A 144179-nucleotide genomic window follows, 5' to 3' on the forward strand; every position below is an offset into this window, starting at 1 on the left:
CATCTACCTGATTCCAATGTTCCTCCAGAAACTGAAGGTAACATAGTGTGTGTAAGTACAACGAATAAAAGACACAAAAAATAATAATAATTTAACAAATGTTTAAAATATCACATGAAAAAACTATTTAAAAGAGAAAAAAAATGAAGATTCAATTATGATCTTGAGTCAATAGAGTTTCTGAAGAGGAATGCATTTTATTTCAATGTTTATATGCAGAATTAATCTATGAATTAAGTTATGTCCTAGAAATACCAGAAGGCTTATTAGTCATTCTAAAACGTACTTAACCGTTATTTTTAAGTTACACTCCATATTGTTGATAAATTATATTTACATTTTCTAAAGCAATGTAAACTTTAATTCTCACAGCTGCAGAAACAAAGAGTGAACTAATCACAGGTGAAAGCATACAGACCACAGGTGTGTCACGTGTGTGGGACATGTTGTGAAAGTATGAGCTTTGAGACAGTCCAAACAGAAGCAGCTGTTCTGGAGCTACATTTTCACTCTCGCCTTCAGGGACGATGGTGCAACAACCCCTAAATGCCTAACTGATGTTGTGAGTGGGAAAAGTGCAGATTCGTCTTATCTTCTACCAGAGGAGCTTTTTTTTTAATCACATGACAGCAACAGCTGCAAATGTCCCTTCTTTGAACTGCAGTGAAGTGAGCCGTCAATTGTGAGCCAGGGTAAGGCCAGCCGCCCCTCAGCCGCCACTTGGATTTTGATGCTCGTCTATTCGTGAAATTACAATACGGAGAGGCCAAAAAGGAAGAAGTACTCGTTTTTCAGCAAAAAATACTCTCTCATTTGAAACGTTATGTTGCACCTTATATGAAATTCAATATAAAAATTTCATGTGATTTTACTGTACAGTTTTTGAGAAAATTAAAGGTAAAGTCAGCTCAAATCGCATGCAGCACAACTCATAATTTCCTCATATTTGAAAATTTATTAAAAAAAGATTGTTAATGGGTTACATGAAACTTTCAATAGATTCTTGTTGACGATGGCCCTGACTATATCTATAACAAATTTCATGTGATTTAATTGTACAGTTTTTGAGAAAATTAAAGTGAAAGTCTGCACAAATCATATCATAACTTACTGTTTCCTAATATTTGAAAACTCATATTAAAAGGTTTTTAATAGGTAACAGGAAACTTTCATGTTATCTATTAACAATCTTTTTAAATGAATTTTCACATGCGTATTAATCCACAGTTGTAAATAGTCCTCAACATATGCCTTGTTTCCCCCTTATTGAGAAATGTTTGAGCCGTTTTAGGAGCCTTTAAAACATTTAAAGCTCCAGCTCTAACCGGACAGGAGAGGGAGTAAAGTCAAGTACGACATCATTGGTTACGGTATTTTGATGGGATATGCTGACAATCAGAAAAATCCACAAAAACAATCTTATTCCGAAAAAATATTCTGATTTTAGCATGTTGCATGTTGCAGTAAGATCATTTGCTGCTCTGGTCCTACATTCTGAGTTTGGAAGTTATGCTTTAGACCTCTGTGTACTTTAAGTCTTAATGTGGACACTAAAAAGCAGATGTAATTTATTGCTCTGAGTGTTTAATCAACACGTTGACATCTGATTGCAGTCTTTGTCAATATGTCCACACTTGTATCTGCACGGTTATAGTTCCTAAAAGTACTAAAATATTTATTTACATGACTTGTTATCAGGACTAACTGATAAACAACTCCTTCTACTAATTTAGTTCACTCTGCATGGACTCATGTTTACATGCTAATACAACTAATATGCAACGCATGATTAATAAGGAGTCACTGTGTTTCTGTGAACAGACCTTTTTCCCAGCAGACTTTGGTACTCATGGCAAGAAAAGCGATGAGACTGATCACATTAAAACTTTCATTGTGCTTACTCGCAGCTGTCATGGTTCACTTGGACACTTAATGGAACTGAGCCATCTAAAACGCACTTTATCCCACCTGTGCTTTTCCTGCTGTGACACGTCTAAATGTCCCCTAGGAAACTGGTTCAAACGAGTTCAAAAGAGTTGTTGTACCAACGTGAGGCACCCGCTTGAAATTTCTCACTCCAGAGTTTTTCCAATTATTAAGTAAATCAACTGTTGACTTCACAGCGTCACAGCAGAAACAATCCTGGACAACTACTTCCTGTGAAATCTTAATGAAATGAAATAATCAAACAGACAAACTTTGTTCTATTTGGTCCTTTATAATTAATTCTCTTACGTCATTTTAATTTTAAAAGTCGACACCAGATGTGTCGAAGAGAAAACTATTATAATATCAGGGTAATAAGTAGGATTATCCTAGAAAAATAAAATATAGACTTTTACAAATATAATATGATATAATTCATCACTTATGAGCCTCTATACGTGTGTGTTGGTGAGTGTGTTTGCAAACCCTTGTGAGACCCTTCTCTCTGCATCTCTTCTGTTGTTTTGCTTTGCCCGGGACGTTTTCAGGAGGGGCGCTGTTGTGGCATGCTAGCGCAAAGCTAACCGGCGGTTAGCATGCTAGCAAAAGCTAACCGTGATGCTGTCGGTGTTAGCTCGGCAGGGTGGGCGTGTTCTTGCACGAGATGTGTTGTTGACAAAATGCAAGAAACAATCCTACTTATTATACCCTTAAGGTAAAGTATTTGTTATTCAATATACCAACCAATGGCATGTCTTTACAGTTGGAAGGGTTTTACACTGTCAAATACAGCGGCATGGTTAGTAGCCCTGTGCTTCAAACTGTGACGCTCTACGAAGCCTCGAGTGTAAAAAAACAAAAACAAATGTCTAACTGTCAGCAAAATCTGATCCATATTTATTATATTGATCATTATTGGATTATTTTATACTTTACTTTACTTTTTACTTTGTCTAACTGACAACTGTGCGTTGAGTGCTGGCGTCCAGAAATATGACATCAATACGTACACTGACAAGGATGGAATACATCCTAGGACAGAGATGACACGTTCGCGGCTAATCGGCGCTGTTCAATGTTGCAAATCGAGTTTATAAGTAGAAGCAGTGAGAGCCTTCAGAGTAGATTCTACATTCCCTTTGGGGAGAAGTTCAGAGCTCTAGCACCAGGTAGGACCGCTGAGCCACTGCGCTCGTGGGGCCTGGCAGCTTTCGTCCTGTCGGTGGTCCGCCTGCGGAGCAATGTTCTTGCGCTGAATGGGGCACTGGGTTTGTGATACCAGGGGGGACTCTGGCTGGATAGGCTCCTATAGAGGAGCTTCAGAGCTTAGGAACTACCTCGTACAGAGGTCTCTACGAGGTAGTTCTCTAGTAGTAGCAGGTAGTAACTTTTGATATGACACCATTTCAGGATAAGGTGTTTTCATTTCAAATATCCCACTGTAACCAAAGACTAAAGTAAATAAAGTATTATTTAATATTTCTATATGAATGACTCCTCCGCAGGTTGAGTGCAACAGTTACACATAACATATATTTATTATTGGACAAAATGATTGGTAGGGACCATTCAGTAACTTCTGCATATTGGTAGGCACGTGTCCCTACCGTCCCTACCCAACTCTACGCCCTTGATTGAGATTGTGATATATTACAGTTTTTCCCAATTGCTAAAACACATTTCTTGGAACCTCCACCCATTTTCTCAAAACCTTAAACACAAATCCACAAATTCAAGCTACATTCACAAAACCTCAGACTTTTCTATCAAAATCAAACCATCACCTCAAAACCAGTTATCCTGTGTTCAAAAGCAAACAATGTGTTCAGATCATACACACACAGCAAGTAAAAATATATTCACCACAGAGCATTCGTAAAACACTACATAAAGTAATTTAGGACACAGCATCCAGGGCATGTAGTTAACAGAAAATGTTAATTGTAAACGCATTTAGCAAAAAAAAAGATCATAGTCAAAGTGATATCTATATTTCAGCATAACAAAAACTAAATGAAAAGCACATTACTGCACAAAGTCACTGAGATTCATTCTCCTTCATGTCTTTGTGCGGGGTCCGGCCAGAGGACTTCATCCACGTCACAGGAAATATTTTCCCTTGCCAGGCAACGGGGGAAAAACCCTCTGGTGTGCCGAAGCCAGCCTTGACAAGACTCCACAGTTATATCATTACAGGCCTGTTCCATTGCCTCCAATAAAGTTGCCCTGGTGTAGGGCTGTCGGTCATAGACCTTCCACCGCCACACAGAGAAAAACTCCTCTATTGGATTCAGGAAGGGGCTGTAAGGTGGAAGGAAAAACATTATGAAGCCCTGGTTGTTGGTGAACCACTCACATATCAGGACAGCATAGTGAAAGCTCACATTGTCCCAAACTATGACATATACAGTATGAACTGCTTGCTGATCCAGCTGCTCATGCGCAGCCATAATATCCTGTAGACCACGCAGAAATGTAAGGAGATGTTCAGTGTTATATGGCCCCAGGTTTGCATGACGGTGGAGAACCCCCCAGTTACTTATAGCAGCACAAAGGGTGACATTGCCACCACGCTGGCCAGGGACTTCCACAATGGCACGTTGACCAATTATGTTCCTGCCTCTCCGCCTCCTTTTCGCCAGATTACACCCTGCTTCATCTATGAAAATGTATTCATGGGGCCTTTCCATGGAATCCAGTTCAAACGTCTCTGTAAAAAATAGATAAGTAGTTTAGTACAGTAAGTGATACAAAAAGACAGACTTCTGCAATAGTGCATTTACAGTATATGCACCCCAGATTTATGTACAATACAATAAAGTTTACAGCACTGTAAAAGTAGCAACTGCAACTACTAGCCTACAGCAACAGTAGTAGGCCTATGAGCATAGAATTGTACTGGAAGCATCAGTGCTGAAAGTGTGTGTAGGTTACACTTACTTGCACATCCTGATAGCTTAGATCTTTGACTCTTGCAGAGTTGTGCTCAAAGGGAACTCTGTACACTTGTTTCATGCTAAGTCTGTTGCGTTTGAGGACACAGTCAATAGTTGACAGAGACACACTGTTGATTCCATCAAAGTTGACATTGTCTTCAAACACTCTCTGCTGGATTTCACTGAGTCGGATGGCATTATTTTGAAGGACCATGTCAACAATGAGTGCTTCCTGTTGTTGGGAGAAAAGAGCAGTCCTTCCACCCTCATTTGGTCGTCTTTCGATTCTACAAAGGGGAAAATGGACTTATAAACGTATACAGCCAGTAAAAATAGTATTGTAATGAACATTACAGTACTTACAGTATAGTATACTGTATGTCAAATGTTGTACAGCAAGAAATAATTACCTGTTCTCTTCTCTGAATGTCCTGATGATGCTGGCCACAGAGAATGTGCTCAAATTGGGTTGTACTCTTTGTCCTGCTTCCCTCATTGTCATCCCATGAACAATGACATGGTGTACAATAGTTGCACGAATGTCATCAGTAATGACTGTTCTTGGTCTTCCTCGGCCTCCTCCTTGTCCCCTTCCTCCTCGTCCACCACCTCTCATACGAACTCCTCTGCCTCTCTGTATGTCTCTGTCCATTGTTGGATGCACATGGGCCACCTGTGCACTCTGAACTGACTTTAATCCTGCCTAATTGGTCTGATCACATCATTAGAAACATGTGTGTTCAATTTTGAGTTGTTGTGTGTAAACGATGACAGCTGTGTTGGAGTTGTGTTCACCTGCTGCCAGTGTTTACAATTTTGCAACACAAGTGTATCACAGTGTGAAATGTGTTTAGTGACCGAGAATGTGTTTGAGGTTTAGCAAAGAGCAAAGAGCGGCTGAGTTTTGCAAATTGTGTCTAAGTACCTGGACAGTGTTAAAGGTTTGGCCAAAGGAGTGTTTGATTCGGCAAAATTAGTTTAGGCCACTGAGAATTTGGTTCAGACAACAGGGTTTAGTGTTTTAGCTATTGAGAAATACTGTGAGAGGGATTTGATCAGGATGAGCAGGTTCATGCTGGCCAGGCTTATTCAGGACAAAGCAAAGAAATGTAATGTTATCAGTCAGGTGACACTGGATTCTGCAAGGTGTGACACCTGAGTTTGATTAAGTCATCAGTGCTGCGGTTTGTATGCAGAAATTTATATAATTGTATGCAGTTTAAGAGTCTACAGAACTTTAAAATACTCATTTTGGTTTGTATCTACACTATATTTGTGTTCTCCTCAGAGTCGTGTGCAGCCATGGCCTCCGCTCTTCCTCTCCTCCTGCTGGTCCTCTGCAGCCTGAATATGGCTCATTCTCAGCTCAGGATCTTTGACCTGAGAGCCACCGACCTCCCCTCTGACATCTTCGGAACCTCAGACGGCTACGTCCACGTGTACCTTGGCCCAGCCTCTCTGGGGAAGACGTCCATCCAACACGACACCATCAACCCCTGGTGGGAGGAGGAGTTCTCCTACTTCAAGGCTCAGGAGAACGACGTGCTGAGGCTGGAGGTTCACGACAGTGACTTCGTCTTCGATGACCTGCTGGGAGTCTGCCAGCGTCAGATCAAAGTGGGAACTCACCACCACGACTGCTACCTGGAGAAAGGCGGCACCTTCCATTACTCCTACACCCTGGCACAGCAGCAATAACATTATATACGTTACAGCCTGCATATCTCTCAGACTGGCTCTGAGGAATGTGTTCATCCTCATGTTTGAGTTCAAAGTGAATAAATTCTCAGATTTATCATTCAGCAATAAGAGTCATTAAACTAATCAGTAAACTTTACTCTGATAACTTTGTCACGCTGTGTGAACGGCTGTTTCCAAGGTGGTCAATAAGAAATAAATTGCTGCAACAACATTGTGATTCAGCTCATTACTGTGAAACAGAAATAATCTGTTTAACTTCTCTAACAAGTCTCTCTGCTAAAGCTAAATACATCTTGTTTGAACATTATTCACATTCTTGGAAACCATTAGACTTTCTGTGAATAGAGAACAGCTGTGGGAGAGTTCCAGAATAATTAGATTTTTATGCTCATTTCCCTCTCCATTGGTGTTATTATGAGCATACAATGAATAGTATTGTGTTTAACCAAAAGGATCCAAAAGGATGGCCAACATGACAGCTCCCCAAACCTCTCTATCGCCCCCTGCTGACTGGCTGCAGCATAGGTCATAAAGCCCACCTCCTCCATGTTAACATGTTAGGCCTCACCTTTGTACAACGAGGGGAGGTGGAGACGCGTCGGCCATCTTTATACACAGTCATTGTTCCCAACCTCATAATTAATGACCACCAGTAACACTGAAAATGCAGGAAGATGTGTACATATGTTTAAGTATTGAGCAGAACATAAGTATTGATCTTGGTATGGTGGACTTCCATGCAGGGGGATACTCTTCATCCTACAGACCTGCAACATGTAGGCACAATGTTTCCCTAACTTTAACCAGGCTGTAGTCGTGAACTCTGGCCTTTGAAGCCTCAAGTTTTTTCCTGTCACCATCTTTAACCAGAAGTGACCATATTTGGCTGAGAGGGTGAACACACCTCGTCTCTATACTGGTGGTCAGGTCACTGTGGTAGCAAAATGTTTATTTGTTTGTTTTCTCACAGACTTTATTTATGCAACCAGAGGAGTCGCCCCCTGCTGGACATTAGAGAAAATACAGGTTTAAAGTATTTCCTGATTAGCTACACTTTCGAAACCAAGAAGCTACGTACAATTCTTATACACAGTCTGTGCTTTCAAACACACTAGAAAATGAGACTTTCAAAAATATTGTAAGTAAATAAATACAACTTTTTTTATAAACACAACTTACAAAGTGTACAACACACATATTCCAAAAGATGGAAAACATTCAAAAGAGGTCTCCTTACATGTTACACTGATGTCATGACACATCCTGAGTAAATGAAAGATTAGAAACCACCTGTGATCTGTGACAGGATGACCTGTACACCCTGTTTCTGTACATCTAAAGTCAACAGAGGAGAACGCTGCTGCTCACACCTCAGGAGCTGCTGGGATGGCACTGCCAGCGATCACATGACCAGGCACTCATTTGTTCCCAAACGAAGACTTTTAATAAAAACAATAAAAAGCTTGATTTTGTCTTAAATATTTTTCTTTCTTTGTCCTGTAAGACTGAATGGTTTTAAATAAAGTAGATCCGCTGAGTCACAGTTGTTTATAATATTGTGACCAATGAGTCAAACAGTCGACCCAAGGCCCAGAGCTGTAGCTGTGACCTGTTACGTAACGCTGAGAGTGAAGCAGCTTGTGTTGTGGGCGGGTGAGAAAAAGCTGATGTGAGGTCTGCCGGTCTTTAAAACGTATGTAACAACAGAGTGTGGTGACAGACCAGGCATCAGCCCTACAGGTAAGACCACACCTGCTACTGCACATGTACTTCTGCCCTGCGTGTGTTGAGGCGTTCACTCTCCTAATCTGATTTATTTATTTCTTCCTATTGAAGAGTTTTCTGAAAGATCAGCTTAACACAGGATTAAATATTCTAATGGGAATAAAAGTCACATAAAGATTCTGTAAAAAGAACCTTGATCATATTATGGAAAGAAATAGTAAAAAGAAAAAGAGAATTAAAAGTTTAATTTTGTATCACTCATGTAACTGACATATTTATCTTTAAATGACAACATCTTTATTTTATGATCTTTCACGTGTCCCCACCAACTAGATACAATAATTGCATTATTTGCATATAAGTTATTAGGTGTTGTGTTATAGTATTTTATATTTAATTTTTTAAGCCATGGTCCATATGTAATGATTTAGTTACAACTCAAAATACATCAAACAATGTCTAATAAAGTATGAGAAAAAAACAAAAAACTAAACAGAAGCATCAAACATTAAGTGTCCTACTACGCTGTTGGAGAGCCTTAAACACAAATTCAGCCAATTGAAATACTTCATGTGTGAATGGATACTGAACAATAATAATAATAACAATGATAATGAACAGAAACCTAAATTGCATTCAAGCCTATAAAAGTTTCATGTATTTATAAAAGGAAAAATAATCTTAACATATAACATGGTTTTGAAATGTATAAGATTAAACCTTCAAATGTATCTCTTTGAACTCTGAAACAAACAAACAAAAAGAAGTCAAAATGAAATATCAGGGTGTTCGAGGGTTTGATGTGGGCAGATCACACGGGTCCAAGTAAGATAAATCCACACCTCATTTCTGTCCAATGCTTGTGTTCATCCAGTGTTGGGAGGTAAAAGTGTTTATGTAGGACGATGTAGCAGGTCTGACTTCAATGCATGAATTCAGAGTTCCTGTCACAGACCTGCTGTTAAAGTGGATTTCTTTAAACATAGGCCCAACTTTTTTCTTTCTACATATTTTGTGGGTCGGCTGTGGCTCAGTGGTAGAGTCGGTCGTCTCCCAATTGGAAGGTTAGTGGTTCGATCCCTGACTGCTACAAAGTGTCCTCGGACAAGACCCCCAAACTGCTCCTGGTGGCAGAGCCATAGGGTATGAATGTGCATACATCTGATAGGAAATTAACACTTAGGCCTCTGCCATCAGTGTGTGAATGTGTGTGTGAAAGGTTGAATGTGACATGTAGTGGAAAAGTGCTTTGAGTGGTCGGAGGACTAGAAAAGCACTATACAGTCCATTTACCATATTTTGAGGTCTATATGACGGATAGATACTAAAAGTGTGTGACTGTCTCCAGTAGATGTGTTCATCATGCAGCAGTGAAACAGGCTGTAATGGCTGCAACATAATCCTTGATGGATCAAAGTGCGTCCACTAAAAGTTCTTGTTGTTTCCACTGACAACGTGTGACAACATGACAGAAAGGATCCCTACAGAGATAGACCTTTTTGTTGCAGAGGAAGATGAAAAAAAAAAAAACAGCCTCTGGGGCCAGGGTTTAAAAATAGCTGCATCCCCCCTTTAAAACATTTGGTCACTTGTTCACTGTAATTATAATCTTTCCTAACAGTACAGGCATAACTATGATGAAATATTAAAGAAAAGTCCGTATTTAAAAAATGTCGTAATTGGACTGAATTGTAAAATAAACCATCTTGGCTGTTAACACTGTTTGACTCTAGGCTCAGGTGAACATGTTGTTGCTCCTCCACAGTCTCCTGTGCAGCCATGGCCTCCAGTCTTCCACTCCTCCTGCTGGTCCTCTGCAGTCTGACTGTGACTGACGCCCAGCTCAAGCTGTTCAACCTGAGAGCCAGCGATCTTCCCTCCAACATCCTGGGAACCACAGACGGCTATGTGAAGGTGTTCTGTGGCTCCGCCACGCTGGGTAAAACGTCCGTCCGTAATGACAACATCAACCCCTGGTGGGAGGAGGAGTTCTCCCACTTCAAGGCGCAGGAGAACGACGTGCTGAGGATGGAGGTTTTCGACAGCGACTTCCTGGCTGATGACCTGGTTGGAGTCTGCCAGAGACAGATCAAGGTGGGAACCCACCAGCATGACTGCTTCCTGAAGAAAGGTGGAACACTGCATTACTCCTACACCCTCAGTGGGCAAGGCAATGTATAGATGTATGTGACCTCTGACCTTTACAGGCAGCCTGGATTTAACCCAGCATGACTACATCTGATGAAGGGTCTCTGGGTTATTGTTCACAATCACCATCAAGTTACCAGAAAAGATCCAAGCTGTTTAACAAATAAACCCTGTGAACATTGATCCCATCTCTTTGCTGTGATTCATCATTTGTTATTTCAGGAACAATAAAACATAAGACCAGCAATGACCAAAAGCTAAATGGATAAGATCAGCAATTATCAGAGTAAAATAAGTCTGGACAAGAAATAAAGATAAAATCAAGGAACAGTTAGCAGCTATAGAAAACCAGTGAAAGCCAAAACGTTGTGGGTTTTATGCATTACATTCATATGAATGTTTGACTGGGAAATGTAAAGACTGGCTTTCCTGGAGACTGATTTGTGGTACAGAGAGAAAATGTATTTGTCCAATGTTAAATGCCATATAGGAAATAAGTTCTGCACAGAAATAATAGATCTTGTTATGCAGATACTGAAAGCTGCTAAAAACATCCTGATGGATCAGTCCCTGATTAACCACGGATCTGACCACTCAAAACACTACATTTCATTCTCTGCATTCACACACATTCATGCACACTTTCACAAAGACACACAAAACCAGAGCACTATTGGATTCAATATCTTGCCTGAGGTTACTTCCTGAAGGAGCCGTGCATAGAACTTCCTTTCTTCCTTTTTTTATGGGGACAGAGAGCGAGCATCAATAGCTTTGAAGGATAAACCAGAGACAGCATGGTTGAGCAGATGGGTCTGGGTGAGAACTTATTTGCTAAGGAGCCTGAAAAGGACCTGATGTTTTGGTCTTTTGACGACCAAGTGGACGAGTTGGAGTGTGAATCTTGCAAGGGTGATGCTCCAATTTTTTTGCTTGGACAAGAGAAAATCTAACCACTTTTCCACCACAGGAACTTTCTTTAGGACCAGGAACCTTTGGAAAAACTCAGTGGGTTTCTACCACAAGGACAAGGGTCGATATTAAGTTAGACGACCCTCAAAAAGCTTCCCAAGAGTTCGGGAACTTTAAGGGAGGGCTTGCAGCGATGAACATTTCTGATTCATTGAGTACTCACATATGTATTCAGACAGAAGATTAGTATTAATAGGTGGACACATCTGCAAGAGAGCAGGATTGTAGGGTTTTATGCACAATAAGCAAGAAGAAACAGATCAAAGGGAAGACCATCTTTATACAATATGATCTTATTCCATGATCAAAGATTAAATGTTAAATGATTAAAGAAAATAGATCAGAGTACATTCACTCCACTTGTGGTTAAGACTTTAGTTTTATTTGGTGTTTTAAGGTGAAAACATGGAAAAACTCAGCAGAAACAGTCATTCCTCTCATTCTCATTCATATCCCTCTGCCATGACACAGTACGAGAGTTCAACAGCAGTCCAGGTGAGGGTCAGCACTTTGTAACTCATTGTACCACTGTGTGGAGGTAAAGAGTGAACTGAGATATACAATCTAGCATATTTGAAACATGTGAGACACCACTCATTCACACTGATGTAGAAAGAGAGCTGAGACCCTCCACCATAGACACCAAGACCCAGGGAGAGCACACAGGCCCTCCTCTCTGTGGGTTAGTTTATGTGGATCAGATCCATCACACGCTCCTCTGGGTGTGTGAATGTGTTTACTCCCTCTGTGGATGATTAACACAAAAATGATTCAGCCAGCTCTATAAAGATTTTACTCCTGCTGTTCTCCATGTCTGTTTGGTTGGTCAGTGATGTGTTCACTGTCTGTGGGTAATCTGGATTAATAAAAGAAGCTGAGTCTAGATTCAGAGCCTCCCTGTTGAAAGGACAAAGCACAAGTACGCATGCTTATGGACCTCACTAAAGGGGCTCTGACAGCTTATTGTGATCAGTTGTTTGGGAATATGCACCACATATTCAAATGACATGATGAAGGCCTTCAGGTGGGTCCTGCTTTATTGAACTTGAGACTTTGACAAGGGTTTCTCTGTCAAAACCTAGGCACGACATCCAGCGGCCCCGACGGAAGTTCATCTTCAATGTCTTATTCCTTCTCCTCTTAATCAGTCATCATATGAAGGCTGCTGTTATTCTATATTTTTCTTATTGTCAAAAACTCCACATAAAGACCAAAACCAACAATGTGTGTTACTCAATGCTTTCTGGAGGACTTAAAAAGGCTTACAAATATATATCTTTAATTTTTTAAAAAGGGTAATAGTTTCCTAAAACAGCCGGACACTCAAACAGTGAATAGTACATTGTTCGGGGACTTTTTTAAACAGTGCAGAAACACACAGTTGGTGTCCTTTAAGTTTTTAAAATGTTTTTAATATTTGTGGACACCAATAGAGCTCTGTGGCACAGAGGATATATAAGGCTTTGGATTACAGACATCCAGGGGGTCCTTGTTTAATGATGGGTGTCCAGAGACACAACAAATATCCGTAAAACACTGAAGTGTGCCTGTTTAACCACAATTTAAACAATAATTACATTATTATCAGTGCTTACCTACTGCAACCTGACCTCCTGTGGCGAGCTGTTCAAGACGTTTATCCTGTACTGTCCCATAACCTAACCCCAAATATGAAAACATAAATATGCTCCACACATCTGACTTCAACACTGATTTGTGTCTGTCAATCAGTGTGTCTTTGTCAATGCTGGTGGTAGCCTGTAAGTCACAAGCAACTGTCATAAGCTATGGCTGCTTTTTCTGAACCTGTCAGTATGCTAACGGTTAGCTGTAAGTATACAGCTAACGGTTAGCTGTAAGTATACAGCTAACAGCTAGCTGTCATGCCAAAGAGCTCCAGGAGATTTACTCCTGCCTTCCTAAAGTATTCAGGAACCAAAATGCTGCGTTCATGGTGTCCATGGTGTTCAAAGGTGTGCTCAGTAGGTGTGCTCAAATAATTGTCCCCCATATTGATGAAAACGCCTATGAGGTACACTTAAGGGTCCCAGTGGGGACCTCCTCTATACAGTATGGAACAAAATGCTCACTGGATCCATGGTGTTGAAGGTGCACTTGGTATGTTTGCTTTCCCCCATTCTGATGAGCCTATGGGGCGTGCATTAGAGCATGGCCTACATGTGAGCCTGCATGAATACGAGGTACGCTTAAGAGTCCCAGCTTGGGGGCTTGAATTATGATCACCCTACTTTGGATACACAATACAAGTTAGATCAATACATTGTTGGTTGTAGCTGCACACTGGAATTGTTGACAATAAGAAAAATGTCGTCAATAACCAGACTTATCATAACATGGTTGTTAGCATAGGCAGTGATAGACATCATGGCTTTAAAACAGAAGAGGGCGCCACCTGCAGGAACGTAATCAATAAACCATCCGAAGACAAAAGACATCACTCAACTAGCTCACAGAACTGGAAAATCATTCCTTGCTGAGGGTTAAAAACAAGAATTAAAGACGATAATTAAGGAAAAGTCATCTTTCTGCCCCGTCACACCAGAAAGTAAAAGTTAAATTTAATCTGATGTCCTAGTTTAAAGCATGGTGACGTAGTGACTACTCCCAGGAGGAGTTGGCAAGCTAATGTAGCTAACAAGCTAACTGAGAGTTTTAAGTCAGCTTTGCTACTTTATTGTCCGGCCATCTCTTCAAAATCTGCTAGCATGCTAGCTAACCGGACATAAGTTGATGCTCATGTTAAAGCAAAATTCACCTTTTCAACATATCACAAAGCGGCCATTTCCCCCTGACATCAGACCCAGGGTCTGAAGCTCACATGGCGTCATCATGTTGTTCTGCTGTGTTCACAGTCTGGAAGTATATAAGTCATTTTACAGCTTATTGACCAGAAGCTGAAAAGACAATTTTAAGACACATATATCTCATAAGCTACCTTTATACAACAGCTAACTTTAGCATTCAACCACTTCTTAGCTAACGTCACTGTTTTGTAGTGTTATATTATACAGTAAGAAGGCGTAGCTAACAGTAATGTTAGCTAGAAATGTAATGAATGTTAACGTTAGCTACTGTAGCTAATAAAATATCATATGCATTGTTTTTCCTTAAAATGTGGCTTGATGTGCCTTCAGACCTTTGTTTCCTATTGTCCTTTCAGTTGCTGATCAATTTAGAAGCAATTAGCTTGAACACAGCCGGGCAACAGATTATCAGATTTACTTCACCTTCAGTGATAGACCCAATCTGGAGCCACATTTTTTGAATATTGCCAAAAATTCAGGTTGTTTTATTGCTGCAGTGACGGGGCCTTTTAGACTTTAAAAAACTCTATTTTTCTTTAAATTAAACCTTGATTGATTTTGTTCTTATGTGAGCTCTAGAGATCAGACAAGACATTCGTCCACATGGCAGGTCGGACCCACTGCAAGGTGTGAACTGTATTTTTGTGGGTGGGCGTTCAGTAGACAGTACAGTGTGAAGGGACAGCATTAAGGTTTCGGTGTCACTGGTTCCCTGGTTTCCCTTTAAGCTTGACAGCAGCAGAGGTTTCAGTACAGCTGGGTGGCTGAGGGGCGGAGGAAAGACAACCCAAACCTCATGGGAATAACAAAAGGAAAAGGCACTTCAAAAAATTGTAACTAATTCCAGAGTTACAAGATAGAATATATGTATATATAGATATATACTGCATTGTCATATATATACGTAGGAATGCAAAGACAGAGTATAAACACTTCACTTTAGATATATAATATATATATGCTGTATAATAGAATATATACGTAACCTTTGTTGATCATGGCTGGTAATAATAGGAGCGTAAAAAGAAGGGGAGAGATGTGATAAAGCGCTTTGTGGGTTTTTGGGTTCGTTGAGGTTTTTGTGAGGACAGAACTCGTGGCAATAGGTTTCAGTTGCTGTGCACAAACTGAAAAGTTGCATAGGCAAGAAAACAAGTGGTTCCATAGTCACTCAGTTTGGACCACTGAAATTGGTACGTAAGAAAGAATCACTCAAATGTAACATAACAGTAAAGTGTAGACAGTGTGTTCCTATCCAAACGGATAGCACAGATTGCTTTGACTTCCTTGAAGCAAAAAAATAAAATAAAGATTATTTTACATCAATACTAAAGAAGCAAAAGTCAGTTCAAAGTCAGCAGCATATTGTGCAGGACGTGATGGAATGGTAAGTGTGTGAGGAGACTTCATGTGCAGTGCGTGTTTACATGTGTGTCCAGGAAGCTGAGGGCAGGCACAGCTGCTCCGTGCCGACCCTACAGTTCAGTGTCCTGGTACTGGTAGGAGTTGGCGTTGAAGTATCCTGTGTCCTCCTCTCTCTCTTTTTTACTTGGGTAGAAGGGACCTCCCTCTTTAGGAGGAGGAGGATTCTGGGGTTCCGAGTGAGAGCTGGAGCTGCAAGGAAATAAAAGACATGAGTATCCCTAATTGAAGGTTTCTGTACGTCTCTTGTATAGCTCTTTCCTCTGATTTTTTAACATAATATTGTAGCAAACTCCTATATGTGGTTTTAATTTATGTGGAGTCTTAATTTCTATCTTTGCTTGTTGATGTTTTGTGGTTGTATCTGCCTTCCTTGAACATTACCCATCATTATTTGTTGCTTTGTTTCTTCAACTGTTGCTTTATTGTTCTTTATTTTACAGAAAGCACTTTTGTTTTTAAAAAAGTACCATATTTAATAATATATTAAATTAACAATTATTATTCCTCTGTTATATTTCTAACAAACAATCGACTGCAGGAGTGCTACCAAACACAGTCCTTCTTGCAGCTCTATCAGTAGTGTATTGTAAACACTGCAGACAGACAGAGACTTTATGAACACTCACAGCGGAGCTCGGAAACAGTCGTATGGCAGTAGTGAGCCTACCCGATAGGCTGAGGGCGGCTGTGATCCAGCTTGGCCGTCTTCAGAGGAACAGCGTAGATGTCTGGTTGCTTCTGAGCAATTTCCAACTGCAAACATGATCAGAGGATTACAGGGTGTCAGGACTGGAAACAAAGCAACTGAGTTGCAAAAAAACTTTCCTCATTAGATGTGCAAAAATGCTTCACTGCAAGAAATATCAGAAATGAAGTTAGAATCTAGACGTCTGAAGAGGTATTATACAACAGTTAGTCCCAACCAAGTAATCTGATTGGACAAGAGGCATTAAGGTTCAGGGAAAGATGATGGTTTTGGCTAAAATAACCCGTACACATTGTATTTAGATTTCACAGGGGACACAACGGTCTCATGGGTGAAGGAGAAACAGCTGATCTGTGATGTCACAGAGCTCACTAAAACATAACTTCCTGCAGGACCATCCAGGTGAAATAACGTGTTTTTAAGGGTCCTGTTTGTGTCTCAAGTCTTTTTAAGTGACTTTCCTGCAAATTATAGATAACAATATTCTCTCTCCTCTTAATTGACTTACCTGAGTTCAGTAAAACTCTTATCACTATTGCAAAAAGTGGTCTGATTGAACATTTAATAAGCATAATAATGCGATTATGCAAAGTGACCAATCAGTGAATCAGTCTAAATCACTGTCTACAGCTTGTGACACAACTCATGTGACTGCAGATGACCAATGGGATCAATGATCAACACCCACCCTGGCACTCTGAGCCTCCTGCACCTCCAGAATCCTTTGTGCTCGGGCGAAGTGATCCATCTTCTCAAAGGCTTTAATCTTCCCCAGGAAGGTCCTCATGGACGGATCCTCCACCAGGCTGTCCCCCGCTGCGTTCTCCTGCTGCCTGCAGGCCACTACACCTGCCCCGGCCAGAGCTGCAGGGGAGTGAACCGCTGCCTCCGCCATGCTCCCGCTGCTGCCCGTAGGCTTGGGTGCAGGAGGGGGTTGTGGGGCTCCAAGTGGCCGCAGACTGCTGCAGGAGCTGAAGTGGTGAAGCGGAGGTGGGGGTGGCGGGCTGGAGAAGCCGGCTGAACGTGAGATGGGGGGTGGAGGGTCGTTGTTGCTGCTGGCCGGGCTGCTGCTGGAGGGAGAGTCATAACTTCTGCTGCAGCTGGGGGGTGGAGGGTGGTGTTGACGGTGGTGATGGTGTGGGTTTGTCGAGCCGGATACGAGGACGGGAGTGTCCCTCAGGGAAAGTTTCACCTGAACAAGGAGGGGAGGAGTTAGAGGCAGAACACTAGGTGTTTGCAAACACTGCTGGTGTCCTTATTTTGGTGTTTTATACAAACTTATTTCCATGTTCATGATTACAGTAAACAATGACAGGATTATTGATCCCAGTCAAACCTCAGGATCCCCCCGGGTTACAAGAACACCTGGTGGACCCCAGAAACTAAAAGAAGGCTGAAATGAGTGGACAGAAGAATAAGCTGCTTCTGTCAGTGCTAGTGAGTGTACACTATAAAGGATCAACTCAGTATTTGCGATGGTAGAGCATTCAGGCACTTCTGAGTGATTCATGGACACAGGCACCCACATTACTGTCAGGGGAATACAGCGTCCAGTGTGTCAAACTTATTATAACTCATTATTATTATCAGATTCTAAGAACACTTCAGGATCTATTTCTAGTAGGGTACGAAGGCTAATGGGTCTACCTGGGCAGACCTACCTGGGTAACACTGAGCAGTATATAAAGGCTTGGCAAAAGAAACATTGATAACTCAGGGATCACATCAAAACACCTTTTTATCAAACAAAGAATCTGGATCTGTGGATGAGACTTTAAAGGTAGTGAGAGAGGAAAGACTAGAAGAGCTGTTTCAAGAAGAGCAGTTTCATTCCAGCCAAACAGCAGCTCCTCAGCAGCTCTCACTGTTTCCTTTGAACAGATATAAAGACCGATATAAAGACTGCTGTGATCTGTTGTTGGAATGAAAACCTGAACTCAGCTTTAGGTTAAACATCACGGCTGAAACACACGCCCACCACCCTGCACCATCTACAGAGGGGAATTGTGGGTACCCGTGTGGTCCAGTGAGCTGCTGTTGGAGGAGTCTGAGCTGCAGTGAGAGGTGTGTCTCCGTATCAGGCCGTTCCTCAGAGGAAAGGACAGTTTGTTCCTTTGGATGGCGGTAAACAACTGCCAGGAGGGATGTGATTAGAGTTAGTGTAGATACTTACTGTATGCTGCTGAGAAACAACGTCATCGCTGATTAATGTACAATCAAACGTTTGTTTCTGATATATATGGTGAAGTGGCAGAGTGGGTCCTGGATGTTTCTGACACACCTCTTTGATATCATTACGGAACTTAATTGTTATATTTTTGTGTTGCCATAAGTTTATTTTCATTTTGTATTATATCTGGTCACTAGATAAAGATGTAGAAATATTAATACTTCCTGTTTGACTCACCTTGTTGTCTGTTAAGAAGACAGGTGGGGGGCTCGACCTGCTTAGGACTTCCTGGCTGCTGATTTTCCTCAATCGACTCCTGATGTCTGGACTGTACCTGCGCAAGATCTACACACACACACACACACACACACACACACACACACACACACACACACAAATTCAAACTCCTGAGGAACAGCAGGGAGAGGAGACAGCCCAATGCAAATATGGAGGAGGTAACACATTCTATCTCCAAGTGTTGGTCTGAGGGAACTTAAGCGCTGTCTTCAGTTAGACTGAAGAGAAGTTTAGATTTTCCCAAAATAAACATTAAAAAGTGACCATGATGTTACTAACTGATTCTATTCTATTTTATCCCAAAGTTATAATGTTTGTACATGAAGGAAGAGAAAACATTATACTGAACAGGTGTACCATCCTACCAACATATCAGATATACAAGGACCACTGAGCGGGCTCCTCCAGAATAACCTGTGAGAAACTGCCCTTATAGCCAAATGTTATATTATTAATGTCATCTGACAAACAAACAGATATGTTTTAATTGTTTTAGAAAAGTTACAGTGAATTTGCATATTACGTAAAACCAGACTGTGTAACAAAACTTGTGTCTGCTGCATCCGAGTCTTCAAAATGAAATGCTTAGCTAGCTTTAACTTGTTAACTCAGAGGTCCTCACGTGAGGAATATGTTTGTTGGTAGTCTGGTTTGATTATTATATTGATGTGCAGAATTATTTCAAACACTCAGATATGACTGTTAACAATTCTTCAAATGCATTAAAGTATAGTAATTTTAGGTGCAGAGTTTTAATATTGAATTAAATGCTCCAGATTTGTATTTTGCTGTATGTACTGCAGAGGGCAGCACCATCCTGGGTGTGAAAGTGTCTTTCTGCTTGACCAACATTTTATGAAGACCTGGAGGAAGATGTGAATGCCTTGATTCCTATTTAGTACACGAGGCTGTGATGCACTTCAGCCTCTTGTGGCTAAAAGTAGTATTAACTAAAAACAGCATTTTCCCCACCTGAAAATATCTGTTTTCATAGATGATAAAAAAAGCAATTAAGAAAGATTATTCTGCTAAATAGCTTATTTTTAGCTCATCTATTTCTCACAAAGTTTGTTTGTGTGTGTGTGAGTGTGTGTGTGTGTGTGTGTGTGTGTGTGTGTGTGTGTGTGTCTGACCTCCTCGGCTGTGACGGGTTCAGATGAGCGGCTGATGGCAGAGATGTGCATCATCTCGGCATCGTGCTCGTTGTCGGTGTAGGTCCCGCCCTCGTCAGCGGTGTCGTCCAGGTCGGAGGTCAGCCGGCTGTCCATACTGAGGTAGTCGGCAGACATGGCGGACAAGAAGGACAGACGCTCCACGTCCTGGCAGTCCAGATCAGTCTCTACTCCCTCCAGCTAGAAGAGACACATGGTGGATCTTGGGTGTACAGGCAGGAAGGATGGACAGACGGATAGCACGAGAACAAGAGAGAAGAAAGAAAGACAAACAGAGCCGAGCTGTAGAGCACTACTGGCAGGAAGTAAGAAGACACAGTGAGCATGCTCAGAGCGCACACACAGGTGGCTGCTATGAAGGGACAGGTAGACAGAGGGGCAGTCAGTCCACTACAGACTGAAGCTATACAGTTTAACAGGTACACAAAGCTAAAACTAATGCAGCCTAAAACAGAAGTCCTGCTGTAAATCCTTCTTTTGATGATGGTCCTGTTTGAGTGACAGCAGCCTCAGTGTTCGGCGCTCCAGTACTTTATCAGTTTTTGTTTGAATGATTAGTCCCCTCTCTGATTACATTCAGCAGGGAAGAACTTCCTAAACTAAACTTGAGCACTCTAAAAAACATAGAAAGCTTTACAGAGTCTTTAGCTGGAGGAGAAGCAGCTCTCTAATGGATTTGCAGGAGACACCCAGAGGGGAAACAGGACAGTCATTACAATGTGGTCATTGGTCAGTGTGACCTAACTTACAACATCATCTGAAAATAAAATGTAAACAATAATTCTCTTTTCACCTACCAATCTCTGTGTCTAATTCTCTTATTTCTCATTAAAACCGGTGTAGCCCGTTAAGGTGAGGGAAGAGTTATATTGCATGGTTTGTCTTTTCAGGGTATCCTCTATGACTCTCTGCTTCAAAGCACTTGAACAAAATATGATGATGTCCAGTCAAAGACTCGTCATGTTTTTCAGGGTATTGTACATCTGGTAACTTCTATGTGGAGTAGCATTTAGGCTAGCATGTCTTTTACTTTCTTAAAGATTTGTTGTGATGTTGTAAATATGCTTTTATAAAATGTTGTAAATAAAAAGTTATAAAAAAATGTTAAGGTTCGACACCTTCTTTTAGATGAAGTCGTATGGGTTATTAAGGGAACAATGACAAGCTTTTATTTTGAATACTGCATTTGCTGCACCATGTGAAGGTGTGCATTCTCTCTGCTCTCTACACTTTGATTGCTCTTCTCCTATAAATATGATTTTAAGTTTCTTACAACTGTATTAAGACAGTGTATTATTATTGTCTTGTTTTAGAGATGCAGGTTTTTTTCTTTTCATGCATACATCTACTAATTGCAGGAAAGTGACATGAGGAATGTGTGCTTCGCAGGGCTGCTGTGAAGCTTGCTCCACTAGAGTTTACTTTTGAGATTGTATTTTCTAGCAGGTAGCATGTCCTGAGAGAAACTCTGAATGTTTTGTTTCTCCATTACTACATTTGCTGTTGCTGCAAGACGGAGAATAAATGGCTCAAAGACAGTCGACAGACGTGTGTCCGTACCTGCTACGCAGCACACACATCCTTGACCAAAAAGACTCTTATTTAAATGTTTATATATCTATATAATAACGGTTACAACGTTCAGTCTCTATTTTAGAGATGTGTAGAACGTACTGCATGATGATTTGGGGGAATGTGTTTGTTATACTGTTGAGCTGTATTTAATGATACAGAGTTTTGCTTCTGTTACTTTGTCTACCTTCACTACAAAATAATAGAAACTCTCATTTTTATGAGAGAGAAAATGCTCCTCACGTAAGGGGACATTATGCCCTGGTTATCCCTGACTGAAATACACAGGGGAAGCATGTGAAATCAGTTTGTGTGTGTGTGTGTGTGTGTGTGTGTGTGTGTGTGTGTTTACCTTGCCGTCAGAGACCCACACCGCCTGCATCTGCTGCTCCTTGATGGAGTCTTTTACACTGCCGTACCAGGCGTCGTTGGCTGAGTTCAGATCGATGGTGGCTGCACGAGAAAACATCAAACCTCAGAATCCACTCTAATAACAGCAAACTGTGTGTATTAAAGCTGAGTAAATCTTATGTTGTACCAGTGAACAGGTGCAGGCAGGTCTTCCTCAGTTTGACGGCCTGCTCGTACAGCTTGCGGGCGCTGCGGTTGGAGTTGGGGGCGATCCTCTGTCTGATGGACTTGATGCCATGTTTGCTGTCCGGGTTGAAGAAGATGACGATGGGGTACCACTGGGTGTAGTTCAGGGTGTCCACGGCTTTGGGTGTCACATCCAGCAGGGCATGCTTGTCCTGTGTGGAGAGAGGAAGAGGTCAATGACTGTGTCGTAAGTAGATACTCATTTATACTGACTCTGTCCTCTTGTAAACAGATGTCAAAGAGAGTAAAGATTCATTTCCCTAAACCATTAAAGATCAGATCACAGTTCCCCCGTGGTCTGTTAATGTCAACTACAGGGAGCTGGCTGACAAAATGCTTTCAGTATAACATTCAAAGGATACAGGTTGGCAAACTTGAATACTTCTTTCTCTTAAATGAATGGATTGGACATGACATAGATTGATATTTTCTGAGTGTACCTGCTCGATGATTTGTCTGATGGTGTTCAGGCGAACGACTCCTGAGGACTTCTCAGAGCCGGCGTCTTTCGGCTCCGTTTCTAACAGAAGATAACAGAAACAATCAGAACCAATACCTAACCAAACCAAACCTTTCAAACACAAACACATGAAGAGAGGGAGGTCTGCAGACACTCACTGGCAATGACAAACAGGTCGGGCATCTCAGAGGCCAGTTTCTCATTAGCAGCATCAGCGATGGGGCCGAACAGAACAACAGGACGCCTGAAACCAGCTGCAGAGACACACTGTGGATTACAATGCTGCCTAAACACATCATTTAGATACTGTTGGCCGTTCTGGAGACCTCTGGACACCAAAACACACACTGTCTGTTCCACTGAAAGTCAAGAGGTCTGAAATATAACCTGACCAAAACTATTTATTTGTTGCTGATTGGCTGTTTGAGGTTTAAAAAAATCATAAAGAATATTTGTTTTTATATATTATATATAATATATAATATATTCATGATATTAATCGTATGTAGTGAGCAAGACATCTTACAGGAAAAGAATAAACAGAAATGATAACAACATACACCATCAAACATGTCAGACATTTCTTGTTATTTTCAGGCAAACATATCTGCAGATACCATTAGAAATCAAATCTGAAGTTATATGATATATTACCCAAACCACTACATCAGTCAGAAGTTATTTCTCACTAGACAAAGCACAGTGCTGAAGGCTGTTTGGAATAACATAATACATCACACAGCTCATACAAACACTTGTTTGACAGTTTAACTCAAACTACAGCATGCTAGTTAGCTAAATTTTACAGTTGGCACCAAAGATTGGACGCACACTTAAAGTACCATTATGTAACACTTCTGACCTGTTTTTCTCCCTAACTACCATCACCCTGTTCTTCTGTCTGACTGACGGTGACTGAGGTTGCTAATGTGCTCTGTCACTGTTTGTCGTCTCTGAGCTTTCAGGTGAAAATCACTTCTCCTTCACCGACTAATCATAATCAGGAATGGGCAGGACTTCCAATATCAACTTTTCGTTGGTAAAATCTAGATGTAGAGCTGCAGCTAATGCCAGGACGTGATTCCTTTCTTTGTTTTTATGTTTTCTTTGTAAAATTTCCTTGAATAAAAGCTAATATTAAGCACACAGAGCATTTTAAAACAGAACGATCACTACCAAGGGAAGCTGAGTGCTGCCAGACAACTTCTGTAACCTAGCAACCGTAAGCGCTGATGAGTGGCACTCTGATATTGCCAGCGCAAAAAAACGCTGTTAGTAAACACAGGCCCAAAACCTCATTTAGGTCTCTAGTTCTCTACAAAAATATGTTTTAGTGTTTAAATTATTCATATATGTTTCACCCTTTAGATGGTGCACTTATTCTTCAGTCAACAGACCCTGGTTGTTAATAGAAACAAAAATCAGGTTGTCTCAGATTTTAAATCTAAGCGTAACAGTGGACTCACTGTTCACATTCACCAATTGGACATTGGTGGACATCTTTAACAGTAAGAACATAAAACCAATCATTTCTAACCCAACAAAAACGTTTTTTAACTGAGAAACATCAGCACACCCACCTTCTCGGAGCACCACCCGCTCGTACGCAGGGAAGCGTGTGGCCAGAGTCTGACTGCTTAGGGTCTCTCTGCTCTTCTTCAGGTCTTTCCTCTTCAGAGAGCGCTGACCTCGCAGCCTCCAGAAGTCTGCTCGATCCCCTGCTACAGCTTTATGAGAGCTCTGCACACTGGCCATCTGCTCCGCCCTGACAGGACCAACACACCTGTTATCAGTCTGTTCAGTGTTCACATACACGTTTCAGGTGACATTTTACAGTGTATTAATACTGTACAGGAAAGACTAAGTCATGTTAGTTATTTACACAGATCTTTACTGAATGTGCTGGTGTGAAATAAACTTCAAAGAGAACTTCAAATAAATCTCTCTCTCTCTTCTTCTCAGTCATCTTTACAACATTCAAAGTGTTTGATTTACCCTGTTTGTATCTGCTGTAGGACTTTGGTGAGCTCAGGGAAATCAGTAAAAGACAGAGAGACTGGTGGAGAAAAGATGTCTGAAATCAGCAGCTGGTCTGAGACCAGGACACATCTGTCTGATTCAATATCTAAAAGCCCAAATCTCACTGTCACTTAATGAACAGAGCAGAACAGAGAGGCAGCTCAGACTCTCACAGCCGCCGGGTCGGTGCTCTGGATAACTCTTATTCACTTCCTGATTATGAGCTGTTCATCTGCATTAACAAATGGACTGTACTTATACAGCTCTTTTCTAGTCTTTGCAACCAATCAAAGCTGCTTTTACACTACATGGCACATTCACCCATTCACACACACATTCACACACTGATGGCAGAGGCTGCTACGTAAAGTGCCCATCACACTTATCACATTCATACCCGTTGGCTATGCCACCAGGGGCAATTTGGGGTTCAGTGTCTTGCCCAAGGACACTTCGACATGTAGCCTGAGGGAGCTGGGGATCGAACCTCCGACCTTCTAAATGAAAGAAGACCCAACCCTCTACCTACCACTGAGCCACACCCGCCCCAACAGGCTCGTTGGATAATTTGATGATTTAATTTGATGTTCTGTTGTTATATGGATGAGGCCTTTTTCTTTTTTTAATTATTTATTGGCAATATGCCTTTACACAGCTGAGGAGAGGAATTAAACCCGAGGTCACTTCTGTTAGGACTCATCCTCATGGAGCCCACACTCTACCACCTGAGCTACCCAGCAGCCTGAGCTGAGACCTTTTATTTACATCCAGACGTGGGCAAGGTTTTAGTTGAACTGATGTTCTTGTTTTCAGACCTGTAGTAGATGAATAAGACAAGAGGTAGAGAGGTTTCTACCACTTCTGTATGTTTGTCGCCCTGAGCAGTGGCGTGAACGACAGCGCGCACACGGGCTAAGCTCGAGCACAGTCCGAGTTCATCATTTATATGACATGACAAAACCTGAACCGACTCCGTTTGCTCAAGAAGACCATGAAATATGGGTAAAACCTCTAAAACATCAAGAAAGAGTTCAGTTTCTGCACTTCTGTCAGAGACTTTCAATGGTTGTGTAACACACCAGTTACACTTCTATCTTAAAGTATCAGATATTATACAGGTACGCACACACACACACACACACACACACACACACACACACACAGAGAGAGTACTGGTGTATGTCCTGTTTTGATGGTATTAATATGAAATGTCTCTAGACAGTCTGTATAAACTCTTGTGTTGACACCATCAGGAGCAGAACTCTGATACTCAGGAGGCTGTTTGAATGAAAACATGTTGTTCAGCTTGTTGCTGTTGTGTTTTAACTCACTCTCAGTTGTCAGAAAGATGAGAACACAGAATGACAGCATAGAGCTGTGGCTTCTAGATTGTTGATGTCATAAAGAGCTGACGTTATAGAAGGAGCAGTCTGCTGAGTTTGGATCAGTTCCCCATCAGCACTCAGAGAGGAAACACACGTTTGACAGAAGACTTTCATTTGTTGGTTTATTTGTACGTTTTGAATTTCAAGAGATTCAAACCTGAAGATTCGTTCTCCACCTGTGAAACATCAAACTGAGAACACCTGACAGTGTCAAAATGCCACCTGGTAAGACTCAACAATGTTTAACCTGAAGTTGAATGTACCCTCACACACTGAACACATCATCTTCACACATGTTCTCTCCATGTCTCCCTCCACAGTCACCTCGTGCACACCTGACTTTCAGGCAGGTGAAACCCTGCTCAGCAGCTCGTCTGCTTACTCCGTCCTGGAGTACATTGGTGAAGGCTGCTTTGGCAAAGTGGCTAAGTGCCTGAATGTGGCCACTAAAGACACAGTGGCTGTGAAGATCCTGAAGAATGATCCTGATTTGATCCTGGACACTGAGCCAGAGGTAGATTTTCTGACTCCATGTGATTTTTATGATTCTGTCTGCTCCATCAGAGGACGTACTGTCTAATGAGTTGCTGTCATGTCTCCTCTTTTCTAACCAGATGTCCAAGTTAGAGCTCATCTCTGTCCTCAATCCAGACAAAACTAACGTGGTGAAGTTCTTTGAGAGGTTTGAACACATGGGACAGACGTGTCTCGTGTTCGAGATGCTGGACACCAATCTGTACGACCTGCTCTATGAACAAGGCTGGAGACCACTTTGTCTGCAGGCCATCCGGCCCATCACAAAGCAGGTCTGTATATAGATACATATATAACATGGAACCAATAATGTATGTTCTACATATCTACTACTCATGACTGTAGAAAGCTGTCACCCTGAAGCCCACACATTTCAAACTACATCCAAACTCTGTCCTTCTTGTTTCGTCCCTGCAGCTGCTGGTCGCTCTGGATGCCCTGAAGGCTCTCAGTATCCTGCACACAGACATAAAACCAGACAATGTTATGGTTGTCAACAAGCAGGAGCTGCCCTTGAGGGTGAAACTCATAGACTTTGGTGCAGCCATTACAGCTGCTGAAGTCCAGCCTGGGCTAGAAGTTCAGCCAGTTGGATACAGGTAGGTTCATCCTGCACGGCTCATTCAGCAGAGTTTGTGTCATCCATCCATGTTGTTCTCTTGGTCTTCAGAGTTTGCAGACAGATTTGTGACCTTTGGCTCTTGCCTTCTCTCCTCAGGGCTCCAGAAGTCGCCCTCGGCTTGCCCTTCACTGAGGCTGCTGATGTGTGGGGAGTGGGCTGCGTCCTGGCGTACCTGTACCTGGCTGAAAACCTCTTCCCTGTGGAATGCGACTATCAGATGGTATGTAAGCTACCTCAGACAAAGTGGAGACTTTCTACAGACTGTCAGCTGATGTGAGTGTGTATATTCTGTCTGCAGATGAAGTGCATGGTTGAGGTTCTGGGTCAGCCGGAGGACCATCTGCTCCATGCTGGTAGATACACCCAGTTGTTCTTCACTGAGGAGGAGGCGGCTGATGGTCCATCATGGAGGCTTCTGGTAGAGAAACTCTGTTCTTCTTTGTCTGAGCTGGTTAATAATTTACTTTGAACTCTTTAAAAAAGTTTCTCATTTTGTCTTTAGACGCCTGAAGAATTTACAGCTGTAAACAACATTCAGGCACAAGGGCGGAACAGTGCCATCGACCTACCAAGCTCTCTGGATGCTCTGGTTCATGTAGGTACTCTCTGCTGTGTTTGATGAAATGAGTCAGAACCAGTCAATAATCGGGGGCTGAATAAACTGACCTGAATGTGTTCCCAGATGTATCCGGAAAATGAAGCTGCTGAGCTGGAGGACAGGAGGGCTTTTGTGGATCTTTTGAAACGTCTGCTGCATCTTGACGGAGATCAGAGAATCTCTCCCCATCAAGCTCTGCAGTACCCGTTCGTCACCATGTCCCACCTAAGCGAGCTCCCTGACAACAGAGACTAGTGAGTGACTGTGTGTCTGATCACACTGGGAAGATATAACATAAGAGGCTGGATGGACTGTTGGCTTTATTGATTGATTAACTGTTGCCATACTCTCTCCAGTTTTAACATCTCCCGACACATGATGAGCCACAAAGCGGACCAGGAGTCAGCCCCTGGATCCTCTGGTCGAGGTCCATCCTCTGGTTCCAGTGATGATGCTCAGTCCACCTGGTCATTGGATGGAGCCAAAGACCTAGACTCTCATGCAGATGGTCCCACCACAGGGTCATGTGATGGAGTTCCAGCTATATACTCCTATGAAGCCAGTTTAGCCTTCCTGCGTTCGTATGGAGGACTACATCCCTTCTTCTTTACTAAAGCTCCAGATGCCATTCTGTCTGCGGGAGAAGTTCCTGATATATATGAGGCAGCTCCAGATGACTGGATTTCTGGGGGAGAAGTTCCTGATATATATGAGGCAGCTCCAGATGACTGGATTTCTGGGGGAGAAGTTCCTGATATATATGAAGCAGCTCCAGATGACTGGATTTCTGGGGGAGAAGTTCCTGATATATATGAAGCAGCTCCAGATGACTGGATTTCTGGGGGAGAACTTTACTCTCTATCCAGTGATCAAGCACCGGATGTGTGGTCCTCAGACACCCTGGCTGATGCTTTTTGCTTGCTTTTCTCTTTGTCTTCTGCTGGAGCTCAAGCCAAAGCCTCCTACGAAGCTGCACAGACTCCTGGGTCATGTGATGGAGGACTTCCTCCCATTCCCAACGATGAAGATACAGTCGACTGTCCTTCTGACAGAGCTGAAGCAACAGACTCCACTGCTGCAGCCTCAACCTCCTCTGGATGCAGGAACAAAATGCTGAGGAGGATTCGTAGATTCTTCAGACGAATCATAGCTTCCTGTTGTTGTTGTTGCTGTGCGGAGGAATAATTACATGACTCATGGTTCCTTTTTTCTGCTGATCATTAAAGTCTGTTTACTTTGACTTAATGACCTTTGTGGTTTGACTATGTTACTTGTTAAATAAAATGTATTGATTGCACTGAAATACAAAGCAACAGAGCTTCATCACTCTCTACAAAGTCAGCTGTAAAAATAGCTCCATACTTTATTAAATGTTGTTTTTCTCTGTCGACAAAAACACAAAATGTTTCCTCCCTTGCCAACATCTGGACCAGATTCATAAATGCTGAAATCTCAAAACAATGAGCTATACTTTGCAAAAAGGACGAGTGATGTATCCTAATTTATCTCTTGTGTGATTTTTCTAAGACATAAACAACATTGCAGTCCTGTAAAAACCAACAGCCCTGTTTTAGACTTTGTGACTTTGAGGGATCTTGTGTTTACATTGCACTCTAAAATATCTGATTGTAAACTTAGACTTTGATCTTTTGAACTACTACAACAAAGCTCTTCAGGCCTTTCTTTTTTAAGGATTTTGAAAGCAAAAATTGTTTGGTGGCCAGATCAGGAGGGTCACATACGTTGGCGTAGTTTCCAACAGTGCCGGTGCATCCATCAGCAGCATTTCGCATGAGTGTCACTGCGGTGTTTATATGCTTACATATATCAAACTGCCTCCAGTGCGTTCTGCGCTGTTCACTGCTGTTTTTAATAACCAAATTATTCTTGGTGGTAATGCACAGTATGAGACAATATTGCAATAGTGCCTGAACCAAACAAAACTATTACAACCATTTCGCAGTTATAATTAGAGTTACAAAGGCTCTCTGCTTTTCCAGTACTTTGCACTAGCGTTGTTTCTGCGGTGCTGGCGTGTGATTTAAACACATATCATCCCCCATCACCACATGTAAAGAGGTCGTGGTCATTCCAGTGACATCAGGGAGTTCTTGTTCTGGTTCCCTGGTTATTACACCGCCTCCCTGACTTTTCTCCAACAACTCTGTGTCCCTGCAGCCTCGACTTTCTGAATCATGCAGATAATCTCTGTATTAACGAGCATTAACGATTGTCTGACTGTTACACATAAACATATAAAGTCACCCACACACATCGTCTTCAACCGTCAGTTCCAGCATATTTCCATGATGTGACCTGTGCAGCATACTGAGGCCTGGCACCCCCTGAATGAAAGACCCCCTCCACAGCCCCTGAAAAAGGACTGTCTGCTGCCCTACCTGCTCTTGTTGGGGATGATGCCCTTCTCCAGCAGCTGCTTGTCTTTCCCAACACGGACGGCTAGCCAGTTTCCCAACTTGCCGTCGTACAGCGTGTCCACCACCTTGAAGATGTCCCCTCGGCTGAAGGCCAGGCTCTGAGGAGTCTCCTTCTCGTAATCAAAGTGGGTCCGTATGAAGAACGAGTCCCCCCGTCCAGAGACCAAGATATCATTGTAGACTGGAGAGGCGAAACAGAGAGAGCGAGAAAGAGAAGGAGGAGTTAATCAGAGTGAGAGAAGGTGGATAAAGAATGAGAAGCAGGAAGGCTACGACAGAGGAGTAAAATGTTAAACTGAGGGTCACACAAGGTCACACAATGACCTGTCTTCAAGGTTATCCTAAATCTCTCCAAGGTCAAATAAAGTCTGACACTGCTGGACTGCAGTGCTGGGATTGATCTGGGATTTTCGAGTAGATGAGAGTACATGAAAAAATACTCAAGGTGCTGAGCCACCTCCTTGCACTGTGTTTCGTGATTACTATAATACACACGGTGAAGTTTATATTGACTCCCACACACTCCGTCCTGCTAGCACAAATAAAACAGGGATTCATCCACCGCTGGAAATAGTCCCCAACAAAAACACACTTTTCTACATTTGTTCATTGACTCTTGCTCAGTCGCTACTGTGACTACTTTTGTTCTGCTGTCTTAAACAAACACAGCAGTTACTAACTCCCCTGTCTATGATTACTCATGTGACCACACTTGAGGTACCTGATGACACCTGAGGCTTTTCACTCACTAAAGAAAGCTGAGGTGCAGTTTGTTACTCTAGAGAACTACTTTTCTTGACTTGGATTAATCAGCATGCAGGGTTCTTAAAGGTCAGGAATGAACTTCTTTTCTACAAATATTTGTCTTATTTGCACAATCAGAACAAAATGCACATATATATGTGACTGTTGCATAGTAATACCGTTTACAGTCAGCTCCAGGCTGCTGAGAGGCTGCGTGATTTGATGTGTGGTCCGACGAAGCGTTGACCCAAAAAGACCAACAGAGGCAACAGTCACACTGACTAACATCTTCTGCTGCACACTCCAGGCTCAATACACACTGTGGACCCACACGCAGTCAGCCTCCATCACACATGCACACAGATCAGATGCATTAAACAAAGGATTCCCCTCGTACAACCCGACAGAGGAGTGGACCTCAAGGAAACGTTTCTACCAAAATCATGTAACAGCGTACATGATAGAGAAAGACATATCATGTTTACTGTGTTAGTATCAATGCTCTGATCAACAATTCAGCCTACTATAAGTCTGCGAAAATACTGAGGTCATAAATCAGGAGAGAAGACTCATTTTCTCATAGACTTCTATACATTTTCTTTTACAACCAGTGCCTCCTGCTGGACATTAAAAAGAATGCATGTAAACCAGAGGCTGCATCCACTTCTTATAAACAGTCTGTATCGCTATAATCCTGCTAGCCTCCAGCTAGCTAGATGCCAGCATGCACTCTGACCCACCAGCCCGCATCTTACCCTGTGAGTCAGCAGCTTGTTAGCCTCAAGGCAGCAATTCAGCCTGCTCGCAAACCAGCCTTAAGTCTTGCCGGGGGGAAACAGCCTGTACTCCAGTCGATTGGCCTGGGTTTTTTCACTTCCCCCCACCTGTCCTGAGCCAGCTGAGCCTGACCCCAAGTCGACCTTGCCCCTGAAGCTGGACATTGGCTGTGTTATTCAGGGGTCTGCCTGTCCTTAGTCCTGCCCTGACCCATGGCTGGATGGTCACATCCCGGGTTAGATCGGTCCAGTCGATGTCCCTGACCTCCAGGTCGATCTCCAGAGTCCTTCCTGCTTTTTCTCTAAAGCTCTGGCCGCCTGCCTGAGGTTTCCTGCACCTCTGACCTTTCTAATCTCAACCACCACTATTTTTATTTTAAGATCTGCTAAGTGACTCTGATGACCTTAAATGTCCTCTCGACAGTCTCACAGTTTACTGTCAGGTCAGTGCTCTGCTTCATGTGTTGTGTTTTTTGCTTCATAAATAGATTTTTAAATAAAGAGCCACAAGCTCAAGGGGCCAATGTGCTCGTTACGTAACACAGTTTGTGTCACTGTCTCTCACACGACGTGTTCCTGATCAGGTCCGTGTGGCTGCATGAGTTTCATGGTTGGCTGAACCAGAACTAGCCTGATCTGGTCTAAAGGCCTTTGGGGGCCAAGCTGGTACCTCTCTCATTAAACAGAGACATCAGAGAGGGGGAGGGGAGGGGTGGGGGGGGGGACTGAGGTCCTGAGGTACAACTGTGACAGCTGGAGAAGAACTGTAGAGAGCATTTAAAGTTTGCTGCGATTCACACTTTCTATCTGGTCCGTCCTATCACAGCAACCTCCATCACTGCTGAAACACACAGCACCAGCTCAGACTGTCACATGCTAACGTGTAGCACTTGTTAAAATGGTCTAAAAGAAACAAAAACTCAGCTCAAAGCCTATTGGTTCACCCTGAAAAGCAAAAGAACAATCTTCCAAGAACCATAGTTGACAGTTATGTCTTTTTCCTCTCCGCTCTCCCTCATGCACCTACGGGCAAGTTTAGAGTCACCAATGAACCTAACGAGCATGTCTTTGGACTGTGGGAGGAAGCCGGAGTACCCGGAGGGCACCCACGCATGCACGGGGAGAACATGCAGACTCCACACAGAAAGGCCCACTACGTCTGAACCAGGATTCAAACCAGGAACCTTCTAGCTGTGAGGTGACAGCGCTAACCGCTGCACCACTGTGCAGAGTAGGGACTGGTAATTGTTTCATGTAAAGATGGGAGTGACTTTCTTGGTACCAAAGGAAACCATTAGGGCTTAGAGCACAACCTGCTTTACCCTCATGAGCCACTAACGATGCCTTAGCTGGTGAAGCTTTTCGTACAGTAACTTCAGATTCAGGAAAAAAAGGTGTATTACTCTAAGCTGTGAGGCCCTCTGGTTCCGTTAATTAGCTGGAGAAAAACCTGTTTCTGACAGCTGACTATCCTGTCTCAGTGTAACTTATACACAAGGTAAGAATGAGCTGGTGTCTCAAGAAGTAAGTGGGCAAAATACACAAAAAGGTTTAGTGCTGCACGAGCAGAGCACATGGTGAGCCATGGATGTATTATAAAGACCTGGATGAGGCGCTGCTGCTCAGCTTTGCCTCCAATTTGCAGCAACAAAGCCCTGTGGACAAAAAGCACTAACCCTAACATCCACAGCACGTTATAAGAGAGATGTTTGTCAAACTGCAAACAAGGCCAATTAAGACTCTTTTTAGTATAAATCTTTGATCCATGATAGTTTATTTGTAAAACTTTCATCGAGCCAACATCAGGATTAAATATTTGTGACTTCATCAAAATGTAAAGTCTGTGGGCTCAGCATGAGAAACAAGACTGCCACATGCCCTGGAAGTAAACCAGAAGAGTGTATGCACCAGGCATTATTGGAATGAAGGGGGGGCATCTTTCGGTCTGTTAATATTACATCCATACACCCTGTGTGTTTTTGAGTTTGTGGAGGGAATATTTACCGTCAGGTTTGCTCTGAGCCAGGATGGTGATCACGTCTCCTTTAGGAATCTCCAACAGGAACAGAACTGCTTCTTCTCTCACTACACCTTGAAAATCAACGTTGTTCACCTTAAACACAAGGGCAAGATATTACAATAACATGCAACACTAATATTCAGATACATTGTTATTTGAATTACGGCTTCTATAGGAATAAGTTGTGTGTGAACCTGTTACCTTTAGGATTTGGTCTCCGATGTGCAGCCCCTCCTCCTCAGCAGGACTGCCCTCCTGAACACTGGCGATGAAGATGCCGACATCATTTCCTCCCGCCAGCCTCAGCCCGACGCTGTCTCCCTTCTGGAAGTTCACCATTATGGTGTTTGGCCTGCAGGGGGAGATATATACAGTAATGAAATCACTTTGACCATTTTTCCACTTGTTAATATGGTCCACATCTACGTCTATTTAACAGAATGACTAAAATGTAACTTAACTTCTAGGGAAATAAATATTTATTTCACAGTTATGTTTGGTCTGCTCCTGGTATTTCCTGGTTTCATATGCAGCTGTTCAGAAAGTAGTCGATGCTGCAGCTTGATTATCGTGCTTGAGCAGCTTTTCAATGTTGTTGAATGAATTTTTCTGCCCTCTATTTGTACACAGCGAGCTTGGTCTGCTCTTCCAGGTACTGTTATATATATAAATCCATGTGTTAGGGTTAGTGTTAATATTAACAGGAAAAGAAAGCTTTAGGTGTGAAGAGAACAAAAGAAAAACTTGCCCATAAATTTTTTCATCCTCTGGACTCGGTCGGAGGAGGATCTTTGGCGTGGTCGTTACAGCAGCTGTACAAAACAAAAAGGAATGTTGTTAAGGTCTTTTTGTTGCTTTCACTGCGGTTTGATTTAAAAAGATCATGGTTTGTACTTATATTGGACTTATATTCAAGAGTTGAACACACAAAACTGCAAATAATTGCTGGTGTTGCTTTGCTGCAATTTGTTAGCTGACATGTTTGCCATTTAAACCATATAAGACAATAATATGTCAAATGAGTACAGCTTGATTCTGTTTCCCACAAGTGGCCAAAAGCAGCTCTAAATCTCTGAATGTGGCATAATGTCTTTAGTGTGTTGTATTCAGTTCAATCAGCTGCATGTAATTGTTGTTTGTTTGTTTGGTATGTTGATGTGAGGACTGTTGTTGATAACCTGGAGGCTCCTCTATGTGAGGTATGTCTTTGTCCACCTCGGCTGAGGCTTTGGGGTCTTCAGGTATTCTGAACGGCGAGGCCATGGCGGACATCTTGGCTGTTTTCATGGGTTCTTCCCTGTTAAAAAAACACCAAACGTCTTTCTAGATTTTCCAATGTTAGAATAAAATCAGGGGAGTTTTGCTAGAGGTGTTGTGCTCCCATCTTTTCGATCATTTGGTGTAAGCTGGACATTAAATTCAGTCTTTGTTTCATCTTGACGTCTGATAAATCAGTCTGGCTCATGCAAATAGTAAAGTTCAACCAATAGGAGTGCTATCTCTTCATCACCAAAAAGGAAGCAGCTCTCTGGGAAAATAGTAAACCAAGTCGACTCGAGTAACTGTTTTGATGACTTGAGACTCGACTTGGACTTGAGGCATGATGACTCGGATGACTTGCGTATGTTCATAAGTTTGAATGTTAGCTGTTAAATATAAAATGACATAAAGTAATTCAAAGTTTCTGTCTAACTATCAAGTATGTATGCAACACAAACTGGGAGTCATGATTGGACGACTCAAAAAGCTCCCCGATATGTGATTGTCATGCTTGGATGACTGGCTGTCAGTCAAACTCCTTGCTATGGCAACACACAACATCAAACACACCCCCGCTACCTGATGTTTTTTCCCCAAAGAGAAGCCTCATCAGTCGTACTCGTTACTACTTAACACGCTCTCAGAGCAGACCATCATCATGGCTGCATCTGTGCCAAGATAACACAGATACAATTCACTGCCATACTTTTTGAACAGGTTATAAATTGGACAATAATATCATTATTAGACAGGCTGCTAACACCTTGTGTTTTCTCTTTATAAAGACCGGATACTACAGGTCAGAGTGCTGGATCTGAGGTGGAAAAAAAGTGACTTGACTTGGGACTTGACTTGCCTTAACTAAGGACTCAACTTGACTCCTTAAAAAATAACTCAAAATGACACCATACTTGGATGCTAGCTTTCTGTTAGCACATGGTGTTAGCATGGGGATTAGCTCTGATGAACTGTTTCAAGTACAGAGGAAGGAAATGCCTAGCAGCCTGCTAGCTTGTAAGGCTAACCTAGCTCACATTAATTCCATTAATTAATTGGAGTTTCCACCAGGAGCGTGATGGGAATCTAGTTTCAGTCTTGTTAGTAGGCACTCTGTTTAGACACCCACTTTTTGCCAGATCTTTACATTTGACAGGGTGTCAGACTTTAGTCTTATAGAAATCTTTAGTGTAGGCGTTTAGTGTTTGGTAGACATGAGTAAAGTCTGGTCCTTGGTTGCCAGTCGCTATCTACATAACCAAACATGAAGTCAGTGTTGTCGGGTATAGAGGCTCATTTCATCCTTCCTACCTTTGGTGGTCTCTTTCATTGGACGAGTGGGAGGACAGGTCGGACTGGCGGGACCTCCTCTCCTCTGGGGGAGAATAGGAATGGTATGACTCCATCTCTGATATGTCTGACAGACAGACAAACAGACAGACATCTCAGTTAGACAAACAGACATGTTCATGCTGGACTGCGTGCCACCACCACCACCTCCACCAGAACAAAACGGTTGCCTCAGGAAGCCCCGACACCAGCTAATTACAGCCTGGGAAAGTTTGAGGACGTTATTCGAGATGTTTGTCAGAATTAAGAGATGAACTCTGGTGCCACAGCTCAGGACTCAAGATAAAAGCAGTTGTCCAACACACACATCAATGCACTTTGAAAGTCAGCTTCCATATTCAACCATCAATTTTCTTTCAATTATCCGGGTCCAGATTGCATTGTTAGCCTTCTAAGCATCTCTCTCTATGATAACATTTTCCAGCTCTTCCTGGGAGAGCCCAAGGCGTTCCTGAGCCAGATGAGATATGTATCCTTGCAGGTTGTTCACGGTCTACGTGAAGGGTTCTCCTACTTGCCCCAAATGGAGGCTTTAATATTGTTTATAATAATTACCAATGGTGCAAATAAACCACTTCTTTTATAATCCTTGTTTGGTTTGGAAACACCTCTCTTTTGCCTGAGACATTGAGTCCTATGTGTGCTTGCAGTGCTTTCAGTGAATCCATCATGTGATACAAAGTCTGCACAATAAAGGACCTGACCAACGACATTGAAAACTGAGCTTTAGGTAATTACACAATTCAAATATGCTGTTGATGAGCTGTTAGCTCGGATCAGTACGAGGATTTCTCTGATGGACACCAACTACCGGCGTTCTGTTTCAGCTGTGGAGCGCCTGTCCATCTGTCTCTGCTGAGTGGCAGTTTCACTGTATCTATCAAGTCACACGTGGGCTGAGATCTGTCTTACTGCAGCGCTATGAAGACAATAAACAGGCTGAAAGGATGCTGAAATAACTATATCAGGATGCAGGTTTGTAACAAGGCTTAAGTCATGCTTTGTCAGGTTTGTCTGCAAGATTACAAGAACACTACTTTAAAATGATTGTTTTTTTAATGGAGTTTGGTTTGACCGCAACCTCAGGACGTTAAGAGAATCTCAACGCTGATTGGCTTTAGTGCCAAAACTTCAGAAGAATTTGTGTCTCAAGTTCGAACTGCATTAGTACCAAAATAAGACTTATACTGTAATCACTTTAAGTCAGAGCACACCAACAGGCACAGCAAGAACACATTACAGGGATTATGTCCCATGTTGCCTTGGCTGACCTGGTGATACCCAGGAGAAGCTCAAGGTTGCGGCTGGATTACTTGGTTTACAGCGATTGCGACCTCAGATCCAAACAAGTATTGAAAGAAAAAAGGATGGATGAACGCTATTGCTGAAAAAAATATACCGTAAGGATCATGACTTCAAATGGATTCAGTAAGGCTAAAAATGGTGACATTATTTTTAGAAACCCTCAATAGATGCTTTCTAATGATCCATGAGGGCGGCTCGGGCCTCGTGAGAGCATCCATTCTGCTTTATAACCCAGAAACAAGCAGGTTGAAAGTGCTTATACACAGCTCTGCTCTCCACAGAGGCCGCCCGGCTTTCATTCAGTCCCTGTGATTTCTTTTTTTCTATCATTTGAAGTGAACACAGGCAGCGGTGTGTTTGATGTAGCTGCTTTTATCTGTCAGAGCATGGCACTCAGCTCAGCGCTCTGCAGAGAGGGAGGAGGCTGAAGCTTTAACAGAAGCCAACATGAAGAAACAGGAAACAAAAGACACATCTAAGGACTCAGGTGTGAGAGGACAACATGAAGGAGAGCGAATAAAAAAAGGAGGTAAATCTGAAAACATCACGCCATGACAGACCCTTTCACAGCCAGCAGCTCTGTCACATTTAACAGGACTGTTACATTCGTTCATGGCTTTAAGCAGATCATTTTACCCTTAATTTAACAGCAGCTAGAGTTCAGAGAGAGACGGCCCAGCTTCACATGGTACAATCTAGTACGTGTTAATTAGTTTGATTAGGGTTAGAAGGACATTCTGCATGCAGGGCTGGAAACAGAGTTAACAGAGTCTGAAAAGTGAGAATGACGAATATAAATAGAGGAGAGGGAGGGAATGTCAGACAGGACAAGAATGAGCAACAGAGATGTCAGGATAATGTTTCAATATGTGCAAACGTTGCGTCAGAAACAACATCCATCATTCAGATTCATCTCAAAGCAACAAGTTTGGGCTGTGTGTCGATTTTCAGTGCAGACCCGAAGAACAAATCAACACTTTTCTCTCTGTCTGCCCTCTGAGCCTTTGAGCCTATCAAACACTCTAATGTAAATTATTTCTGATCTCTAACAGATTACCAAAGCTTCTGATCTTCATCCTTAACCAGTCTGCGCCTCAGCATACAGATCTGCACATGGTTTTCTGTCCAGTTTTGGTCTGTGTACAATCTAACTTTTGTAATGGCATAAAGGTAAAAAACATTTTTTGTAAAGCAGAAGTTGAATTGCTGGTCACTTTAAACATTCATGCTACACTGGGGCTGAACCCTTTTAAATCTACTGACTCTTTAAACCTATCCTCTAGCACGACCTCCAGGAAAGTGTCTTGTGTTTGAAAGGCAAAAAGGCCGTACAGCCTCGACCACTCGCTTCAAAGTCACCAGACTCCATTGAGAAAAACAGTAATTGTACCTCACAGAACATGGGAATTGTTGGTCTACCTCAGCATCAATTAGTTTGTTGGATCCAAACATCAAAGTCAGACAAAAACACAGACGAACCAAACGATCAAGAAAGCGGTAGCAAGGTAAAATCACTGTTTTTATCAATGGAGTCTGGTGTGTTTGCAGAGAGCGATGTAACGTCTGTTTGTGGTTGATTAAATCATCTTCCTCTGTAACACACACAGTCACACACTTAGAATAACAATCTGAGCCTGTCAGTGGAAACAACAAGAACTTTTAGTGGACGCAGCCTGTTTCACTGCTGCAGGACATTCAAACACTTTGTGTACCTGTTAGTCTTCATGTAAAAATAAGGCCCAGGATTAATAATATCAAATTACCCTTTTAGAACAGGTAAATCTTCAGAATGTTATTCATCAGACAGTTTCATATGGTAGGTGTTAGAGCTCATTTCAGCTGCTCCTTAAGCTCGTTTAATTCTTGTTTTATGTTTTCATCCAATGCCAGAGCAGCAGAAACAACCACCCTGTGTGCATTTTGGTGCGTTAAATTAAAAGTGATTCCTGTTATTTTAACGTGGACTCACTACTGAGCATCTGCTTAAACCAGAGCCTGAGTGGCAGAGGAGCATCTGTGTATTTCCAGGTGAATGACCACTCTTCATCTCCTGCCAGAGCCAGCAGACATCCCGACTACCAACACACACACACAGTCAGAGTCAGCTGCTCCTCTGCTCCCCGTTTCATCAGACACATTAACACTATATTTGTTTGGTTCACATCACGGTCACTTCACTAACCTGGTTTGAGATTGTATTTTTGTTGGACTACTGAATATTGGGCCCAAATTATTAAGAAAATGTCAACCAGAGGCAGTCCAGTGTTGACTGTGACGGGGCGACAGAAACTTTTGCTATGAACAGATCATTTCATTTGAATAACTAATGAAACATTTTGAAATATGTATAGTAATTTATGTGAAGTGATCCTAAATATTAGAATAAAATATATTCCTTTACATACCACACACCTCTACTGTAATCTACTGCGAGCCAGGAGACACATAACTGTTCTGGAACTCGGTTCTGAGGATTAATCCTGAGTTAAACCACATGAAGCAAATCTGCAGCATGTGATGTCAAATATCAGAAACGTGTTCGGCTGACATTCGTAAAGTTTGACATTGATAAGGAGGCCGGTCGCCTTTGACTTAGCTTTGGATTAGCCTCATTGGAACGAGATATTTTCATGTTATAATATGTATAACTTGGTCAGCTGACAGGGCAGAAAATAGATCACTGTTTTCATAATCTAACCTCAATTTGATGTTAACTTCTTTTTACCCATCAGTTATATTATATTTTAAAGATCAGAGATGATAAAAACAATGTTGTCATTTTGCGACCATTTCTAAGCCCCCTATGGTCTTTAATCTCCTGACGGCATGCATAAGTTAAACGTCAGTGTCAAAGTTCATGTAAAATGTATTCTCTTGCAAAGTCATAGGCAGCAAAATGCACACTTCTTTAATTTAACCTCTCAGGGGTTTGGCTGCTACAGCCTTACTTAATCTGGTAGGACCATTAGCATGTAGTGGCTAATGTTAGCATACTAATAGCAAATATTAGTGTATAAAAGACGTGGACGGAGCCGTTTCAAAGCGACGCCACAACAGATGTGCCTTGAAGCTGTATTCATTCTAATGTCCAGCAGGGGGCGACTAAAGAGTTCATGGTCTCTTCTTCAACACAGCATGATGTTCATTTAGCCAGTGATGCTCCCATTTAGAGTCACACAGGCCATAAAGAGGGGAGGGTTCAGGGCTGGGCTACCTGTGATTGACACAGGTTTCAGCCCTCCATCAGCATCCATAGCGACCCGTCAGCGCAGTGAGACGTGTGAGCGTGATGTGAGGATGTCTGTGTGAGATGGAGGTGAGAGACAGCAGGGAGGTGATGGAGATCAGAAATACCACCTGGACAGACAACGGCGAGTTTCTACGCTGTTAGGACAAATCATTAATATGTTAACACACTGATATTCAACGAACAGCTTACCCACTTTATGAGCCACTCTTTGTCATGCAACTGTCTGTGTTCACAAAAATAAATCATCACCTTGTGTCTGCAGCATCAGAACTCAACATTCAGACAAAGCAACAATGATCTCTTCACTGGTGTTATTTAACCTCTATACTTAATGAATCACACAATTCAAAGTACATAGTGATTAAAATGTTTATTTTATTTCTTCGGGAAAATGAATCATGTATTAAAAAGTTAAAGATCTGAAGCAGTATAAAGAGAAGTGCAAAAGGTGTGAAAGCTTTACAACTTAGTCAGGTTGTGTGTCAGCCGTTTGACAGCTGAGAGAAAGGCAACAGATTGTTACACATCATTTGTCTTGGGTGGTCCTTCATCTAAAAGTATGACACATTATCTGTAAGAGAAAACAGACAGAGATTGCACTTTTGAACGATTACAGGGATCGCCTCTGCGGGTCAAGATGAGCACTTCTTAGTCACAATGATCAGTTTCAGATTGTCTGCTGGTTTCAGCTTGATTACATCCTGACCTGCTCGTCACCTCAACTCAGTCTGAGCAGCTGCACGCAGGAACTCAAGACTGCTGCGATTCACACGGTATTTTTAGCATCTTGAATGCCACATATTTTAAACCTTATTTAGATCCGTGTATGTAAACATGTCTTTCACTGTGCGTCTCTAGAAAGCAAATTATAAATCCATTTCATTCACTACACCGTGTTTGTTTGGAGGCTCAAGTGTGCCACAAGAAATCATTCTTTACGTTTTCATTGGTTAATTTGATGTGTTTTAATAACATAATTTAAAAAATAACATTGAAACTGTTTTCATTTTCTATTTGCCAACTTTTACAACCACTTACACTTATGTACAGCAGTATGAGGGGAAACTCGGCAGCCTCAGCCTTCTGCTGCAAAATGTATTGATGCTTTCGCTTTTATATTTTATTAAAGCTTTTAAATTGATCATTTAAAAATCTCCACAGCTGCCTGCAGGAGATTGTTTCAGGGTAAAGAAATGGATTGGTGGCTTTGGGAGCCTTTGTTGATTAGAGAGAGTCTTCAGAGAAATTCCTCTACCAGCGTTTAATATGTATTCTTTTCTTAATTTATTTTTCAAAGTGTTTCTGGGTTCATGACTTCATTAAAAACAGGAAGCAAGAGGTTAAAATCAGTAAGACCCCAAACCATCTACACTCCCCTGCTCTTCTACAGTTTTTAACCTTCTACACAAACGACTCTACAACATCTGATGACTCCAGAACTTAAATCTGCACAGAGGAGGGAGTGCTCTCATATCGTGTGTTGGTGAGGTGAAGGTCTCAGATAAACTGGAGAAACTTCAGAGAAGATCAAAGGTAGGGAACTAACTCTTAGGATGTCCAAGAAACAATCTTAGAAGTTGAAGTCATTTTTTAGAAGATTGCACTCTAAAACTAATTCGTCCGGACTGCATCTAAATTATTGGCAAATCTCTCCATCCATGCCTTTAATTGATCAACCCTGACTTCATTCGAAGGCTCTGATCGTTGATGGAGATGATTCACAACCAGCAGCTGTGAATTCTTTGTGCTTCCAAAGAAAAACTCTTAACCTGTAAACTTCTGGCTTGTGTTCATTTCTAAGAATAAGTGTTGAATTTCAAGTCAGCCTGCTACCTACTGCACGTAGCACCTTATATTATTACTGAACACCCCTTCAATATTCACCAGTAAGAACCTGGTGGGCCGTTCGTTGGTGGTTCGATCCCTGACTGCTAAAGTCACATGGAGAAGTGTCCTTGGGCAAGACACCGAAACCAAAATTGCTCCCGAAGGCATAGCCATGGGGTATGAATGGGCATATTTCTGATTGGAGATTGGCCCTTAGGCCTTTGTCATCAGTGTGTGAATGTGTGAATGTGACATGTAGTGTAAAAGCACTTTGAGTGGTCTGAAGACTAGAAAAAGCTACATAAGTACAGTCACATTACCATCCATCGTTGTGCCTGATTTTATGTTGTGTTTTAAATGCACCTGGTGTCTTTGCATGCAAAAAGTAAACAAAGTATTTTCTGTTCTGTTCTAATGTCAGTTCATTCAACTAAACAGAATTAGAAACTGAATTTATTAATTGTCCCATTTAATATATTTTCCTCTTCATTTTGTGAGGAACTGTTTAGCAGAATAATTTATGCTAATATAAATGCCTGATAATGTTAGACAGTAATCCATGCCTTTGTTACCACTCGGCTGTATTACTGTAATGCACTGTATGTAGGGGTTAGTGGGTCCTCCATCGCCCCTTTTCCAGATGGTACAAAACGCTGCTGCGCGTCTTTTAACTGGCAAATGTAAACATGAGCACATTTCCCCCAATCTAGCCTCACTCCACTGGTTGCCCGTACATTTTAGGATCCATTTCAAAATTATTTTATTTGCTTTTAAGTCCGTCAGTGGCCATGCCCCGCCCTACCTCTCTGAGCTGCTACACCCCTATACACCCACCCGTGCTCTCAGGTCAGCCGATCAGCTGCTTCTGAGCGTGCCAAAAACTAAGCGTAAGCTCAGAGGGGGCCGTGCCTTTGCTGTTGTCACCTCTTCTCCTTGGCCTTTGACACCTTGTAAAATGATGATTTTATTTGTATTTCATGTGTATTTTATATTATTATTATTTTTTTATTATTATTTTTATCTATTTCTATTTATGTATTTGTATCTTATGCCTCATGTGAGCTGTGTATTAAATGTCTTTTCTGTCCTTCTGTACAGCACTTTGGTCCTCTGTGGTTGTTTTAAAGTGCTTTACAAATAAAGTTGGATTGGATTAGCATGATTATAAAAGTCCAAATTCAACAGCTCCAAATGAACATTTCTGCAGATATGACGATAAGAAGTTGCTTTGACTGTTGACTAAATAAAACAAATCCCAATGCAAATAAAATAAATATGGCACGTTTTTTTTATGTTGTGAAGTTGGTGCCAATGTGGTGTTAAATATGGGATGTTAGCAAAAATCCAGTACTCCCCTAAATGCCAATTCAATAAACAGTCTAATTTAAGGAATAAATTCTATTGACATATTAACAATCTGTAGTTATTCTGGTGACACACTTGATCCTCCACAGTTTGGAACAGATTCTGATTTCTTTACTGATCTGTCCGTAGCACCAGGAACAGTGCATGTTATACATGTTTGAACTGCATGAGCACCTGATACAAAAACAACTGAACCATGATATACAGTGTTCCCCACAGACGGATTTACTCAGTCATCTGGTTAGATCAACATGCAGCAGTCCTTGTACTTTATAGCCTGACATGAGGACACTTATTAATTCACACAAAGGTCATGGTTAAGGTCACAAACAGACCGAACAAACACCTGTCACCTGCCCAGAGTATTACAACGTCTGTGGGAGACACTGTTCACACCTGAACTGCCTACACCTCATTATAACCACTACACACACCTCGCTGCTGGTCAGGTGGTGCATTCAGGGACTCACCATCATTATCAGAGTCGGAGTCTGCGAGGGGGGGAATGCGTACGAGGATCTGGCGGCGGTCTCTCTGCACCACCAGCTGCAGCTTCCCTCTCGACTTCTCGATCAGCTTCCCCGCGTCGTGCAGAGAGAGGTTCTCTGTCACCGTCCCATTGATCTGCACGCACGCACACACACGCGCACACACACACACATTAATTAACTTGATATTAGCAGCTGTGGATCGTATGTATCTTGTATTTCTGTCATTGTTTTATTTGTCACTTGAGCTACATCAGTCTGTGATGTCAGTCTACGATTAAAGTGTGTTGTTGTATCTTACAAATAAGAAACCCTGCTATTACACATCACCTGACATCGGTGGAATCACTTAAGGTTATGTAAGTTATGTATGTAATTTTGGGTTTTTATTGGAGTTTTTTTTTTACAGGTTTTAACAGCATTACAAGGATGTGTTTTGCATTTTCTAATTTCTAAGTAGTGATCCCTCTTTTGTATTTTGGAGGCTGGTTGGAGGCATTGTTCTGATCAGTGATGGATGTGACTGTGTGACGGTGCTGGGAATAAACGTGTGTGCACCTTGAGAATGATGTCTCCCTCCTGCAGGTTCCCGTCCTTGGCAGCAAGGCCGGTGCTCGTCATTTGTTTGATGAAGATCTGACTCCCCAGACGAAGACCGTACTCTACAAACACACAAACACAACACGGTTACTGCAAACCGCTGCTGGAACTGAGTTCTTGGACAGAAGAGGAAGTGCGTGTTCTTAGATGATTTGTATTTGGATGTTCCAGCAGACATAAACACAACACAAATCAATCAAGCTGATAGACCGTCTGAATGTGTTTTATGATGTAGGAGATGTTAACAGGTGATCGTGTACTGACAGTTGGTTCATTACAGAGCCTCACTCTGATACGTGTGATAAACAGAGCAGTAATCCCTGCGCTGTGAAAGTTAAAGCTGCTGCGTGTAAAGGTACACTTATTCTCTGATGTCATCTGGCCCTCTGTGATTTAAGGAGTTTGCTAGTGATGCTAAAGTAACCGCTAACTGCTTGTTAGACTAAAAAGTTTTGTTAAAGTGTGTAAAGAATTTAAAGGCAATCATACTCCTAGTGGAGCTAAAGAAAACGTTATATAATCACCAGTCATTGGTCATTGGTATTCTTCGATCCTTGACCGTGAAAGTACAAAACAATTCAGACAATCCATCTATTAGGTTTCTGATATTTAAAACTGATGACCCTACACACACAGGCCATCCCCGTCGCTCACCTTCGTTGGGTCTGTTTTTCACCAGCAGGACGTTGACAGGCTTCTCCAGCGGCTCCAGCTCTCTGGAAGGTTCTGGAGATGGAGGGTCGTCATTCAGCCTGTCCCTGCTTCTGTACCTCCCTCCTCGTCCTCCTCCTCCTTCTCCTCGCTCGTACTTCTCCTCCAAGCGGTAGCTGTCCCCGGGGCTGCGTCCTCGGCTGTGGTACCTCTGACGGTCGGCGCTGGAGTCCAGGGCTCGTCCCCGGCTGCCGTCCCTCCTGGATCTGTCCGGGCTAGGGGAGGTTCTCTCCTGGCTCCGCCCACGGCTCCTACCTCTTGTGTTGTAGTCCCGCCCCCCCATGTAGTCGGGGTCCAGGTATTCTTTGTCAGAGGTGTGGTCCCGGCCCTCATTACGGTACCAGCCGTTGTCGTTGTCGGCGTCGTAGTAGTGGGTGGAGGGGGCGTAGTCCCGACTGTCTCCACCCGGGGATGGGGGCTGCTTCAGTGTGTGGACCTTACGAGGTCTCTTCACCGTCTGACGGGGGGGGGCAATGAAAAGAAGCCCTTTCATTAAAAGATGAAAACACCTAAGTAACAAAGTCTCATGTTGCAGGCTGCAATAACAACACACATGCATGGCAACATATCCACTGTATGTCTTTACATGGCTCACAGTAGATATGAAGGTAACAGAGGAGGTGGTGCAGTTCTTACAAATGTTGGATTCTGCTCCCATCAGAGCAATGAGGTTTAACAAGTGTTAAAGGTCGGATGGTCCGCTGACTGAAGATGTCACCCCCCCATCAGAGGGGTGTGCTACAAAGTGGGATTACATCACACCTGCATGCATTCAGTCTGTGATGCAGTCCTCCTCATTGTTTCCGGTTTGCATCAGGTAATATTAACCCTTTAAACCTCACACACAGATCATTCACACACTGACAGAACGATGCAGGTCCAGGTGCTACTCTGTTTGTTCAATAAGACAACCTAAGAACAATATAGCTTCACACTGCATGGTGTCTAAGTGTAACTGTGTGAGAGCGTTCAGAGAGACCCAGTGAGTCAGGTTCCCCTGACGTGTCAGCCTTTTACATTAAACAGAGAGCAGATTAGTGTCCACACGGGACAGAAGAGCTGCTACTTTTAGAGCAACGTGAGAGGACGCCTGAAAACAGAGACACGACAGTGCTGGAGACTTTAAACCACTAACACACACTCTCTCACACACACACCCGTACACACACACTCTTTCCATGTAGATGAACAGTGCTACATTACAGATAACAGTGTCACTCCTCTGCTCTCTTCAGGATCTGAACTTCACCCTCCTCCCAGACACTAAACACTTTATTTATAATAAATTATAATGAATAAAGAATTATTAAACTTGAAAATCAAATCAACACTTACATGACTCTCCCTCCCTCTCACACAATCATTCAACTTCTGCCTCCCCCTCCCCCCGTCCCTCTCCACATTGATATCACCACCCTCCAAAATCCCAAAGATTCATAGCCCCTCCTTTACACCCTCTTATCATCTGCTGTGGAGCTGTGGTCACAAACACCTCCTGCAGACCTCTACAGCCGTGTGATCTTTAAAGGGTGGTGTATGTGATTATGGAGGACAACAGTTGATATTTGAACTCAAATAAGCAAACACTCAATTCAGTGCACCTCCGAGGCTCGGCCTCCCAAATCCACTGATGCACATTGTCAGGTGAACGACTCTGGGTACTATGCCCGTAGAGTCTGTTTCACAAGGGTAATTACATTTTCACTGCTAAATAAAAAACAGCTGCCATGTGATATTTCTGTCAGTTACATGAGATCAAGTGAGATATTTATACGCCGAGTTGTCATGGTAATGTGTCTGATGTCAATGATGTTTCATAATGATCTCGCTGTAGCTCCGCTCCTTAAGGACAAGGACACGGGGGACGGGAGAGAGGCCAGCAGAGGCAGAGGTCAGAGGTCACACACAGCACCTGTTGCAAAATGGCTAAAATCATGTTGTGTGGCTCACTGCACACACACACACACACACACACACACACAATTATTAGCATGTAAAGTTACTGTGATGCTGTCTGCATACCTGATTCATAACACAGTGATTTAAAGGTTTACTGCTCATTCCTGTCCTGATAAAAAAGCTTGAATATAAGTTTGGGCCACATAGTTTTAATAAGACTTCATTTAAATGTGCAATAATAGCAACACAGCAATGTATATGTTCTTGTCTAATTCTATAAGCGTCTTGTCTTGTAGTTGGTGTTAATGTTACACTTGTCTTGCGTTGTTGTTGTTGTTGTATAAAAAAAAAAAAAGTGCAATAACAGGAGAATTGAGCCCCTGAAACCCTAATGCAGGCTTCACATTATGTTTTAGCTTGATTCCCTCCTTCAGACTAAAATAACAGAGTCTTGATGTTCTGATGGTCCTAAAGATGATCTCTCCAGATGTTCCTGTGGTGTGAGGGATGTTAACAGTGATTTTAGTTCCCCTGATCTGCTCAGGAGAACATCGTGGCCGCATCAATTTCAAATCGTAAATATCAAACCTTCAGTATTTACAATCCATTATCCTGTGATATCCCCGAGGACAGCCAAGCACACATTCACAGACTGATTACTACATGGGCAAAGTGGGCACACTGAGCCAATAGGGGCCCTTGGCCTTAGAATGAATATCTTTTTTTTATGTGCTAACTTTTTTTCGAAAAACTGAATTTTATTTTGTCATTGTTGTTTTTTTAAATTAGCGATTACATAGACATAATGACGCAAGTTTCAATAAAAAGTCCAAAAACTATCATCACCAATTCTTCCTGCCCGTCGTCAGCCATGTTTGTTTACTCTAAAGTCTCGTTTGACCGTCAGAGGTTTAGTGAGACTTCCAGCGGTATGAGTCGGACTCTGGTTGTTGGTGAATGAATGTGTTAGCGTGTGGTGTGCTGTTTGGGTCATATCGTTGCTCTGCACACACTACAGGAACAAAGCTGTTCAATCTGTTATTATCTGTTGTCATGTGTGGCTCTCTCACATCTGTTAAGATTTTAAACATCCATCAGTGTGGGCCAGGCTGAAGACAAGTACCACTTTGAAAAGTAAGAGGGAGATTTTATCCAAACAGAGTGAGCCGATGCGAGCTACAGGCAGTGATGGAGGGAGTGTTGTTCATACTCGTTCACAGATGTTTTCTCACAGGAACATCATCAGACACAATGGCCACCACTGTTCATGTTGTTTATGAAGCTGTTCTTGTAGATGGTTCCCGTCCTAAAAGACGTCCCCATGAGGAACCTTCATATTTAACTGTTCTTCCTGAGTGTCTCTCTGTGTGATGTCCATACTCACTATTTTGGCCACTTTTCCACATTTCCGGAGGGACTGCACAGCAAAGGAATGAGGCACGTTGTCCATGGTGATGGAGTTCACCTGAATGACCCGATCATTCTCACTGCACACAAAAATACACAAATAATTTGAATATAAATTATCCAAGACAAACTAAAGACCATAAAGGTTCCGTAAATACTGCAGTCCTGTTCTGTGCCAGGTGTATTTCCACTGAACCTGATTGCAGTAACATATTATCTGTCTGAGAAGGGTTTATGTCTCGTCAGGTTTGTCAATGGAGATAATGAGGGCAGGATTGAACATGGACCTCCTGCCTCTGTACATCTGCCTCACTATGACAGAATTAGCTCATGCGGCACAAGCCGTTTGGGGTTTTTCATCAAGTTTAGGCCTCTTCAGAAGGACTATTTGTAAAGCGAGTTCAGCTGTGTATTACACTGACAGGCAGACTTCAGGGTAGTGATTACTTGTGATACATTTAGGTAGTTTGCACATTTTAACCAGCACACAGCAGAAATCCATTGAATCATTCCTCTGAGGACGGTTCTGGTGACTTCCTGTCAGACTTACAAGAGTAATCCGTCGGCTGGGCCTCCCTGCAGCACGTCTGACACGATGATGGACGTCTCTCCGTTGTCCACGTTGGGGTTGTCCCGCCCTCCTGACACAGCGATGCCAAAACCCATTTTAGAGTCCTGAAGAAGAAGAAGACATAAAGTAGAAAATACAGACATGATGTGACTGACAGTAACACTGAGGTACACTGTGGAGAGTTTGAACTGGTGTCATTAACAGGGATTCACTGAATGTTTAGTTTAATGATACTGTGAGTAAACTTGAACAGTTCTGTTTCATGTTGGAAAACGTAGCAGAGAGTAGCCAAAAATTGTTAAATGTTTCCCCTCTCAATCTTTTTATTCTCATGATTGTATTACTCACATGTAACATTTACATGTGTCTGTTCTCATAAACCAGTCAAAGGTTTTTAAAAGAGGAAACAAGTTAAATAGACGCTGTCCAACATTTAAACTGAAGAGAACGTCAGTCTCTATGGTACGAGCACAAGCTACAGTTTTAAAAAGGCTAAAAACAGCTTAAAGGAATAGTTGTGGTTTGTTTGAAGTGGGTTGTATGAGGTACTTACTTTACATTGTATGATGTACTTACTTATCAGTAGTAAGTGTACCACGTACAGTAGATAACAGTCAGCACGGCCCCGTTAGGAGAAGCTGGCCGGAGTTCCTACACTGAAGCTAAGCTAAGCGGCGCTGCAGACGGGCTCAGGAGCACCACGTACTTTAGCCACTTAAAAGAGTCCTACATATAAACAAACATGTCAGTTTAAGTGTACGCTGTGTTTTACTGTTTGTCACCACTTCTCATTGGCTTCGGACAGCCCCTTCCCTTGGCACTATTCTGCACGTCGGCCCTGTATACCTACGCCTGCAGCGTAGGTATACCATATTATGGAAACGACAGTGCCGTTCGCGGTGGGGACCAGAGGACATTGTTTTCCTCTTCATGCCGTGAAGTGTTTTTTGCTGTATGTCAGCCGTTTGTGTCAGAAAGTCCAGCGGCTAGCACAGACTGAAAACAAACTATCTGAAGATATCAGGTGGTGCTTAGTTTTTGGACTGTTGAAACAAAGAGTGTCCTGACTACTTTATAGATTACACTGAGTTCTGTTGAGTGATAATGGTGTTAGATAGCGGTGGCTAGCTGCGCTAAATGTAAACATCAACACTGAGACTGCTCCACGTCTGCACCGGTCATTTTTCTAAAGAGGATTATGTAAAACCAACAGCGACTTTATAAACATGATGAGATTATGAAAGCGTACCAGGTGTGCCTCTGTGTACGTTCATGTCCTTTATTGATGGCAGGTACACTTATCAGGTTTGATATAAAAATACAACACTGCTAATTTGATGTATAAAATATGTGAATAACATCTGACTGAATATCTGCTGATACGTAGAAAATTCATCAATCAAATAATTGTCTTTATATAGCACCGAATCATTAGAAAACTTTTGTTTGATTGTTCTAAACTGGTTTTCCAGCTTTCATTCCCTGCAGAGGGTTTGAACCCTGTCCATGTTTCTCAGGATGTTTAGCATCAAACTGATCTGATGAGGTCATGACGGCATTTAGGGAGCAAGAAAACACACGTGTGTTACAACATTAGTTGTTGCATTTAAGGGGACTCTTCGCTGCTGCGTCTAATGTTACCTGTGTCTCATTAAAATGATCTGTTTAAAGCACAAAAGACTTCAGCTAATGTTGGAGGACACAGAACGCTGCCAGGTCTGATGTGTTATGGATGTGCAGGAGGTGGACGTGGCTCTGTTGACAGGTGAGAGGAGAGAATCCCTGTGTCTCTTGTGAGCTGAGGTTTGGACTACTTTAAACTTTGCTTAAAGGAATTAGAGGAAGTTTCTTGTTTGTGTAAAATATTGAAATCATAAACACGTCATGTGTCGTGCTTTTAGTGAGGGGGTTTAAGGGTGACTAAACTTTTCTTTGCCACAAGCAGAAACTGATTAAACACGCAGTCCATGACATTTTACACAGATTAATGCACTCGTTAGCATTTTGATAAATTTCCCTTTTTAATGTTATTTCACATCAGTTGCAAACACAGAGACAGGCCTGCTGATGTGGATGTAAGTGGTTGAGCAGCCTGAGGGGGGGTCATGGGGGGCAGGGCAGCTCTATTATTAGAAACACCCTCATTTGCACTGCAGGAATCTGACCTCAGAGACATGATGGTGATTTATTCCACCACTGGAAGACATTTTTAGTGCCTTCTAATTAAGGAGCAATAATTAGCCTCAATGTTTCATCAGAAGTGATTAAATTCTAAAGTGTTGTCAAGTCGAGGCCTCCAGCGCAGACAGGAAGCAGATTTATCATCACACAGTCATGAACATTTTCTGTTTCATCATGTTCATTTTTAAGATCATTTTTTTCAGGAACTGACAGATGCAGAGATTTTCTTTGGGTTGATGAATAAATAAATGTTTTAATATCAGAGTGAATGCATGAACTCACCCGCTGCAGAGTGACGGTGTACTGCTCCCAAACCATCTCCTCCATCCCTGAGCTCTGCAGGAGACACAGAAACCACACAGTTAAACAGCAGATACAGAATTCATTCAGTAAAGACGTCAGTTAGGTGCTCTTTAGAATCCTACAACAACACGGAACCTTTAAAATGCTTTTCCACACTTGAAACTAGACAACGAAATTTCCGACAGCTGCACTGAATTTGCAAAAAGCAGAAATCACACAAAACTAACCACCAGTGACACCAAAAGACGATCTGACTAAAACTACGTCCACACATTTTTAAACTTCTCCCAACAAACACATGAACATGCTCTGCCTCACTGCTGCTGCAGGAGGAGACCAAAACAGAGCATCGAAGTCACTGCTAAGCACATCCAACTGCGTTCTGATATTCCTGTGCCAAAAGCAAAGTGCATGCAGGTAGACAGGTAGAGGCCATATAAAGAGTGGACACATTACAGGCCACAGATACATGATCATGTATTCTGTCAGAAGATTTGATTTATTGATTGCTGTTGGAATGAACACAAAAATTCAGGAAGAGGGGTGCAACGATTAGTTTTGTGTTTCATGCTGTGCGTTTTCCGGAGCTGAGTTTCTGAGGGGTGAGCCATCTCCATCCTCACTATCTCTGCTGAGACATGCAAAGCAGCGGTGAAGCAACAGGTAAACAAAACAGCAAAATGGCGACGGCCAATGCAACACCATCACGTCCAAAAACATTTCAGTCTCAGCGCTGCAGAGAGAAGGATTGCCTGCAGCATCTGTAAAGCGGAGCTTGGTTATCACAGGAGCACGTCGGTAATGAGCGAGCGTTTGAAGAGAAGGCACGTTGGACTTGTGGATGATGCAGACTCGCCCAGACAAGATAATTAGCTTCTCAGCTAGCTAACGTTAACTATATATAGACGGAGATGTAATGTCCTTTAACATTAATAAAACACTATAGTGTTATAGAAAGAACATGACGCATGTCTCCGTTAAACATCAACTTAACCCAGTCAGATAAACCCACTGTGGGATATTTTGGTAATGTGATTTAACATCAACGTATCAGGTGTTTCAACCAAAGCAAAGGTTTTTTTTACAGGTTAATCTATTAATATAATGTTAAAGAGGTGTTCAAACTTTCCTGAATTAATATGAAATCATGACAATAAATAGGCCTGATGTTTAGTCCATGATGCTTACCAGCAGCACATATACCTCTGACTTTAGAGACACATTTTATTTCTTTAAATTACTGACTTTTATTCCCTGCTGACTGAACCCCAGCAGCCGTCTCTCTAACATCATGTAATGAGAGATTTTATTGATCACGTGTTATTGTTACATGTTCAAACTCTCCAATTAGACAAAGCACTTCATAAAACCTGCACAAACACAAGGCTGAACCCATGAACAGGAACACACACATCTGTATAATGATCACTGAGAGCTGACGGCGGACTAACCCAGACCCACACACACACAGGACGAGGGTGTGTGTGGTTGTGGGAAGTGACCTCTGCAAGAGAATGGTCAGCATCATGTCGATAACAGCAGCCTGTGTGTCCGCCTGTGTGTCCGCCTGTGTGTCTGCTGCGAGTGTATTAATTGAACGACAACTCCAGCAAAACATCTGCCCTCATCCCTCTACACCTCAACTCTCTGTCCGTCTGTCTGTCTGTCTGCCTGTCTCTGTGCTGAGTCCTGCTGACTCTGACTCAGGCCGTCAGCTCTGCACAACTTCAGCTGCTCTTAACAAGACTCATGAATGTGAGAAAACTGGAAAACCAAGGAAGTACAGGAGGAAAAGAGGCTGTAATGGAGAGCTGTTTTGTTTCCCATCATGCATCTGTTTTCTCTAGTTACACTTTTGTTTGTCTGAACCTCCAGAGAAGAGCGCCAAGAGTTTCTGCTGTTTAAAGAGAAATTCAAACAGCTCTGACATAAACGTCTGCAGCTCAAATGAGTGTTTATAGTTACAGGTTCAACAAGGAGACCTTGTGAACACACCCAAGAAGGCCGATAGGAAGAACGAGTTGCTCCCCGTCCTCCAGCTTCAAGTCAGACATCCAGAACAGAGATGCTGCACAGAGACACCCTATCCACCCAGCTCCCAAAGACACACCGACATTACCCATGATGCACCACACTCAGGTAAAGAACCAGATTTTCGGTAGTTTCGTCCTAGTTTGATGCTAAATTTGTATATGAGCCTGAATGCAGCACAAAGTGGAGCTTATTTATGCATCACTTGTTCCTGAAGCTATGGATTCTCAGACACTCTGAACTACATCCACACTGATGGAGGGGCGGCTGTGGCTCAGTGGTAGAGTCGGTTGTCTTTCAATCGGAAGCTCCGAGGTTCGATCCCCAGCTCCCTCAGGCTACATGTCGAAGTGTCCTTGGGCAAGACACTGAACCCCAAATTGCTCCCGGTGGCATAGCCAACGGGTATGAATGTGATGAATGATTGACAGTTGGGCACTTTACGTAGCAGCCTCTGCCATCAGTGTGTGAATGGGTGAATGTGATATGTAGTGTAAAAGCAGCTTTGAGGTGAAGACTAGAAAAGCGCTATATAAGTACAGTCCATTTACCATTTACTGATTGTATTACGGCTAATAATTATTTTCATTATAAATGTATCCATCCATTATTTCTTCCATTGACTTTGTTCGTCAAACCAACAGACCAGATTCCCAATGTGCTCAATGTTCACTTCTCTCATCACAGATTTCTGCTTTGATTGAATTACCCGGTCACACAGGTATATGTGTGTGTGTGTGTGTGTGTGTGTGTGTGTGTGTGTGTGTGTGTGTGTGAGTGTGAGAGAGTGAGTGAGTGAGTGAGTGAGTGAGTGAGTGAGCGTGTGTGTGTTTGGCAAAATAGACTTCCTCAGGAAACAAGAGTCCTGATTGGCTCAGTGGCCTCCTGTCAGAACAGCTATCTCTGAACAACAGGTGAGGATTCACTTTGCTCTACTCCAGCTCACCTGTCCTACCGACCTCACACACTCCAGTACATGCACAGCTCTCTCTCTCTTTTTCTCTTTTATCAGATGACATATTGAATTTGAAAATCTCTCCTTCCATCACTGTCAGAATCAGCACCACAAATCCAGTTTCAGTCACGCTTTATGAGGAAACAACATCTAAAAAAAAGACACTTGTTCATGTTTGCTGCTGACATTTACTTATTCATCTGTCTTCTCCTCACAGACACACACAAACAACAAACAAAGTGACACACCAACACGCAAACACACACACACAGCTGCCTCTCTGCTGTCTCACCACAATAAAATGCCAACAATTGATGTAAGCATCACTGAACATCACTGTGTCAAAGTCCTCTCTGCCTCATATAACACACACACACTCACACACACACACACACACACACACACACAGGTAGCACTCATCAGCAGTTCCTCATGTGTTCAGCTCGCTCTGAGTTTCAGGACCATTAAAGTGATTTAATGTTGGAGAAACTCAGTCTGTCTGTCTTTAGCTTTGACTGCTGATACAGTTTGTTTAAATATTGTAGGTGCACATTTACAGATCTTTATCACAGAGTTTAAAAACAGTCACTGACACTAACACGAGTACAACAGCGAATGCACTACACTTACAGTTCTTTTCTAGTCTTCAGACGACTACATGTCACACTCACATTCACACACTGATGGCAGAGGCTGCGGTGCAAACAGCCAATCAGCGACTAACAACATCCATACACCAAGGGTGATGCTTTCAAAAGCAATTTGGGGTTCAGTGTCGGGAATCGAACCGCCAACCCTAACCCTAACCCTAACCCTAACCCTAACCTTCCAAATGTGACAACCGACTCTACCCCCGAGGAACAGCCCCTGTAGTAGCTGCTCTGTTGTATTGTGATAGTGAAAGAGCAGGAAAAGGAAGTTGTCTTAACTTCAGAGCGGGACTGAATTTAAATGTATGATTTAATGTTTTAAAGATGTTTTAATGTGTTTTAATGTGTTTTAACTTAAACTTAATTTGTTGCACTAGTTACAGAACAGAGCTGCCAAAGTTTCTCTGAGCTCCTGTAACTGTAACAGTTCTAATAAGACACAGATCAAGAAGCAGTCTCCTCAGTCAGGAGGGGTTTAGTTTTATAGTGTCCGAACTCCACAAGCACAGTCAGCTGGAAAGTTTGTCTGTGGAAACTGAAAGCAGCTCGACTCGTTTTTTCAGTCAGCGCCAACAGACGAGAGGCCGAGCTGCAGAGGACAGCAGCAGCTAACTGGGGCTCAAACCGTGTTAAGCACTTTTTACAGGATTCCCCTCACAACAACAAAAACAACAACAACATCGAAAATAATAATAAACAAAGTCACAAAGTTCTTCACAACAGCAGAGTTACCGCTGATTTCAATGAAGTGGAGCATCGTAAAAAAGGTCAGAATGTAATGAGATTAAAATAATAATAATACCACAGTAGGATTAATTAAACTTACCCAGCAGGGAATCAAGTATGAGCCTATTCAAAGACGTGTGTTTATAAAAGAGATTTTACTGAGCTCAGAGATGAAGCTCGTCTCATTACATCAGAACAATCCATCCGTTACTGTGAGACTCCTCCACCCACACGACAGGGGGGCAGAGCTAAGAGCAATCAGTCGCGTGCAGCAGGCAAGTAAAACACACACACACACACACGCACACACACACACGCACGCACACACACACGCACACACAGACAAGCACACACACACACACACAGTGCTATTCCGTTCAGAGCTGTAACGTTGAAAATAAGAAACATGTCTGATATCAAAATAAAAGCACAACATCCAGTAAACTTTTAGTGGCACTTCAGCTCACCCCTAAACCACCAAACAACACTATCACTAAACCATTACACACTCTGAGCACACAGCACTCTGCTCTACACCCTCCACACATCGTCCCACCAGTCGGAGCAGACAGGAGTTCCCCGCAGGAGCGTAGAGGACCACCAGGCTGCCCTTCAGCTGCTCAGTCTCCAGCCCCCTCAGCTGGATCTTGGCCCCCCCACTGTCTCCGCCGCCTCCCCCTTCCCTGCAGCCGTCGGAGACCCCCATCCTGCCCGCCCTGGCCTGCCTGCACCGGTGCCAGCAGCCGGTTTGCAGCCACTCCAGATTCATGGCTCCGTCATCGGGCTCGGCCCCCCCGCTCTGTCAAAACCCCGTTCCTGACTGTCAGAATCCTGGTCCAGCATGGCCCGGCTCAGTTTGGGGAGTTCAGACGGCATCTCAGCCGGAGCACAGTTCCCTCAGGAGCGACTGTTGACCTCTCTGCTCGGTGTCCTACCTCCAATCCTGATAAGCTGTCAGCCGAGGATTAGCTTAGCCCCGCGAGGGGGGGGGGACTAAAAATAACATCACACTCACAGCGCCTCCTCCTCCTCCTCCTCCTGTTGTCCCTACCCTCTTCATCCTCGTCTTCTCTCACTCCTCTCTCCTTCCTGCAACAACTACGGTCTTGCGCGAGATTTCAGCGAGAGACTTCTCCGTGAGCGAGACTTGGTTACAGACAACAACAGAGAGCATAAGGTAAAGTAGCATGGCTGCCACAGTGTTGTCAGACACTTATCATAACGATCTGAGCCTGTCAGTAGCAAAAACAAGCGCTTTTAGTGACTGTATATTGGCGTATGCGTGGTGCCCCGTTTAGTTACATTGTATCTCATTTGGCGGCTGCCGGCCGGTGCTCCCTCCCTGAATACTGGATCGATTTCAATAATTGTTGTCTCCACTAGTCACAAGTCGAGCTATCAGTTACTAGCGTACCCAAAACAACTGAACTCCACTGTGGTGAAGTAAATCTTGTACAGTAACCATGGCAACAGCTCTGTGACATCCTGCGGTTTGTTCCTTAATTAGTTTCCCTCGTTTAGCGATGGAGGATGGGTTTAACTGGAGTGTCTGACTTCTACGTTACCCACTGCAGATGAAGCTGCTGCTTCACTGACGCCGTCTATGGATTAAGTTGAAACATAGCTTAGAGGTACTAACAACCAAAGCTTGCTAACAGTGACTGAGTAACTACAGGCTAATTTATAAGAACCACGTCTTTTAACTCCATGTCTGGTTTGGCTAATCCCAACTGCAGCTTGACGTTAGAGCCACCAGGACTCACAGGCTGCACTGCGGACGTACTAGCAGTAACGCTAGCAACGGTATTAGCATCAGCCGATATTTAACTTGTGTTTCGTGAGGTTGCTGGTGTTATCACCTTTAGACACGACTGCGTTTTTACATAAACTGCAGGAAGATGCAGCAGAGTTAAATTTGGTAAAGTGAGCCAAAACACTTTGCTCTGTCTGCCGTGTAAACCTACTAGACTTCCTCCAGCATTGAGAACAATGCAACGTCTTTGCCTGACGACGGCAGCTTCATCATCACTTGGGGATGGATGTCAGCTACGTTAGAATAAAACTGGTCTACAATGGGCTACAATTCCAAAAGGCTGATGCCAGTATACTGCTGGGTATTGCAGTTTGTGCATATTGACTTTACATGTGAATTCTCAGTTTTTCCGTCAATTATTGGATATATCATCCATGAAATGAAAATGCACCTGCTGCTTTCTTATGTTTAATTTCGGAACCCCTAAAACAGAAGTTCAAACTGCACCACAATAAAAGTCTTTGTGAATCAGGGCTGTTCCTAATTTCAGTCTGGCTTTCAGGTAGTAAATCTTTAGCTAAATGAAACCAGAAAAAAGTTAAATATAAGGGCGGTAAACCTCGACACAACGTCAAACTGTGTAAATAAATATCAAACCAAGAGTTTAAGGTTCTGAAAGTGTGTAGCTGTGGGTCACTTCACTGAGACAGAAACTGGCAAAAACAAACATGTCCGCCGCCCACTGAGCTTTACAAGGCAGAGGAGAAGAGTGAGATCAGCAGAGGATCAGCAGAGCAAACAGATAAAGCTCTGATAAAGCCAATTTACACTAACTGCTCAGACCAAGCAGCACACACCCACACACACACACACACACACACACACACATTAGCGTGATCATTAAGAGTTAGGCCGGTCTGTACAGCCCTAGGATAAAAGAGGTGTAAATGACCTGATCAGCAGTGAAGTTTATGTGTTATGTGTGTGTTTCTTGTGAACATGGAATTCTATTTTTAAAAGACGCTATGATGATGAACAGAAGCTGACAGTGTTTCTGTGGTGCCAACATGTTATTTTAACAAATTATGTTTCCCCACCTCATACTGGGGAGTTCATATTTTCAAAGTTACTTAAGTTTAAATGTTCAGTTTGTTTAGTTTGGTGCGATGCTAACCCTGCTAAAGATAATAAGCCTGCTAGACTCAGATAAGCGGCAGTGAGGGCTAACTCGAGGGAATCACAGATCAATCAGGGAGGCACATAAACAACCAGCTTGACTGGTAATCTGAGCCTTTAGAGCTTCAATATTACATAATCACACGCACACACACACACACACACACACACACACACACACACACACACACACTCTGCCCTACATTATTAAAAATAGACACATCGATAACAGCCTGAAAAACATCAATACACTGTTCTGACCATGCAGAGGACATGTAAATGGTAAAGTGACTGTGCTTTGCTCTGTCCGCCATGTAGACCTACCAGACTTCCTACAGCATGAGACCACAACAGCGTCTTTGCCTGACGACAGCAGCTTCATGGTTATGACGGGACAGATGTCAGATGAATCGATTGAATGAAAACGACATTAAATTAGACAGAATGTTGTCATTAAATACCAGTAAGAGCACTGTTTCTCCACGAGCTTATTGGTACTTTTGGTACCAAATCAATTGTACCAAGTGACTTGATACCCATCCCTACTGACTATTGGCAGCATATGCCTCCAGTGAAAAATACACTCCTGGAGCCTTCATGTGGACATGTAACTGAATGGTAGAAACATTTTCTCCGTGTGATCACTTCAGAGTTTGGTGTCTTTCACAAAAAATGTTTATTTGTTAAATTGCTACATCTGTGTCTTAGACTGTATGAATAAATAAAAATACACACAAAGCTAATTGTGCATCACGACACTGAGCGCCTCATTTCACTCCTGGGTGAGCTCTGACAGACTCGACCTTGGTGTGGACAGAGTTCATATTCGACTGTAATGACCTGTTTGAATGTAAAATGTACACCAAGTATATGGATTTCATTTTGTGTCTTTATAATGCAATCAAACAGAATAGATTTAAAAGCAAACTTTCCACACTGCAATTAAATTTTTTTTTATTGTGAATAAAATACATTTGTGATTACAAATATTTTAATGCAAATCCAAATTTGTTTTCGTTAAAATCCCAAAGTTTCATTTGTGAATCCAAAAGTTTTGATTGCGGCTTAGCTGATTCTCGTGGGCGGGACCTAGGCTAGGCTGGAAGATGTAAGACATGTCTCGATTGGAGTGACAGCTTGGAAACGTCCACTGTTCAACCCGCTTGTTAAGTGGTGATGTCACACCTCCGCATTAAACTGTTTCTGTCCAAGCCGCGACAACGTCTCTGATTTATGCCGCAGCGCTGTGCTGTGTACGCAAGATTCAGCTAAACCGCAAGCAAAACTTTTGGATTTCCATTAAAATATTTTTAATCACAAATGTTTTTTATTTGAAATAAAACATTTCTTAGATGGCAGTGTGGAAAGTTTAGCTTTCAAACCTATTCTGTTTGATTGCATAATAAAGACTAACTCCATATAAGTGCAGCAGACACTGGCCCAATCCCAATCTCCAGCATAAAGCCTAAGCACTGAACACTCACAGACTTAAATGGCGTCAGGCGTGCAGTGTGTTAGTCTGTGAGGGTTTGAGAACTGCATAAAAATGAGGAATGGGACGCACTATCATGACATCACACGTTGCCTGGAAACCAGATGGGCCATTAAATCTAATAAGAAAAAAAGCTGACGTGTTTGTGTGTCTTACAGTGTTTGCATAGGCCTATTCTATCAAAAGTCGGAAAGGCATTAATGCAATGTGCTTAATTAATGCAAATACTTAATTTTTTTTTTGCTAATCTTCACACTAGTCTACCACTATTATTGGTATTGTAACCTTAAGTATGTGTCTGTTGTTGTTCATGTAACAAGGACATATGTTGTTGTGGTAACAAGAACATATGTTGTTGTTGCTCTCTTTGCCTGTCTCTATCCTGCATCTCCTTCTATCCCATTTTCGGCCCATCCAGTCGAGGCAGATGGCTGTTCAACATGAGTCTGGTTCTGCTCGAGGTTTCTGCCTGTCAAAAGGAAGTTTTTCTGCCAATGTGCCGAATATTGCTAAGTGCTACTCGTGGTGATTCATGTTGGGCCTCTCTTTAAATAACATAACAAAGAGTCGGTCTAGACCAGGGGTCCATTTCACAAAGCAGGTTTATTGAAAACTCTGAGTCTGTTAACCCTGAAATGAGGGAAACTCTGAGTTTTCCGTTTCACAAAGGGAGGTAACTCAAACCAGAGAAAGAGTGGTGACTCTAGCCTGTTTCACAGAGAGAGGTAACTTAAGCTCTCGGTCAGTTACCGTAGTAACAGACTCTATGAACCTAGCCTGGTCGCGAGCAGGTTTTCTTCAGGAATCTCAGAGTTTCGCTCCGTCTCCTCCCTCTAGAATATAAAACCCTCATTTGACTTCCTCATTCATTCAGCCCGTCTCACGCGTGTTTGAGCGGTTACAGAATTAAAAGAAGAAACGTTGCGTCTCTGTGCTGCTCTGACCGCTTTGCAAAAGTCTTTTATAATTATGATAAAAAAAATCAAAAGACAAATCTGTGTCAAAGTCATCATTTTTAGATTTTCCACCACCACTGCCGAGAGCACTCAGATAAGACGCCGTAAGTTATTGGATTTTTTTTTTTTAAACTAACACATTCAGTTTAATCAACATGAATTATAATGTATGTGAAGTCAGCATCATGTTAGGGATAAAGCTAATGCACATTGAAACAGCCACTGAATGATGTTTCATTAGTTTAATATTTAAAATATGATTGAAGTGCTTCCATGTACGTTTTTCTCCCGTTGGATTGCTCCTAAATTAAAATAAATTTTAGCTTCCGGTCGTGATTAAGTATAAAATAAATAGACCAGTTTAAACTTGCAAATTTACTCGAGCAGCAGTTTCTTCCCACGCCGCTTCTCTCTCTTTTGCAGCTGCAGCCGTGTTACTTTATTTTTCTAAAAACATGCTTGTATTCGCTGAACGTCCGCGTGAGGATTTCGAGCTCCACTGGTGTGACGTAGGAGGACCTCTTTTTGTGTACCGTTGCCATGGTGACTCGTGGTGTCGGGGCTCCATTAATGCTGGCTTTTTACAGTCAGCGTGCACGCACTTAACTCCGGCTGAACCTACTCAGAGTTGATTGAACTAACTCTGATCAGCTGTTCTGGAACCGAAAACTCAGAGTTTCCTATCTCAGAGTAGATCGACTCAGAGTTCAGGGTTAGACTCAGAGTTTGTTGAACCTTCTTTGTGAAACAGACCCCTGCTCTGTGTGTCGAGATAACTCTGGTTATGATTTGGCGCTATACAAATAAAATTTGATTGATTGATTGATTGAATTGTTGTCACGTACAGATAAACGTATTTGCAGTTCACGTCACGTCCATGCTCGCATTGTTTACATTTATTATTAGTTTTTGATCAAACTTTATTGAATACTACTTCAATGTACGAATGTTTGTTTACATTTAGTGGGAGCGCCGGACAATCACGTTTGTATACGTCACCAAGTTCGCTATGAACCCTGGGTATGTCTGCAGGAAAGTCTGCAGATATGCGGACTCACGGAAAGTCCGTAATTTGGCGCTGAAAGGTCCGCATCAGAGCCCTCACGCAATCCGTGATCTGACAGTGGGACAGCACTAAGAACTCACACACTCACCGGGAACATGCCTCAAAGTCTGTGAGTCCCTGAGTGTGGAGATTGGGATTGGGCCTATGTGAAGTAGCTTCCCTTGACATGCTGCAAAATAAATGGACCTCTTGCCCTATTGACCCACCAGTAGACTATTGTTGTAATGACTACTAAGACAATAGAGAAAACTAATGAGTCAAGCCGTCCTCAAGGTCAGTCACTAAAAAGATCAGATTGTTCAGATAGCGAGTGATTGACACAGGTAAACTCTCTCTTTCCTACTCCGACTACAAACCTGCAGACTCTCAGGCTAACGTTAGCTTAAAGAGGAACATGTAGTGTGAAACGTCATCTCACTGTAGGTTGTTCAGCTTGATCAGCTTCAGCAAAACTCTGACAGAAGGCCATAAAAAGTCCTCTACAGATTAGATTGGAGGATTTATATATGTGGTAAAGTCAGGCTGTTATTACTGTTTAATGATGTGTTAACAGGCTGTTTAAAATATTTCACTTTTGATTGACAGGAAGAATCTGGTGATGTTAGACAGTGGAGCAGCAGCACACCACGTCTTGTCATCACAGCTCTGTATCCACTTATTTTACTTGTCTTATCAATAATTAATTTATATATTTGTTATCATAATCAAGTCATAATTACATTCTTTTTTTTTAAAGATTATTTGTTATGGCTTTTTATGCCTTCATTTCAGAGAGAGGACAGTGGATAGTGGTGGAAATGGGGGAAGAGAGAGTGGGGACGACATGTGGCAAAGGGCCAAGGGCGGGAGTTGAACCCGGGCCACCGCCATAATTACATTCTAATGGAAAATAATATTAAGAACTGTTGCTTCACATAATTTGTTATTAAATCCTCTGAAGATTAAAACTAGTTATATATTCTCTGCTCATAGAGCAACTGACCCTCAGCTGTACATGCACTGATACACACACACACACACACACACACACACAGGAAACAAAAACACACACACACTGAGACACACAAGAAAACACCAGCACAAACACGTTTTCTATACCTATGGAAATGAAATGCATAAATTGTTGTGTGATATAAAGTACTGATCGTTAAAGATACAATCTTGAAAATTTCAATTCGGTGCTCTTGAGTGCCACCCACTGACGATATTTTTGGTGATTACAGGAGCACACTTCCCAATTTAACCAGACGTTCACTGGCTCTAACTATTTTTTTTTAAGATGATTTTTTTGGCCATTTTGCCTTTATTATACAGGACAGCTGAAATGGAAATGCGGGGAGCAGAGAGCGGGGGAAGACATGCACCAAATGGATCGGCAGACCGGGAGTCGAACCTGCGATCAGTGCGTCGAGGACTGAAGCCTCTTTACATGGGGTGCCTGCTCTACCAACTGAAGTTGAAATGAACTGAAGTTGTATCATCCATCTTTTCTTTGTTTGTTCAACCATAGTAGATTACTCATTACTCGCAACACTTGCAGAGACCGGAAAAGCAGCCGCTTAGCTCTCTGGTAGACCAACCACTGCTGGCTGATGGAAAACGCGGTACTAACTGGGCGCCGCTTGTGATTTTTTCTGTGAATGTCGCCACAAATACACAGTCATAATACTATATACTGCAAATGCAAAGGCTTTCATCAGTGGGCCATAGGCTCAATCATCATTGTGTTACCTCATACAGAGATAGATAGACACTCAACATTTATTTACATGAGAAAGTTCGAGATTGTTATTTTAAGTAAAAGTAACACTGTTGCATATTTTATCTGCGGTTTTCTGTTGTATCACTGAATCTTGATTTCTGCACAATGAATACAAAACAATAATGTTAATATAGTAATACGACCAGCTGTTGCTGTTTTTGTATGTCTGGTAATAGATGACACTGTAGATGATTATCAGAGACAGGCATTAGATTCAAAATGACAGGAGGAAGATCTTTTTGCATTTGGAGAATAAAGTCAACTTTTTAATATTAGTGTCCACTGTATAAAATTAATCAGGAGGAAGTTTTGTACCTTTTTGCATTTGAAAATTTCTACTTGAGCGGTTGCTGGATAGCTGGGGTGTCAGTCAGAGGGCTTCTCTGACACAGTAATAAGAACAGTGAGGTCATCTAGTTTTGGGTGACGGAAGATTTCGGGATATGACAGACAGGGCTGGCAGACGACACGGTCACTCGGACGGACTGAGCCTCTTCCTGGTGAGCGAGCAAAGTTAGTTTGCGCCATTTTGTTAAACACCGTTGTTCATCATTTAGGGGTGTGTGTAGGTGTGTGTGTGCTGCATAGAATGCATGTATTATAATGGTGCCGGTTGCCACACTACTAATACTCTAATAAAATCTTTACTTCTCTGACCTATTTTTTCTTTTATCTACCTGCCACTGAAAGTTTGAATTTATTCCTGATTTTATTCTTAAAATGCAAAATATTTAGTTCCTCTTCTGCGCGCCCCTAAAACATTTCTGTAGTGGCAAAGTTATTCTGTATGGAGACAAATGTTATCAATGTTATGCTCCAACAGTTGAACCTGAAGTGTTTGGTTGCTTTAGAGTATTTAGGATGTGTGATGAAACTTCTGCTCTGCTGCACACTGGAAACAAGGACTCAGTACAGTGAGGAGAAACTGTGTGAGCAGCTGTAACAGGCAGAAGCACGTGTGTGTCATCTACAAACTCTTGCCTCTCTTAACTCGTGTCGTGTGTGCATGCGTGTGTGCATGCGTGTGTGTGTGTGTGTGTGTGTGTGTGTGTGTGTTCAGTGTGTGTGTGTGTGTGTGTGTGTGTTCAGTGTGTCTGCGGGTGTGTGTGTGTGTGTGTGTGTGTGTGTGCATGCGTGTGTGTGTGTGTGTGTGTGTGTGTTCAGTGTGTGTGTGTGTGTGTGTGTGTGTGTGTGTGTGTGTGTTCAGTGTGTCTGCGGGTGTGTGTGTGTGTGTGTGTGTGTGTGTGTGTGTGTGTGTGTGTGTTCAGTGTGTCTGCGGGTGGCCCTCAGAGCTTCAGACAGGCCTGCTCAGTGCTGTCACAGCACATCATGCTCACGACACCCTCACATTAAACAGTGCTCTCTCTCTCTCTCTCTCTGCTCTAATGTCTCTGTGTATGAGGAGTACCAGTCACTGCCACAGCACACAACACACTGCATACAAGTGGAAATAATCTCAGTGTAACTCTGATCAACAGAGAGAAAGTGGGTCAGTACAGAGATAAAGAAGGAAACATGAGAGAAGAACACAGAAGGATAATTTCTAAGAACGAGTGTCTCCAAGAACATCAGACGTCTGCGTCTCTCACAGAAACACGGCAGCTCAGGCAGATGTCACACATAAAAAAGGGATACACAGAAGGCTTAAAGTTTATACACAAATTTTAATGTGAATAATTAAAGAGTCTAAGAAACAGACTATATAAAAAATGGATGGAACTAGCAGAACTTCACTCACTGGTTTGTCAACTTCCTTTTTAAAGACTCACATTCAGCATTTTGGCCACAAACAAATCACCAACCTGTCACTCAAAGAGGCCACGCCTTTATTGCTGCATCACCTAAGCCTTAATATAATGTAAACAGGTGAGTTGTATAAAGATTCTCCCCGTACAGTTGTCATGAAGAGAGAAATGAGCTGTAGAGATCCAGACTGTTTTTTGTACCAGGCTGTAAACATGTTTATTTTTGCTGTAAAGTTTAACATGGGGCTCTATGGGGACTGACTCACTGCTGGAGACAGCCTCAAGTGGACACCAGAGGAACTGCAGGGTTTTACACGATTTGTCACAGCACCTCCTCCCCCGCCCCTGTCAATCACGGTGTTCTACAAGGCTCTGTGCTTGGACCTATCCTCTTCACCATCTACATGCTCCCCCTGGGTCAGATAATCCGCCACCATGGTCTTCATTTCCACTCCTACACTGACGACACACAGCTCTACCTCTCCACCAAACCATCCAGCCTGCTCCCCCCACAGTCACTCGTCAACTGCCTCCATGAAATAAAAACCTGGATGTCATCAAACCTCCTCAAACTCAACAGCAATAAAACTGAGCTCATGGTCGTGGCACCCAAGGCCCTACTCCGGAAGGTTGGAGATCTATGTCTCACCATCGATGGCTGCTCCATCTGCCCATCCCCAACAGTCCGCAACCTGGGTGTCATTCTGGACTCCACCCTCGCCTACCAATCCCACATCAAATCTGTCACAAAATCTGCCTTCTTCCACCTCAAAAATATATCCCGCCTCTGTTCATCACTCTCCGACTCCACAGCATCACCTACAAAACACTCCTCCTCACATACAAATCCCTCCATGGTCTGGCACCCCAGTACCTGACCTCCTCCATCCCTACACCCAGTCAAGGACCCTCCGTTCATCTACCTCCGGCCAGCTTTCCATTCCTCACACCAGGTTGCGGACCTTCGGGGATAGAGCGTTCAGTGTAGCAGCCCCCACCCTCTGGAACGCTCTCCCTCCCGACCTCCGCAATGCTCCCACACTGGCCTCTTTCAAAAAACTCCTCAAAACCCATCTATTCAACACAGCCTACAGCCTTTAACTCCAGTCATTTAATTTACTGTGTCTAGTCTGTTTGTGAGTGTTTCTGTGTTCCTCTTTGTAAAGTGACCTTGGGTCCCATGAAAGGCGCTATAAAAATTAAAGTTATTATTATTATTATTATTAATATTATAAGCAGATCAGAAAAAGGGAAATCTTTTTAGCAAAATGTGGTTCAACAGAAAAAACAACTAAAGTCTTAATTTAATCAATGACATTTATTATTTTTAAATATAATTTAAGCCATTTATTAGGTGAGAAAAACAAACTTGAGCTGCTTCCAGTTTCTCCTCTGTGAGCAGCTCATGATTTTCTCTCTCTTACATCATTTTAGTCTCTTTGGGTTTTGGACCTTCTTTTCTCTTCTTCAGCTTTATCTGCAGGACGTTTGTCATGAACTAAGACATTTATGTAATAAAGGGTTTAAGTATAACTGTGTTCATTCACTCTTTAAATGAAGTTCAACTGTTCAATGACATTAAAGGCTTTGTTCTTTACTCTCATTACTCCTGATCACTTATTCCTCCACCTGGGGAATCTGGATTAAGCTGCTTAATCCTCCATTGTAGCTGTTAAACTGGATCAACTTTTCCATCAGTCATTTCTTCCTCCTGCTTCTGCAGACCCTCATCATCCTCCTCCTTCGAGCTGAGAGCCACTTCAGCCATTGTTTCTGCTCATGTCTTATTGAAACACTTTGCTCCTCTTGTTGTTGTAAATATTTCAGACTTCATCTTTCCGTCATGAATAAAGAAGAAGGCTCCTCCAGAGAGCCACAGAGAGCAAGCTAATGGGAGGAGAAAACTACAGCGAGTGGAACAAGCCGGAGCTGCATCTTTACATATCTGCAAACAGCAGCAAGTTTGTAGTGCATGTTGGGAGACAAGAGGCCATTACTGCTTGCCATGACCCACTGGCCTTATATAAAAATACACTCACTTAAAATTAGAGAGCTCAGAGTCTCAAGCGCTTCGGTTCAGTCTGCAGCATGAAGAGAAGACGGCCGTTTGCAGAGTTCAGCTGAAGTGTCTCATAATCCTTGAATATCTAAATCTACAGAAAAAGAAGCATTTAACCAAATGCATTTTGGATTTTCAATATAAAACTGGAAATGTGTCTTACCTGACTTGTCTAATTAACAAAGCAGTGAGCTGTTAATAATTAGATGCTCTTCTATTAAACACCAGCATTGGACAGTCATTGTTCTTACAGAAAGTCTCAGGAGCAGTTTGTAAAGTTCCCCTCTGTCCCACAGTGTGCAGGAGAGGAGGGAGAGGAGGGAGAGGAGGGAGAGGAGGGACGAGTGCAGTGAGAGAGAAGGCTTTCATTAAAGTGGAAGTTTAATCTTCAAAGAGGAGCAGAGAGGCTGAAGCTCGGAGGGATTCTCTATCTCACACTGTGACCTCTCAGCCCACATCAGAGCAGAGAAGGAAGATCAGCTGCAGAGGAGACGACTGGAGGAGCCGAGGAGGAGTCAGATACTGTGAGAGGGCTGCAGACTGTGTGCATGAAGGCACCATGCAATGTACTTTTGCAGGCTCTGAAACCAACACTATCTTAGGTCAACTCTAATGATCATTTACACCTGCACTAACTCTAGCCCACGTGAGTGTGGCTGCAGGATCACCTTTGTTAATTGCATTGGTTAAATACTACCCCGTAAATATTCACTGTGTTCATAACATCAACCCAAAGCACACACAATCATCTACAAAGTACAGTCAACTACACACTGATGATCCAGCTGTTGTTAGAGGCTCATCAAATGCAAAGTTTGACCAGAGGGGGCACAAGAGGAAAGGTCAGGAGGTCAAAATCCATCAGAGTACTCCTTTGTGATAAGCAACAAGCCACAATGTTCACGCACAAAATGCATGAGTAGGTTTTACCTTAACTTAGACTTAGACTTAGACTCAACTTTATTGATCCCTTTGGGATGACTCCCTCTGGGAAATTCAGTCTCCAGCAGCTTATACAGTACAATACAATAGGAAAGAATCAGCACACAGAGGGTAAAAAATAAAGATCAAAATATATATATCTATCGATATATATATATATATATATAAAAAAGTACAAAATTAGATAACAAAATATATAAAATATACACTCTTAGAAAATGTACAAGTAAACAGTGGGTAATAGTTCAATTAAACTAAATTAGGTTATTGCACTGTGGTATTAGGTTATTGCACTGTGGTGAGAGATTATTGCACATTGACAGATTTTTATTGCACATATGACCCTTTGAGAAATAAATAAATATTACTATTGAATAAAAGAAGTTAACTACTATTAACTTTGTGAGCTGAATTAGTGGCTACCGCTTGTGAGAGAGTCTGTCCCTGTTACCTCCTCCCCCTAAGTGAGGAGTTGTACAGCCTGATGGCATGAGGGACAAAGGAGTTCTTCAGTCGGTTAGTCCTGCACTTTGGAAGGAGCAGTCTCTCACTGAACAGGCTCCTCTGGTTGCTGATGACGGTGTGCAGAGGGTGGCTGGCATTGTCCATAATGTCCAACAGTTTGTTTAGTGTCCTTGTCTCTGCCACCGTCACCAGAGGGTCCAGCTTCATGCCGATCACAGAGCCGGCTCGCCTGATCAGTTTATCCAGTCTGGATGTGTCCTTCTTGGATGTGCTGCCTCCCCAGCACACTACAGTGTAAAAGAGGACACTGGCAACCACAGACTGGTAAAACATCCGCAGCAGTTTGCTGCAGATGTTAAAAGACCGCAGTCTCCTTAGGAAGTACATCCTGCCTTGTGTCTTCCCGTACAGGTGGCTGGTGTGTGTTGACCAGTCCAGTTTGTTGTCCAGACACAGCCCGAGGTATTTGTAGGAGTCCACACTCTCCACCTCAGCTCCCTCTAGTAGGACTGGTCTCGGCTTCGGTCTGGACCTCCCAAAGTCTATGACCAGCTCCTTTGTCTTAGAGGTGTTGAGCTCTAGGTGGTTTGTGCGGCACCAAGCAGCAAAGTCCCCCACCAGACTCCGATACTCCTCCTCTCTGTCGTCCCTGATGCATCCAACGATGGCTGTGTCATCGGCGTACTTCTGTATGTGACACAGCTCTGAGTTGTGACAGAAGTCCGAGGTGTACAGGGTGAAGAGAAGAGGGGCCAGCACTGTGCCCTGGGGGGCTCCAGTGCTGCTGACCACAGTGTCAGACGTGGTGTCCTTCAGCCTGACGTACTGTGGCCTGTCGGTGAGGTAGTTGGATATCCAGGCCACCAGGTGGGGGTCCACTCCCATCCGGTTCAATTTATCCCGAAGCATAGGGGGGTGAATGGTATTGAAGGCGCTGGAGACTGCAACGTTTCAGCCTTTTGTCCGTCAGAAGCACACACTGCAACATGTTTGTCCTGCTCAGCTGAGTTCTTTACATTCAGAGCAGATGTTTAACAGTCAGCAGGGACTTCTGTTTACCTCAGTGAGAGCTGGAGGACAAGCTGGCTGTCTCAAACATCAGTGTTCGTATCACCTTAAAAAACCCCAGTGTAGGTTTTACCACCAGAAGGCAAGTAGTCCAATCATGGTAAAGGGGAATTCTGGCATTTTTTTTACCTGGGCCCTATTTTTACACCTAAGGGTCTTCATGACTTACAGGAACAAACAGTGTGTGAATGTCTCCAGCAGATGTGTTCATCCTGCAGCAGTGAAACAGGCTGTAAAGGCTGCAACATAATCCTTGATGGGTCAAAGGTCGTCCACTAAAAGTTCTTGTTGTTTCCACTGACAGGCTCAGATTGTTATTCTAAGTGTCTGACAACATGACAGAAATGATCCCTACAGAGATAGACCTTTTTGTTACAGAGGAAGATGATTGTTTTAACCACAAACAGACATTACATTGCTCTCTGCAAACACACCAGACTCCATTGATAAAAACACTGATTTTAACTCACAGAACAGCTGCTCTACTGCTGCTTCTATCCATCTAATTGCCTTGTTGTGTGATTTTGGAATTATAAAAGTATAAGCGCTGAACCAACACAACGCACTGTCTGACTAACCAACTAAGGCATCGGTGCTGGCACTGTGCCCAAAACATCATCTAAAAAAATGTATTCTTATAAATGTGATGAGCCAAAACCAAACTCCACAGTCCTCTGTACATACAGACAGAGCAGTGAGGGCAGACTATTGGCGGCGGATGATGAACAGTGTAAAACATGTAACCACAGAGTTAAGTGACAGAGACGTGTTTATGTGTTAATGAAGATAACTGCAGAGGGTGGAGGAACACTCGCCCACATTAAGGCCATAAAACACCAACATCCATCACTGACTGAGCCTAACACGGTCTCACCCTCAGCAGCTGGTGTGAGTGTGTGTGTGTGTGTGTGTGTGTGTGTGTGTGGTATGCTAATGTGCACTGCTATAAACAGGGAGTAGGTCAGCATATACTGTACACACATCTTTAATGAGGCGTGAGCGCTTTGAAGTGGAAAGGCGGCTGCAGGCGGAGCAATGAAAAGCTCTGATATTAAAGCACAAACACTAAAATACAAAGTGTCTGTCTGTCTGTCTGTCAGCCTGTCTGTCAGCCTGCCTGTCTGTCTGTCTGCCTGCCTGTCTGTCTGTCTGCACACACTGAGCTTCCCCTGCGCCGGCCTGACAGCTGCTGCAGCGGCTGTGACGTGCAGGCAGCAGGTCGTTCAGGCTTAATGAACGCAGCGGGGTGAAGGTGAAGGTCATCCTGCAGGGCAACAACTGTGACATCATGACAGGTTCACTGCACACAAATCCACTGTTACACAACCCAGAACACAGGACTATACATAAATAAAGCACTTCAGTAAGAATCATGTGAGGATAAAAACATCAGTTTATCTCTGTGGTTTCAGGACAAAATGAGTCTATAACAGGGTTTATTACCAGGATGTGAGATCTCAGAACTTCCAGGGAATTTCCCCAAAATCTGCTCCAATTTTCTCCGGAAAAATAGGACACTGGGACCTTTTAAGCACATGTGCTTGTGTGTTCACATACTGAAAACAAAGAGCCTTCTGTTAACCTTACTAACCTTGTCATAAGTGATATGTCCATTCTCCAAATCCACTGTTTGACTTCATCTACACATTTTAAGGACTGACAGCTATAAAAGTTAATACATTTACATTCAAAGTTATGTATTATTATTTATTATTATATGTATGTGACAATTAGTTCACAGTGCATTCTCAGCCAGAAGGTGAGTCTACAGGGCACTACAATTACAAGCCCATAAAGCAGTTAAAGCTAACAACCCTGAAGTCAGGAAGACAGGAACAGTGAGTAGAAAGTAAGTTACAGTGAGCAGAACTCAGACATGAGCAGCAATAAAGCAGATTCTCTTTAATTATCCAGGATTACTTCTGATATATGTACCATGTTTGATGAAGACAGTGTAATATGATGATATTATACAGGTTTTAGGGTCAGTCTTTGGGACATTCACCTCGTAGGTCTACAGTCAGCTCTGTGTAATCAAATCACCTAGCCAACAGTTAGCATCATGGAGCTAATCACTGCATGTTCTGCTTCATGTAAACAGGATTGTCTTTCTCAATATCCATGTAAACAGCAAAGGAAACTTGTCTTTTCTAAAACATTACTGAATATTTAGTGCAACAATAGCCCTTTTCACACTGCCAGTTCCAGGTGGGATCATCATGCCTCTGTTATGCTTCGTCCTCTCTGTAAAACACACAAAGGCTGAATGGTGGGGCGAAGTCGTTCAACCTCTGAGCCGGCCTCAGAGGTAGTAACAGAAACGAAACGGTGTCTGTGTGAACGGCAGAGCCGGCAGGGTAGAACAGTGCCGTGTGTTTGCTCTGTACATTTTCATGTTGCGTACATTTTGCTTCTGTAACGCCGGGATGCTGTGGAAAAACACACACTGGGGAGGCTTTATGCCGATGTTGCTTGGTTCAATGTAAAATGGCAAAGAGGGTGGAGCTTTGTTACGGCGCTGAGGCGGAAAGGGCAATGTAAAAAGGGCTTTAATAAAGTTATTGTTTCCACAGCGGTGACTTCATGAAAGCAGGAGGATTGTCTATTTCTCTTCAACTTGTTTCTGTTGTTTGTCTTCACCCCCGACATCGGCAGTTATCATGGTGTCTCCAAAAGTACAGCTGCAGGCTAATGCTAAGCTACGCTGCATCGTCTTTGGAGTGATTGTTTTCATTTTGGATTTTTTATTTAAAAATCTTGACAACCGCTGCTGGTAGTATTTCAGACTATTCAACATGGTGTCAATAAAAAATCTGAAGATGCAACAACTACTACAACAAGAAATAACATGGTAAAAACAGTGACATGTTCCTGAGACATTATAGAAGAAAAAAGTTTAGCAGCTCAGTATGAAAACGGAAGGGAAATGGAAACTGTTTGTCAAACTATTTTGCCTCTCAACAAGTGCAGGAAGGTCTTGATTGCATATGACGGTATCTTGTAAGAAGATCTGACTCACATTCATCTAAACATTCCCTGTGTTTAGTTCAGCTAGAGCAGAGTTTAGACTGCAGGACGGAAAGCTAGAGATAATCAGAAGCTCCTCCGCTGCTAAAGAAGAAGGTTCCGTTTGTCGGAATCGTTCAGAGTCTGATCGATGTTTCTGACAGCTCAGGTTTATGACAGCGTAATTATAATAATTATAAGACACAATAAAGGACAGGCAAACAGTGGTCATTATCAGAGCACAGACACAAGTCTCTGCAGCCCGTCAGCCTGAACACACACACACACACACACACACACACACACACACACACACACACACACACACACACACACACACACACACACACACACACACACACACACACACTGACAACAATGGTCATATTGTGGTTCTACCCACAACTGTGACCTGAAAGCACACAGGCACGCACTCTACAACATACACACACACACACACACACACTAACGTACACACAGTGTAATGTGTACGAGGTCATGGGAACCGGTTCCTTCCAGCCTGCAGTCAGCTGTGTTAACACAAACACACAATACAAGAAGTGGATCAGGTCAGAGAGATGAACGAGTGAACACTGGGGGTCGGACTGCTGCTAGATCTGGGATTCGGGGAATTTCTATAAACTACGAATCAAGATAACTTAATAACTTATTTAAAATCTTGTTCACAGCCTACATATGGAAACATAAATATAGATAGATCGTAGTTGATTTAAAAAAAGCAAATCTCATAAACTGTGCGGTTTCATGACACAACTAGTTACATAGAGTTTTATGCATGTTATGGATAAATCAGTAGGGTAAACAAAATAACACAAATTCAGGCTTTCTACTGTCTCACACCCCCACACCCGGGCGCGCTGTGATCTGGTAGGAGATGGTTGTTTGGAAACCAAGTTCACAAATCGCTTTGAAATACATCATGATAGCTTGAGCATAACGTAAGTGAATTCATGCTCTGTCAGGGGCCTAAACAACAAAGCCAGTTCAACAGACCCAGCACGACGCAGGTTATCAACTCGATAAGTCAACCCAGATTTTCTCTGAGCACGCTCACATTAAAGGGCCGTTGTTTGGAGCAAATGACCAACTAAACACGGACAAGTCTGCCGTCAGCTGATCGGCATATTTTACAAACTCAGAGCAAACTATGAATTCAGAAAGATATGAAGAAGTTACACATAATCCAGAGTGAAATCCACTCAGCTGCAGCTGCTGAATGCAGGAAGGGCAAACAGTTAAACAACACAGACTGTGTAAATGTGCAAATAAAATAATATCACTGCTCCATCATCAGAGCACCATATATTATAACACTCGTGTGTTACATGAGATTAATACGTTGCACAGATGTATTTTCGTTGCGTTAAGATTTAGACCTTATTCTCTCAGCTGTATCAGACAGACAAATGGAGCAAATATAAAATACACAGCCTATAAAACCACAATTTAAAGCTGTACGAATGCTTACTATTATATCTAATGGGTACAAAAGATCTTCAGGCTTCATTGTTTTTATCAGTCTCTGTTGTGGATGTATCAGTAAAGCACAAAATATATATTTCATAAAATCAGACGGTAAACAGGAAGTGCTTTACCGCTCTCTCTCTCTCCCTCCTCCCTCTCACCATCTGCTCACAGAGCTCCTGAATCAAGACACCTGATTGGTCAGTGGGTGGTGATGAGTTCAGGTTAATCTCTTATCTCGGACATCATCTGCTCCTGAGCAGGTTAGGTGTTCAGCATAAGTTACCATGGTGATCTACCTCGGTAAGAAGTGAACCACCTTCATAGTACTGAAAACTCGGAGTTAACCCTGAAGTTACCTCGATAACACCTGATCCTGCTTCGTAGAGTACCCCCCTGTTCTGTCTGTGAGTCAATTGAAGCCAACATCTCTTAAAATGGTCTTTGAATGGAGTTTGGTTCACTGTTTCTGATGCAGCATCAGGATATTATTTAACTAGGGCAAATCACGCAAAAAATGTGTATGTGGCCTTCGCCTGGTTCTTGCATTGATTTTGTAAGTAATTTACTTAACTTTTGGTCTGAACACACTTTTAGGAAATTTGTTGAGACAAGAAAATATGAAAGGTAACAAGGATACACATTAGGTACATTCTGAAATCTGCACTCAGTTTAAACAGTGTGTTATTGTAGACCCTGTGAAGTCTGTGTTACAGCTTTCTTAAATACTAAACTCTGAACTGTCTGAAAATGGTAAAGTGACTGTACTTACATAGCACTTTTCTAGTCTTTCAAGCACTCACAGCTGTTTTTACACCACGTCACATGTACCCATTCACACACTCATTCACACACTGATGGCAAAGGCCCAAGTGTCCAATCAGATCTCTGCCCATTCATACCCACCGGGAGCAATTTGAGGTTCAGTGTCTTGCCCAAGGTTCAGTGTCTCGACACGTGACTGTGGCAGTCACAACCTTCTGATTGAGAGACGAGTAACTCCACCACTGAGCCACAGCCACCCTGAAAGAAGCCTGACAGGAAAGATCGATATCTTCAAGCTGCTGAAGCCACATATCTTGAATATAAGTAGATGTTAAGTTAAAAGGGCCAATGGGAGCAGAGGTTCTACCTGTGCTGTGAGCTAACCCCGCTCTGTGCCTGGAAACTACAGATACACACCTGCAACATGAGAAACACACCTCTCAGAAGGACTTCTTCTGTCACAGTATTTTTTCTTCAGTGAAAAGTTAAAACTTGAAACCTGTAAAGGCTTAAAAACACACAGTTTGTTCCTGAATCACAATCTGAAACGTCTCAGCTGCAGGTCGGTGAGCTAGTTCAGATCCATGTGTGTTTATATTGAAGCTAACCTCATCAGGACACACCCTGATCGGTACAGAGGTCTGCACTGGAGGAGGAGATGATTGAACATGTGGAAGAGAAACGAGCAGGAGGAGCAGCATCCTCTGTTCTTCATTGTCTGAGCTCAGACACTCCTGCATGAGGCGGAGTGAGTGTTTCTCCTCTGAGTCTGATGGAGGAGTCTGTCCACACAAAGAGCCTCCTTCTTCTCTCCTCAAAACACTCCTCTTTATTTAGAGCCCATCCTTTAGAGTCCTCTCTGTCTCTGCTGCTTTGTTCTCTCATTAATGCTGTATTCATTATGCAGTCAGCTGACCCGCTCACTGTCCAACAATCCATTCAGCATCCTGAATGCACACAGCAACAATATCTGCTTTACATCACAGAGGGGGAGGGGTCGCTATGTGGTGACAAAACACGAACAATGAAACTTTAGAGGAGATGAAGACAGATCCAAAGAATCTCTACTCCTCCACAGTCAGATCTAAGTAAGTCCTGTAGGTGGCACTACAGGAAGAGTGCACAACAAGTTTATTGTATTAGTACACGGATTAATGACAGATAATGTAACTTTAAGTTGTTTCTAACAGAAGCATTAAGCTTGTTAACAATAAATACTAAAACAGTAACACAGCCTCTTCCTACTCTGCCTTTCTTTTTGCAACACTTTCATATCCATTCATCTTTTAAAAACTGATCTCTGGTCTGGTCATAGTATGTCGCTCCTCATGTATGACGTATCGAACATGGCTGCCGTGTGGGGAAATGATTGAAAATGACCTGCCAGTGTTTTCGATCACACAGATTTGTTCCTGTAACAGCGGATTGACTTCCTGCTGTCAGTGACAGAATATGGAGGTTGGGTTGTAAATGACTGCAGCAGTCAGACACACAGGGTTTCCTGTAATACAGAATCCAGCTTCCTGTAACAGCTATAAATGACACACAGTATGGAGGTTATAAATGACAGAGTATGGATGTGGTAAATGACAGCAGCAGTGTGAAGCTCATAGTCAGAGCTGGAGGATACCTGACTCACACACCAGAAATGATGCTGCTGCTGCTATTTATACTCTCCACTCACTGCACTTGCACTCTTGCATCTGTGTGTGTGTGTGTGTGTGTGTGTGTGTGTGTGTCAGCAGGGAGGGCCTCAGGATCACTACAGCAGCCAAATCTTAATGAATGTGTCAGAGTATAACACAGTGAGACGGCGTGAGTGTATGAATGCAGTGTGGAGGGCTTGTATTAACTTCTCAACATTTCAATGATTTTATTGAAACCATGAACTGTATATGAAGATGAATGATGCTCTTCCCTCTTCCCTCTTCCCTCTTGCTCATCTGTATCCAGAGTGTGTGCAGTAGAGATCAGCTGGTGGAGCCGCAGTATCGACGTCCCGCCCCTTCCTCTACCCGACACACACCTTTACCTTGTGTCCTCGTCGTGTTGGAGCCCTCAGGTGTCCTTGGCGTGTTGGAGCCCTCCTGGTAGGCTCAGTCTGCAGCAGAACAGCTTCTTGTGTCGGTCTGAAGCAGATATTCACGCTTATGGAAAGTTCAATGACTGTAGTGTAATGTACTCTGCTACTCGTAACAGAACGCTGCAGGAGCCCCATTTGTCCACAGAGCTGTCAATCATGAGGCCACACCCCCTTTTTATAGCATCAAATAACTAATTAAAAGTAAACTTGTCAGAAAAATGAACACTTGGACATAAATCAGCATGATAAGAACTAACTATGATGACAGAAAAATGTATTTGATGCACACCACTGTATTTGGTGTAAAAACTGTAATGTAGCCGAACCTGTTAGTCACGGTGTACAGACTGATACATTTGAGCAGCACATGAAGCACAGCTGAACTCTCACTTCTCTCTCTGGTTTCCAGAAGAAGTGAGTCCGTTCATTGTTCTGTGTCTGACCTCAGAGCAGCTTCCTCTGCACTCCTCCACACACTACACACTGATACTACACACAACTACACACTTCTACTAAACACTAATACTACTGACTGAAACTACACACTAATACACACTAATACACACTATCTGTTCTTCCTTCAATATGTGTTTTATATGACATCAGAGCAGCAGGCTCGGTAGCTTCTATCATATAACACACACACACACGCGCGCGCACGCAAGCACACACACGCACACACACACGCACGCACGCACGCACGCACAAACACACACACACACACACACACACACACACACACACACACACACACACACACACACACACACACACACACACACATATCTCTGTAAAGTGTTCTTCCTGTTATTTCTGTGTAATTACAGTGTTTCATTTGCAGATTAACATCCTGATCACGACAGGACGACACTTTGATTTCTGAGCTGCTTTCAAGTCTAAAAAATAACTGCTGACAAAAAAACCCAGTACAGCTGCTGAGATCAGTGTGACCAGAATACACTGACAGTCATCAACATCATTAATTCATGTTTTCTAAACCAAAACTCCAGAAGCTTTAAACATGAAGCTGAGACATACTTTCAATCTGTTTAAATAAGATTATTGCTGCAGACAAAACTCAATAAAATTTAACTTGAAACTAATAATTTTGAATTGCAGATTCATCATCTCCAATCCAGATTTTTCGGAGCTTAATCACTCCTGGTCAGGTCTCATTGTACTGTTTGTTTGTTTTTTGCTCCATTTGTGTTTTACTTTCTCGTTCTTGTTGTAATGTGAGGAGTTAATAACAGCTCACTTAGTGGGAAAAATGCCTTTTAAACTGCTCTGGCATCTAATATCTGCACTGCTTTTTTTTTTTTTTTTTCTCTTTCCTCTTTCACCTTGTAAAGTATATTGTTAAAATATTTCTTTTTATCAATAAGTGCGTTTCTAATATTATTATTATTATTATTATTACTATTATTATTACAACCATTATTATTATTATTATTATTATTTATTTATTTATTTTTTGTGTTCTCTCCTCCAAATCTCCCTCTAATCTACCGGTGAATTATTATTATTATTATTATTATTATTATTATTATTATTATTATTGTTACTATTATTAGTATTATTATTGTCATTAAGTATGACTTCATGGGTGGTGTTATTACCACAAACATAATAATAATCAACACTATTATTATTAATATTATCATCTTTACCATTTAATTTGATTACTATTATTATTTTGATCACTGTTTATAGGTCTTTTTTTTTGTGTTGATTGCAATTATCAGTCCTGCTCTAAACAACTTGTGCTATGTCATATCTCACTTGTCTCTCTACATGTTGTATTTGTATTGCACCCTTTGTTAATGATTTGTATTGCTTTGTTTGTTGTCACTGGCCTTGCACTAATAAATATATATATATATATCTGCACTGCAGAAACACTGGTGTGTAAAAGCTTCAATAATCATTTTTATTAGCAAAACGTTCAGACTAAGTCAAAGTGGACGCCAGAGCTTACAGGTGACATTATCTTATCTCAGATATATATCATCATGTATCTGAATTTATATTCATTTCATTCATTTATTTTTAACAAAATTAAAGTCTACATTTCTCAATAAATAAATTGAAAGGAATCAAAAATGTTTTAAAGTTTATTTTTCACTGATTTGTTTCTGGTTTGTCATAGGTAAAACAGGTAAACGAGTTTGTGAGCAAAGGAGCTACAGCTGTATTCAGCCCTGACGGAGGTGAAACTGGACAAGCTGTGAGAACAACAACATGACTCACCCTCCCTTATTTACATGTGACACACACTCACACACACACAGTAATTTATGCAGGTGTGGCTGAACATGCAGTACAGAAAGAATCAACAGATGAACACGATTCACCAGACGCACATTAATGTGAACCATAAAAAAGCTACATGAAGGTAATCATTGATTTTTCACAAAAGGAAAAACTCATGTTTGTAGGTCACTTGTTACAGTGGCAGATCAGTCTGTCAGCGTCGCTGTCAGATTCAACATCTGATGAAGAAACACGCCTGATCTCAAAGACCTGTCGGAACTTCTGAATGCTTTAGAACTGAAGGCCGGAGGCTGCAGCCAGATCAGTGTGATAAAGTGACTTCTGTGTGTGTGTGTGTGTGTGTGTGTGTGTGTGTGTGTGTGTGTGTGTGTGTGTGTGTGTGTGTGTGTGTGTGCGCGTGTGTGTGTGTGTGTGTGTGTGTTTTGGTTCAAACAAAGGTTGTGGTCTGCTCGTGGCCTCAGGACTCAGGGAGGGGTGAGGAGGAAACACGGGGAAGGAGGCTCCGACCACAGGAAGCTGCCTGTAAACCATCACTCCCTCTTCCTGTCATACAGATAACGTCTCCTAGCCAGGATCACTCACAGGAAACAACACACACACACACACACACACACACACACACACGCACGACACACGCACGACACACACACACACACACACACACACACACACACACACACACACACACACACACACACACACACACACACACACACACACACACACACGCACGACACACGCACGACACACACACACACACACACACACACACACAACACTCTCAGGCAACATTGCCCAGGTTGCACTGGTCCACACCAAAGCCATCACAGAGACTACAATGAAAGCCTCACAGTGTGCAGGTCATGCAGCTGCCACAGGTGTTATCATCAGTTATCGACCCTGATGATTCACGGGGAGGATCTCACATTCAGTGTGAAAACATCAGCAGCTCCCCAGAGAACTTTATCTCACATCTCTTTGAGTCAGACTTCAGTTGACAGACATAAACCGCACACACACACACACACACACACACACACACACACACACACAAACTACTGAACACACACATGAAGTACAAATTCAACAAGAGTCGACAGCCATGCTAGCAGATATTAGTATGACTGCTGTATAGGGGTGGTAATCTCTGGGTGTCTCACGATTCGATTCAGAATGGATTTTTGAATTAGTTTATGTTTCAGGATCTACTCCAGTCCAGAGCTAATAAAGGCGGTGCAGCAAATAATGGCATGAAAGCGCAATATTATATAATTTTCATTTTTGGAAAAGTTATCAGCTGATTACAATAATAACACACTATGGCAAATCTAAGACCAAGGGTAACATTTACCTCAGGGGTTGACAATGAGCACAGTTTTCCACTGGCACTCTGGGCCAGTAACTTTCAAACTCACAGGCCCTGCAATAATTTTTTTTCTGTATTATTTTAATGTCAAACTTTGTTTCTCCTTATGTAAGGGTTCTTATTACTGAATATGTGTTCAGTTATGGGGCGGCTGTGGCTCAGTGGTAGAGTCGGAGGTTCGATCCCCAGCTCCCTCAGGCTACATGTCGAAGTGTCCTTGGGCAAGACACTGAACCCCAAATTGCTCCCGGTGGCATAGCCAACAGGTATGAATGTGATGACTGATTGACAGTTGGGCACTTTACGTAGTAGCTTCTGCCATCAGTGTATTCCGATTGAAAGACGACTGACTCGTACCACTGAGCCCCAGTGGACGACTTTTCCTGTTGTTCTACGTGTGGGAAACACTGCTGTGGGTCTTATGTGTGTCATCGGCGTTGGGGGGAGTACATTTATCCCGGTAATGACAGTACTGCAAAATCCATGTGGTCTTTGAACCTGACACGGGTGACGTTATTGAAACCCGTATACCACCCACCCCTATCTTTCCTCTTTTTTTCATAGTCCAGTGCACTCTGCTTTTTTTCCCAACTGTTGCCCTTCTTCCTGACATTTGACCAGGAGTAAGGGGTTTTAGAAACACGTCACTAGTCCGCGGTAGCTTGCTAACGCCAATTAACGCGTTCTAAAATGACAGCTGCTCTGTCGTGAGTGCAGCGAGTAGTGTGTAATGTGTTGTTGACAGCCAAAGTGGCTGCAGTGATGCTTGATTGAGATTACCACTTTGTAACCTTGTTTAGATAAGTGCTAAATAAATAAAGTTATTATTATTAAGTTATTACTGGCACACCGGGCCAGTTAATGGTTTATCTACTGGCCCCAGGGGGTTACAAACATACAGTCGGGAAACCAGGCAAGTGCTTATGTCGAGCCCTGTACCTTGTGTTCTACGGAAGTCGCTAAGTGCGCACGGTAAGACGGGAAAAAGAGTTTGTAAAAATTTATTTTTACATGAATTGATTTTTTTGCCCAACCCTTCTTCTATATACCCTTTCTATTTATTCTGTTTCTATGTTCATGGTCTTGTACAAAAATAATAAAACTGGTTCCTGGTGTGTATAAACCTACTCTACATAAATACAGATTCTGATCTCTCTGAGGCTGTAATCATCAGCTGTTTGAGCTAAATGCTAACATGCTCACAATGACAATGCTAACAGAATGCTGATGTTAAGCAGGTAGATTTCACAAGGCTCACACTTGTGAATTCGCTTCACACACAGAGTACATCTGAGATTATTCTGCCATGAATTATATAAGGATTGGACTAATTTACATGTTGACCTGATTGGGGGGCCAGAGAGCACATATGTACATCACGATGCTTCATGGGGAACATGAATGTCTCTGTAACGCATCAGAAAGTTGTTAACACCCACACAAACACACACACAGCCAAACGTGTTGCCCAGGGGTCCGTTTCAAATGTGGGTTTGGTGAAAACCCCGGGTTTGCTAACCCTGAAATGAGGGAAACCTCGGGTTTGCCGTTTCAGAAAGAGAGGTAACTTTAACTCTGAGTTGGTTACTATGGTAACTGAGTCTGTGAACCTAACCTGGTCGCGAGCAGGTTTTCTTCAGGAAACTCAGAGTTTCGCTCTGTCTCCTCCCTCTAGAATATAAAACCCTCATTACTTCCTCATTCATTCAGCCCGTCTCACACGTGTGTTTGAGCGGTTACCGAATTAAAAAAACTTTGCATCTCTGTGCTGCTCTGACCGCTTTGCAAAAGTCTTTTATATTTATAATAAAATAAAATAATCAAAAGACAAATCTGTGTCAAAGTCATCACTTGTAGATTTTCCACCACCACTGCCGACAGTTTAATTCAGTTTAATCAACTAAACAGGATTTAGGTGAGAGGACATAATGTATGTGAAGTCAGCATCATGTTAGGGATAAAGCTAATGCACATTAAAACAGCCACTGAATGATGTTTCATTAGTTTAATATTTAAAATATGATTGAAGTGAGGTTCAGTCATGAGCCTTATCTGCCTGAGCGGCACCTTTGAATGATTCTGTATGTTCTGGTATTTTATTTTTAACTGCTTCCATGTACGTTTTTCTCCCGCTGGATTGCTCCTAAATTAATATAAATATTAGTTTCTATTACGGTCGTGATTAAACATTAAATAAATAGACCAGTTCAAACTTGAGCGTTCAGTCGAGCAGCAGTTTCTTCCCACGCCGCTTCTCTCTCTTTTGCAGCTGCAGCCGTGTTACTTTGTTTTTCTAAAAACATGCTCGTATTCGCTGAAAGTCCGCGTGAGGATTTCGAGCTCCACTGGTGTGACGTAGGAGGACCTCTTTTTGTGTACCGTTGCCATGGTGAATCGTGGTATCGGGGCTCCATTAATGCTGGCTTTTTATAGTCAGTGTGCACGCACTTAACTCCGGCTGAACCTACTCGGGGTTGATTGAACTAACTCTGATCAGCTGTTCTGAAACCAAAAAGCCAGCGACTTTCAGCTCAGGGTAAATCAAACCCCAGTCCAGGGTTAGACGGAGGGTTTGTTGAACCACCATTCTGAAACGGACCCCAGGAGACATCAGAGGAAAAACACCATACAGAGCACTGTATGTTAGACGCTGCAGAGACGACGCTGCAGAGAGTTTACAAACAAACAGAGAATCTGTTCTGAAAAGTCAGTTATAGATGTCAGAAACTCGATAATATGCAATTCTAAAAGGTGTGTTCACATCAACAGCCGTGTCATTTTCCATATATCGTGATTTCATAGAAAGTCAATGTAAAAACCCAGGCGACTCCAATAACACAAATTCATTCATTCAATCATTTGCATTTTCACAAGACATGCGACGTGCGCGATGCTGTCTCACAAAAACCCTGTCAGTGTTCACATTTGAAGGCTGATTTGAGGGTTGATCCAAACATAAAAAAATAAAATTAAAAAAAAGCATTTTAAAAGTTGTCTCTTCTTGACCCTACAGAGCATGAATTCAGACATTACTAATCTCATGATGATGAAGTGAAATAAGGCAGGTTCTATTTGCAGGTTGTGTCTAAACAAAGCGAATAACACACTATGACGTTTGCATTGTGGGATGTTAATTAACCAGAAGAAGCTGACAGGTATTTCTCCCTGTTAAGGATAGTCTGGTTTAACCAGCTGCGATGTTCAAATTAAAAATGTCACTCTCAAACAGTCAGACACAAACACACCCGGGAGAGGATTCAGGGTTACATCCTGAAGTCGTATCAGTCCTAAAATAATGTGTAATACATTCTTTTCTTTTCAAAGATTATTTTATGTGCTTTTTTGCCTTTATTGATAGGACAGCTGAAGACAGACAAGAAATGTGGGGAGTAGAGAGCGGGGGATGACATGCACCAAATGATCGGCAGACCGGGAGTGGAACCTGCAATCAGTGCGTCGAGGACTGTAGCCTCTGTATATTACCAACTAAGCTAAACCAGCGCCCCTGTAATACTTTCTTAATGCTGCGTCAGAACACACTGCTCAGTCCAGATTGTACACCACAGGCCCAGTCTCTCCACCACTCTCCATGAGTCTGTTCCCTGAGTTTCCCTGAGAAGCCGTTATGATTCACTCGTTAAAGTTTCAAGATATTCCAAATATTCCCTGACCACCGCGGGCCGTGCCACACAGACACGGGCAGCTGCTGGGAGGGGCTGACTGATAAAATTCCTCAGTGTGTGTGTTTATATCTCCTTCTGTGTGTATGTGTGTGTGTTTATTGGAAGTGCCCTCTGCCTGCCTGGGGAAAGGTTCAGAGGCCGAAGGCGTGGTGCTCTGCTGAAGCACAAGCTAACATCAAGGACGACCACATTTGGAGCTGAGCTGCTCTCTGACTCTCTGAGCGTGCAGGACTTGAATTGCTGCATGCAAAACCTGGTGTTATGAAGCATATGTCCACGTGGAGAAAAAAGGTCACAGAGAGGATTGAATAAAGTATAATAGAAAGTAGGTAGTTAATTTAAGAATGTTTTAATTTTAGAATGTATTCGATCGCATCCTCCAATTGTAAAATCAACTAAAAACGTCCTGGCCCTCTGAAACTGTTGGACACTGACAGATCAACCTCTCGTTTGGCTGCTGTAAGGGAATTATTTCATCCCAACATGGATCGAAGTTTAAATTTGTTTAAGCCAATCTCTCGAGCCTCTTCCACCCAGAAAAAGGACATTCAAATTTCAGATATCAGATCGTTTCAGTGGGATTGCAGAGGATTCAGTGGTGGAGTCAAACTGCTCAGACTTTACTGAACTCAATGAACTGTAGCAGATTCTTCCTGTGTCATGCTTCACTTCTGCAGGATGGACATGCGTCCCGAGCAGTGGGGGGATTTGGTGCCTTGCTCAAAAACACCTCAACGGTGCCCAGGAAAGTCTCAGGTCCCTACAGACAGAGCTACTGTCTACCACATTTTTTATGTATTCTATTATTTCTCTTCAAATTAACTTTATTAATCCATCTAGGGGCAAATGATTTGGAGCAGCTTGTACATATAAGACAGAAAACACATTGACGTACAGACAACAAGAGATTATACATAAGAGAATGAAATAAGATCGAAAATAAATACAGATACTGAGTAGACTGATTAATATATATTAATATAATTGGACTTAAGGATGAACTCATTTAGAGGTCAAAGGTCAGGGTCATGAATTCGACAGCCTTCCATCAATGAAAGGCTTCATGTTCATATAAACTGAGCTGCTGTTATAACCAGGTTTTTAGTAATGAACGTTTATGTTCACAGGTTTTGGTGGATGCTTAATGAGACTCAACTCTGATATCATATCGGTAATTTTAATATTTCCATCCATTATCTTCCCGGCCGGGTCGCGGTGGCAGCCTACTCAGCAAGGTGACCCAAGCATCCCTTTCCCCAGCAACATTTTCCAGTTCCTCCTGGGGGATTCCGAGGCGTTCCCATGCCAGACAGGATATATAATCCCTTCAGCGAGCTCTGGGTCTGCCCCGGGGTCTCCTCCCAGTTGGACGTGCCCGGAAAACCTCCCAGGAGGCATCCTAACCAGATGCCCGAACCACCTCAACTGGCTCCTTTCGACGCGAAGGAGAAGCGGCTCTACTCCGAGCTCCCCCCGGATCTCCGAGCTCCTGACCCTATCTCTAAGGCTGAGCCCAGACACCCTCCGAAGGAAACTCATTTCGGCCGCTTGTATCCGCGATCTCATTCTTTTGGTCACTACCCAAAGCTTGTGACCATAGGTGAGGGTTGGAACGTAGATCGACTGGTAAATCGCGAGCTTTGCCTTCAGGCTCAGCTCCCTCCTCACCACCACAGTCCGGTACAACGCCTGCATTACTGCTGATGCTGCACCGATCCGCCTGTCAATCTCACGATCCATAGATACTTGATACTCCATAGATCCGAGATACTTGAACTCCTTCGCTTGAGGCAGAGACTCAATCCCTACCCGGAGGGGGCAATCCACCGGTTTCCGGCAGAGAACCATGGCCTCAGACTTGGAGGTGCTGACTCTCATCCCAACCGCGTCACACTCGGCTGCAAACCGCCCCAATGCCTGCTGGAGGTCCCAGCCTGATGAAGCCAACAGGACAACATCATCTGCAAAAAGCAGAGATGAAATCCTGAGGTCCCCAAACTGGAAACCCTCCTCCCCCCGGCTGCGCCTTGAGATCCTGTCCATGAATATCACAAACAGCATCAGTGACAAGGGACAGCCCTGGCGGAGGCCAACACGCACTGTCCGAGGATGCGGACACAGCTCTCACTTTGGTTATACAGCGACCGGATGGCTCGTATCAACGGCCCCGGTACCCCATACTCCCGCAGTACCCCCCACAGGACCACCCGGGGGACACGATCATAAGCCTTCTCCAAGTCCACAAAGCACATGTAGACTGGATGAGCAAACTCCCATGCCCCCCTAAGCAGCCCTGCCAGGGTAAAGAGCTGGTCCACTGTTCCACGGCCAGGTCGGAATCCGCATTGTTCCTCCTGTATCCGAGGTTCGACAATCGGCCGGAGCCTCCTTTCCAGCACCCTGGAATAAACTTTACCCGGGAGGCTGAGTAGTGTTATACCCCGTCCTGTCACTCTTCCTCTGTTTTGCTAACCCTCCGCCGTGTGTCCAGGTGGACACTCCAGATACGGATGAGAGACCCGGGGTCACAGCTCTCCTCTCAGTGACACCAAGACTGCGCCACACACGCGCCCCTTAAACTCTTGTTACAGTATATGACAGATAAGACTACAACAATACACACATGGTAACATGTGTATGATAATTAACCGCTCCACGGACTGATTTCTCGACGACTTCATTGAAAACAAATGCACACGGCGGAGGGTTAGCAAAACAGAGGAAGAGTGACAGGACGCTAAATTTCTCAGCTTCGCGTCGCAGTTTATTTATTAATGTGGTTAAACATAAAACCTACCTTGAATGTTGCCAAAATCGCTATCTCTGCGTTTGAAAACAGTCCACCACCGGCATGGCTTCTCTGCTTCATTTGATTGGCTGTGGGACAAAAGCCCCTCTCCTATGATTGGTTGTGGAATCAGTCGATCTCAGATCAGCACCCGCCTTTTTCACCAAATATCTCAGTGGAGGTGCGATTTGTGATTTGTAGTTGAAGGAAACAGAATCTGTGACTCGTGGGGAAGGAAACAGAATCCTAGACTCGTGGGGAAGATTCGAGCAGTTGTAATTATCGATTTGTATTTGTGTTTTAAAGGAACACAAATAATTTCCTGAGAAATTATTTTACATACATTGAACATTTTTTGCACAAGTTCACATTCAGATTTGCAAATATTCAAATTTTGTCCACAACGTCACATTGTTTGATACAGGTGCACAAATATGTTTTATTTAAGTATACTGCAACAATTGGAGCAAAAATGTGAGCGTGTCAGTTTTTTTATCTGTGACTTGTAAAATAGTACTTGTCCACTTGTAATTAAGAATTTGTGAATGTGTAAGTGTTGTGTTGTATTTGTGGAGAGAGACAAAATCTACAAGTACACAACTCATACTGACACACATACAAATCACTGTACAAGTACACAACTCATACTTACACGCATACAAATCACTGTACACAACTACAAATTGTACTGTTACAGGCGCTCAAACCTTTTTCACCAGTAATAACTTCATATTAAGATGATTAGAGCGAAGTATGTGTAGAGCTTTGGCTCTGCACTGAAACCTGGAAGTTCTGACTTATAAAATAAGAATCAGTGTGCAGCACTCGGCTGATCCTGCCTGCACATAATTCATGTCTCTGGTGCAAACTCATTCTGTTGACTGTCCTGATTTCACTTGTTAAAACCAGCTGAGCCTGAAATAATCACAACAACTGACACAGCAGGACTGAGATCAGCCTCCTCACAACAAACACTGCAGGGTTTGATCTGCAGACGCTCAACACAAACTGTCCTGTTAGACTGAAGTGAGGCGTTCAGGAGACAAAGTTTTCATGTTGTTGTATTTTGGTGTTTATGAGCTTAAAATGTCTCCACAATAAAAGAAACAGGACATGAAATCAGCGAGGGGGGGCCTGAGCACGACTACCATCAGTGATAAAACACCACTGTGATAAACACAAACTCTCTCTCACTCTAAGAACATCGTTCTTCAATTATGTCTCCACTTGCAGAACATGCAGAACCCCGGGGTGCACGGTTCAGACATGATGCAGATCACAGGGGGGGCGGGGGGGGGGGCAGCTGAGACGATGAGCTGCTTAATATTAAATATAAGTTGACCCAAAGGAAAATCACTGGCTCTAAGATTTTATGATTTCTAATTCTCATCATAACTACAGATTTAATAAAGAAGAGCTAATAAATATGACTCCAAACATTCACAACAATAAAACAGTACTCGTCTATTTAAACTGTGTTCTTTTGTTTGGAGTCTCTAAAACATTAGTATATTTAAAAAGCAATAATTAAACCACAATCAGAGAACAAAGCTATGAAGTTTATATGAATATGTTGAAATAATAACAGAAAGCATCTGTCAGATGTGACATTTGGGGTCTGCCCTGACGACTGTCAGTGTTAGGATAACTTCAAGAAGTGCAGGCAGAGGCGTCCTGAGATTTCAGAGTGTGAGTCAAGCTACAAAAAAAACTCTGGACACAACAACATCAATGGATCTACTTCAGAGCTTCTAATGTTCGGCTCTCCTGCCAGGTCAAGTCTTTCAAACCGCTCCATGGCAGTAGAAAAGAATCGAACTACAGTAATGTATGTATATATGTGAAAAATGTCTGTGGAGACGATAACCAGACAGGAATGTTTGTTTTCAGCTGATACTGAAAATTACATTTCAAAAAGGTTCAATCTGAGGTTTGGGACCCCAGAGAGGGGACACACTAAATATGAGGCGCTTCCTTTGGATCCTTTTGGAGTGACATGGAGGAGTTGTTTGATCAGTTTTTAACAGTGTTTCAGGTTTAACAGTCTGAGAGGTCTGAGGAGAAAATAAGGTAAAACAGGTTTCCACTGGTCTCCTACACCCAGAGATTATAATGTATAGTTACCATGGTAACAGTATAACAGAGAAGACATTATAAACGGTTTACTGAGGCTCAACAGCAGCACACATTACTGATGTGTGTGAAATCAGTGTCTGCCCCTTTAAATCTGAAACATAATCAACACATTCATCAACAATGTAAACAAAGGTTAGCAGCAGTGCGAGCTACACGTCTGTCCTGTTACTGTTAGCATGAACACACACATTACTGTGTGTGAATCTCTCTGTATTCAGTCACACAGTGAGTCAGTGTGTGTGTGTGTGTGTGTGTGTGTGTGTGTGTGTGTGTGTGTGTGTGTGTGTGTGTGTGTGTTCTGTTGACTGTCTGCAGCTGTGTTGGTGTGAAGACGTCACTCACGCTGACCTCAGATCTGAGCTGTTGTAAGAAAACAGAAAGGACCTGATGATCAGAGCCCAGTGCATCATGGGAGTACTGACAGGAACATGGCCACATGTCAGTGGTGATGATTCACATGAGACAGTGATGTTGATGGTTTTCAGTGTCAGGACCGACAAGCCGTCATGTTTGCGAGTCCTCAAGAAAATGTTTTGTCAAACTGAATTATTGAACTTTATTAATATTTGAATCATCACATTGTTCCATATATTTTTTACACTTTTAAGTTTCTTTTTCACTCATTCAGACTAAACAAATTACATTTTATTTTGCACAACATGAAACATGAGAGTAAACATAGGACACTTTCCTCTCAGGACTCAGCTGTAACATGATTTTAAGTTTCATAAACATGTCAACCAAGCGTCATGTTTGTTTCATGTTAATGAAATCGGACAAATAATGTGTCTCTGTGGGATTTATTGAAGTCTGAGCTCCAGCTTTCCACTGAGGTAAATTCTAGCATTAATGTATTCATATATTTTTGCACTTAGAGGCAGGTGTACTGCACTCACCGTATCTGCGTGTTAGCCTGTTCAGTGTTTATGAAACATGCATTTAATCGTCGGCCAGTGCAGGAGTCAGGATTATTGTTGGCTTTTCCCTGGAGAGATTACAGCGGACCGTAGTGATGAGAAGATCGGTTATTTAAAGTTTCCTGGTGCGTGTCGTTCAGCCGCCACTATCTCACCGGGGCGAGCGAGCAGCGAGTCCGCTACTTTTTTACTCTAAGAAATAAACACCTGCAGTCAGTCACCACCACCAACAGAATCTCCTCGGTGTGAAGGTTTAACTAGCTCATTCACCAGCTGATGGATCAGACACAGACACAGACTGTTTAGCTTTGGTAACTTGTCATTTGCCAACATGGCAGCGGCCATATCCCTAACTCCGGGCTTCATTTACACAGTCGAGAAACCAATAGGTGACATCACTGTGGCTACTTCCATTATTAATACATTCTATGATGACAACAGGTGAGACGTGTTTGTCTTACTAGAAATGCTCTGTTTGGTTGAGTGAGGAGTGGAGCCTGGTTTAAGGAGGACTCGTCTGTAACTGTGACTGTTTTTGCATTAATATCACTATAATTATTGTTTCCATATATGAAATCAATGAAACTGTGACAAAAAAAGTTACAAGGTAAGCAGAAGAAAAAGAAATGTCATCGACACGCCCACTCCTCTGAAGACAATCACCTGCTGTGATCACACATCGAATCTATCAGACATCAGACAGACTTCGGACTTCATATGTTCAGGGTAACAGATCATCTGTGAGAGGGCCAAAACAAATAAATATAAATATGCATGAGCGTTGACTTTGACTGCAAATTTTCCCAACATTCTCTGGCTGGGCTGCATGAGTGAACGCCAACGGACAAATTTTTCACCCCAACTTTTTTCCTGCCAGCCTCTTGGTAAAATGTCCAGAAGAGCGACACATAACAGGATGATTAAAAACATCTGAAGTTGAAGAAGAAAGATCATTTACAAGACGACTAAGCAAAGATGTCTGTGAGGGCCGCCGCCGAAATTGATGGCCAGTTGCAGGGACGGCAGCGCACTTTTTTCGTCATGTCCTGCCTGACCCCCAGCCCCCCACCCAACAGGGTAAATCTCCTGCTGTGAAAATTTCAGGGGCAGACTGTGTTGAAATTGTCGGGAGTGCATGTGTGAAGAAGGGCTAAAGTTTCCGATGAGAAGAGAGGCAGCTCATTGATCCAAACAGGAACTCACTCACCATTCATTCATTCATTCAACTCTGCTTTACCTGCTGAGATGAACAAAATCTACAACAAGATGTAAAAACATTTACTCCCTCCTCTCCTGGTAGCTGTTTTCACCTCTCACACCTCAGCTGACAGCTCGACTGTTTTTAGCTTCACACCAACACACACACTTCATCTGCTTTAAAGTGATTACACATCAGCTGACACTGAGACATTCAACACTTTCACTACTTCAACTGACACGTCAGAGTGTTCACATTTAGATCTGTTCACAGCTGCGTTTACAGCTGAAACTCTGTGAAAGAGACGACACTGCATTCAGGAAACTCCTGTTTAATGTATTTACAGTGAGAGAGCTCAATGCAAGAGTAACATGTCAAACTACTGAGGGTAAAAGGCTCTTAAACTCCACCTGGCTGTCAGTCATTAATGTGATCACACACACACTAACACACACACTAACACAGCCCCCAGCTCTGCCATTAATCCGAACAACTTCTTTCCTACTGGGCTCAACCAGCCAGACTACAAGGAGCCTTAAGGGGGTGTACACACACATACATATATACACACACACACACACACACACAGAGGAAGAGTCAACCTTGATCTATGATTTGAGTTGTTATTGTGTCATCATCCTCTCCCCAGTTGTCACAGCAACATCAGATTAAATAAACTGCAAACAGAATAATTTAATGTTGATAACGATGATAAACTTTGGACATTTCTACTCCACATGGATCAGACCTGTCAGCTACAGCTCAACCTGAAACTGATTTATTTAGTGTTTTTACAGGTTTTATTTATCTTTACTTGAATGAGTACAGCTTAAAATGTGTGACAGACAACTTTAGGGCATTTTAATGAACTACATTGTACAAGTTTAACTAATGAGGTTTCTTCAGGACTCCTTCTTTAACCAGGATATAGTCTTTAAGCTGACAGCGTTATCATTATCATGATAACCATCAGCTTTGTTTGATACAGAAAAAGTTTTTGTGGTCATATATTTTTGCTGCACTGCCCAGCCCTAATCCATGGTCGCCCTGTGAGCGAGCTACTGAGAACTTAAAGACATTTAAAGTAACAGTAAATCTCTGCCCCATGTAGGATTCAGCCATATTTGTCCTCAACAACATTACACACATCTGAGCTCCACAGGTGACCTTAAAGGCAGCGTTACAGTAGTCTCGATCACTTTCATTACACACGTTTCCCTTCTGTTCCACTTGTTCTAATCTGGAGAAAATCCCCATCAAATCCAGCATGTTAATCTGCACAGATTACAATCAGCACATGGTGTCAGAGTGAACTCTCACTCCGGATTTAAACTGAACTTCCTCCACTTTACTTAGGTTTCAGTCTGATAAACAAACCGGAAACTCCGCAGAGTAAATATCAGCTGAGCAGGTTTCTAAAATGGTTTCCTATTGGCTGTCCAGAAGCACAACAGGTGTACTGACAGGCTGACTATTGGCTGACAGACACGCACCTCACAGCCCGAGGAAGACTCACAGGAGTGACGCACACGACGCACTCAACTTCGACAGTAAAATCAAAGACATGCCGCATTCACGGACACGTTAAGTCTTTAAATTAACTCCTTGATATGACGACACACATGACAGACACTGTTCGGCTCAACTCACTCCGACATGGTCGCTTTTGCTCGGGTAAGAGGCCAGCCGTCCTCCGCCTTTCACCGGCATCCTGCTGGAGCTCCGCTTCGCTGGACAGGCGCTGTGTGTCGGCGGTTAAAAGCGGATCCGCTCAGATTCAGACGATGTGTGTCGAGGGTGGGGGGGCGTTTGAGAAATGAAACGTATCAGTGTGACACCAGGCCAGCTCCGCCCTCCTCATGCCTGCTTCATCCGGGTGGACGGGACAGCCTCCCGGAGCCGGAGAGAGGGAGGTCCGTCCGCCCAGGACACACACACACACACACACACACACACACACACACACACGCTGCTCTACGACACACAGCAATCACTGACACTTCCTGTTTCCTGCACTGGAAACTCTGGTTTATAAATGCTGGAAGGAGACACACTCGGAGAAGAAGCCTTGAAGTCTAACACCGACACAGTGTGTGTGTGTGTGTGTGTGTGTGTGTCACAGCTGTAATTAAACTGTGAACACACTGATTTACTGTCCAACACTTATGCTGTGTTCAAAATGCCATACTATACTAGCAGTACGTACTGATGTGGCCTAAATATAGTATGTAGTATGCAAAGAAAAGCAAAATGTGCAGTTTACCAAAAATGCCCTGATGTGCTGATTTGGAGAAAATCTCCAGTATGCATCAGACCAGTCTACCTCGCCTACTGTATCCCACAATGCAAAGCGCTGGAACGTCAAGGTGGCAGTTGAAGTGACAGACAGCAGCAGCATTCAAGCAGAAGGGGGCGCTATAGCTAAAGAAGCAGCGTTTTTTGTTTACTTCCGCTTGGCGTAGCATACTGCAAAATGAATTTGAAAATCTCCTCCGTACTACATACTACTGCTGAACGCAGTATGTAGTATATGGTACGTAGCAAATAGTATATAATACGGCATTTCGAACATATTTCTCTTGTGCCTTGTCTTCTGGCGGAAATTGCGTCATTTCTATCAATCATACGTCACATGGTAGAGTCATGACGCTCACATTTAGCAGACTTACTCTATGGAGGCAAAACTATAGGTTCTTTTTTGTGGATTAGCGCCTTTATCCGCTCATATTTGGAAAACTTCAGCTGTGAGGACTTGAAGGTGAAGGTTGTAAAGGTGATGTTAAAATAAAATAAACATTTTAAACCCAAAATATTTGATCAAGGCAGCAAAGTGGTAACCTCCATAAAGTCCCAAGCCCTGCAGTTCCTCTGGTGTCCACTCGAGGCTGTCTCCAGCAGTGAGTCAGTCCCCATAGAGCCCCATGTTAAACTTTACAGCAGAAATAAACATGTTTACAGCCTGGTACAAAAAACAGTCTGGGTCTCTATAGCTCATTTCTCTCTTCATGACAACTGTACGGGGAGAATCTTTATACAACTCACCTGTTTACATTATATTAAGGCTTAAAGTGGAGCGTCATTAGGGGCGTGGCCTCTCTGAGTGACAGCTGGGAGCTGCTGGCTGTCTGCTAGGTGTCCCCTCAGCTAATTCAGTCACTGAACGTAACCTCTGGGCCGTGTTTGTGCTGTTGGAGCCTTTTGGAGATTTGTTCATGTAAATATCAGACAGATAATCTGTGTGTGCGCTTTATTGGACTAACAGAGCGTCCAACACGTCTGACGCACTGTTTTTACACTCGGTCACATTATACTATTATTTTGTATGTTAGCACTAATTAGAAGCTATCTGTGTCTGTGCTCACCATACCTGGCTTGTTAGCTCTTTCACTGTTTGTCAGACACTGATTTATTTTGAGGCTGTCCGTGCAGGGCAGGACATAACAAAGAGTCAGTCTAGACCTGCTCTTTTTGTAAGGTGTCTCGAGATAACTCTGGTTATGATTTGGCGCTATACAAATAAAATTTGATTGATTGATTGATTGATTGATTGATTGATTGACTGTTGTTGGATTTTCCCCGCAGAGAAGAAGGAGGGCTGTAGTGATGAGAAGACCTGTCAACGAGCGACCAGCAACTTTAACTGTTTTAGCTTCATTACCCTCCAGCTCCACTCTTTAAATAGTTTTTATTCCTTCAATCTGCTGCCTGAAATTTTTGTATTATTTCAAGTTTCAAGATGACCTTGTCCCTACCTTAATTAAATACACTTTGCAATTATTAAACATGCATGTGTTTCATCAAATCCCAACCTATCAGGTTAAAATGAATTTATACATCTATGAAACCAAAGGTAAAATTGTCCTGTCTAGTTCAAGCCCTCACTTTAATTCTTGTTTCTTCAACAGAGGTTAAATGGACGAAAATAATGAAAAGAGATACTGAAGGTTACATCATAAGAGGACATCAGACATCATAACAACTGGCATTACTTGTTGAATGACATAATGATGGTGTACTAAAACTATAAAATCAATCCAGTGTGATCATGTGATGTGTGTGTGTGTGTGTGTGTGTGTGTGAGCCCGCTTTCATTGCATGCAAAAATTAAATAGGAGAAAAAAGGTCCCAGCAGCTGAAAACTCCAGCATCTGTCAGCCAAAGAGGAGCAGCGACATCTAGAGGCTGCTGACAGAATTACACCAAACAGCATGCTGAGATTAAAAGGGAGTTAAGTGACACATGTTCAATTATGATAAGTTCATTTTACGACTAAAAATAACAATAACTTTGGTGACTTTTCAGAGAGTGAAGTTGTTTATTTTTAAATAGCTCTTACATCGCTCTCTTCAAAGCCACCAGACTCCATTCACAGAAACAGTAATTTTACCTCACAGAGCACAGAAGTCTGTCCGCTGCCTCACTTCCTGTTATGTGACTTTTTGTGTTTTAACCTGTTAGCTTTGATTCAAGACAATACTTGTGTAACACTAAATTAAACAAATAAAAGTGAGGCAGAGGAAGACCAGCATCTCCTGTTCCATCAGTCAAAATTACGTTTGTTTTTGTCAGCGGAGTCTGGTGGCTTCAAAGAGAACAATGTAACAGCTGTTTGAGGTTTAAAAAAGTGTATCAGGTCAATGATGCTGACATGATGATTTGTTCTAATGAAACACCTTTTACTAAATGATAAACAGAAAAACTTGTTGAGGGTTGAACTTACAAAAACAATTATTTCTATTCTTTTGCTTTATTTTCATTACGTCATGCAAATGTGGACTGTTAGCATACTTTCAGTCTCTGGGATGAAGGAGCTGAAGAAGCCTTTCGGATGAGAGGTGAAACGTCTTCAAGAACTACAACCAAGTCCTGTTGCCTTTTGGATTAAGCTTAGAAGCAGTCTCTGGAATATTATTCTACAGGATGTGACAGAGTGTGACCTGACTCCTCTCTGTAGTCGCCTGTTTGGATATCTTCTCCTATTCAAATCAGAGTGACATTTTACCCACCGATCACCACAACGCTCTGTTAGACCAAGTCGACTCTGCAACGCAAATCAAGCATAGAACTGTCAAACAAAGTAAAGTGATCAGGTTAACAATTCACACTGAGAATTAGAGGAGGGTTTACTGTGTCACATTTTGTCTTTAACGTCTGCAGAGTCTCTGCAGTGAAGAAAAATGCATCCAGACAACACAGAAATATTAAATCAGAGAAACATCATAATTACTTTGGAGTCACGTTTGTGTTCACCTGATGTAAGTCCCTTTATAAATATCCCTTTGGCTTGTTTTCCACCACAGACTGTATAAAAAGATGGCCTACATACCAGCTCACTAAAAGTGAAGCCAAATCCTCTCTACTGCCCCCTTCTGACTGGCTGCGGTATAGGTTTTTTTAATTCGTTATTTGATGCTATAAAAAGGAGGTGCGGCCTCATGATTGACAGCTGTGTTGACAAATGGGGCTCCTGCAGCGTTCTGTTCCCGAGTAGCAGAGTAGGGGAGGAACGGCGAGAGGAGACGTAACTAACACTAACACTACAGTTATTGAACTTTCCATCAGCGTGAATATCTGCTTAAGACCGACACAAGAAGCTGTTGTGCTGCAGACTGAGCCCACCTGAGGGCTCCAACACGGCAAGGCCACCTGAGGGCTCCAACACGGCAAGGACACAAGGTAAAGGTGAGTGTCGGGTAGAGGAAGGGGCGGGACGTCAATACTGTGGCTCCACCAAGCGGCAACCTCCAGTGTTGAAAAATGAAGCCAATGTGGCAAAAAACTGCAGTTCCTCGATGGGCCACTTGAGGAAATAACAAGAAATAACATTACAGCAGGTGGGAAAATGCCCATTTTTACAGCAGAAATAAACATGTTTACAGCCTGGTACAAAAAACAGTTTTGTTATAAATAGCTAATTTTATTGTTCATGATAACTTTACGGGGGGTAAATTTTTTTATAACACACTCGTTTAAATTATATTAAGCCTTTGGTTTTTGTCCAAACTAAATTTGGATTAAATTTATATTGATATGAGATGAAAAGTTGGTCAATATAAAGAGATGGGACTGACAACAGCAGTTCAGCAGCTGACACACAGCCTGTCAATCAATCAGTTTTAATTTATACAGCGCCAAATCCGAGCACAGTTATCTCAAGACACTTTACATGAAGAGCAGGTCTATAGCGTTCTCTTTAGCGTTATATTATTTACAGAGACCAAACATAAATCCACCATGAGACAAAAACACTTCCTGTAACAGGCAGAAACCTCAAGCAGAACCAGACTCACAGACAACACACATCTACTGCAAACACCCTGTCTGTGTGAGCTGCAGGCAGCCGTCAAACGTTGCTCAGGTGTCCCACACATAAACCAAACACACTGTTTCACAATAACTACCTGTTAGAAAGGAATAATACAGATGACACTATATTGTAGCTGTATCCCACTTCAGCGGCTGCATCCTTTAAATTTTTCAAATTTCTTCATTTCGAAGGCTCCTTCAGATGCGGCCGACAAATGCATGCTCCTTTGTCCGGGCCACAAAGGATCCATCAGGTGCATTCTTCGCGGCACAACATATCCCGAGATTCATTGTGTGCCAATTCAAACAAGATGGCAGACTCTCAAGCAGCCGAGGAATACACTTTAAATGTAAACTTTTTGGTTTCAACTCAATCAAATAGCTAGAGATACACATGTTAAAATAACGAAAGGGGCCTTGAAACTCATTATCTTTAAAATAATGGGTTACGTGACGTTAGTTATGTTAGCTAGTTAGCCAGCTAGCTACCTGTTGCTAGGCGACAGGAGCGGCGCTTGGACAAGAGCGGGAACAGCTGGTGACGCAAACAGGAAATCCTTCATAGACCAGACCGTCTGATTTCAGTTCGGCCTTAACGTCTACGCAGTGACGCATCACTTATAGCCTGCGTCCTTTGAAGGTGCAGCCCTTGAATTGAGACACAGCTAGTGAGTCTGTATAAGAAGGCAAAGGGGGCCGTGACACACAGCCCAAACTGCTGCAGATAGGACCAAACTGATGGAAAATACGAACAAAAAATGAGTAATAAATAGAATTTGAATGACTAAAATTCTGTTTTATTTGTATTTGATGGGGATGAGAACAGGTGTGACATTCATAGGATTACACGCTAAAAATGTTTTGGTAAGATATCACACAAACCAGTGAGGAGACTCTGTTCAAAAATGATCACTGGATTCTGTCACGGACATGGCTTTAAAGTCGAGGTAAAATGAAAAATGTCATTTTAATCCTTTTAGATCACATCCCCGGTATATGTCAAAACAGTTTGTTGGTGTTAATGTGTATGCTAGTAGCAGCTAACGCACTCTGGAGCCTATAGTCCCATGTAGAGATAAGGAGCAGCTAAAGAGGCCTCAGATCAAAACACCTCAGAACACACTCTGATGTATAAAGTCAAAGAACAGGAAATAATCCTTCCTGTAGAAGCATGGAGTATTGTACTTTAAACAGGAGAGAGAGAGGTGGATAAATGAGAGCAGCACAGAGAGGAGAAAGACGAGCAGCAGGAGGATCAATGTCAGAGGAAGGTGAAACCTGTGAGTGTGTAGTCGGCCTGTGACCCGGCTCACTGATGCAGCTTACAGCTCAGGCGAGTTATCGACCAGCGTGTCCACTGACCAAACACACATGTATGAAGGTTACTGTGGTGTGAATAGGGAGACACTGCACTGATCCAACTGCACAACATTCAAACACACAGGTATAAGAACAACATGAGCACTAACACACCTGAAATTGACATGGAAATTCCTCCTGAAATGTCCTTCTTCTTTCTTCCTTATTCCTTTTTTCAGAATTTGGTCTTTACTTACTCTTACTACCACTAACTATGAGGAGGTTTTTCTAATCACATCAACAACCAGACGACTGACTAATATTATCACTGTGAACAATCAGCATTACTCTGGCCCTCCCCATCAACATGGTCATACACTCAACTCTTATTATGATCCCAGCAGTTACCAGTGTGAGGACCCTATTCAAACGAAATGACTTATTATTGTCTATGAAAAGATGAGGAATACATCTGCTCCTAACCCAGCAGCATCACAGGGTGTGAATCATATTGAACCATAGCCTGAACCAAACAGTTAGTGCGCCATTTTGACCTAACTTTTTATACTACAGGGGTCTTACTTTAACAAGCTCCTCCAGGGTGGCTCATGCAATCCAGCTCTAACTTGGTCAGCGTCAGTGGTGGACAAAGTACACAACTTCATTCCTTGAGCCAAAGTATCAGTACTCCTGGTCAAAGAGTACTCCAACACATGTGAAAGTTGCTTAGTCAAATTATTACTTGAGTTAAAGTCCTGGGGTACTTGCTTTTAAAGAATACTGACATATTCAAACTACCAATATCTCAAAACGTTGTTGAATTTTCACAAAGCACGAGTGCAGTCAAGAATACATGGGTTTACATTCTGCTACGTTATGTTTATTTAGAAAACATTTACATTTCTAAATTCACATGCTGCAGACTTACACATTTGCAGCTCCAAAATAAAAGGAACAATAAGTGGACAGCAAATTTTTGTAGGCTGTGATGAAGTTTGTGTGCGGTAAACAGAGTGAACATTTAAAACAATATGAATCATTCTTCATTTCAAAAAAGAAGAATGGTCATCCTTCTCTACCGTAGCATCATAAGCACCACTAGTGCCTGATCTGAGTGACGTTTGCTCTGCTTTTGCTCTGCATTCAACCATGGAGACGTGCGAGGTACAGGTATGGCAACACCACTCAGACAAACCACACGCAGAACTACACGAACGCACTTTATTGTCTTTGAGATTTTAGAAAAGAAAAGAAAATTCATCAGCTGACTTCAGAGCAAAAGTAGTGAGAAACGAGAACATTCATAGAAATGTAGTCAAAAGTACCATATTTGTCTTTCAGATGTAGTGAAGTAAAAGTAACAAGTTCCCCCCAAAAATAATACTCAAGTAAAGTACAGATTCTCAAAAAAATTACTTAAGTACAGCACTCTAGTAAATTTACTTTGTTCCAAAAACTTTGGCCATGAAGAAGAAGTTGCTGTAACAATAATTTATAATCAAATATACAGAGTCCACTCTGCTCAGACTTTACATGTTTGATAAGAGTTTTCTGGCGACTCATGTTGGATGCAGGAAGTGACCTTTAACTTCATGCAGGGGCCAAAACATTTATGAGTTTAAAGCTCTAGCAACTGTCCAGTAACGACAGCCCAAGATGCACAAAGCTGCGGGGGCCTGATCAGCGCTGCAGCTGTAATTATTCTGAACACACTTAATGATCTCCAGACTCTCAACATGCCCGCCTCTGACCATGCTGCTGTACATTCATGTTCAGAAAGTTCCTGCAGTTTTTAAGCTGAGCGGCTCGAAACACTTCTGACCAATCACTAAACATATGATTGAGAAAATGTGTTACACCTGTCAGACTTCTCAGCAGCTGGATTTCTCCTGTTCTGCGGAGGATCTGGGTTATTATTCAGACAACGATATGCTTCACTCAAAAGTCTGTCCTGCAGTGACAGCGTCAGGACTATGGCTTACTGATGCCCGTGTCCTGGGTATAAGACGATTTATGATGCAACTTTACTCACATTAAAGAGCTTTTAAAACAGAAATGAGCCTGTTTATCTCAGTTAGAGCAGTCACCCCAAGTAAAGAGGCAGAGTCCTCACTGCATCGCCCCCTGAGTTTGACACAGACCCTCTGCCTTTTGGCGCATATCATCCCCACCTCTCTACCCATTTCCTTTCTCTCTTTAGCAAAAACACAAACAATGTATATTTATAAAAGAAGAAAGATCTAAAAACTTACATCTCATGAATGCAAATCCTCACAACCCCAATTTGCTCTTTCCCCGACCTCCAAATTCAGATGAAGTTTCTATTTTTGAAGGATGGGAGACATTTTGGTCCTTTTTATTAACAAAGTTTCCAGCATTAGAGCTCAAATCTGTGTGTGTGTGTGCGTGTGTGTGTGTGTGTGTGTGTGCGTGTTTACTATGGTGGCCGACAAGGTCAATGGAAAAACAGCTTCCAGAACACATGCAAAAGAAAAAGGCTGCAAATTCAGTCATCACAACGGAAGTGCTCTGGGCCTGTGGGGGGCGCTCAGAAGAACAGTTTATTATTGATAGGAGAGAGAGAGAGTCAGAGTGGAGCGGAGTGTCTCTGGTGTTCATGTACTGTTCAACGTTATAACATGAGCAAAAAAACCATAGCTTTTGTTGAGAAACGGCTTTCGATAGCTTTGCTAAAGTTACCGCAGCTGAGTGTAGCTTCTGTTAGCTGTGCAGCTAGGTGTAGGCTACTTTTAGAAGACTCTTCCCATTGTCGGGCCCTGAGCAAAATGAAGTGATGGTGTTAACTCCTTGAATGAGCACAGGGGCTTTGGGAGTTTGGAGGAGTTAAAGGCAGAGGTGGAAAATAACGAATTACATTAACTCGCGTTATTGTAATTGAGTAGTTTTTTTTGTGTACTTTTTTACTTTTTAAAATCTGTAATTTTACTTTTACTTAAGTAGGTTTTGTTTGAAGTATTGTACTTTGTTACATGTTAAATCACATCCATTACTGAGTAAAAAAAATTTAGGCCTAAATAAAAAACTAAAGGAAAAAATTCACAGCCCATAAACCACTGCAGTGAATGATGGGCAGGAGAACAGAGCTGTGGGGGTATACTTCACGGCGGTGTGCTGTTGTTGGTGTTTGTTGGTGAAGAAAAGAAGGATGGTTTACAGAATCCACATTTTCAGCCACCTTCAATGGTTGTATTGTTTGAAAATGTTTGAAGTCGAGGTGAAATGAAAAATGTAATTTTAATCCTTTTAGATCATATCCCCGATAATATTGTGCATCTATTTGACAATATAGGCCAAAAAAATACAGAAAATCAATTTCTTCGTATTCTTATATCAAAATCCAATCATTTTTTCTTCCTGTAAAACAAAATATCATGTGTGCTTACTTAAGCTAGTACTAACCGATTTCAACCAATAATATCATGACATCCACCTGTCAATCAATCTGCAACATTTAGACGAAGAGCACCAAGAACGCTCGGTCAGTTAGCTAGCTACTGCGCTGTGGAGAACGTCTGTCGACGCCCACTTCTCAACGATCAAATCAAATCCCTCTAATGATATGTCCCGCCTGCACATCCTGTTTCACTCAGAAATACGTCACGATACGGAAGCTAGATACTCTCGAAATGTTTCAGATCGACTTTAATGGGATGGTCTGAACTAAAATGACACATTACACCTCCCTCAGGGTTTTAAATGTAATGTGTCGACATGTTTTATTCTGTTATTGCACTTTAATCTGAAAAGATTTTCCTTTAATTAAAAACAATAGTTTGAGATTTATATCCCCTTGTCCTCTTTAAGTACATTTTAAGCTACTTTTTACTTTTACTTGAGTACATTTTTAGACTGGTGATTTTACTTGTACTTCAGTAAAATTTCATCAAAGTAACAGCACTTTTACTTAAGTAGAATATTTTTGTTAATTATTTTGTTAGTGATACTATTTATATTTTCGTATCTCTTAATCTTTTTATTGCCACCTACTTTTTGTCTTTTTTAGTACTTGAGTACTTTAATTTGCCTGATTTGTGAGCTGCTATAACGAGTTAATTTCCCCTTTGGGGGATCAATAAAGCTCATCTTATCTTATCTTATCTTATCTCATCTTATTTTAGCACTCTTTACACGTCTGGTTAGAGGAGTGAACACTGCACCCCTGTGCTCAGAGCCCGGCACCTAGCAGAGTCAGCTGATAGTACTGCTAGCTACACGGCTAACTTAGCTCTATAGCTAATGGAAGCAACACTCAGCTTTTGCTCTTAGCTGTTACACAGAGCTCCCCCTACAGGCCTGGAGCACTTCGGTCTTGATGACTGAATTTGCAGCCTGTTTGTTCTAATGGAAACGTTTTGGGCCGTTGCAGATCAATTGTCCTTGTCAGCCACCGTCGTTTACTCTACAGAGTCAGACGATACAGCCATCCTCGCTTTCCTCACAGACGACAACTCCATCCTGGACTACCACAACACCATCATACACTTCACTCAATGGTGTGACAGCAACCACCTCTACCTCAATGTCACCAAAACAAAAGAATTAATAATCAGCCCTCCCACCCCCCAGCACCCCATCACCATCAACAACCAAACAGTGGAAACAGTAGACAGTTTTAAATACCTTGGAGGGACACTGGACCATAAACTTACCTTTGACCACCACATGACAGACATTTACAAACGTAGTCACCAGAGACTTTCAGTCATCCGTAAACTCAGAGGACTCTATGTTGCTCCACGTCTCCTTCTGTTGCTGTACAAAACCATCATCCAACCCATTTTACTGTACCGCTCCACCTGCTTTTACAACATGCTCTCTGCTAGAAACCGGACTAAGTTAACACGCATCACCAACACTGCTGCAAAAATCATTGGTTTACCCACACCCAACCTCACAGACTGCAATAACAGGGCCATTACACGCATTGCAAACACAATAGAAGAGGACTTTACACATCCACACCACCTCACCCCGCTGCCCTCAAGGACCAGGTACTGGACTTTAAGGTGCAGGAAAGCTTGGTTTGGGAAAAGCCTGATTCCTGCAGTGATAGCGGCCCTGAACAACAGGCCCCGCTGAGAGTGTCATGTCTTGTTTTTGTTTTGCCTTGTTTTGCACAGTGGTTGTTACTTTGTCAATGTTTATTTGGAGTCTATGTATGTTTGTACAGTCTGTGAAAAAGAATTTCCCCTCTGGGATAATACAGTTTAAAGTTTAAATTAATGTTCCTCTCCTTTAGATGTTTTACCCCCAAGGTTTTAAAAAGAGGATTCTCCTTTAATACAACTCGTTCAGCAATATTTAACAAGTCTGTATCTTCTAGAGCTATTATTCCATTTTTTACGTCAGCTGCTGCCTTGAAATCATTGTATTAATATCTGAGACCTAAATGATCCTTTATTGTGTGCTGGAAAAAGTTTTATACTCTCAGCTCATATCGTTTGTGAATGACAGCTCACTCTTTAAAAGTTTCAGCCTTGCTTTCCAATCCCTCTGAGTACAGACACACTGAAAGTTATAAAGGACATTTTGTTGGATTCAGTCGACTGTTAGTCTGTTCCAGTGTTGATGGGCTGTCTTTCCTGCATCCGACTGTTGATGATGTTACACTAATTAACTGATTAGACAATTGGTTAAACATGACTGAGGCAGCTCTTGTCCGGTCTCATCTGAGAGAAACTTCTTTGTATCAGATGGGAATGTCTTCTTTACCTATATTCAAATACAACTTTTGTCTTTATATACATGTGTATCTGCAAATTCAAACACAAATTCAAAAATATTCAAGAAATAATAAATTTTTAAAAAAGCATCAAATTGTAAAAATAATAGCCATCACGAGTCGTAAAATATCTGGTTTCCATTCAGCAGCTCAAACTATCAGCAACTGACCTCTGGAAACCAGAGCAGGTAAGTATTACACGAAGACATAAGATACAGAAGCTATATAAAAAACATTTAATAGCATGAACTAAATAAATGTTGGGTTTCATAGGAACAGAACAGAAAGTACAAAATGTTCATGCTGCTTTGTGTTTATATATATTTAAAACATATAAAGTAAGAGCTGGAGGAAAAACGGAAAATACAAATGAAGCAGTCTGAATCTGAATCACCTGATTTTTGTGAGGAGCAGGTGAGTGTGTGGGTGTAATACCTGGTGGCGACAGGGAGTCACACACACACAAAGAGTGTGCGGCTGCTGGGAGTGCAGGCAGTGTGTGTTTAAGCCATCCAAATGTTTCAGCACACACACCTCTGAGCTGAACCTCTCCCTACAAGGAAACACCAGGTAAGCACTCTGTGTGTGTGAGGACTAGACACACACACACACACACACACACACACACACAGATGCACATACACAGTCAAGCACTGGGAAAAACACAGTCGTACAGATTCACACACAGAGAACCTTCAAGTACACATTGACAGATCAGAAAATCTTTAAACACAAATCATGAATCAGAACAAAACATGTAAAAACATTTTAAAGCAGATTTCACCTCTAAATGGTTATAAACATCTCTGTGTTTATTCTGATATGAAACTGAAGGGGAAACAAAAATTCAATGCTACTTTAAAAAGGCTCTGTCCTCAGGTAATTAAAAGCCTTCAAGGTCCTTTTCTGTCCAAATATTCACCTCATGCAGTCCTGCCCGAGTTCTACTTCTGGTGGAAACATATTTGAAATCGTTCTTCTGGTTAATGCCAGCGTCATTTGCAATCTATTGGAGCCATCAACATCAATATCATCAATAGCATCAATATCATTAAGGTCAGAGGTGTTCATAAAGAGCTGGGTCTTTAGCTTCTTCTTAAAGGTGAAAGGGACTCCGCAGACCGAATGGAGTTTGGTAGCTCGTTCCACCACCGGGGGACTACTGAGGAGAAGAGTCTAGTTAGAGACTTAGGGCCCTGTTGTGATGGGAGTACCAGGAGCCTTTCATTGGCAGAGCGTAGTGGGCGGGACGGAGTGTAGACCTGGATGAGGGCGTTCAGGTAGGCAGGAGCTGTTTTTGTTGCTGTTTTGTAAGTGAGCAACAGGGTTTGAATTTGACGTGAGCGGCAGCTGGGAGCCAGTGGAGGGATATGAACAGTGGAGTGACATGAACAGTGGAGTGACGTGCTGTTTTGGGTTGTTTGAAGACCAGTTGCGCTGCTGCGTTCTGGATCATCTGCAGAGGTTTGAATGTGCATGCAGGAAGGCCTGCCAGTAGGGAGTTGCAATAATCAATGTGTGTTATCACTAATTATTGTAGGGGACTTCAATATTCATGTAGATGTTGATAATGATAGTCTTAGCATGGCATTTTTGTCCCTTTTGGACTCTATTGGTTTCACTCAAAGTGTAAACCAGCCTACTCGCCGCTTTAACCACACCCTCCACCTTGTTCTAGCTTATGGCCTTGAAACAGAAAACTTAATTGTCTTCCCACAAAATCCTCTTTTATCAGATCACTATTTAGTAACATTCGATGTCCTATTAACCGACTACTCTCCAGTTAACAAAAATGTACTCACAAGATGTTTGTCTGATAGGACTGTAGCTAAATTTAAGGAAGCAATTCCAGCTGCTTTTAATTCTTTACCACATCTTCAACTGTTACAATTACGATTACCTCAGCCTTTATCATTACTCTGCTTCTCTCGCTAATTTATTTATTTATTTATTGATTTAGCCAATCTTCACCCTAGTCTACCACTATTATTGGCATTGTAACCATAATTATGTGTCTGTTGTTGTTCATGTAACAAGGACATATGTTGTTGTGGTAACAAGAACATATGTTGTTGTTGCTCTCTTTGCCTGTCTCTATCCTGCATCTCCTTCTATCCCATTTTCGGCCCATCCAGTCGAGGCAGATGGCTGTTCAACATGAGTCTGGTTCTGCTCGAGGTTTCTGCCTGTTAAAAGGAAGTTTTTCTGCCAATGTGCGGAATATTGCTAAGTGCTACTCATGGTGATTCATGTTGGGCCTCTCTTTAAATAACATAACAAAGAGTCAGTCTAGACCTGCTCTTTTTGTGAAGTGTCTTGAGATAACTCTGAGTATGATTTGGCGCTATACAAATAAAATTTGATTGATTGAATTTGATTGAGAGCCTGTACCAGCAGGTGTGTTGCATGCTCTGAAAAGTAGGGTCTGATCTTCCTGAATTTGTACAGGGCAAATTGACATGACCGAGCTATCCAGGCCACATGGACCTTACAGGTTAGCTGATTGTCAATCATGATGCCCAGGTTCTGGGCAGACTTAGTGGTCATGAGTTTAGTTGGACCAAGGTGGCCAGGCTGGGATGACAAGGAGCTCAGTCTTAGATAGGTTGAGCTGAAGGTGGCGTTCTTTCATCTATTAAGAGATATCAGCAAGGCATATGGAGATCCGTGCTAAACTCTGGTGTCATCTGGTGGGAATGACAGGAAGAGCACGTGTCCCTCTCTGCCTGGTTGATCACACACAGGAAAGAGTTCACTGCTAAGATCCAGTGTAGCACTCTCCACTGAAGGTCTGCCACCTTCTTAGTCAGATGAGCTTTGTACAGACTCCTCCATGCAGGTTTTCCATCACCTCTCAGGTTCAGGTGGTGTCTCCACGGCATGTCCACACGCTGGTTCAGTTTGTCTTTGTGGAGACACCAGACCATCAGTTTGTAGAGAGGTTTGCCCCTCGCTTCCTCCAGGTTTAACCCCGGGCGCTGCTCTGAGTCCACCCACAGACCGATCTCTGGGAAGGGGTCGTCACTGTGAGGAGTCACCAGACCCCGACTGTGATCCTCCAGCAGGAGACGCTCGTGTCCGGTGAGGCGGTGCCTCCAGTGCTCCAGGAGCCGGCCAATGGTCCTCACCGATCTGACCCCCAGAGCAGCTGCCAGAGTAGCCGCATCCTCCAGACCAGGCCCAGCAAGATTTATCACAGATCCCAGGGTGAGCAGGTCAGCTCTGATGAACACCTGAAACACTGCTGAACCCGCCCAGCAGGGGGCATCCAGGCGTCCGCCGTGCACCACCGGCTCCTGCAGCAACCAGTGAAGAGAGGCACTTTGGACCGGTCGCTCTTTCACCAGCATTTTCCATACAGTGAAAACTCCTCGATAAAACAGTGGCAGACCCTGAAAGTTAACGGTTTTGAAATCCATTAAAAAGAGAGGCATGTCCAGTTTAAAACCCCCACACTGCTGCAGGACCAGGTGAGCCAGCGGCCTCCACACCAAGTCTCTGTGTCCGAACAATAGTCTCTGGACAACCTGCAACCGGAAAGCAGCTGCTCTGCTGGCCAGATGAATAAGTCCTTGTCCTCCTTCCTCTTTAGGAAGAAAGAGGACGGCCTGAGGAAGCCAGTGCAGCTTGTCCCAGAAAATGTTCACAAGAACAGCTTGGACACGACAGAGTAAGTTAGAGGGGGGGTCAACGCAGGCCAGCCTGTGCCACAGAGAGGAGGACACCAGGTTGTAAATGACCAGCGTCCTCCCTCTGTAGGACAAGCCCGGCAGGAGCCACCTCCACTTTTTCAGTCTCCCCTCCACCTTCTCTACAATGTTCTCCCAGTTTTTCATTAAAAACGACTCGTCACCTAAAAACACCCCCAGGTATATCAACCCTCCCGTTTTCCAGGTGAGCCCCCCCGGCAGAGTTAAGTGGTCTGACAGTGTATTACCCACCATCAGGGCTTCACTTTTACCCCAGTTGACTTTTGCAGATGACATCTTGTTAAAAAAGTCCACATTCTGTTTTAAAATATCGATATCTACCTGTTTGTTGGTTAAAACCATGATGTCATCTGCATATGCTGTGACTTTAAAAGTGGAGGGACAGCCTGGGAAGGACACACCTGAGAGCTCTCTCCTGAGCTTGTGAAGCTTGCTTTTCCATTCTGCAGGCTCATGGCAGCAGCGTACAGCTCATTCAGGGACAGTTCAGAGTCCAGCAGTGTGTTGGACTCCTCCGTCACCTGAGGTAGACCATCATAAAAACGACCAGCCAGCTTTGCGTTCTCCACAAACTCCTTCTGAAACAGCTCTTTGTAGAAGGAGGTGGCGTAGCTCCTGATCGCAGAGCTGTCTGTCACTGTGGATCCACTTTCAGAACGCAGAGAGTTGATGATCTTCCTCTGACCGTTTCTTTTCTCCAGGCTGAAGAAGAACTGGGAGGGGGCATCCATCTGAGAGGAGCTCATGAACCTGGACCGAACCAGAGCCCCCTGTGCTGTGATGCCCAGCAGGTTGGCTAGAGCAGCCTTTTTAGCTTTCAGGGCCTCAACGTGCCCCTGATCTCCTGTAGAATCTACCAGACTCTGGAGCTCTACCACCTCAGTCTCCAGGTCACTCAGACAGCGGGCCATGTGCTTGGTGACGTTGCGAGTATACTGTTGACAAAACTGTCTGACCTGGACTTTTCCAAAGTCCCACCAGCGCTGCACTGAGGAAAAAACAGCCTTGCAGTTTCTGTGCGTCTTCCATAAATAAGTAAAAGGCTCTCTAAAACAATGATCCTTTAAAAACCCAGTGTTAAAATGCCAGTATGCACTGGTTACCTTCACATTCTGGATAAAAAAGGAGCAGTGAACGAGACAGTGATCAGTAAAACCCACAGGAGAGATAAGACAGGATTTAAAGATGCTAAAATGATGTTTAAAACAGTAAAAGCGATCGAGTCTGGCCAGAGACAGCAGATTATCTCTGCAGTGGCTCCAGCTGTACTGCCTGCTGTTTCTGTTCACACCTCTCTACACATCTTTTAACTCATACGCCTCCACCAGACGCCTGAGCCTGGCCGCTGAGGCTGGGTGAGGCTCCAGGTGATTCCTATCTAAAAGTGCATTTTCAGTGCAATTAAATTCCCCCCCCAGGAATAAAAACTCGTCAGCACAACTGTTAAGAAAATCAACTAAAACATCTTAAAATCCGATCCTCTCAGAAGCTAAACCGGAGCATAAACATTCACTAAAACCAGCTTCACATTTTCATATTGCACTTTAACCTTTAGGATATGGCCACACATGATCTCCTCCACGTCCACAGCAGAGGGGGTGAAACTCTGCGAGAACAGCACAGCGACCCCCCCGCTGTTAGACAACTTATGGCTGAGGATCACCTGCCCAGGCCACTCCTTCTTCCAGTCAGCCTCATTGTCACTGTCACTGTGAGTCTCCTGCACAAAGACTATGTCTAAGTGTTTAAAATCCATCAGTTTAAAAAGAGAGGCTCTCTTCACGTCACTTCTTGCTCCATTTATGTTTAAAGACCCAATTTTGATGTCAGCCATGGAGAGGAAGAGACTTAATAAACACACACACAGAGCCAGCACGAGGAGACAGATTCTGGGTTTAGTCATCATCTTCAGTCAGCTGGGCTTTGACTTTGGTCACCATTTTCTTGAGTCTGTACACCTCCTGCTCACTGAAAGCATCTTCTTCCTTTCTCAGACGCACAACAGATTTAACAAACCCTCTGAGATCAGGGAAAAACTGATCTATTTTCACCCTCTGACCTTTAGTTTCCAGGAGAAACTTTTTAATCTTCTCCAGAGAGTAGCACACAATGGACTCCTCCTGTGAAGGAGTCCACTCACACTCCTCATCAGACAGATCCTCCTGCACCTTTTTAGCCTTAGAGCTGCTCTGCTCCTTATCAAGGTTCTTTCTCTTATTACTTTTGTTCAACAGTTCATCCTCACACATGCGTTCATCTATCTGAACATCACTCACAGCGCTGAAGCTCTCGACATTTTCTTTACACTCTTCCTTTTCTGTCTGTTTGGATTTACCTGCTTCCTCACTGCTCTGAACGATTTCTACATTTTTCACTGTCTTACCTTGATCCTGATCCCGATGGCCCGGCCGACGGCTCAGCCCTCGGCGCACGCGCGCTGCCAGAGGACGACGCCAAACCGCCGGAGGACGGTGCACCCGCGCCGCCGGAGGTCGACAAGCTCGAACCAGGTGTCCCTCCGCCCCGCAGCCAAAACACTTCATTGTTTCAGAAGTGGCGAACACGTTGTAGGCGAATCCATCCACTCTGAAACTGAACGTTAGGTTCAGGTCTTTGCTGCTATCTTTTAATAACATAAAAACCTGTCTACGGTGAGAGACGACGTGCTTCAGCTGGGATGATTTGCAGCCCAGTAGTACCATCTTAATGGGAGACACGAGCTGCCCGTAGCGTGATAGCTCTTTAGCTAAGTCTTCGTTTCTGATGAACTGGGGGGCATTAGAAATCATGACTTTTTTCGCCGGGTTTGATAACGGGAGGATGGGGGTGAATGTGCCGCGGATTATGAATCCTTCCTCCACTACCTGCTCTGCTTTATTTACCTGATCTAAAAAGATGACTATGGCGCCGTTCATCCGGGAGGCCGACTTGACACTGTCGAAACCAACAGCCTCCCCGACAGCATAGCTGGCCTCCTCCACCGAGAAGCCCCCACCCGACAGCAGCTTCACACCGTGTCGGCGTGTGAGCTTCTCCAGCTCGGCATGGCTGCCAACAACCGACATACTGCCTAGCTGCCGACACCCCTACCTGCAAACTCAGCTGTCTTACCTGATCTCACCTGTTCTTTCCACTAAAAAAACACAAAAGAAACAACTAAACTATTTAACTGAGACTAACAAAACAATTAAACAAGAGATAAAGATAGAAAATAATCAGAAACACACTCCAAACGCTCTCCGACCAACACGCTCACTCCCACCATGCACTCAGAGAGAGAGAGAGAGAGAGAGAGAATGCTGCAGCATTTTGTACCAGCTGCAGAGTTTTTAGTGACTTATTAGGGCAGCCTGATAGTAACGAGTTACAATAATCCAACCTGGAAGTAACGAATGCATGGACTAGTTTTTCTGCATCGTTTTGAGACAAGATGTGTCTGATTTTTGCAATGTTGCGAAGATGAAAGAAGGCTGTCCTTGATATTTGTTTTATGTGGGAGATGAAGGACATATCCTGATCAAACAGAACTCCCAGATTCCTGACAGTAGTGCTGGATGCCAGGCTGATGCCATCTAGGGCAGCTATATCATTAGAGATGGAATCTCTGAGGTGTTTTGGGCCGAGCACAATAACTTCAGTTTAAGTAGCAGAAAGTTTCTAGTCATCCAGATCTTTATGTCCTTAAGGCATGCTTCTAGTTTAGATAGCTGATTGGTTTCGTCTGGCTTCATTGATAAGTATAATTGAGTATCATCTGCATAACAATGAAAATTAATGGAGTGTTTCCTCATGATATTACCAAGAGGAAGCATATATAAGGTAAAAAGAATCGGTCCGAGCACAGAACCTTGTGGAACTCCATGACTAACTTTGGTGTGCATAGAGGACACATCATGAACATTAACAAACTGAGATCGATCTGATAAATAAGATTTAAACCAACTTAATGCAGATCCTGTAATGCCAATTAAATGTTCTAGTCTCTGTAACAGGATGTGATGGTCTATCGTGTCGAAAGCGGCACTAAGATCTAACAGGACGAGTAAAGAGAGAAGTCCTCTGTCTGAAGCAGTAAGTAGATCATTTGAAACTCGCACAAGGGCTGTCTCAGTGCTGTGGTGGACTCTAAATCCTGACTGAAAGTCCTCAAATAAACTGTTGTTATGAAGAAAGTCACATAATTGATTAGCGACTGCTTTCTCAAGGATCTTTGAGATAAAAGGAAGGTTAAATATAGGTCTATAGTTAGCTAAGGTGCCTGAATCTAGGGTAGGCTTTTTAAGAAGTGGCTTAATTACAGCTAGTTTAAAAGACTGGGGTACATAGCCAGTCGATAAAGACATATTGATCATATCTAGTAAAGAAGTGCTAATTGAGGGAAAGACTTCCTTAAGCAGCTTGGTTGGAATCGGGTCTAAAAGACAGGTTGATGGTTTAGACGAAGATATCAGAGAATTTAGCTCAGGAAGGTCAATTGGAGAAAAACAGTCAAGGTAAACATCAGGTTTTTGAGCAGTTTCCAAAGATACATCTGCACCAGTTAACGGCAGGAGGTTACAAATTTTGTCTCTAATCTTTAGGATTTTGTCATTAAAGAAGCTCATGAAATCATCACTGCTGAGGCCTATAGGAATACTTGGCTCAGTGGAGCTGTGACTCTCTGTCAGCCTGGCTACAGTGCTGAAAAGGTACCTGGGATTGTTTTTATTTTCTTCTATGAGGGAGGAGTAGTAGACACCTCGAGCATGCCGTAGGGCCTTCCTGTATTTATTAAGACTATTTTGCCAGAGTAAACGAGACTCTTCTGTTTTGGTGGATCGCCACATTCTTTCAAATTTACGCGACATTTGCTTCAAGTTACGAGTTTCTGAGTCATACCATGGAGCTAGCCTCTGTCGTTTAATAATCTTCTTTTTTAAGGGGGCAATCGAGTCTAGAGTACTTCTCAGCAAACCTGCAGTACTATCAACAAACTGATCAAGCTGAGAGGGACTAGCATTAGCATCAGAGCTTTCTGTAGTAAACAGATGTGGTAAAGAATTAAAAGCAGCTGGAATTGCTTCCTTAAATTTAGCTACAGTCCTATCAGACAAACATCTTGTGAGTACATTTTTGTTAACTGGAGAGTAGTCGGTTAATAGGACATCGAATGTTACTAAATAGTGATCTGATAAAAGAGGATTTTGTGGGAAGACAATTAAGTTTTCGGTTTCAAGGCCATAAGCTAGAACAAGGTGGAGGGTGTGGTTAAAGCGGCGAGTAGGCTGGTTTACACTTTGAGTGAAACCAATAGAGTCCAAAAGGGACATAAATGCCATGCTAAGACTATCATTATCAACATCTACATGAATATTGAAGTCCCCTACGATAATTATTTTATCTGAACTCAGGACTAAATCTGATAAAAACTCTGAGAATTCAGTTAGAAAATCAGAGTATGCGCCAGGAGGGCGGTATACTATCACAAATAAAACAGGCTGTAAAGTTTTCCAAGCTGGGTGTGAAAAACTCAGAACAAGGCTTTCAAAAGAGCAGAAACTAAGTTTTGGTCGAGGGTTGATTAGAAGAGTAGAAGTGAAGATAGCTGCCACTCCACCACCTCGACCAGTGTCTCGAGGAATATGGGTATTAAGATGACTGGGAGGAGTGGATTCATTTAAGCTGACATATTCTTCCTGACACAGCCAAGTCTCAGTTAAAGAGAGTAAATCAATATGATAATCTGATATCAGATCGTTCACTAATAGAGCTTTAGATGACAGGGATCTGATATTTAACAGACCACATTTAATTCTCATATTTTTTAGCATAACTTCGGTTGTTGTTTTAATTTTTATTACATTCTTTTGATTTACTCCTTTTTTATTTGAGTTTGAATTAACTGTAATAAAAGGCCTGGGTTGGGGGGCAGACACAGTCTCTATAACATTAACATTGTGGCTGGGAAACTGCTCACAGGGAAGCTCAGAGGAGTGTGTAGGACTACAGCTCTGCCTCCTGGTCTCAACTCTGGTTTGTCAGGTTTTACGACTAACAAACTTAGCCATATTACGAGACAAAAGAGCTGCACCATCCAAAGTGGGATGAATGCCGTCTCTTCATAATCGTAATCGATTTAGCTCGAGCTCTAGCAACAGCTACAAACAGCACAGGACAACACAGTTGCAGCGAGAAAACAGGAAATGACGCAATACGCTCACCTGACACAATACGCTCATACACGGGGTCATCCGGTCTCTGTATAACCAAAGTGAGAGCTGTGTCCTCATCCTCAGTACAAAGTCAGACACGTTCCCGGTGCGTGTTGGCCTCCGCCAGGGTTGTCCCTTGTCACCAATTCTGTTTGTGATTTTCATGGACAGGATCTCAAGGCGCAGCTTGGGGGAGGAGGGTTTCCAGTTTGGGGACCTCAGAATTTTAGGGTTAGGGTTAGGTAGGTATCTGCTTTTTGAAGTTGATGTTGTCCTGTTGGCTTCAGCAAACTGGGACCTCCAGCATGCATTGGGGCAGTTTGCAGCTGAGTGTGAAGTGGTTGGGATGAGAGTCAGCACCAAGTCTGAGGCCATGGTTCTCTCCTGGAAACCGGTGGATTGCCTCCTCTGGGTGAGGAGTGAGTCTCTGCCTCAAGTGAAGGAGTTTAAGTATCTCAGGGTCTTGTTGACAGTGAGGGTAAAATGGATCATGAGATTGACACGGATCAGTGCAGCATCAGCAGTAATGCTGGCGTTTTACCAGACCGTTGTGGTGAGGAGGGAGCTGAGCCTGAAGCAAAGCTTCTGATTTACCAGTCGATCTACGTTCCAACCCTCACCTGTGGACATGAGCTTTGGGAGGTGACCGAAATAATGAGATCACGGATATAAAGGGCGGAAATGAGTCTCCTCTGCATGGTGTCTGGGCTCAGCCTTAGAGAGAGGGTAGGGAGCTCAGACATCTGGAAGGAGCTCGGAGTAGAGCCGCTACTCCTTCCCATCAAAAGGAGCCAGTTGAGGTGGTTCAGGCATCTGAGTAGGATGCCTCCTGTGCGCCTCACTTTGGAGGTTTTCCAAACATGTCCAATTGGGAGGAGACCCTGGGGCAGACCCAGAGCTCACCTCTTCCGGTATGGCGCACGTAGTATCACGTGTGCCTGCTGGTAGCAAAGTTTGCTCCCGATTAAAGCCTGAGATCTTTAGAACTACGGATGGAAAAGTGGTAGTGGAAGACGAATTATTGAACTTTCTCGTGATCAAAATGAAGACACTGAGCCAGGATGAGATTGTAATGCTAGTTTCGAACAACTTTTCGTCTGAGTGGATAGAGGAGTCCAAGCGGCTTCTCTTTGAAGTCTGTCCGAGAACGACGCAACGCTGTGTGTCGCATAAAGGTCCTCAGAAGGATATAAACAACATAAAGGCATGCCTGAAAGTTCTTAATGAGAGCGGGGAAGATGTCCCAAGATTTGTTTCACGCTACTTAGATGATCTCCCGCCTGTCTCATATGGTAGCATCGACGTATCGGCCCTGCTTGGCAGGATTGAACAGCTTAACAGAGATGTCTGCAGCATGAAGGGGGCTCTAGAAGCTCATGTGGCCGTGTGCGAGAACCTGCAAGCGGTTACCACGGATGTTGTGCAGCGTATGACGGCGCTGGAGAAGCTCCGCGGGCCTGCGGGCCCTGAAAGCACCACCGGAGTGGCTCCGGAGGAAGAGGTGCAGAGTTTGGCTACTGCTGCACCGCAGTCAACACAAGACACTACGGCAACGAGTGCTCCACCAAATAATCAATCTCAGTGGAGCACGGTTGTAAAAGAAGGCCGTCGTTTAAAGCCAGTTCCTGGAAATACCAAGCCACAACCAAAACCCTGCACTGTGCGTGACCCACAGAAACGCGAGAGGAAACATATGGCGGTAGTTGGCACTGGGAAAGTGAGTAACATTCAAGTGGTTAAAACCAAGCTGGTCAGTGTGTTTGCAACAAGATTCTGCCCTAACCTTGAAGCTGACACTCTCTGTGATTATTTGACTGAGAAACTGGGCAGAGTAGTTACGTGTCGCAAAATTGACTCGACACGAAACAGATTCAGCTCGTTCCATATCACCGCTGAATGCAATGAAGTGGCTGAAATGTACGACCCGCTACTCTGGCCAGCTGGAACGTATGTCCGACGCTACTACGAGGCTCGTCGGCCCCGCGTCTCGCCTGATGATGGAGGTGGTGGAGTTGAGGGAGCTGGTCTACAGCAGCACCAGGAAAATACAGCTCCAGGCCCTCAGGGCAGCCACAACCTGGAGCCTCTTGACACGTGACAATGGTCAGTAAACGCAACACAGACAATAACATAGCTGACCTAAAAATTCAGATTGTGTCATATAACGCGCGTGGCCTTCGCATTGGTCACAGTGCTGAGGATAAATCACGTCGCCTTATTATTGACAAGCTCCTGGAGATACGATTCTGTGATCAAAGTGGTTAGATTGGATGTAGATTGGGCTATTGGAATAGAGATAAGTTGCAATGATACAAAGTTTATTATATTAAATATTTATACTCCTTATGAATGTTATCAAAATGAGGGAGAATTTCTCAATAGATTAGCCTTTGTTAGCTCCTTTATTCAAGATAATGCTTCTAGCTGCATCCTCGTTTTAGGAGACATGAATGCAGATATTTCTGATGAGAACTCTCTATTTGCCAGACATCTAATGCATTTCTGCACAGACGGAGGCTTAACCCTCTCAAGCAAGTTTTTTTTACCTGAAAATAGTTTTACATACATCAGTGAAGCATGGCATACAACTTCATGGCTGGATCATTGTGTTTGTACATCGGATGCACATGCCTCCCTGGATACCATGGAGATCTACTATGACTATGCCGTTGCTGATCATATACCTTTTTCTATATCACTGAATGTGGAAAAAATACCGATGGTATCGGCTGAGGTAAATAACACAATTTTGGGGAAATTGGATTGGTCTAAGATAACTAAGGACGCCATTAAGGAATATACCATTAGGACTGACAACCTACTCGGAAATATTGAATTACCTAAAGATGCAATAAGATGCTGTAATGTGAACTGTGGGAACCCACAACATGGGAATGATTTATGTGTTTTATATGATTCTATTGTGGAGTCACTTCTCATCTCCAGTAAGTCACTTCATAAATCTCAGTCTAAGGGATACAATGTCAAACCTGGCTGGAATGACTTTGTGGCAGAGCTTCATGTAGTAGCTAGAAAAGCATTCAAAGCCTGGGTTGAATCGGGAAGAGTCAGACATGGCCCTTTATTTGAACAGAAGAAACGTGCTCATGCAAATTTCAAATATGCCCTGCGATTTATTAAAAGGAATGAGAAGTCTATGAGATCTGACTCACTGGCCAAAAAGATGCAAAATAATAGTGTTAAGGATTTCTGGAAGGAGGTTAAATGCATGAATAATTGTAAAATGTCCTTACCGACAAACATTGATGGGGTTAGTGGTGCTGATAATATATCTCAGATGTGGTGACAACATTATTTTGAATTATTTAACTGTGTTGGAAGAAATCATTTTGAAGTGGGTACTGTTGATACAGATGTAGATATAGTTATCAATTTAGAAGAGGTTCACTCAGCAGTCTTAGGACTAGCTGACAATAAATCGTGTGGAGCTGACAAGATAACTGCTGAACATCTAAAATATGCCAGCAATAAACTTTGTTTGTTGCTTGCTATATGTTTGACAGGCTTACTAAGACATGGCATTCTGCCTGACTCTATCCTGTCTGTATTATTAGTACCTGTAATTAAAAACAAAGCAGGCAAAATAAACAGTATGGAGAATTATAGGCCTATTGCATTAGCCAGTATTGTATCCAAAGTACTGGAGAAAATCCTCCTTAACAGGTTAGAAGATTACATATTCACAAGTGACAACCAGTTTGGCTTTAAACAGAAACATGGCACTGACATGTGCATCTTTGCTTTGAAAGAAATCTTGGATAAATACAACAGTCAGAACTCCACAATTTTTATATGTTTTATGGATGCCTCTAAGGCCTTTGATCGCATAAATCATGAAAAACTGTTTGATAAATTGTCTTTTAGAGGGGTCCCAAAATGGATTCTAAGAATTCTGGTTTACTGGTATGCTCATCAGGCCTTTATGATAAAATGGGGAAATTCTATGTCGGAACCTTTTTTTGTCAGCAACGGAGTGAGACAGGGCGGAATTTTGTCTCCCTTTCTCTTTAATGTGTATATGGATGACTTGTCACAGCAGTTGAATGCATGTAAAACAGGGTCTATGGTTGGCTCTATGTTAATTAATAACCTAATGTATGCAGATGACTTGGTAATTTTCTGCCCATATAGTGCTGGCCTACAACAGCTATTGAATGTCTGCTCACAATATGGTCTCGACTTTGACATCAAATATAATGCAATTAAGAGTAAGATTATGATCGTTAGAAGCAAAGGTGATAGAAAACTAGTTTTTCCTGAATTCTTTTTATCTGGCATTGCTCTTCATGAATGTAATGAGATCATATATCTCGGCCATCATATTGTAAATGATCTGTCGGACAATAGAGATATTAACAGACAGTGTCGCAAGTTATATGCGCAAGCTAATATGCTCGCACGGAAGTTTAACATGTGCACTGTTAATGTTAAGACAGCTTTATTTAAAGCATTTTGTACCCCTATGTATACTGCCCACTTGTGGCGTGTTTATAGCAAAAGCAACATGCAGAGACTCAACGTGGCCTATAATGATGGCATGAGAATGCTTTTAAAACTTCCAAGATGGTGCAGTGCTAGTGAAATGTTTGTAAATGTTGGGGTGCCGAATTGCTCTGCTGTGATACGTAATCTTATGTACAGGTTCATGTGCAGGTTGTCAGTTTCAGGTAATGGTATTTTAATGTATTTGAGTAACTGTGAGAGGAGCTCAGTGCGGTTCTCGTCGAGATTGTGGAGCCACTGGCGCTCAAGTCTGTACGTACACACAGCTACCTAATGTATGTACCTTTGTGTCATAATCTAGTTGATGCCTCACTTGATGTACTAGTTTATGTATTTCTGTATGTATTGTCTGTTATGTTTTATATATATATATTTTTTTTTAGTGCTATGGACCACACGCTGTGTCCTTAATAAAGTCTTATTATTATTATTATTATTATTATTATATCCCGTCTGGCCTGGGAATGTCTCGGGATCCCCCAGAAGTGCTGGGAAATGTTACTGGAGAGAGGGACACCTGGGTCACCTTGCTTAGCCTGCTGCCACCGCGAGGCGGCCCCAGATAAGCGGAAGATAATGAATGGATGGATGGATGGATGAATGGAAGGTTGTACTTCAATCATTTACAGGAGGGACATAACACCAGAGGACATCTCTCTCTCAGGTGACTGTCAGTAGATCACAGATCTGTTGATGCTGCTGTTTTCTCTGTCAGATAAAAACTAAACCTGAGTCAATTAACTTCCAGGCATTCCGAAAATATAATGAGAATGAGGAAGACATGACTTCTGACCTGACCTGATAAAAACTAATCAGTTCATCCCTGAGTTCAAGTTTTTATGCTTCCAAACAGTGTGTGCTCCGCTTGACTTGAATAGGATGTTGAAGACTGTGACAGTCAATGCCATCACTAGTTTTTTGTTGCACTTTGGCTCTGCATGCTTTAATTAAGTTGTAGATTTAGAGACAGGGTTGAGATAGACAGCTCTGCTGCATGAGCAGCTTCCTCCTGCAATCAGTCTAAATGTCCTGGGATTACAATACTGACTGAGACACTCAGAACAATCTTCTCATGTGAGTCTAAGAAAGACAAATGTTGGACTGTACCTTGATTGTAAAGACAGTCCTTTTTTTTGTTATTTTTAGTTAAAGGTGACATATTTTAGCTATGCAATCAATTTTCTGTTATTCTAATGTGAATCACGTTGGTGAAGTTTGTTTCCTTTTAAAAATTGTATACATATTTCAATGTAATAATTTTTTGGAGCCTCTCCTCCTCTTGAAACGAACAAGCCGTTTTGCCATTCAAAGGTTAGTGACCGCGTAGCCCCTCCCCCACGTGTGCGATACTAGGGGGTAGCAGTCGGACTGCACTGTTACTCCAAAGTTGTAGAAAACATGGCTGCTCTAGGATCGGTTATTTGGCCTTATATGTACAAGCCAACATCACCAGGAGGTATGGGAATGGTAAGCTGAAATCTTCACAATGACCTGACCACAAGCTCGTGCAAGAAGGCAGCCTGAGGTGAATTACGGTAAATGACGATTTGTCGATTTCAGAGAAAGCAACGTTCTATGTAGAAACCTGGCCCAGAGCCAACCTTTTTAAAAATGTAATTCTGGAAAAACCCGGAATTATGAAGTTTTCACTTTTTCACTGTGAACAATAAACCGCCAAAAATGTGAAACCCATGCAAAATATGAGAATATGCATTCAAAAGATATGACCCCTTTAAAGTGCAAAGTCAGTTTTGTGGTTCATTCGAATCATCAGTCTGAATTTAATCAGACTGAAGTCATAAAGAACTGTAATCTGATTCTGGTCTGATCCTCCTCTAACACTGCAGGATTAAAACTCTTCTTAATGAAGATCTGACATCAGCTGTTTCATGAGCTCCTCTCCCTCTCCTGTCAGAAACACAAAATCACATGTTTCCACACTTAAGCTTCAGCTTCAATGAAGAGACGAAACATGAGATCAGACTGTTATGATGCCTGAATAGGAGGCTTATTCATACACCACTGGTCCTCCATTCTCCCATGCTGGGTTCACACTCCTTAAATATAAAAAACATTAATAACTGAGACTGGATAATAAAAGTAAAAGATACACATCCTACCCTGAGCACAAAGAAATGCACAGTCACTCTTTATCCTGGAGTCCCTGCATCTCAATAATACACACATACACACACACAAGAGAGAAAGAGAGAGAGAGAGAGAGAGAGAGAGAGAGAGAGGGAGAGACAAGTCTTTCCTGTATCTCAGTTGTGTCTGTCACTTTGTATCACACCCGACATCTCCCTCCCTCCATCACCCTGACAGTTTCCCATTAAAACCTTATTTATTCACCTTTACATGCTTTTACATGATAATAATAATAATAATAAGAAGAAGAAGTCAATAGGACGTATCAATAAAGACAATAGGGGATAAAGAAAATATAAGAAAGGGACGAGGGGACAACATGCACTAAAGACAGAACATGCAAGTAAGAGTGCCCACAGAAACGTAGTTGTACAACTTGTTAGTGTATGAGCTCAGACAGCCAAGTCATCCAGAAGTAAAGGCTGAGACTAACCACGATGAGCAAAAGGCACAGCATCCTAAAAACAGGGCAGAGTAACAGAAACACCAGGTGAGAAGGGACTTTAACTCTAAACCACAGCAAGGAAAGAAACAAAGGAGGAGGTTGTCGGAGGTAAATTAACATCCTGCTACTGAAAAGAATTCATGACTAAATTTGCTTTGTCAGTGTGCTGTTGATTGACACAGTCATGTGTTGCAATGCACATAGGAAGGAAGGAGTTTAGTTCTGATAGAAAAAAACAGACTATAGATAAAAATGATGCAGCTTAAAATACAGAAAATAAAGTTTAGCAGTATGAGGGATGCTAGGCCGGCTGATATTTCTGCCCTCTATGCTGTGAGAAAAGCCAATAAGACTAACAGGATTTTCACCAGAAAGTAGGCTGCTGAGTCAATGTTGCTTCAATATTTCACCTAAAAACACAATCTTTTCTGAAACCCAATCAAATATGTGGTTACGGTTATAAAACAGTAAAAGTTTGGTTAAAGGTCAACCTGGACTTTGACACAGGACAAAAACAGCAGCCTCTTTTACTCATTTGAAAGAACTTCCTGACAGAAATCCCTGAAGGCAAACTTTTAGGTAAAGAGTCATTCTTAATCTCATCACAGTAGGGTGGGATCAAGGGAAACAGCTCATGTAGGCGAGTGCCTGATGGCCATTTCTATTCACCCACAAGCCTGATTACAACCGTCCTATCGTTTATTATTGTACCTATGTGCCAGTCATGCACTGTCCATACCAAACACCATTATCAATCATCAGATCAGATCAGGTATGTCTCGGCTGGCAAAAGGAAAAGCCTTTTAAATGGTCCGATCATTTTGTTGACATGGTTCATGGACACCTCCAACGTATAGATCCTACCTGACCTGGGGAAATGTATGATCCTTTACAAAGAGTTGGTGGTCATAGAGCCTGGTTCAAGGGACACACATGAGCTACCCTTCTTTTTATGTGATGGATGGATGGATGGATGGATGGATGGATGGATGGATGGATAAACAGATAGAAGGAGGGGTATATGGATGAACGGATTGACTGTTGGATGTATAGATAATGGATGGATGGATGTGGCATGGACCAGTGGATATCGATGGATGGATGGGCAGATAGATAAATTGATGGATGGACTGGAGACATTTGTCATGGTTGAAATGCTTAAAAAAATGAAAAAGTTATTGTCCATTTAAACCTGAAAACTTATTTAGGTCCCTTTCCCATCCTTTTTAAAACAGTTAATACCTTTTCTATTCTCTCAAGATGTTTCCTGTACTGCCGCAGTTAAAACATTTTAGATGCATCACTTCTTAATAACTACAAACCAATATCCAATATTCCCTTTTAAAGCAAACTTTTAGTTTGTTTTTAATCAACTTAATGATTTTAAGAGACCAGAGACCTTGGTCCATCACCGTCGACCACCGAGGTCTCTGAAGACTCAGAAGTTTGTTTCTGCATTCTATCCACAACATTACAGCTGCATCGCAGGTGGAGGGTCATAATAATAGAGCGTGCATGCATTAACTTTGACAGCCCTAGTTTAAATATTTTTTCCAAGAGATAATTTTTTGTAAGCATGGATACATTTTGTTATAATATTTGTCATAAAGTGGATTGTGGTGTTCTTCAGGGTTCAATTCTAGGTCCTACACTTTTTGACCTTTACAATCTGCCATTTGGAAACATCAGGAGGCCCAGCATACATTTCCATAGCTATGCAGATGACACTCAGCTCTAGATTACAGTGTTTCCTGATGACTCAGAAGAAGTTGTGTTATATAAACATTTCTGATGTGCAGTGTTGATTCGAAAATTATCAGATCTCTTTGGATTACTTTTACACTGTTGTCACTATAGGACAGAATCAACTTTTCTTTCTCTTCTTATTTTTCTGAATTACAAAGATGATGTTTTAAAACTCATCTCTGTATAGGTCCAATCCTAATCAATATTTATGCACCAACATAAAGAACAACAGAACCATGAAGGACAAAGAGCTTGTGAGATGGTTAATCAAAGGTCACACTGCATTTCTTTTTGCAAGAGTACCTCCTGAAATGAAATTCTATCAATGTCACACCTTCAGGCAGAGCTGGGCTTAACAGTGTACACACACACACACACACACACATGCAAGCATGCAGATACCTCGGGGATCCTCTGTCAGTGGCGAGCTAAGAGAGAGAGAGCTAACTCACTGCTGTGTTTATAGACAGATAAAAAGAGGAAATGCTTCAATAAATAGATGCTTCCATTCTTTAAATGTTCATGTCTTGAATAGATGATGATTAAATAACAATGATCATCACATCACATTGTGTTGTGTAATGAAAATAAAGCAGTAGTATGTATGTATATAGGATTGTGTTGCAGCAGACACACCCTCTGCTGTGTACTGCAGGAGCAGCAGTCAGCAGATCTCAGCTGAACTCCCCAAACCTCATATCCATTCATGAGGCCTCTGACATTTCAGCTCTGCCAGAATCTGCAGAAAAGTCTTTTGAACTGCAGTAAAGATAAGAAAAGACAACTTTCAGTCTCATTTAGAGACTTACAAGAAGACGCAGAGGTAGTAGTATGGTGATGATGGTCTTAAGTGTCCCATAATTCAATGTATCCTCAAAAAACAGTCGGTTGGTATGGTATATTCTGAAAAGTTGTGCACCATACGTGTCTGTTCAGCATATGTTTTAAGGTGTGTTTTTCCTCTCTAATAGATGGTTAACATGAAACGGTCTGTTTGGAACCGTAAAGGCTAAAACACTTGGTGAAGTTTAGAAAAGACTTGATGTCGTGGGTTAAAATAATAACTCAACGTTCACCAACTTGAACTCCAATCCCCTGTGTTGTCCATCACATCCAACCTCCACCCAAGTAGACTTTAGCATTCTTTCTATTACTTCACCTGACTTCTCACACCCTGGATGTGTTCACAGTGTTTAATATCAGTGCTGTTGGGTTTGCGTAAGAGTAAGGTGAATGACAGATGTGTCTCATGCAGAAGCTAAGGCTGGAGATATACTTTATGTATATGTTTTTAACCTTGTGTTTGCGTACACAACCGGCTGCATCATGAACGTAATTGTTCACTTGTCTCTGCACTACACGCGTTACTGGAGGATACCTCTAGAGGGCACACCACAGACCTCAGGCCGTATGCAACTACTGTATGTGCGGGATGTAAACAACAGACATGGAGACACTCGAGGAGCTTACGTTAATTCTGAATTCTCAGTGGCCCGGTGACTGACTGAATTATGTATTATAAATTATTCCCATTATTTACAAATAAAAAAACAGAACTGTCAGTTCACTACAGCTTATTTATACCCAACAAGTCTGTATCACCCCTCTGTCTCTAACTGCTCATATAAGGATCACATGTTTTCAGACAGGAGCTGTGTCACTCTGCACCTGTGAAGTATCCTCTTATCAGCTGCAGAGGTTCAGCTACTCTCAGTGTAACTCTACCTCCTCCTCTCCGCTCACATCTGACCTTGTAATCCTCCTGCTTATGGTAAATACGGCTCGTTCTGATCCTGAATCTGTGATTAAGAGTCAAAGAGCAATTTCTGCCTCCAGCCTGCAGCTCTGCTGTCTGTCAAGGTCACTGTGTCAGTGTGTGTGTGTGTGTGTGTGTGTGTGTGTGTGTGTGTGACTATGCTTATGGGATAGTGGAGACCTGCTGAGGAGGCTGAACAGAGGAGAGTAAGAAAGAAAGAAGGAGAGAGAGACTACTGCAGTGCGTCTAACAGAAAGAGAGGAGCATCATGAATATTTAAACCTGACTTTACCTCCATCTCCACCTCTCTCTCTCTCTCTCTTTAAATCTGTTCCCTCATTGGCTAATTTAGTCAAAATTATTTTAGGAAAGGTATGAAGCTGTCTTACAACTGTATCACCCTTTGAGCTGCTGCCAAAAATACATCATATGAAGAACCAGAAATAGAAACGAGAGTAAAAGAAAGGATTTAAAAAGACAACAGCTGTGCATACAGAGAATACAACATCTCACTTTTACCCCGAAATAGACTTAACTGTAAATAAGGGCACATCTGCACTGTGTTTGGGTTATGTAAGTGTGCGTGTGTGTGTGTGTGTGTGTGTTTGTGTGTGTGTGTGTGTGTGTGTGTGTGTGTGTGTGTGTGAGCACGTGCTGGATAACAGTGGGAGTGGCGTTGCAGAGGGTACTATAACACGCCATCACCTCATCCATCTGGCCTCTGCTAATTAACACTGCTGCAGGAGCTAAACACACACACTCGCACACAGTCAGACACACACATCTCTCATGCAGGACAAGGAGCTGAGAGGAGGAGGAGAAAAGGACAAAAGATAAAGATAAAGGAGACACCACTGGAAGCAGGAAAGTCTGAGACAAGAGGGAGGAGAAGAAGAAGGTGAGGAGAGAAGAGCAGATGTTTGTCCCTGGGGTGTAAACTAATACATGCATGTGCATAAAGTGTGTTAGTCTTTATCATTGGTTACCAATGCACTAATGTGGGGCTTTGACCACATAGAATAACCTCGCTTCCAAAACATAAAGACAGATAACTGGATGTGGCATGATTAGATTTGCTCTTTATATAGGCTGAGCTGCGACCTGCATGAATGCACAAACATGAAGCTCCCAGATCAAACAAAAAGCTCTACTGACGATGCATTTGTAGAATGATAATGCTTTTACAATAAGGCCTTTAAGGAGTAAGGTCTCGCTGCCCCCTGCTTCATCATTGAGCAGAGAGGCGTTCTTTGAAACTTCCAAAAGTGATCCAAATCAGCTTTTAATCAACCAATCAATGAACTCATTCATTACTTGTTATAACATGTGACAAATGAGATGGAGGCAGAGCCGGTGATGTCTGTGTGGTCAGGATTGTAGCTGATGATCCATAATGTGTACTTTAACGTTTGAGTCGACAATAGGAGAGGTTATAAAGAGCTGCTCATTTCACCATCCTGGTGAGTGTCTGTTACGGTGGCGGCCAAATGCAAACACGCTGCATTGGCTCAAAGGATTTCCATGAGGAGAAACAGACTGCAAATTCAAAAGGATTCAAAAGTCCAAAGCAAATGCAACGACTTAAACATGCTGCAAATATGAGCACATGAGCAAAAAGCTGAAATAATTGAAATGACGCCTGTGAGCTAGTTCAGGCAGGCAACTGGAGCTGCACTGATTTCACAATGAAATGCATCATTCTCCACAATCACCTGGCAAACACTTCCCCCGAATTTGGCGGTCTATTTAAGCCACCACCACCCCAGCATCCACCTGCAGGCAGATATTATCTCATCGCTCCTCAAATTTCTTCATGTTAAATAAATCAGCGAGGAGAGATGAGGGCGGAGCCTCGATGCCAAACATAAGCTACGTTGCTGCTGCTGCAATAAACATTTCAAACACTCACAAACGTGAGTCTGAATGTAATCCATGAAAGGCAAACACACTGCACATGCATACAAACGATGCAAAGTCAAACCCAGAAAACACATGCAAACTAAAAACACAGCATATCCAGTCGGCACTGCCCCAGGCCTGTAGGGGGCGTTCAGTGTAACAGCTTTATGATTTACTGGAGAGAGAGAGAGAGAGAGAGAGAGGGAGACGAGGGAGTGAATGTGTTGATTGTTAGAGCTCTTTATGATACTTTATGATCAGGCCTCACTGACTGCAGCGCTTTGTTTTGGACTTTTGCGTGAGTATTTAAATTTGCAGCCCGTTTCTCCCAGGGAAAATGGTTTGAGCCGTTGCAGCACGACAGAAATTGTCGGCCACCGCAGATTGTTAGTGACATCTCGTCATTCACAGTGGTACACCGATACTAAAACATTAAGAGCAAAAATCAAGCAGAGAGGCAGCAAGAGAGGTTTGGTTGTTTTTGTTAAAAACAGAAGTGAAAGCACCTGGAGTGATTTCAAACCATCAAGCCAACAACTTAATAAATAACTGCCTTAAACATCTACTCTACCATCACATCTTACTCTAACACCTGTCCACTTTAATCACTGTCACTTACTGTACATCTGCAGTGTCACTTAATGCTGCGGTTCACTGGTTCTACAGTAGAGCACAGTGCATGCTCTGTGTGGTAGAGAAACATACCAGTTCAGTGTGTGCATGAGCGCCTGCAGAGCTCGGCCAATAACTTAGAGTGTGACTGTGGGAGCTAATAGAGCCGTGGATCTTTGGTAGTGATGAAAGTGCTCTACAGTTATTCAGACAATAAATCAAAGTCATTTGTAATATGAGGAAGTATAAATCATAATTACTGCTCTTTGATTCTCTGTGAGCTTAATGAACACACACAGCACAGTGTGTTATGTTTCTGTGTGGTGTTAAAGGAGACGGCAGGAGGCAGAGAGGAGGAGGAGGAGGAGGAGGAGGAGGGAGGACAAAGAGGAGGTGACCCCCCTGCATACCCGGTCAGAGTTTTATTTTCACCTCGGTGTGTGTGTGTGTGTGTGTGTGTGTGTGTGTGTGGCTGCTGAAATGTGTCATGATAGCAGAAAATGTGCTTCAGCATGGTCTTTTCTGGAACTTGTAAAAAGTGTGTGTGGCATTAATTGTTGTATGTTTGTGTGCAGGTGTGTCTTCAGTGATAATTTTATTACATGTCTGTGTGTCGTGTGTGTGTGTGTGCATATGCATGTGTTGTAGTTGAGGTTGTGTGCGTGGTGCTGTTCGATGAGTCTGCAGGATTCTCGCCTCTTGTGCTTTTTAATGAAATGCAGGAAGTCACGCAGGTCAATACACAGAGCTGCTTCTAATCCAAACTGTGTGTGTGTGTGTGTGTGTGTGTGAGAGGGCTGGGCAGACTGAGTGAAACAGCTGAAACCTGCAGTGTCCTTCCTCACAGTGTGCAGCTTTGTGTGCAGGCCGACTGTAAGACAGCAGAGAGGAACACACCTGCTAAATAAAGACAGGTCGCAACACATGTAGAGGAGGTATTAGTCATTTCTAATGTTAAAGTTTTTAAAAAGGGCTCAATCTTGTACACATGTATGATTTTGTGCTTCCTGTTTTACATTAAGTTTAATTAATAATAATAATAATATTAGAAGCGCCTTTCAGGACACTCAAGGTCGCTGTACAAACAAGAGTAAAAGACAAGAGTGAAAACACAAACAAGAGAAAAAACACCAACAAGAGTAATAACAAACCAGATAAAATACATTAAGAGTGGGTGAGGGACAGTGCTGAGAGTTAGGGAGAGTAGGTAAGGAGGAACAGATGAGTTTTGAGTTTAGTTAATTTAGTTAATTGTAGGATTGTATTTTGTATCGTGTATTGTTGTATCTGTTTTATGGTTGAGTCTGTTTTGTATTGTCTCTTGTGCATTCGTCGTTGATTTGATGTATTTTAAAGGCCCATCGAGGGACAGGCACTGCAAATTAGCCAAGGCTATAAATGCTGCAGTGTGTGGCATCGGTTTACTTGCTTCATACTTGTCCCTGTTAAAAAAAACATTAAATAAATAAATAAATAAATGTGCTAAAATAAAGCATCAGTGCGTGGAGTGAGAATGATCATCCTGATGAAAACACAGTAAAAAGTGGAAGCCAACAGCCTTTTGCTGACCTTCAAAGGACGACAGGAGAAACAGCAAACAGGATAAAAATCTTCCATCTTAATTTCTTCAAAAGTTCAAATTGTCGTCAAAGCTTGCATAGAAAACTTCAAACTGTACCCCATCCATGTGCTCTCCTGTCATATGACTACTTAGGCCATGTCTTATTGAAAACAGAGTTCTTCCCTCCTTCGTCCACACAAGCAAGATTATAAAAAACAAAAACACAAAAACACAACAGAAACGCTGTTATGAGAACACCACAGGTACAGGCGGTGATATAACCCGGTCATGCAAAGAAGAAGAAGAAGAATCATGGCCAGTCAAATGTCTGAAAAAATCTATCCCTACACCTCTGTTCCTCAGTCGATGATTAAGTGTACATATATGTGTAAACATGTAAAATGTCTTGTTAAGCATCACTGTTTTTGTCACGTCCGTCATTTTGTAAGGAATGTCGCCTCATTAGTGACGCGTCACCATGGAGAGAACTATGGTAGCTAACGGTGCACAGCCTGACGCCACAAGCCAAAAAACGCAGTTTACCCCGTCTACACGTCTCCATGGAAACTGAGTTTCTAAAAGTCTTCACCCTGGCCGGAGGTTTACAAAATACGTTTTCAGTGACCTAAAACGGTGTTTGTTCGGACGAAAGGACAAAACGCAGAGATTAAGCTAAGTTTGGAAAAACACCCGTGTACGTGTGGACGTTGCCTCAGTCACCAAGTACACATAAAAAAAGACTACGGTGGCTGACAAGGGCAATCTACAACTGCAAAAACAACAGAAACATGATGCAAATAAAAAAAAAAGAAAAAAAGAACATGCTGCAAAAAGCCGAAACAGAAGCATTAACATCAAACATGCTGCAAATACAGAAACAATGCAAAGTCAAAAACTAACAAACACAGGAAACATAAGACGCGGCCTGTAGGGGGCGCTCAGTGTGACAGGTTTATTATTAACGGGAGAGAGAGGGAGCCGAGACAGTGGATTTATTCATTATCAGACTTTGTAATAGACGCTGCTGGAGCGGAGTGTCTCTGTTGTTCATGACTGCTGTGCAAAAATACATCTTTATAACATGAGCAAAGAAATCACAGCTTTTGATGACAAATGGCTCCAGATGGATAGATAGCTTTGATAAAGTAACCGCTGCTGCGTGTATGACTGCACGGTGTTAGTGCCTCACTGTAAATATCCTGGCTACTGTAACTATAACGTTACTCCCTGTTGTCAAACTCCACCATCAATCTCCACTGAGTCCCAACTCCAGGGCCCCGGATATGACGACTCCAAACTTCAGCCATCTGAAGCTCCTGTGCTAGTTTGAGCAGAGTCGGCTGACAGTACTGCTAGCTGCACGCATAACTTAGATCCATGACTAAGGGAAGCAACACTTCCGTTATGTTAACTGTATTTGCAACGTTTTTTTTTGCATGTGTTTTCTGCGTTTGTGTGTTTTTGACTTTGCATCATTTCTGTATTTGCAGAGAGTTTGATGTTAATGCATATGTTACGGCTTTTTGCAGCACGTTTTTTCATTTGCAGCAAGTGTCTGCTGTTGCATTTGTTTTGGACTTTTGCATCGTTTCTGAATTCTGCGTTTCTTTGTCATCATCCATTTCGATTTTTGAAACTTGTACTTTACTGCTGCACGGCTGCAACCGCCACCAGACTTCCTGCAGATTTTCAAATTAAAGTGACGGTTGATCAGTTCTCACATTGACCATCAGAGCGGTACACTGGAACATATGGAAGATTAAATAGAGCTGATCAAAGTTTAGACTCTTTATGTCAAACAACAAACATCTGCTCAGAAGGGGGGTGGGGCGTCTGTATTCTGATATCACTGCAGCAGGCCTAGAGTTTATGCACTAGCCAAAACCAGGACGTTTTCATGAACTACATTGTTAAATCTGTAAGATCATAGTTTGAGCTGAAATAATACGTCAGCGTTGTTCAGAGGACACAGCGGCCTCCTGGGTGAAAGAGGAACAGCCTCACCCTCACAGAGCTTACAGAAGCACACACGCTACAAAACCACCTCCATCCAGGTAAAACACTGTTTCTGGGAGTCATGACAACGAAGAGCCACAGAAAATGTAAAGGTTCCGGACCAACTGGCACGGCTTTCCTTTAATCCTGCAGCTAGTTACAGAAAGGATCAATAAGAAGACCTGATTAATCCATGCTGCCCCCCCCCCTGTTCACACTGCTCTTCATACAACATCTAACGTCCCCTCCTGCATCCTCTATGTCTGTGTTACATTACTATCCTCCTCCTGGAAAGCCTGAGGTCAGTCTGATGTCGGCGTCCCTGCTCAGGTATCCTTGATTTTAAAGGACTGAATCACGCCTGCTGAAGTATATCTTCATCCTTCTGACCCCCCTCACTGATCCTCATTCCACCTCTCTGTAAACATCCTGGTCTGGTCGCCTCTCCTTGACATGCTCCTCTCTGTCTGCAGACTCATTAGCAGGAACAGGGTTACACTGTGATAGTCAGAATTTCCTACAGGCTCCTACATGGTTACTCTCATTCAGCAGCATTTATTTCAAATGAATTGGAGTTGGTATTTTGAAATTTGACTAAAAAAAAATAATGTCATGCAAGGCTGTGAGCACTGGAGCGTTGGCTTTGTGAAGTTGTGAGAACACGTAGTCAAAGCTTGTGTCAGTATCACACATGATGCGTTCAGGTGCAGTGCAGCTGTGTAGGTCACATGCACAGAGCACGTAACACATTCTCTGTGCTGCAGATAGATGAGTTAATAGAAGATACTTTTAGTTACGCATCCTGAGTGGAAAGATTAAACAGGAGCGTAACTGTTCTGTCAGATGAACATGAAGCAGATGATTGAGACACAGCACCTGAACGCCTCTTGTGCAGAAAAACATGATCAGTGGAAGCAAAGCTCTGCACAGTATGTTCTCGGGAAGGAAGATGTGACAATGCTTCCTTGGCTGCTTCAAACTGTTCTTTTAAGTTTCACAGATGTGCTCCATTTACACCAGTTTCACTCTGTTCTCTCACACCATGTTAATGAGACTTTCAGTGCACTAACACCGACTCTGCAGCTGGCCCCGACATTAGTTACACACAAGTTACTTGTGATTGTTTTTAAGAGTAACCAACAAACTGTCTTTGCTAAAGACTTTCCAGGCTCTTTCCTGCTCCTTAATCCAACACTTCACCCTGCCTTTGTGCTTTGCACTCTGACATTACTGATCATGTGTAGAGAGCGTCTAAAGAAAGGTCTGATTAGTTGACAGGTTTCTGTCACAGTTGGCCTGGTCTAAAACTTGATCAGACGTCCCATTATGTAGCACTAATGTGCAAAACTAACTATTCTACTTGTTTTCAGTGCTTACGGAGACTTTACGGAGTCAAGACTTTTTTACACAGCCTTACCGTTCTGTTGGTGAAGAGGTGATGCTGTTAACTGTTAAAACTTTAGTCAGGGGCGATGGCTTAGCTCAGTTGGTGGAGCGGGCGCTCCATGTACAGAGACTACAGTCCTCGATGCACTGATCGCAGGCTCGACTCCCTGTGTGCTGATCATTTGCTGCATGTCACTCTCTACTTTACTCTACTCCCAACATGTTCTGTCTATCGTCAGCTGTCCTATCAATCAGGGCAAAAGCCAAGAAAATAATCTTTAGGTCCGCTCTTTGGAAAAGTTGCCCCATACAAAATGCTGCATTTATGGTATCTATGGTGTTTAAAGCTATGCTCAGTAGGTGTGCTAACTGCTGAGATGATTGTCTCCCACCCTCATCCTGCATGCATGGCGTCATCAGGAGCTGTAAAATATGGCCAGCCATGTTTAAAGTCCAAATTTTGACAGAGCCAGGATTTCCAGGCTGCAGTAATCAAAGAATCTTAGTAAGCAGTAAAACAGTCTCTAAATCCAGACTTTAGATCATGTCTTCAGCACCCCCCACGCGCCCTGTCACCTCTGACTGTTTAACATACAGCCTGCTGCTGATTATTCCTTACTGACAGCTCAGATAAGTTATACCTGTACCTGTGTGTGTGTATCTGTGGCAGTGTTATTGTAGCATGCAGCAGTGTGTAAACGGAAAGAGAGGAAACTGTAGCCTGCAGGTCACCTCAGGGTGCCATCTGTCCTCACCGCCACACGGATCAATCGATGGACGAGCATTAATCTGTGGAAACGTTCGCCTATCGCCCCAACAGGACGGCCCTGATTAGAATTAGAAATATGGACCCGCCAATCTCAAGCTAATGCTGGTGTGAGTGTGCGTGTGTGAGTGTGTGTGTGTGTGTGTGTGTGTGTGTGTGTGTGTGTGTGTGTGTGTGTTGTCACTGCACAGAGAGCTGCACAGAGAGCTGCAGAGACGTTGTGTCTCCTCTGTGAGCTGCAGTCTGAAACAAGGTGTGAACTCTCACTGTTTTATATCCGCAGACGTTACTGATGGAGGTGAGACCGGTGGGAAACAGACAGGAAGTGATGCGGTGAGAGTCTTGATGATCATCTCCAGGTGTCAGAGGATGTCTTAGCTTGAGAATCAGTGGATAGAGTTGTGTTGGACAGAGCTGTGCTTCATTAAATACAGCCATTATTCTACATTTATGAGACTCACTGACACAGATTTGTTGCAGGAAGGTAAAAGGTGAGACTGCACATGTCACCAGGAAAAACTCACACTCACTGACTTACAGCACTGCAGAGGTGTTTTGCACCTCTTTATCTGAAGTTAATTCAATAAAGAACGGAAACATCTATTCAAAGTTGAATTTCACACAACTGTACACTGCACACGCAGGAAGTGACATTACAGAGTACAGAGTTTAGCTCAACAACAGCAGCTAGGAGACGACAAGGTCAGCAGAGTCTGTGATTAGTTATTTTTGTTGAGTTAACAGCTGCTGCTAGTCAAAGTTTGTTTTCTTCAAATCAAGACTAAAAGCAGGTTAAAACAGATATAAAATTTACTAAACTAAACACGCACTAAAAAGACGTAAAAATAAAGTAACACATTTTGTACTACATTAATGCTCAATCTTGTTCTAAATGTCTGTGGAAAAGGTTCATCCTTGATTTAATATTATTTACAGACATAAGGGCACACATGTGGAGGAAAAAGTGTCTGTTTTCAGTAAAGCTGCTAAAAACATCGCATCACATTACGTCACAAGAGGGACTCGCTGTGTCTGACTCTGCCTTAGCTTGACGTGCAGAAGAAGGTGGTAGTGAGTCTGAGCGCTCGTATCGTATTGTGAAGATATCATTTCAGTACTCTAACTCTGCATTTCACCAGTTCTGGTTAATTTTTGCGTTTGTGCTGGTTGCACAAATTTTAGCTTGACAGGACATCGAGCCTGCCGTGTTCCTGACAGGAAGAGGAACGAAGCGAGCTTTCGTCTCTTTGACGCCTAACAGGCTCATCATTATTAGCCTGCGGTCCGTCGTTTGCATATGAATTAATGTCTTCAACTACAATGCCACTCCCTCATGTTACGTCACATCTAGTCATCTGTTTTGATGCGTAAATATAAGAAAACATACAAAGAATTATTAATTACATTAATTATTAAATCATTTTCCGACACATTGACTCACTGGGGTCTCCAACTTGCAAGTTGCTCTTTAAGGACTTTGTGATGGAGAGTAAATGCTCTTGGTCTGAGATTCAGTGTAAGTGAAACAAACCTGTTTATGACCTGAACCTGAGCACCTTTTAGACCCCTCACAACAAACCCGGCTAATGTTCAGACTCAAAGCTGATGCAGGCTATATTTCTGTGTATGTAACACTGCTGCATTTTAAATAACAAACTATCTATGTGACCAGTGAGTAGATCAACTCTGTCCCGGACAGAGAGAGGTAGTCAGCGAGTAATTGTACAAATTACGGATGATAATGAAACCACGCCCTTTCCTGATATGCAGCAGTGCTTATTATAAGTGTGTTTTAAAGCCTTTTAAACACTCTGGTGTTCAGGAGGTTTTAAGGTATGATGGTCAAATAACTAAGATGCAGTGCAGCATATGTGTGTGTGTGTGTGTGTGTGTGTGTATGTTTGCCTTCAGGTGACCTTGTCACACTTTAGCCGTATGTGAATCGATGCCTGTGGGCAGTGTAACAGTAACGACTAACAGATAAATAGTGCGGGACTGACGGTGTGTGTCTGCAGCTGTGAGTGGACAGAGAGGCCGTTTGATTGGTTTATCAGTGACAGATCCGTAGCTGCCTCTGCACCCCACCCCGCTAACGCCCTGCACTGAATCTAATACTGCTCCAGTCCCGGGACAAATCCATCAATCTAACACACCCACACACACACACACACACACACACACACGCACAGACGCACACTGAGCGGCAACATTTCCGGCAGCAGTGTCACTGTTATGTTACATTAAAATCTGTGTGTGTCTGTATCCCAGATTCTCTCACACACCCCGAGGCTGTCTGTCAATATCAATAAAGATATCTCTTTATCTTCTTGTCATTATTCTATCACACACACATGCACACACACACACACACACACACACACACAAACACACACACACTAACACACTGCGACTGTACTGATGCTCTCCAACACTGCTGATAGAGCCTGCAGTGATAAACAGCCTCATTAAACAGGTAAAATAAACATGAATTGTACAACCAAACGTCGGATCTGCACCTTAAACTGCAGAGATTCTCTGAGCAGGACGGCACGGCTCTGACATTCATTTTTAAACCTACGAGAAATTCACCTGACACAGTAAAATGAGACATTTCTGCCCCGCAAAGTCCAGGTGACCTACAAACCAGGACAATGTCTTTCTGCACAACATTTTACATTCTTTACACTAATAATTGATTTAAAAAACACCAAACTCTGGTGGTTATGTGCTTAAAATAAATGCCACATAAAGGCAATATCACCGGTGCTGCTTCAACCAGCTGACCTTTGCTGCATGTCACGTTCCCTCTCCCCAGTTTCCTCTCTGCTGTCACACCATCCACTGAAGGCAGACAGAATCTTAGCGTTTACTGAGAGTAAAGCTGAGCAAGAGAACAGTTTTATTAAAGGAGGTTTTAATACACAGATATATTCACAGATTTATCTTCAGGATGTGTTAAAACGACTTCAATCTCTATGAACTGTATACCAGCACAGAATCTGTAGGGGACAGGATTTCTGTTCTGGTTGTCGTCCCAGCAATATTGACCAATCACGTTGCAGCATTCTTTGGTTGTATGTAGGAAAACAGTCCTTGTGGAGGCAAAACAGGCAGAACACATTGGTTAACCTGCAACCGGGAGCCCATCAGCTGTCATTGGACGACGATCGATGTTGTCTGTCCACAGATCCATTCTCTCTAAAAGCAGGTCCACTTTAAACAATTCGCCGCTCATAGGAAATCTTGGCCCAGAAATCCAACATATATATAAGATATAACATTTTTCTGGATATATGCAGGCTACACCAGAAGCCCTGGATTTTGACTCAGATTTTAAGACTACTGTAACACAAATGGAGGCATTGAACAAACAGAATGAGTGTTACTCCATGCCAGCAGCTCAGTCAGGCTGTACTCCAATGCTTTTTGCTAAATGCTAACATCGGCATGCTAACATCGACATGCTAACATGCATGGCGTCATATACGCAATAAAAATATTAGTATGCTGAGATTCTGCTGCAAATCAACACCTTAATTTAGCATCTTTGCATGCTAACATAGCAGCATTAGCAATGAACACAAAGTAACAACAAATGTAATTTCATGGATGTTTGGTTGAACATTTTTCCCCTGATGATGGCGCTAGATGAAAAGTCACAGAATCAAAGAGTTAATTTGATTCTTCCTGAAGGGAACATGAAGGTGTTATTACATCCATGAAAATGGTCATCAATGGATCAACCAGCCGGACGACAGACGTGTATCAAAGAGTTCGTCATGAGTCCTCTTGACTCAACCACTACCCACCCCGAACCTGAGTCAGGTCAGGTCAGATTCATGTCACACTGCAGAGGGTACTGGAAGTGTGTTTTACACACTATGCTAAGCTAGACTAAATACATCCTTGACATCATTGTACTGGATGCAGATGAAACTGGTATTTTGATCTGACTTAGCATTTTCAATAATTTGTGAAACACATGAAACACAACCGTCTGTCAGCAGAGAAGAGGCAGGAGGATCTTTAAGTTCACAGAAACACACAACCACAGACGCCTCCAATAGCCAAACATGAACTCTGCACAGCTCATCTCAAACTTGTGCTAAATATCATCACATGCTGTAAGAATCAACCAATCCAGAAGTAAAGAGCAGAGCAAAACTTTGGTGATACACACACACACACACACACACACACACACACACACACATACACAGCAAACTCTTAGCACACACACCACAGTGTATCCACAGCTGGGACATCATGTAATCAAATAAGAGTGTGTGTCCTCAGCAGCACCCAGAGGCCCTGCTGCCTGTGAGTGCTGCTGTCCCGGCTGCTGCCTTGCTCTGCAGCACAGCAGCAGGGCGGAGTAAGATGTAGAGGAGGAGGAGGAGGAGTAGAGGGAGGAGGAGGAGTAGGAGGAGGGGGAAGAGGTGTGACTCTACCTTGCCCTCGGTCCAGCAGAAACAGATGTTACTGGAGGTGCTCAGGATATCCGTAATGAAGGAGGAGATGCCGAGACGCATGGTGATAGACGACAACAACGCCCGAGAGATAAACAGATAAAAAACTGGAGAGATAGAGAGAGATGCAGGAGCTGTTAACAGAGCGGAGCCCGAGCAAGACTGAGGAGGAGGAGAGAGAGAGAGAGGGAGGGAGGGAGAGAGAGAGGAGGAGAGGAAGAGAGAGGGGAGAGTAAAGAGGGAGAGAGGCAAAGTGGGAGGGAGGAGGGTTGCTGCGCTGCTGCTACTGCTGCATGCAAGACTTCTGCGAGTGTGTGCCAGAGTCTGTGTGTGTGTGTGTGTTTGTGTGTGCATCTCATGCTCAGCTTTATCAGATCAAAGCCAACACTACACGTTTACAGTACGAGCTGACTTTATAAAAACACTTCACACACATCAGAAGTCGTTTTTAAACTTCCGGTTCTCTCAGTCAAACACAATCACAGCCGAGGTGTTTTTTATGTGTTTTGAACAAGCACATAGAAGTTAAATATCACTTCCTGTGTCCATTAAGTGGCACTAGAGAACACACATAAAAATGCACGTATCATGCATTATGCTGTTGTACATCAAACATCAGAATTCGTTAGAGAATTTAGCTTTATGGGCTTTTATACATGTCAACCAAGTTTGAGGAGAATGACAGCCCTAGGAGGAGTTCATTTCTGTATGAAACAACTAATTCACTGAAAGTTTCACAATAATACAAAAATCGACGACTTACTGGCTGTGTCTCAATTGAGGGGCTTCATCCTTGGAAGGATGTGGTCCACAAAGGTGCGTCATTAGAAGCATGCGTAAACACTAAGGCTGAACTGAAATGAGACGCTCTGGTCCATGGAGGATTTCCTGTTTGTGTCCTAAAGTTCCCGCCTATACCCTTGCGTCACAAAGCGCCGCTCTGGTCACCTAGCAACAGCTAGCTAGCTGGCTAACTAGCTAACATAACTAATGTCACATAACTTAACCTATTATTTTAAAGATAATTCAAAGCATAAAGGCCCCCTTTGTATTTGTATCTCCAGCTATTCGATTGAGTTGAAACCCAAAACATTTACATTTACAGTGTATTCCTCGGCTGCTTGAGAGTCCGCCATCTAGTTTGAATTGGTGCGCAATGAATCTTGTTATACGCAAGGATCCATCGGGTAGATCCTTCACGGCCCGGGAAAAGCAGGAAGCATTTGTTGGCCGCATCCGAAGAAGCCTTTGAAATTGGACAGCCTCCGACGTGCCGCTGTGATGCAATCGACCTTCAAATATGTCTTCTGAAGGATGCCGCCCCTGAATTGGGACACAGCTAACTGTTGAGGTTATGGCTCCAAGAGACTTTGTTGTAGGTCTAGACATGAAACATATGAGTACCACATTTCTCACATCTACCTGAAACTACAGGGGCAAGTTTGTAGGATTTTCATAGGAGGTGCTGTGGTGCCATTTTGCAACCATGTGAAACACATACAATATATATCAAATAGCCTCTCAAAAATTATATTTACTTGGACAAAGAAAGAAAGACTCCTGGATGACCTCTTTGAAAGGTTTCTGCCAGGTGAGGAGAGGGAGCAGGTGAGGTGGATGTTTTGTAACTGAGGGGACAGTGTGTCGTTCTCATCCCAGGATTGTTTCACTTCTCTCTCCACTTCTCTCTCTATTCCTCAACTCCAAAGAGGAATACTGCTCTTTTCTTTTCTCTAGTAATGATATGGAGCCCTTTTAAGCTCCCAAACAAAGGCTTGGTAATTGCATATGGTGACTGTACCATGAGGAGCAAGATACACTGCATTGCAGCAGTGCTAGCTAATTCCATTAATGTATTAGCAGTATGTGAGACTCATTTAGATCCATCTATTCAGAACTAACTACATTATTAATTAATGGTTTCTCCCTCATCAGGGGGCCGAAAAAAAACGAACCATCTTTCTGTTAAACTATGGATTAAACTACGGAAGGATTGTGTGTTGAAGTAAAACCGCCTTACCTATCTCACCTAACGCTGTGAAGTGATTGACAGAGTTTCTGTTGTGAACAATGAAATATGAATATAGACTGGGCAGCCATTGTAAGTAACTGTGCCTGTAACTTTAGCAAATGTTTCCTTACCAACAGGTCATCTTATCAAGGTAAAGTGACAGCACTTATTTAGCGCCTCTCTAGTCTTCCAATCACTTAAAGCGCTTTTACACTACATGTCACATTCATCCATTCAGACACACATTCACACACTGATGGCAGAGGCCTAAGTGCCAATCTCCAGGCAGACTTATGCCCATTCATACCCAATGTGATGTTATGTGATACAGACGGACAGATGATGGAGAGAAAGAAGAGAGAGAGACAGCAGCAGATACTGAACAGAGCACACGCGACACTGCATGACCAGCTGCATCTGAAACTTATGTTTATATCATAACATAAATACACTGAACTCAACTATTCAATCTCGAGACTCAATATTTATACTGATACTAATGCTAATGACTGAGGTTAAGGTGCCCTGCTGAAGATACCAGCATCAAAACAGAGCTTGTTTTTAAAAAGATTTCCAGTGGGAGGATGCCCCCTAAGCTAGTTTGATATAAAATATAAAATCAATTAATTTGGTCCCTTCTGAATGTACTCTCTCCTGGTCTGAGAAAGTTTATCAAATGAGGCCCAGAACGTTGTTCATTTTCCTGCGGCATCCCAGCAGCCAGTGGTGTCACTATCTGGTCATGTTTCTGCCAGAACATCAAATCGTCCAGAACTGACTGATACAAGGACATACTCATGGTGTGCTGGCCTACCACAGGACATGCAGCTGGGGAGAGCCCCAAAGGTTTGATGCAGTAGGCAGAACATCATACACGTAACACAACAGAAACCTGATCCAGTGTCCTTTGACGCTCACAATTAACCTGCCTGGTCAATGCCTTCTTGCAACCTTTCCCACCTCATCCAGCTGCCCTGTTTTCATGCCGACAGCATTCACATGCCACACCTGTCCTCAGCCTTTTTTCCAGCTTGAATAGGTTTAGAAGTACAGGCCCAGCAAGCTTTGGGCTTCTGACCTGATGCTGTCGGCATGAGGTAATCCTTTACCGTCCTCAGTGCTGTCCTGGCTGATCGGTTGCAGGATCATGGCCTGGCCTGTTCATGTTGCCTTGTTCCTCTAGATCATGAATGTTACTGACAGCTGCAGAGTGCTGCTTATGGAATACAGATAGATGTAGCAGAAACTTTATGGTAAGCCCAGCAAATTCCTCAGGTATTTATCTTCCTCTCCACCGCTTAAAAAGTGGAGATGGGTACCTTGTAAAGGAGAAGTGGGAAAAGCAGTCTGGGAAGCAAGCCATGCTGTTATTCTCAGACCCCTCTTCTCCAGAGATATCAGCCAGGTTTCTGCTTGAACATCTCCAACCTGCTGTTGAGGTCCACCCTGTACCACTTATCTGATGTTTTCACTGAGTTCTCTTGGACTCATGGAAAGATGAATGCCTTTATTGGGCTTATGGATGCTCCTGCCAGATAAGGAGTCACTGAGATTGTACACCCAGTGAAAATGCCCGTCTCCAATCTCTGCCAGTCAGTGATAAAGTTCCTGCAGGTGAAATACATGTTGAACTTGTTGAAGTAGTACTGCGGGAGGTTCTGGAATCGTTCCAGGAAATGGAAGGTTATCAGTGTTGCTTCCACTCAATCACAGGTATTGTTCTTTAGGCATTAGGTAGATGAAGCCACATCACTTTCAGGTAACTGTGTTATCCTCAATTATCAGCATAAATATACACTGGTGTGCCCAAGACCACCAGGTACAACAGGAACCCCTTTCTGAACTGAAGTGACCATATATTGTATGCCGGCAAGAAAAACCTCCTTGCGTGAATCCAAAAGAAGATTTAGCTTTCCAGATAAAGGAGTTTCATTGTGTTGAATTGTTTTATCTTGATCAAGCATCGCTCTGCAACCAACAAATCATAAGCAAGGAAGTTCCTTCACCAAGCACTCCTCTGTAACTTCCTGAGTTGACCTCTGAGTCTTTTGCATGACTTGTCCATGGAGGGTCAGTTGGTCCTTGGGCTGATTTTCTCTGGCGCTCTTCAGAAAGTTGCTTAACCTACTGCCAGCACGGTTCCTCTCCTCCAAAGTTGTTTGATGAGTCTCCATTTTCCCCAAGTTGTCCTTCCCTTCTGCGGTCAATCAGGACTGGACAAAGGTCCTCCTCCACCTCCTCCTTTGTTTTACAGATAGTTGAATGGGTTCTTGAGGAAGTCCATCCTTTCCTCCATTCGTCACTTCCTGTCCTTGTGCTGGCACATGGGTTTAATGTTCTCCCTCAGGTTGTCCAAGACTTTGTTGAGTCTTGTTCGTCATCCTCTGTTTCTTCATAAGAATTACAGTATTGCTGTCCTTCAGGCTTGTTATCCTTTGGCTGTGTGTTTGATCTGTCTTTCCGCTCCTTATTTCCAAAGGGATTAGCCTCTACATTCCAGATGATCGAAAGCATGGCCCTGAGCTTCCTCTCCATGTCTGCATTTGCTGCTTCAAGTATCTCAATGTTCACTAGTTCTTTCCAGAATCTCCTCTGCGGGTGTTTTAAACAGGTCATCTTGTGTGCAAAAAGTCTTCATTCAGATGCCTTGTCTCCTCTCATTTGTCACGGACACTGTTCCACCCCCCTCTTCGTCATATGTCTAGACTTTGGTTTGACTCCTGCTCTGGCCTCTTCTATTTCCCACCAGGTTAACCTGTGCATTGCACATGACCTGCAGGTTG

At 42.6% G+C, this 144179-nt stretch overlaps 3 protein-coding genes across 5 annotated transcripts; 2 read left to right on the forward strand and 1 right to left on the reverse strand.

Annotated features, from left to right (window-relative positions):
- The first annotated feature begins 6164 nt into the window (after positions 1-6164).
- Positions 6165-6560, forward strand: LOC138609700 (perforin-1-like). The gene has a single exon (XM_069682341.1). The coding sequence runs from the start codon at positions 6165-6167 to the stop codon at positions 6558-6560; it is 396 nt and encodes a 131-aa protein (XP_069538442.1).
- A 3507-nt stretch (positions 6561-10067) lies between these two features.
- LOC138609701 (perforin-1-like) lies at positions 10068-10469 on the forward strand. Its single transcript, XM_069682342.1, has one exon. It carries the CDS (start codon positions 10068-10070, stop codon positions 10467-10469), a length of 402 nt encoding a protein of 133 aa, XP_069538443.1.
- A 1282-nt stretch (positions 10470-11751) lies between these two features.
- On the reverse strand, positions 11752-94657 carry LOC138610227 (tight junction protein ZO-2-like). 3 transcript variants are annotated; one of them, XM_069682945.1, is made up of 23 exons: positions 57201-57276; positions 52262-52315; positions 49778-49902; positions 49205-49307; positions 45865-46378; positions 45169-45272; positions 44593-44746; positions 36337-36442; positions 34947-35065; positions 34517-34580; positions 33970-34120; positions 33753-33861; positions 30190-30409; positions 24213-24397; positions 22791-22886; positions 22613-22692; positions 22114-22324; positions 21928-22028; positions 19965-20183; positions 18772-18879; positions 17053-17556; positions 16326-16411; positions 11752-15847 (listed from the first exon to the last, which is right to left on the reverse strand). In XM_069682945.1, exons 2-23 carry the CDS (start codon positions 52304-52306, stop codon positions 15709-15711), a joined length of 3543 nt encoding a protein of 1180 aa, XP_069539046.1. In that variant the 5' UTR covers positions 52307-52315; positions 57201-57276; the 3' UTR covers positions 11752-15708. The 3 variants fall into 3 exon arrangements, with proteins under 3 accessions (XP_069539046.1, XP_069539045.1, XP_069539044.1); XM_069682944.1 differs by lacking the exons at positions 11752-15847; positions 16326-16411; positions 17053-17556; ... (12 more) ...; positions 36337-36442; positions 57201-57276 and adding exons at positions 41286-41501; positions 94480-94657; XM_069682943.1 differs by lacking the exons at positions 11752-15847; positions 16326-16411; positions 17053-17556; ... (11 more) ...; positions 34947-35065; positions 36337-36442 and adding an exon at positions 41286-41501 and having other exon boundaries at positions 57201-57219.
- Positions 94658-144179: the final 49522 nt, after the last annotated feature.

This window comes from Semicossyphus pulcher, unplaced genomic scaffold, assembly GCF_022749685.1.
Source record: "Semicossyphus pulcher isolate SPU_LCO1_2020_fin unplaced genomic scaffold, fSemPul1.0.p SCAF_6, whole genome shotgun sequence".
In the NCBI taxonomy this organism is placed as follows: domain Eukaryota; kingdom Metazoa; phylum Chordata; class Actinopteri; order Labriformes; family Labridae; genus Semicossyphus; species Semicossyphus pulcher.

What these genes read in the sequence shown, in the direction of transcription:
- LOC138609700 (XM_069682341.1), top strand. Translation starts at nt 6,165, where the DNA reads ATGGCCTCCGCTCTTCCTCTCCTCCTGCTGGTCCTCTGCAGCCTGAAT.
- LOC138609701 (XM_069682342.1), top strand. Translation starts at nt 10,068, where the DNA reads ATGGCCTCCAGTCTTCCACTCCTCCTGCTGGTCCTCTGCAGTCTGACT.
- LOC138610227 (XM_069682945.1), bottom strand. Translation starts at nt 52,306, where the DNA reads ATGGAGGAGATGGTTTGGGAGCAGTACACCGTCACTCTGCAGCGG. An exon ending in CTCCGACTCTGATAATGATG is followed by an intron (nt 36,443 to 44,592) that starts GTGAGTCCCTGA and finishes TCTGTCTGTCAG; the next exon opens with ACATATCAGAGATGGAGTCA. An exon ending in GCGGGTGGTGCTCCGAGAAG is followed by an intron (nt 22,887 to 24,212) that starts GTGGGTGTGCTG and finishes GTGTCTCTGCAG; the next exon opens with CTGGTTTCAGGCGTCCTGTT.